This window comes from Scardinius erythrophthalmus, assembly GCF_964197995.2.
Source record: "Scardinius erythrophthalmus genome assembly, chromosome: 7".
Classification (NCBI taxonomy): Eukaryota; Metazoa; Chordata; class Actinopteri; order Cypriniformes; family Leuciscidae; genus Scardinius; species Scardinius erythrophthalmus.
In genome coordinates this window covers 39,008,840-39,130,735 of record NC_138227.1, presented here as the reverse complement: position 1 = coordinate 39,130,735, position 121,896 = coordinate 39,008,840, and the positions used below count along the sequence as shown (strand labels likewise).

Below are 121,896 nucleotides of genomic sequence, written 5' to 3'. Positions count from 1 at the left end.
CTGAGGGAGGCTGGACTGCGAGTACAGCCAAATCTAAGCCGATACACAGTGGCAAGTGTGATAAGAACATTTCGACTGGAAAATAGGTATTGTAAAAATATCATATCCAAAACATCTGCACGGTTTCAGTAACTGCTTACAGTACTGTATTCTATGCACTATCAGCACTTCTGTTATCTTTTCCTGTGAAATTACTGTACTGTTGTATACTGTTTTTTTTTTCTACATAGGATTGAGGGTCAGGAACGACAAGGGGGAAGGCCTCCTATGTTCACAGAACAGCAAGAGAGGGAGATAGTAAACATGGTTTTGGCCAACAATGCTATAACACTCAATCAGCTCCAAGCTAATGTGACCGAAGCAGTATTTTTGTAATATAACTCAATTCAGATAGCCTGACTACGCCACCTTGGGAATTGCACCCAAGGAAATATAAAAAAGGAACCCAGGTTCGGTGGTGCAGAGAAAAGTCAGAGTCGTGTAATTCAGCAAACAAATAAATAATTTTATTTGTGAGGAAAATACTCTACTGGCATCATTTATTCATAGTGTAAATCACTGACAAGTTTATTATAAGAATAGGATATATCAGTTGTTAGAAGAGCATTCCTCTCCACATAACTGATTCAAACACGGAGTCACATTAAACAAACATCACAAAAGAAATTCCCCACAAAATAAAACAAAAAAATAATTAATACAAAAAGAATATAAACGACAAGGCTAAAGTTTACTTTAGGGGTGGCAAGCTAGCTGTAAACTATTGTGCTCTCAACCATTTATGTGTGCACGGCAAACCAAATAGGAAGAGGTGCTCAAACCCTGGTACTCCAACCTCACAACAAATGTGTTCACCCAGGTGACTAGCCTCCCCCTCGGTACACTCAGCCTTGACTCAAACCAAAAGAAAAAAGAAAGATTACTGGGTGCGATACATATACAACAATCACAATCACATCAGACACAAATATGATGGACCAAATCAGTTGGTGCACGGATAATAAACGGTACCTCGTCGAGGACCACGAAATACTCAACAGGTGTTAGATAGACACTACACGCTGATATACAATTGCACCACACGGCCACTATGGCCCAAATCACACTGGTCAAACCAACGTCATTAACAAAATAACCCAAACCATAAAATGAAAACAAAACAACACACAGAAACTGATATCTAGTCACAAAAAAACAAAGAAAATAACCTAATCATGAAAAACAGCAGCACGACCTGAGTTAATCACGTGGTATGCGGGAGACACACGAGAATCACACACACCCACACATCACGAACCACCATATCACGATGTCAGGATGCACTCGCGAATGTTCAGCTTAAAACCCTCAATGAGCGCTTGACGCAACTCCCAGGGAACGCCGCCGAGACGGCAACAGCCATCACTCAACTAACGTGACACCAGTAACAAGAAGAGGGGCGGGTATGACAAAGCCTACGTGCTAGGGCTTCCTGTTTACACACTTAAATACACCGGCCCTAATTACCTCATCCACCCATTACCATATAAGGGTAATGACGCAAAGAAAAGGAAAGGGGAAATCCCCTACTGCTACACTAACATTGTCAATAACCACGCCAGTTTCAACGATATCCATCAGGTCTCAACATCAACACTGGCACGCATCCTAAAAAAAAAACATATTCAAATGAAGCAAATTCGAGTGCCTTTCGAGCGCAATTCCGAAAGGGTGAAACGACTGCGGCATGATTATGCAGAGGTATGTATTCACTTTAGCAGTGTGATCTTGCATACTGTCTCATAATATTTTACTGTACTGTAATATGTATCCTAGATCTACACTGAACTACACAATTTTGCCTGACACTGTTCTTCAGAGAGTTTTACGAATGGATGGAGAGGAGATCCAGCATGAGTTCATTTACGTAGATGAGGCTGGGTTCCACCTGACGAGAACACGAAGGAGGGGAAGAAACATCATTGGCCACAGGGCTATAGTCAATGTCCCAGGGCAACGTGGGGGTAATATAACACTCTGTGCAGCCATTACACAGAATGGGGTCCTCCACCGCCATGCCCATATGGGCCCTTACAACACAGCACTCATACTTACATTCTTGGACCAATTGCACAACATAACAGCAGCAAATCAAATCGATCATATGCAATACATTGTTGTCTGGGACAATGTGTCTTTCCACCGCTCTGCTCTGGTTCAGAACTGGTTTCAGCAACATCCACATTCACCGTCCTATATCTTCCACCATACTCTCCATTCCTCAACCCTATAGAAGAGTTTTTCTTGGCATGGCGGTGGAAGGTATATGATCTCCATCTCCAGGCTGAGGTATCCCTCATCCAAGCCATGGAGGAGGCCTGTGACCAGATGGAGGTAGCAGCAATGCAAGGATGGATTCGTCATTCAAGACGTTTCTTTCCAAGGTGTCTTGCTAATGACAACATTGCCTGCGATGTTGATGAAATTCTCTGGCCAGATCCAGCTAGGCGAAGAGACAATGTCTAGTTTTTTATTTCTTTTTTACAGTAAACTTACAGTACAATATGTAAAGTGACATTTTGTTACAGTATTATGAATCTTCATGTCAACATTTTGGGCGTGTTGAGAAATAAATGAGTTTCTTCAGTCTGCAACATTGGTCTTGTGTAGTGTTTGGTGAATTTACATTATATTTGTACATTGTTGATGGTAGCCTACTCTAATCATAGGGAAGTAGAAGTGCTAAAAGTGTTTTAGGTTTATCACAGCAGAGTGTAACTCGTGCAAACAGAGTATAGTAATGTGAAACATGTGTGTTTCATATGGTAACAAAGTGTGGTTTTTAAACAGAAGTGTATAGTTTTTACAAGAGTGTTTACAGTTTTTTTCAATTGCTTACACACAAAATAAAAAATTTGGCTCATTGTGTCAAAACTCAACACACAAGATTTCTTGACACAGCACTTGGAGATCAACATCTAACTGCCAATGCAAAATAACATTCTGCAATCAAAACGTAACACTCTAACTTGAAAAGGCCCTCTTCGGATCGATAGGAAACACACATGCACATGCAATATAAACAGTCAAAGCAATCACAACACACAGGTCAACTGTACTCAAGACACTGCCTACATTTGTAGTCTGTAAATCGTGTTTATTTCCACAACCAAAACTCAGTGTACAGGTGCAGAACTACTATAAGTATTGAACATCTGGTGTAGGTGTTTCTATTGCAGGTCCATGTCAGGGATCTCGTCGTCGATTGGGGTCGGGCCACAGCACCTCGTCCACATCACAGGCAATGTCTTCCCTTGCCAGGCAACGGGGAAAATATCTCCGTGTGTGGCGTATCCACCCATGGATCGACCCCACCTCGATGTCCCCGCATGCCTCCTCCATCGCTCGCAGGAGCGGCACGCGTACATGTGGTAGGCAGTCATAGACCTTCCACCGCCATGCCGAAAAGAATTCCTCGATCGGATTTAGGAACGGGGAATAAGGGGGCAGGTGCAACACTATGAAATGGTCGTGGTTGGCAAACCAGTCCCGGACCAGAGCAGCCCGGTGGAAACTGACATTATCCCAGATGACAACAAACATGGGCTGCCCTGGTCTGTCCTGTGTGACCACAGCATGTAGTGCATCGAGAAATGCCAGTAGGTGTGCAGTGTTGTAGGGTCCTAGGGTGGCATGGTGATGGAGGACCCCTTGACCACTAATGGCGGCACACATGGTGATGTTGCCCCCGCGCTGCCCGGGGATGTTCACGATGGCCCTTTGGCCGATGATGTTCCGGCCCCGACGTCTGGTTTTTGCCAGATTGAACCCAGCTTCATCTATGTAGATGTACTCATGTTGCTGCGCTTCCGCATCGAAGGCCAGGACAGTCTGTAACAGAACATGCATATACCAAAATGTCACTATTGTGTTCCTGAATACAGCGGTACTGCCTCTACAATGTCGCACAATGACTGTGGATTGGGTTGGACACATTCGGATATCACCAAAATGTTGGCAGTGTCCCTCCAACCAATGGAAGGGGGGCGACTGCAAGGTATATATCCATGTAAACACACAACTGCCATTGTAGTGGTACTGTGGCACTCACCTGCACATAGTCATAGCGAAGGTTCTTGACTGCAACACTGTTCCTCTCAAATGGAACCTTGTAAAGTTGTTTCATGCTGACGTGGTGTTCCCGCAGGACCCGGGCGAGTGTCGTTGTACTGACACTGTGCACATTGTGGAAAATTGCCTGGTCTTCGAGGATGCGCTCACGCAATTGGCGCAGGGTGATGGTGTTGTTTGCCACCACAAGGTTAACAACGGCCAGTTCCTGGGCATGGGTGAACACTCGTTGCCTCCCTCCCACGGCAGGTCGCCTGGCAGTTCTGCAAACAATGCATGATTAGTGTCGATGGTTAGGTTCTGTTCCCCATCCCATACTGTCATACTGTACGTGGTGAAATACTGTATAACCAGATTCAGCCAGAACGCTGATGCACAGCAAATTTGAAAACGCAAATTTAACACTCTCAGAGTTACAGTCAAATTATGTAACACTCCCCCAGGGTTTATATGTAAACCACTGTAAAAGTGTTAAATTACTGTAACACTGGAAAATCTACACTAACACTAGACAATTTGCTGTGTGGGTACTGTGCAGTCCTTTGGCGTTAATTCAGGACATACCTGTTTTCTTGTCGGTATGTCCGAATGATGCTGGCTACCGTGAAGCAGCTGAGGTTGGGCCGGACCCTCTGCCCGGCCTCCCTCATAGTCAGGCCATGGTTGATGACATGGTCCACCACAGTGGCCCTGATGTCGTCAGTGATAGTTGTGCGTCTGCCTGGTTCCCATTCAGGTTGGTGCCATTCTCCTCTCCCTCTTCCCACGTCTCTTCCTCGTTCTCCTCTCCCTCTTCCCCCATCTCGTTCTCCTCTCCCTCTTCCCCCATCTCGTTCTCCTCTCCCTCTTCCTCCATCTCTTCCTCGTTCTCCTCTCCCTCTTCCTCCATCTCTTCCTCGTTCTCCTCTCCCTCTTCCCCTGTCTCTTCCTCGTTCTCCTCTCCCTCTTCCCCCATCTCGTTCTCCTCTCCCTCTTCCTCCATCTCTTCCTCGTTCTCCTCTGCCTCTTCCCCTGTCTCTTCCTCGTTCTCCTCTCCCTCTTCCTCCATCTCTTCCTCGTTCTCCTCTCCCTCTTCCCCCGTCTCTTCCTCGTCTTCTCCTTCCCCTTGGTCCTTCGGCCTCCATATTCACAATTGTATCACGACAGGTGCGCTTACCTGAGTTCTATTTATAGTGCTACAGCTGTGACTGATTGGTGTTCAATTACCGGTTAAGTGTTTTACTGTGTGTGCGGGGGTGTTGCTATTGTTGCATTTGTTTTTATTATTGAATGGATGTGCTGTATGCAAAGTGTTTCCTCATTTTCCAACGTGTGTAACATACAACACTGTGTGTGTGGTGTTTTGCACCGTGTGTTGCACAATTGTTTGCAGTGCAATGTCTACAATGTGTTTATTCATTTGGTGCCTGTGTGTAAGACATGCATGCAAACGGTACGGTTTTGACGCTTTGATCTGGGCATTCACTTTTTGTGTTTTAGCAATTGGGAAAAACTGTAATTATGCAAAGGATCTGTAGTGTTTTGCTAATTGGGTGTGTGGTTGTGCTAATTGTGTGTAGTGTTTTAAAAACACGGGCCCTGTTTTGAAAATCATGCTTAAGCAATCCAAAAAAACTGTAAATGATGCTCAATTGGTACTAAGGGGCCCAAAATGTGCCAGGAAAATATGCCAGACCTGATAATACTGTCACCTCTGGCTTGCTTAGTTGGGGACACTTTATATTTGGTGATATTATTGATCTGATTGTACTGACGCTTCTGTATGAGGACTGAACTGAGCTGGGTGATGACATCACTGTTTTCTCCAGAGCTGCTTTATAGATGAAATAAACTCATTTCATAATTGATGAACTTCACACAGTTATTGAACTGAACTGAATCAACACTGAACTGACTTTACACAGCAAAATCCCCAGGGTTAAATTAACTCTGCTCAGAGAACATTTGGTCCCACTCTAAAGAATGTTAAAGTAACTCTGAATCAAAGTTAAAGTTAATGAGATAATTCAGTGATTAAGTAATGATTGAACACCTGCTGGTTACAAGCAGAATCACTGAAGGAAAGACAAACACAAGAACTACAACTGACTTCCAGCCACAGCCTAAGATGAAATCAACTGAAGAGACAAGAAGACATTAAATCTGTGAAGATCTCAGCAGAGGATGATTAAACAACTCCACAAACAGCATTACCAGCTTCACTTATTACTAACCAGACTGACTTTATTTCTGTCAAGTTCTTATTGAGAATTAACAGAGGTTTAGATGTTGACGTTTTATTGAAAATTTTGGTCAGCGTGTCATTTAATTGGGCAGTTTGACTCTTGGCTTTTTATGTGAGTTTTGTGGTCTTTGTAACAGTGTTTACCAAAACACATAATTTGTTGCAAAGAAAGCCGGAAACAAAGATGATCAGGTGATATAGTTTTCATCATCGAAAGGTAGAATTCTAATATTTTTCCTGACCTGACAAATAAAAGTGGCTATTTGTTATTAATAGATTTTATTCACCAACAATATTTTCTTGCAACAGATCACACACTCTGCAGTTGCTGTTGTTGTTGTTTTTTGGCGTATACCTTCCAGCGTAACGCCATTGCCATAGAAACCAATGCAGATATTCTGGAAAATATCGGCTTGGACACACAAATCATATCTGAACATTTGTGAACATGTCAATTATTTTAGATCAGATTCCAATCGGATACACAAATAATATGATCTGGACTGACAGTTTGAACGGATAAAGGTGACTTGACGACGTCTCTAAGTTATATTATTTATTTATAAAGTGATATTTTTGTCAGGGACATAGCCTTGTTGACAGTGTGCAGACATATAGTGCACTAGTGCTGTGGGCGACCTACGTTCCAGTTCTGGCTTGTGGTCTTTACCTGATCCCACTCCTCTATTGCTTCTCTCATTGTCTCTTCTCTCAAAATTGTATATGCTGTCAATATATGTTAATAATGTATTTTTTCATGTCTAAGTAATGTATGAAAAATGTAAGTGTGTTAGAACCTCATGTACAGTATGAATGCCTATGATTACTGCAGAGATCCCATTGGATTATGTCTTACTCCTGAAGACAAAGAGATGAATTGTCCCTTCTCAAAGAGCAGTGATTCAGCAGATCTCAAGGTTATCTGGAGAAGTGGACACATGAGACACTAGTGGAGTTTTATTTTAATGTGGGACAAAAATATATTATTTTATATAATGCCAAGGTATGCAGGTATAGAAAGAACAGAACAGAGATCTGAACCATATAATTACTGGGACTGAAGGAAGAAAGAAATATGTTATGTCATGTCTTTTTAATGCATTGTGTGTGTGTGTGTGTGTGTGTGTGTGTGTGTGTGTGTGTGTGTGTGTGTGTGTGTGTGTGTGTGTGTGTGTGTGTGTGTGTGTGTGTGTGTGTGTGTGTGTGTGTGTGTGTGGTCCTGGTAAACCTATACGTTATGGGAATAAAATGTCCCCAGAAAGATGGCAATATCCAAAATAGTTGGCCTTGTGGGGACATTTTTTGGTCCCAATGAGGAAAATAATTTATAAAAAAAAAATCAGTGATGGGCAGGTTTATGGGTATTTCTAATTTTCTAATTTATTTCTAATAACCTTGAAATATTATTACTCCAATACTTCTTTCTTATGCCTTTAACTGAATGCATTTCAAACACTTTTTTCACTAACGACATGTATGATACATGATACTATTTTTCCCTATTTTCTTATGTCATTAAAGACTAAAGAATTACATAATAGGAATAAAAATATTTAACAATCCAGATATGAAGCATTTGAGAGGATCATTTGAATAATTCCACCCTGTTACAAGAAAAATGCTTAAAAAAGCCCCGGTCTCTCTTGGACCACACAAAACATGATGCCGTCTAAGACTCCACCTTCCATCTTCTCTTAGCAGTATAATGAAGGTAGAAACTTTATATCTCTCTCTCCCTCCCTCTCTCTCTCTCTCTCTCTCTCTCTCTCTCTCTCGCTCTCTCTCTCTCTCTCTCTTTCACCGTTTATTCATTTAAGCAAGTCTTCAAGTCTGAGGACAGCTCTAATATCAGAGCTAATTTTCAGCGCTTGATCCTGGATACCGAGCACCACGGCCTGTGAAACTGCACATAGCAGAGAAGCACAATGGCTTCAGCTGGCCTGGAGATCCTGGGGATGATCCTGACTGTGGCGGGGTGGCTCGGTGTGATGGTCGCCTGCTGTTTGCCCATGTGGAGAGTAGCGGCGTACATAGGCCAGAACATTGTCATCACACAGATAGTGTGGGAAGGTTTATGGATGAGCTGCGTGGTGCAAAGCACAGGACAGATGCACTGCCGAGTGTACGACTCCATGCTGGGGCTTCCGGACGAGCTGCAGGCTGGCCGTGCTCTCACCGTCGTAAGCACTCTGCTCGGGGTGGTGGGCATGGCTCTGGCAGTGGCTGGGGCAAAGTGCACCAACTGCACCTCAGATGCAGCCAGCAAGCCACGCATCATGATGGCAGCTGGGGGCACGTTCATAACCTGTGGACTGCTGCTGTTAGTGGCCGTCTGTTGGACAGCTAACGGCATCGTCATGGATTTTCACAACCCGCTTCTAGAGGAGACGCAAAAGAGGGAGTTTGGGAACTCGCTGTACTTCGGATGGGGTGCCTCCTGCCTGCTGATCCTAGGTGGAGCCATTTTGTCTTGTTCCTGCTCCTCAAAAGCACAGAACAATGCCGTGCCGACAAGAGTGGACTACTCAGGGGTCAAATCCCTCTCTGTGAATGGATATGACAGGAGAGACTATGTTTGAGGGCGCTAAATCTTTGCACATGAAGGACCTCCTTGAGAGAAAAGCCAACAAGTCTGCTAAATGACAAGCATTCAAATGTCAACAACAAATTAACGATTGATGCTGAATCTTGAATACCAACATGGCAGATATAAAATTAGTATTGTTTTTGTTTTCATTTGAATGTATTCATTAATGTTGCAAGAATTAAGTTTAATTGAAATTTTGTCTTTTTACCCAGACGCTAATAGGTGAATAATCAGTAGCTCTTTGACTCACTGAAATTATTATAATAGATGCTTTTCCATTCAAACTGCAAGATTAATTAAATGATCAATGAACATGATTTTATTGAAACAGACATTTGTCTGTTTATTAATAAGTATTTTGCCAATTTTGCTAAATGGGTATTAGTAGACCATCTGCTTAATATCTGCTAACTCTTTATTGTGATGGTCCTCCAACAGACATTATACTGACTATGAGTAACTTTGCAACTACATGTCAATTTATTCTATCCCTAACCCTGCAGTCTACTAATACTCAACTAACACTCTAATGAGAGTTAGTAGACATGAAGGGGCAACGTTACTTATAGTCAACAGAATGTGTTAAAGGGACCATCAAAATAAAGTGAAATCGCTAAAGATTTTGTCCAAAACAAAAAATACATATAGCCTATATTGGTGGATTACAAACTAAAAGTGTACATCTGAAAGTAATGCATTTATTTGAAGGATAACATCAATACATGTTGTTTTCGACTTATTCACCTTTTCCCCTCAAAGTCTATCAAAGTTTCTAACAATAAATCATGGAGGAGCTATGGGAACAAAGTACTTGGAAAACTCCAAAACTAGAGTGAAGCAAAGAGTGCACTTTATCATCATTTGAAATCAATCCTACTCTTAAAGGTCTACCACAAATATAAATGATACTCTCACAGTTGTGAATGGAGACAATGCGCTCGTTGTTCTGGTAAATCTCTAAACCTCTTTGTGCCTGATTCTTTAGTCAGGAGAGCGTAACTGAGACTACCATGGACAGATAAACGCACCTGCCTTATTGCTTAGAGGATGCCTAGATAATTACTCTTTTTACTCTAGTGTTCGGTAGTTAGGAAAATATGTAAAGCTTTAGTGGGTTATTATGCTAACCTTCTTTTGCAGCTCATTAAATATTATCATTCGAGGTACTGTAACGGTATTTTGTTTACTGCTCATTTAAGTTGAAATATTGGCAGATGATATAAAACAAATGTGTCTGAATAAATTATTGTTTCATGCAACAAAACAGCAATTTTAGTGCACATTTGATGCAATAGAATTGAACATACTTTTGCACACAGAAAAGATGCCCATTCCACTTGTTCCTTAGTAACATGCTCCTAAATAAATAACCACTGCAAAGGTTAAAGCAAGGTCACAAGACTCTGCATACCTACGCATGACTGATTAGAGTGTGAGTGTGTGTATAATGTGTGTGAGAGAGAGAGAGAGAGCTGAATATGCCTATTTGTGATGCTGTTTAGATTAGATTGACTCTGTTATTGTGTGGCCTTGTGGAGCTGATAACAGCTAAAGACATGCTCTCATGCATGGACTTTATTGCTCCTTCAAGTGAATCCTGAAGAATCAGCTTAAGTTGAATGATCAATTTCAAACGAATCTCTGCTCAGAGTATCCAAACAAAATGATGAAACCTTATGCTTGTGGTATACTTGCTTACACGTTTCAAGCATGCATTCTAATCTCATACCGTTGGAATTTTTGTTCAGAAGTGTGGTCTTGTCAGTTATCCTTTAACCAGTCCCCGCTGGGCTTTTGTTATCTATCCACTATTTGGTCTCAGAGTGGGAAATACCAGATGAAGAGAGCTAAATCATTAAACAAACTCGTTTCCTAGCCAAGGTTAAGCTCACTCAAAAACCAGCAAAGTTTAGCCAATCCCCCGAGACTTTTTCCAACATAACTCCACCTTCCTCACCGTTGCCATTATAAAGCTTTCATTGTGCTGAGAGCCTTTCCTTAGCGAATGCAACCTGTGAGTTTATATCCTAGCACGTTCTTCCAGCCTAAGTGATCAGAATGGCAGCTCTGGGGTTAGAGATACTAGGGGTCACCCTGGCTGTGTTAGGTTGGATTGTGGGCATTGTGTCTTGTGCTTTACCCATGTGGAGGGTTACGGCTTTCATCGGGGTGAACATTGTAACGGCGCAGACCATATGGGAAGGAATCTGGATGAGCTGTGTGGTGCAGAGCACTGGCCAGATGCAGTGCAAGGTCTACGACTCAATGCTGGCTCTCAGCTCAGACCTGCAGGCGGCCCGGGCACTGTGTGTAATTGCCATCGTGACGGGAGTACTGGCGCTCCTGCTCTCTATTTTGGGGGCCAAGTGCACTAAATGCCTAGATGAGGAGCGTGCCAAAGCCAGAGTTATGATCGGCGCTGGAGTCACCTTCATCTGTGCTGCGGTCATGCACTTGATCCCTGTGTGTTGGTCTGCTCACAGTATCATCAGAGCCTTCTACAATCCCATAATCATTGAGGCACAGAAAAGGGAGATAGGTGCGTCTCTTTACCTGGGATGGGCATCTAGTGCCCTTCTGCTCCTCGGCGGGGGCCTTCTCTGCTGCAGCTGCCCCCCACAGGAGGAGAATAGGTACGGTCCGCCCAGCAGGATGGTTTACTCTGTTGCACGTTCCGTACCACCCAGTGGCTTTGACAAACAGAATTATGTGTGAACAAACATACTCTTTTTGAACAGAAAATGTGATGACACAGTACAAGACAATGTGCAGTGAGTTCTGTTGGTTTGCCATTCAAATGTATTTCCTAATTTGCTGTGCTCTCTTTTGTTTGGTGGTGTTACCCAGTTTATTCAACCAGTTTTGAAGAATTGCAAGTATTACATTATTACTAATGAGCACATCTATATATATATGTTCATAACCGTGCGTGTAAATTGATAATGATGATGTAATTATTAGTATTGTGTTTTTACTAATAATTCAAAATTCTCTTCAGTGTTTCAATATATTTTTGCAAACATTTCAGTACATGTGTTTACATGATGTATGAGCTCATGTTCTCTTAAGACTTATTTTCTAAGTGTGCCACTCTGTGTTGTTTGCTGCAGGGTGTTTTTTATTAACCAAAAAAAAAAAAAACATAAAAATAGTTGTTAAAAATATAAATGAATTTTTATCTATATTCCATGTTTTTTTTTCTGGTTCTAACTAAAATGCACTGAACAAACTTACTGTGCCATCTTTGTTGAGTCGTCTAGTATGAAACACAGACAGTTACAGAACCTTTCATAGCCTCAATAATGAGGTGATGAGTTGAATCGGCTGTCACTACCTTGTTATTCACCTGTTTTCAAGATCTAATCGCTCTCTGCACAAGAATCTTGTCTTTGTCAGGGCCCTAATCTAACTGTTCAAGCGATTCCCAGACAATGGGCCTGTTTCAGGGATTAAGATGAGGCGCTGGGTCATGGAATGTAACAAAAATCTCTTTGTGCTTTGTACATTTAATAATGGACCTTAGAGAACATCTATGCAGCTTAAAGATCAAGGATTCTAACATTAAGAGTCCACAGTTGAGTATTATGCCATCCATAAAGTATAAGACAGAGCTTCCAGTTGACATATCAATATTTAAACACTTAAAGGCATGCCTCTACACTTGTTTGTCAAAGCAAATTTCAAATTAGTCATCAAAAGGCAACTGCATGAAAGTAAACAGACATGGTCTCCATCCATATTCGTTCCCTATTTCCCACTATATGCATGAGCCATTTTGTAGTGCTGTCCGAATTCCAAGGGAACAGATTTATTCCCTATATTTGTGCACTCTGATTTATGGTGTGCAACCTATATAGACTTGCCAGTGATCATCTAATGCAAAGAGGACTGACAAGTTTTAAAAGAAATGCATGCCTCTTTATTTCACACTGACAGTCTTTCACTTGATAACTGGTTATTATTATTGGTAAGGTAATGTATTATTGTTATCGGAGGAAATATTATTGTGTGGATGATTTAAATATTCAGTTATTTCCTATAGGTAACATATTTGTCTAATCATTGAATGCTGTTATGTTATGTCACTTTATAAGTACTTCATGGTTTGATGTTCTCTGATCATATGCTACACTTGTTTCTTGATATTAACATAATAAATTCAGTTATTCAAATGTGTTGTTTTTTTATTAATTTATCATATATTAATTATTATATTATCATATCAAACATGACAAACGGAACAAACATTTAGAGTCCTCTCTGGTGCACAATAATTACGTCGACATCTAAAAATCTGTAAAAATGAAAAGATAGTCAGATAGTTGCACCTTTTGGAATTCTAATTTTGGACAATATGGCGTTTAATATATAAGAAATATTGATTTAGGGAACCATCTATTGTCAAGATGTTCAGATGTTGTTAAAACCAAACATCAGATTTAGAAATAGAATATTATTCAAGTGAATTTATCTTGGAATGATTATTTCCTGGAATTGTCATGCACAGTAGTCTGTGAAAAACACAATAACTAACAAACCATATACAGTGAGCTCCACTTCTGTGGATGAAAATGCCTTGTTAATGAGAGACGTCTGAAGTTATAGAAGAAAGGGCTGATTTTTTAGCCAATTTCCAGCTGTTGGCCTCATTTCACTGTAGAATCAGAGGAAGTTGGTAGATGTGCATGCGTCTTTCCTGCATGAGTAAATGTCTTTTTTCTTTTAAATATCAGAGCCAGTGGTGAGGTGAGGTCTCATGGCTGTTTCATTGACCAACTGAGAAACCACTATCCTTCTGAACCAAACACTTCGCATAAAAAATGCAAAGGCACATTGCAACCATTAGTTCAGAACAAGTTTTTTAAAAAGGTTTTTGCTCCCTGAATCTTCACTGACATATTATACAGCAAATGAACATCACAAACATCCACAGTGTAATGTTATGAACTGCATCCTAATTCACCCCATTACTACAGTTTATTATGTTCCCTTTCCTTATGCTTTTGTTGTTATTTTGGAAAGTTTTTTTGCATGTGTAGTCAAAAAAATCTGCAGTAATTGTGTGATGTTTATCATAGTCCAGAATGTAAGGAATCTTTCCAGTGTCTTGTTGAATACATGCCCCCCCCCCCCCCCCAAAAAATCAGGCTGATACCCAGTATCAGAAAGATGTGCCTAATAAAGTGCCCATTGAGTGTAGGCCACCTGACTCAATACCACCAGGGCATTGGTCTGCCTCAAGAATGTGAGGAACGATGGCAACTTTACAAAATATTTCTTGTGTGTTTTGAATTGTTGATGCTTGGACAGTTTGAATAGAATTTTATTTTTCTTGTTTTGAAATTATTTTGAAAAACATGATCTTGTTCTCCTTTAAAAACTCTATTTAAATGCTGAAAACACAGAAGCAGAGATACAGAAAGATGGCAGGCAGATATATGGAAATCATGTTATCTTTGTTTAACAAAATTTAACCTAGTTTAACAAAGATAAGAATGTCTTTTAGTGTTACATGGCAGCATAATTCAAAAGCTCTGCGTTGGTTTAGCAAGAGATCACACCTTTAAAACATTCTGCAATGATAGTTCCACAGATTACAGAAACATCAATGCAGACCTTGCTGGAGTTCTACATCTTAAATCCACAGGAGCAAGTAATCAATTTACACAAAAATCAATATATACGTATATATTTACAGTATTTCACAATTGCTAAAACACTAAACCCCATTCTCTGAACCCAATGCTCAGTGGCCTAAACCCATTTGTCGAATCAGTCACTCTGTAGGCAAAACCTTAAACAAGTTCAGGTAGTTAAGACACTGTTTGCAAATCTCATCCACTCTTTTTGCAAAACTCTATTCTCACTCACTAAAACACATTTTGCACTGTGTTGCAAAATGGTAAATACATGTGGCAAAAGTTAAACACAACTACAACACCGCTGTCATCGTTTACACACAACAACTCAAAATTGTTCACACTTGTTTCTAATGATGTGATCAAATCAGTTGTCTAGAATATAAGCCAGTTCAGAGTACACAGGGGCCCAGGTACGTTGAATGTTGATTCCAACAATGGATGGAAACAATGTGAGAGGCAGAGGAGGAAGAGTTCGTGTAAGATGTGGTGGACGAGGAGGAAGAGTACAAGGACAACGAAGAGCAAGACCAAGAATAGTCATTTCAGATCAAATTCGGGCAACTGTGATAGGTTCATGTTCTTGTTCATGGAATGACATTGAGGGAAGCAGGACAAAGAGTACAACCCAATTTGAGCAGATTCTCTGTGGCCACCAATCAGGACATTCAGAGAAGAGAACAGGTAAATGTATTGTTTTTCTAATTTGTGTGACTGAAAGTTTAATGTATACATTTGATACAGTACATCAGTTTGTCAGGGGACTGGGGAAAAAAGAAAAAAAGATTTACAATACATTTTACATATGAATGTGATGTCCATTACTATTGTTACTGTATGTATAGATTTGTAAGAGCATTTTCACTTTTGTAGAATTGCAAGACTACCAAATGAGGGTGGAAGGACTCCTTTGTTCTCCCATTAGCAAGAGGCTCTCATTGACTTTGATTTTGCAATTGCACAATATTTTGTGTAATACGCTTTTCATTTAGAGTTGTCTTTCTTCTTTGGGCTTACTTTATTTTTATACTGAAAATACAGACATTCAATACTGTATTACTTGCAGTACTTACAGTATGCAATATATTTGCTGTACTGAGTTGTGAATTATTTACTTTTATTTATGGCAAAATTATTTTCTATATGCAATAAATATTTTTTTCTCTGTAACTACATGCCCTGGACGCTGTGTTCTCAATTTTTTGATGTAGTGTCTAATGAATGCTGATGAGTGTTTATATATTGACTGGCTGTGTTTATGTTTTGAAAGCATAGTTTGATTTTGAGCACAGATCAAATGGTTTTGAGGCAAGTGTTTGATTTTGCCAGAAGAGTCAGGGGTTTTGTGAATGTAGTTTAAAGACTGGGTTTTGTGTTTAAAGTTTTGAGAATATGGGTGAAGGTTTCAAGAAATGTGTCTTAGCAATTGTGAAATACTGTAATAAAAATAATGTACAACACTTTTCAGATCACAAGAATTAATCTACACTGAAAAAAAAACTGTCAGTTCAGAAATGTTACTTCATGTGGTAACATCTACAATGACTGGGTTTGTTGAAATGAATAAATGATTTAAGATTACTGATTATAACTGAATTCTACCAGCTTGAAAAAGAAGTGCTGAGCACAAGCGAAACTCTTCAGCACAATGGTAACCACTAAATTTAATAACAGAAACAACTCTAAATGTCCAACTGAACATTAAACATTAATATAAACTACCAACATCTTTCTCTTAACTGAAAAACACATAAAATAACACTTAATCCCTAAATTTACTCTCCTAATGCAGTCCCTGCAAAGCATTATTGGGAACTACAGATCCACTGTCCAGGTCTGCATTTAGCATCCTGAGCTAAGTAGATCGAAGAGCTTTTGCCACCAATTGGCCCTAGGATCAACTTAGCTCACAATGCTTTTGAGAAATTAAATATTTATTTTTTCAGCATTGCAAGGATTTAATTCACATTACATGCACAGTATGAGATGTTCGGAGCTGTAGTCACAGCCAAAATGAACCACCTTCAAATGTGGTTTGAATTAGATTTGAAAATTTGATTTCATGTGTTTTTTGTTGTCTAGACTTGGAACTGGACTGCATCGTGTTCTGGATAAAATCTGGATATGCCAAAAAAATCAGATTTTTGTTGGCAGTCTAAACATGGCCTACTAGTCGACACCATTATGACTAAAAGTCTAAGTATTTCCTATTCAAGCAAGGCGGTCAAGCCTATCCAGTAAGAGCAGACTGGGAGTGGCCTTGCCCAGTGGATTATGGGCATTGAAGTTTTATTTTTTTTATTGAAAGCCTATTTTACCTATTTATTGAAATACCCTTTTAAGGAGCTTAACTTGATATACATGCAGCATGACAATTGTGTGCAGAGCCAGTCCAGCTGAGGTGTATGCCTTGCACGCCAGGCTCAGGTGACACCTTATTGAGTCTGTTTGGCGCTGATTTATGTAGACGAAGACCTAGTCGCCACACAGTACCTTTTGACTAGTAACCAAAAGTCCAAATCATAGTCTCTGCTGCACCAATTTAACTGATATAAATAGTGTTGAACATTGCATAGAAACTGTGTCTATTCCTCGTTTAGTGAGATCAAATAATAAATCTACTGCAGGATCTAGAAAAAATCTAATTGTTATTAAACCAGAAAATGTTGCTATTAGTAATCAAAAACAATTTCTAAAGCTAGGTCTTCTAAACATTAGATCACTCACACCTAAGGCAGTTATTGTAAATGAAATTGTCACAGATAATAGCTTCGATGTACTTTGCCTTACTGAAACCTGGCTTAAACCAAATGATTATTTCGGTCTAAATGAGTCTACTCCATCAGGATACTCCTATAAGCATGAGCCCCGTCTGATTGGTCGTGGCGGCGGTGTTGCAACAATCTATAGAGATATTCTCAATGTTACTCAGAAAACGGGCTATAAGTTTATTTCGTTTGAAGTACTTGTACTAAATGTTACGCTCTTAGATGTTAGAAAAACACCCCTTTTATCTCTAGCCTTGGCTACCGTATATAGACCGCCTGGGCCTTACGCTGATTTCCTAAAAGAGTTTGCAGATTTTCTCTCAGACCTATTAGTTAATTTCGAAAAAGCATTAATTGCTGGAGACTTTAATATCCACGTAGATAATTCAAATGATGCGCTAGGGGCTGCGTTTACAGATTTATTAAACTCCTTTGGGGTCAAGCAAAACGTTACCGGACCAACTCATCGTTTTAATCATACACTCGATTTAATTATATCACATGGAACCGATCCAACCGATATAGATATCATTCCACAAAGTGACGATGTCACTGACCATTACATGGTAACTTGCATATTACGTACTCCTGTAATATATCATGCTGCGCCGCGTTATCGATTAGGCAGAACAATCCTTCCATCCACCATAGATAATTTTTCAAATAGCTTATCTGATCTGTCTCAGCTGCTCAGTGAACCCAAACAAACAGATGAACTTGAGGAATTAACTAGCACTATGAGCACCATTCTCTCTGGAACATTGGATATTGTTGCACCCATTAGATTAAAAAATGTCAGAGAGAAAAGTAAAGCACCATGGTACAACAATACTACGCATGTTCTAAAGAGAGAAACCCGTAATTTAGAGCATAAATGGAAAAAAAATAACCTAGAGGTCTTTAGAATCGCATAGAAAGACAGTATGTCACGTTATAAAAAGGCCCTAAAAGAGGCCAGGGCTGAGCATCTCCGCAAACTAATAGAAAACAACCAAAACAATCCTAGGTTCTTATTTAACACCGTGGCTAGACTAACAAATAAACAGATGTCTCCTGAACAAAATATTCCGTTACAGTTTAGTAGTAATGATTTCATGAAGTTCTTCACTGAGAAAATAGAAAACATCAGAACCACAATTGTAAACATTCAATTCTCAATCGCGCCTTATAATTCAGCCTCAATTATCACCCCGCAAGAACAATTACAGTGCTTTACAACTATAGAACAAAAAGAGTTAAATAAACTTATCACTTCATCTAAAACAACAACATGTTTACTAGATCCTATACCAACTAAACTATTGAAAGAAGTGTTACCTATAGTGGAAGAGCCTCTCCTCAATATTATTAACTCGTCTTTATCTTTAGGTTATGTTCCAAGAACATTTAAACTGGCAGTTATAAAACTTCTCATTAAGAAACCACAATTAGATCCAAATAATCGAGCAAATTATAGACCCATTTCAAATCTAACTTTTATGTCTAAAATACTAGAAAAAGTTGTGTCCGCTCAACTGTGCTCTTTCTTGCAAGAAAATGACACCTATGAAAAGTTTCAGTCTGAATTTAGGCCGCACCATAGCACTGAAACTGCGCTTGTTAAAATCACAAATGATTTACTTTTAGCTTCTGACCAAGGCTGTATCTCAATATTAGTTTTACTTGATCTTAGTGCTGCGTTCGATACTATAGATCATACAATACTCTTAGATCGACTACAAAATTATACTGGTGTTCAAGGACAAGCATTAAGCTGGTTTAGATCGTATTTATCAGACCGCTACCATTTTGTTTATTGAAATGGAGAAAAATCCATCATAACTCCAGTAAACTATGGAGTGCCGCAGGGATCTGTGTTAGGCCCTCTGTTATTTTCAGTATATATGCTGCCACTTGGAAATATTATAAGGAAACATGGAATTAGTTTCCATTGTTATGCTGATGACACTCAAATCTATATTTCATCACGGCCAGATGAAAACGCTAAATTATCCAAATTGACAGAGTGTGTTAAAGATATAAAAGATTGGATGACGCGCAATTTTTTTTTTATTAAATCCAGACAAGACAGAGGTACTAATCATCGGTTCAAAAAACCACCCTCAAAACCTCTCACAATACAACTTTAACATAGTAGGATGTCCTGTTCATCCTCTTCATCCTCTACAGTAAAAGACCTGGGTGTTATATTAGACAGCAATCTGTCTTTTGAAAATCATATTTCATATGTTACAAAAACAGCCTTTTTCCACCTTAGAAACATTGCTAAGCTACGTAACATGCTATCAGTTTCTGATGCAGAAAAGTTAGTTCATGCGTTCATGACTTCGAGACTAGATTACTGTAATGCTTTATTAGCCGGTTGTCCTGCATCCTCAATAAATAAGCTACAGTTAGTCCAAAATGCCGCCGCCAGAGTTCTAACTAGATCAAGAAAATATGATCATATAACACCAATTTTATCATCACTACATTGGTTACCTATAAAGTTCCATATTAATTACAAGGTATTGCTACTGACTTATAAAGCCCTAAACGGCTTAGCTCCAGTCTATTTAACCGATCTTCTATCGCCCTATAATCCATCGCACTCTTTAAGGTCACTAAATTCGAGGCTTTTGGTCATACCTAGGATATCCAGATCCACCAAAGGAGGGAGAGCATTTTCACATTTACCTCCAAAACTCTGGAATAGTCTTCCTGATACTGATCGTTGCTCAGACTCTCTCTCCCAGTTTAAAACTAGATTAAAGACGCATCTCTTCAACCAGGCATTCATATAATACTTTTAATCTTACAGTTAAATCCGACCTCTAGTTCATAAACGCCAGAGGAGAACTGGCCCCCGACTGAGCCCGGGTTCTCCCAAGTTTTTTTTTTCTCCATTAGGTCACCTGATGGAGTTTTTCGGTTCCTTGCCACTGTTGCCTTTGGCTTGCTCAGTTGGGGATATTTGGGGATATTTAATTTAATTAATCAATCAACGATACTATTGATCAGCATTACCAAACGTGGATGTTGCACTAGAAACAAACATTGATGTATTGTTTTAATTTATTACTGTGAAGCTGCTTTGATACAACCTATGTTGTGAAAAGCGCTATATAATTAACCTTGACTTGACTTGACTTGACAGTAATTTCTGAAAAGTAGGTAATTCAGCATACTGAATTAGACTATTTTAGGAACTGGGTATTTAAGCATTGGGTTTCTGTCACAATTTCACCTGTCACTTCTGCACAACAGTTCAAATAATCCTCCCTGGCTCTCACCTGCACTCTTTAGATTATCACCTGTACCTGTTACTCATCACCATCATCATCAACACAAAGCACACACCTCATCTCCCCTGATTGTCCAGCCTTGTTTATACGTAGTGGACTACTTACCTTATCTCTGGCGTCTATCTCCAGCATGTATCCAGTGTCTTCTGTCTGCCCCCCCCCTGAGGAATTACAGCATACTCACTGCTGCACCTCTCATTTATCTTCCCATCCACAATCTCCTGTAACTGTAACAAAAGGGAAGTAAAGTTATCATTCATTGCCCTTCCTCCAAAGTCTTTATTGAATTTTATACTCACCAGTTTGCCAGTTTGCTCAAAGCTGTGAATAAAACTTTCCATTAACTCCATCTTCTTGTTGTTCCGAGTCTACGTTCCGTAACAGTTTCACTTCTAAAATTCTGTCAAAACTGTTTATGTTGTTTGTAGACTGAACTGGCAAAGAGAGAGAAAGGAGTAGTCATTTATGATATTGTGCCTTATGTGTTTAGCATTTTGATATGGGATTAATATAACACAAATGAAAAATGAATGTTTATGTGTATTTTAAAGTTTACAGATATATTGAGTGGGTCATTACCCGGAGGCCGGGAGGCCGGACTCAAAGTCTTTTCTTGTAAACCAAGTCAACATGAGCGTGCAACTACTGTGTCATGAGAAACCTATCTAAAGTGAATATATTGAAGATACCTTTTGTGTGTGTGTGCTTTTTTTTTTTTTTTTTTTTTTGCCTATATGTATATTAATATATTAATAGTATATTAAAAGTTCCCGAATCCATTCCAGTGAGAGAAGTTCCCGAGTCCATTCCAGTGAGAGAAGTTCCCGAGTCCGTTCCAGTGAGAGAAGTTCCCGAGTCCGTTCCAGTGAGAGAAGTTCCCGAGTCTGTTCCAGTGAGAGAAGTTCCCAAGTCCGTTCCAGTGAGAGAAGTTCCCGAGTCCATTCCATTGAGAGGAGTTCCCGAGTCCCCAGTCCGTTCCAGTGAGAGAAGTTCCCAAGTCTTTTCCAGTGAGAGAAGTTCCCGAGTCCTTTCCAGTGAGAGAAGTTCCCGAGTCCGAATGTGTTCCAGTGAGAGAAATTCCTGAATCCGTTCCAGTAAGAGAAGTTCCCGAATCCGTTCCAGTAAGAGAAGTTCCCGAATCCGTTCCAGTGAGAGAAGTTCCCGAGTCCTTTCCAGTGAGAGAAGTTCCCGAGTCCATTCTAGTTAGAGAAGTTCCCGAGTCCGTTCCAGTGAGAGAAGTTCTTGAGTCTGTTCCAGTGAGATAAGTTCCCGAATCCATTCCAGTGAGATAAGTTCCCGAATCCATTCCAGTGAGAGAAGTTCCCGAGACCCGAGTCCGTTACAGTGAAAGAGGTTCCCAAATCTGTTCCAGTGAAAGAAGTTCCCGAATCCGTTCCAGTGAGAGAAGTTCCCGAATCCGTTCCAGTGAGAGAAGTTCCCTAATCTGTTCCCGTGAGAGAAGTTCCCGAGACCCGAGTCCGTTCCAGTGAGAGAAGTTCCCGAATCTGTTCCAGTGAGAGAATTTCCCGAGTCCATTCCAGTGAGAGAAGTTCCCGAGTCCGTTCCAGTGAGAGAAGTTCCCGAGACCCAAGTCCGTTCCAGTGAGAGAAGTTCCTGAATCTGTTCCAGTGAGAAAATTTCCCGAGTCCTTTCCAGTGAGAGAAGTTCCCGAGTCCGTTCCAGTGAGAGAAGTTCCCGAGTCCATTCCAGTGAGAGAAGTTCCCAAGACCCGAGTCCGTTCCAGTGAGAGAAGTTCCTGAATCTGTTCCAGTGAGAGAAGTTGCCGAGTCCGTACCAATGACTGAAGTTCCCGAGTCCGTTACAGTGAGAGAAGTTCCCGAATCCGTTCCAATGACTGAAGTTCCCGAGTCCGTTACAGTAAGAGAAGTTCCCAAGTCTGAATCCGTTCCAATGAGAGAAGTTCCCGAATCCGTTCCAGTGAGAGAAGTTCCCGAATCCATTCCGGTGAGAGAAGTTCCCGAATCCATTCCAGTGAGAGAAGTTCCCGAGTCCATTCCAGTGAGAGAAGTTCCCGAGTCCGAATCCGTTCCAGTGAGAGAAGTTCCCGAATCCGTTCCAGTGAGAGAAGTTCCCTAATCTGTTCAAGTGAGAGAAGTTCCCAAGTCCGTTCCAGTGAGAGAAGTTCCCGAGTCCGTTCCAGTGAGAGAAGTTCCCGAATCCGTTCCAGTAAGAGAAGTTCCCGAATCTGTTCCGGTGAGAGAAGTTCCCGAATCCGTTCCAGTGAGAGAAGTTCCCAAGTCCGTTCCAGTGAGAGAAGTTCCCGAATCTGTTCCAGTGAGAGTTCCCGAGTCCATTCCAGTGAGAGAAGTTCCCGAATCCGTTCCAGTGAGAGAAGTTCCCTAATCTGTTCCAGTGAGAGAAGTTCCCGAGTCCGTTCCAGTGAGAGAAGTTCCCGAGTCCGTTCCAGTGAGAGAAGTTCCCGAATCCGTTCCAGTGAGAGAAGTTCCCGAATCTGTTCCAGTGAGAGAAGTTCCCAAATCCGTTCCAGTGAGAGAAGTTCCCGAGTCCATTCCAGTGAGAGAAGTTCCCGAATCTGTTCCAGTGAGAGAAGTTCCCAAATCCGTTCCAGTGAGAGAAGTTCCTGAATCCGTTCCAGTGAGAGAACTTCCCGAATCTGTTCCAGTGAGAGTTCCCGAGTCCATTCCAGTGAGAGAAGTTTCCGAATCCGTTCCAATGACTGAAGTTCCCGAGTCCGTTACAGTGAGAGAAGTTCCCAAGTCTGAATCCGTTCCAATGAGAGAAGTTTCCGAATCCGTTCCAGTGAGAGAAGTTCCCAAATCCATTCCGGTGAGAGAAGTTCCCGAATCCATTCCAATGAGAGAAGTTCCCGAGTCCATTCCAGTGAAAGAAGTTCCCGAGTCCGAATCCGTTCCAGTGAGAGAAGTTCCCAAATCCGTTCCAGTGAGAGAAGTTCCCTAATCTGTTCCAGTGAGAGAAGTTCCCGAGACCCGAGTCCGTTCCAGTGAGAGAAGTTCCCGAGTCCGTTCCAGTGAGAGAAGTTCCCGAGTCCATTCCAGTGAGAGAAGTTTCCGAATCCGTTCCAGTGAGAGAAGTTCCCTAATCTGTTCCAGTGAGAGAAGTTCCTGAGACCTGAGTCCGTTCCAGTGAGAGAAGTTCCCGAATCTGTTCCAGTGAGAGAAGTTCCCGAGTCCATTCCAGTGAGAGAAGTTCCCGAATCCGTTCCAGTGAGAGAAGTTCCTGAGTCTGTTCCAGTGAGAGAAGTTCCCGAGTCCGTTACAGTGAGAGAAGTTCCCAAGTCCGAATCCGTTCCAATGAGAGAAGTTCCTGAATCCGTCCCAGTGAGAGAAGTTCCCGAATCCGTTCCAGTGAGAGAAGTTCCTGAATCCATTCCAGTGAGAGAAGTTCCCGAGTCCATTCCAGTGAGAGAAGTTCCCGAGTCCAAATCCGTTCCAGTGAGAGAAGTTCCCAAATCCGTTCCAGTAAGAGAAGTTCCTGAATCCGTTCCAGTGAGAGAAGTTCCCGAATCTGTTCCAGTGAGAGAACTTCCCGAATCTGTTGCAGTGAGAGTTCCCGAATTGTTCCAGTGAGAGAACTTCCCGAGTCCATTCCAGTGAGGAAAGTTCCCGAGTCCAAATCCGTTCCAGTGAGAGAAGTTCCCAAATCCGTTCTAGTGAGAGAAGTTCCCGAGTCCGTTCCAGTGAGAGAAGTTCCCAAATCTGTTCCAGTGAGAGAAGTTCCCAAGTCTGAATTTTTAACAATATGGACAATATGTTTCGAAGCAGCTTTACAGTGATAATAGGAAATAAAAAAATAAAAAACGGATTTTTTTGGCTTTACAACAGCTCTAGGATAAAGTTATTGTCCAGCTAAAGATAGTTTTGATCGATTCACTTCTGTTGCAAAGATCATTAGTTATTAACTTAGGGGCTGCTAATATGACACTGTTCTAACAGGAAACCATTAATGCGCTCCAGCCTGCTCATTCGCACAACAACAGTTACTGGTGGCTTGAGAATGCAAACACTTAAATGACAATTAATAGGTAATTTTCATTGCTGTTTAAGTGAAATTACTGAACTTAAATATACAAGCTTGATAAAAATGATCATTCTAGAAGAAAATTTCAGATGGCACTTAGAGGCTTTTGCATCTGAACTTATATATATAATAATATAATATAATATATGTGGAGTAAACCATGATGTCATGGTCCACCTCAGTTCAGTTCTTGTATAATAGTATCAATGCAGGCAGATCAATATTATTATAATACAATATTATAATATTGTTGAATATTAAATTAAATGTTAAATTTAATATCCCCAACTGAGCAAGACAGATATCAGCACCACACGCAAGTCCGGCGGATATAAAGGAATGAGGACATTTCATTCTACCGAACTACAAGTGCTGAATTAATACTTAAACTGGTCAGTTTATGTAACAAATTAAAATTGTGAGGTAACACAGCGCTGTTTCACTTGGTCTACACTATCATACTAAACTGCATTTGAGTGTGTTGAAAGTTATAATGTTATTCTATGTGTTAGTTTGTTGGCTGTATGAGACTAGAAAAACATACTGATCATACCCTAGCATTTCATGTTGAGCTATATAATATTGATTTGTTTTATGTACATTTGCTCACCTGTCTAATAAAGTAACGTTACATGCAAGAGTGTCTCAATCAAGTCCAAGTTAGTCGCGGACACAGAGCTCTCGGCATCTCGAAAACGCCACGCTGATATTGATCCCCGTTTTATTTCTCCTTTTGTCCCAATGCCTGCTTTCCATGGTCCATAATGTTTGAAAAAACAACAACAGTGTGCCGCTAGACGTTACGCAGTTGTCCACGGCTGTCACCATGGTTACTATGGCAGTACAAGCGGAAACCAGGGATATGTGGATATTACGTCATTGACAGACGACAAGTGACAAGGGACGGGCACTATTTAAAATTGTGATTTTCTCTGAATTTACAAATTCTTGGAAACATTTAGGATAACGTAAGCAACACAATTGAAAGAAATATATAACACTGTGCAAGTGTTTTTTGGATATTTTGATACAAAATTCTTACATATTGTACCTTTAAGCAAAAAAAGCAACAACAACAACAACAACAACAACAAAAAAAACTTTCCAAAAAGCTTTACAACCAATACATATACAATATCACCAGTGTACCTGCCTAAAAAGATAAGTTTTCAAATGAGATTTTAAAATTGAAGGAGAGAGTCACTATTGTGAATGTCCTGTGGAAGTAATTTCCACAGATGAGGAGCAGAGTAGCTAAAAGCTCAAGATCCCATAGAAGCCAAACGCATGCAAGGAAGAACTAAGGAGAGTGTAGATGATGATCTAAGAGTTTGAGAGGGAGTATACAGTATGTTAAAAGTAGGTAAGATAAGTATGAAGGAGCAGGTTATGCTGTGAATTGTAAACAAGAAGCAAAGTATTATATTCAACACGCTGTTTAGACTCTAAACTAAAGTGTAACCGAATTTGCTCTTGTTAATTAGACTCCACACTTAGTGTTACCGAGTTACTGATTATTTGGATCAGTATTCTAAAGTGAAGATCATGGTAACCCACTAGTAATGACTCAAATGTTACCAAATCCATCGGAAGGAATTACTATTATGAATGACAATAGCTATTCACGGAAGCCTTTGCATTACAGAAAATGTGCTCATCCTTTCAAAACAATACCTTCAAATGTACATTTTGTCTCTACCTTTAAAAAAATTTATGTGGACAAACATTACAGAGTCTCCATTGATGGGCAAAAAAAAAAATTTGTTTTTAATTCCCAATACTTTCCAAGAATGGAGAGCAGTTTTAGTTCTGGTGTGACTAAGCCCTTCCTCTGTGTAATGTCTTCATCCTAACAGACTCCTCCTCTCTACCTGATCTGGGGTATAAAGGACACTTGTTTTGTCACAGATGCGCTCCATTTGCTCTGAGGCATTAGCTCAAATTAGGCTTGTATCTGCTCTAGCTGCTTGCTCGGTTCCTGAACGCTCTGGCATTGCATGTAGCAGTCACAGATCTTTAAGAAGTCATGTCTTTAGGACTGGAGCTCATAGGGATGGTGTCATGTGTACTGGGCTGGCTCTTGGCCATTGTGTCTTGTGCTCTTCCCATGTGGAGGGTCACAGCCTTTATCGGCTCAAACATTGTGACGGCTCAGATCATCTGGGATGGTATGTGGATGAGCTGTGTGGTTCAGAGCACGGGACAGATGCAGTGTAAAGTCTATGAATCCATGCTGGCCCTCTCTCAGGACCTCCAGGCAGCTCGAGCCTTGACCGTGATATCCATCCTTCTGACCGTCCTGGCTGTGCTGGTGTCCATCGGAGGAGCAAAGTGCACCAACTGCATTGAGGATGAGTCGTCCAAAGCTAAAGTGATGATCTTCGGAGGGGTGCTCTTCATCGTGGCTGGGCTTATGCAGCTGATTCCTGTGTCCTGGTCTGCCAACAGTATCATCAGGGATTTCTACAACCCTTTGCTGCCCGATGCCCAGAGACGGGAGCTGGGAGCTGCGCTGTACATCGGCTGGGCAGCATCTGTGCTCTTGATCATGGGGGGCTCCTTGCTCTGCTGCTCCTGTCCTCCACAGGAGAAGAAATACAGCCAGTCTCGAATGCCGTATCCTGCGTCTCGCTCAACGGGTGGAAGAGGGTATGACAGAAGAGACTATGTGTGAAACCAACAGCTCAATATATGGACATCATCTTTTCTGGAGAAAAGTGGAAAAATGTCACGGGGGAACATGTCTGAGGAAGTTGTTTGATGTTTTTGGTCTCTATGTCAGTGCGGTTTTGGCTGTTCAGAATATAAGAACTCAAACGCTGACCGTGTGAAAATAACCTTTGGTAATTGCTATGAAAATGTAAACTCGGACTGTTCCTCTCGACCGAATTCTCAACAAAGCATGATTTTCAGTTACCTGAGGTGTATAAAGCTGACTTTTTATTTATTGGCCATTTCTTTTAGTTTTGTAGGACTAGTTGCACTAAGATTTTTGGCACAGACAAGTTGACTGTGTGTTTACTATGTTGGAGAATTTAAGCTTGTCATTGTCCTTTTTCCTCAACTAGACACAGGTAAATGTCCAAGTTTTAATGAGTATGTTGCATGTTGTAATCTTTACATGATTCGAATTGTAATGTGCATTTCTTTATTATTTATACAATGTTTTTCATCAAGCTGTAGAAATGGAATTTGAGAAGCAGATACTCTTTTACATGTATCATTGTTTGATAAACACTTGCTGCCACTTCAATTTGTATTAGAAAAATTAAAATAACTAAACTGAACTAAAAACTGGCTCTAGGATCGTTTAAGTGGGCTACCGTGACCCAGAACTGTGGGAGGAGGGCTGGAATAGGTGAGAGTGTGACTATTTGAGTATTGAGAGAAGAACAGCCGAGGATCTGAGCACGGTCATTTTTGTCCAAAGTGTGTAATCTGTGTAAGCGGCTGTATAGTGTATTGTTGATCAGGAACATTAACATTGTACCTTTCTGTTCCAGTACAACAATAAATAAATACATCAACCCATGATGAATTTTGAATATTGCAGTATGGATGCTTGGATTCAACTCACTGTCTGTTCCTTTATAATCATGATGACTTGAGAAAACCTGAAACTCGAGCCACAGGGCCATGTTACCTCCAGTTAGCAACAAAGCCAAATACACACCATGAAATCATCAACAGATCACCTTACAGCTGTAGGTGGCAGATGGTGGCAAGTAAGAGACAGAATACATTGGCAGTAGTTAAACAAATACTCTTGTCAGAGGTTAATTATCTAGCTGAAGTTATCTTCATTATAAAAATAAAATAAAAAACAATGCAAATAAAAATGGATACAGAATACTTAGTCAGAAACCATCTTTATTAATTCTGTTGAGTGATGTATTGTAATTAGTGCTGGGCAACGATTAATCGCATGTATATATTTAAGAAATATTTGCATGTATGTACTGTATACATATTTATACATAATTTATATCATATATAAATATTTTATATATAAATAACACATTTTTCTTAATTATAAACATGCATGTGTGTGTATTTATATATACAATAATTATACACAGTACACACATATATTATGTAAACACAAACTTTTATTTTGGATGTGATTAATCACGATTAATCGTTGACCAGCATTAATTGTAATTAAAATAAATACTTGATTGAGAACCAGTTTTAGCAGCTTTTAACTGCGGCAACTGGAAATATTGAACAGGGACTTATATGAATGACGCATACATCAAGCATATCACTTTACCAGGGTAAGTCACCTGTTTCTATAAACACAGGATCAGTGTCAGCTCAGTTAAGACCAGCATGCAGGCTAAATTACCTACATTCATAACATTAATACCATTAATAGGGGTTCTTCCCCCCGATGTTTATTTAATAATTAAAATGCTATGGATGGCACAATCTACTTATTTGTGTATGTATGAACTATACAAAAAGCAAGATTTGTGAAGATACATGGCAAACTAATTTATATGAACACACATACATACACACACACACACACACACACACACACACACACACACACACACGCACACACACACACATCTATTTAGGCAACAGACAGCTGAAAGCATACTAACTGTAGTGTGTTTTTCATTATCCCATGTCTGAAAGCACTTTTAAAGTCTAATGGTCTACATTTTGCAAATCACTATGCCATGCTGTGTGCAGAAATGAATGAGAATTAGTTATTTTAATAAATTACTTGCTGAGTTACTAACATGATTAAACAAACGGTAGTATTTCTTTAATTTGGAAATATGCTGGCTGCAGGGTCATTCCAACATCTGTGGAGCATGTGGACGTCTTTTTGTGGAATTAAGGCTTAAAGGGTTAGTTCACCCAAAAATGAAAATTCTGTCAGTAATTACTCACCCTCATGTTGTACCCAACCCCGTAAGACTTTCGTTCATCTTCGGAACACAATTTAAGATATTTTTGATGAAATCTGAGAGCTGGATAATAATCCTCCTGCAGGCTTATGGACACGTTAACTTGCTGGCCCAGAAAATGTTTTAAAGACATTGTTAATATAGTCCAAGTGACTCCAGTGGCTCAATCTTAAGTTTATAAAGCGACGAGAATACTTTTTGTGCGCAAAAACAAACAAAAATAACGACTTTATTCCACTTTTCATTTCCTTCACTCTGGACCTCGAGTTTTTTTTACGTAGTGTAATAGCGTAGCGCGTCTGTGTTTCACGTCACCACGTATCACACATGACCAGAGTCGCCCAATAGTGAGCCTACGTGGTGACGTGCAACACAGACGCGCTACGCTTAAACACTACGTAAAAAGAATCGAGGTCCAGAGAGAAGGAAATGAAAAGTGGAATAAAGTCGTTATTTTTGTTTGTTTTTGCGCACAAAAAGTATTCTCGACGCTTTATAAACTTAAGATTGAGCCACTGGAGTCACTTGGACTATATTAACAATGTCTTTAATAAATTTTCTGGGCCAGCAAGTTAACATGTCCATAAGCCTGCAGGAGGAGTGAGCCAGCTCTCAGATTTCATCAAAAATATCTTAAACTAGATGTACCGCATGGCGGTACAAAATATGACCGCCGCTCAGGCCTGCACTGGCTTTCCACAAAAATAAATGACGTGGAGCAATTTGGCTGTATTGCGTGTTTATGTATATAAGTTGTATATTTTAAAAGACTGTCTGGAGTATTCCTGTGGATCATGGATAATTTATAGTTTTGTAATTATTTGCCATTACTATTTAAGTTTTATATCAAAAGTCATTAGTTTAGACACTTAACATCCATAATGTGAAAACGTCACATCCATAACAGTGGTTTTCCCTACATAATGTATTACAAAAATGAGTTTCAAAAACACACTTATTGTGTTCAAGCAAGTCTTTTTCATGCTACATCGGCAGTTTGTTTAATAATTCACAGAGTTGATTGAATTTTAACAACGCGTGTGTGTTTGTGTGTGTGTGTCTGTGCATGTGGATTTGTATGTGTGTGTATGGATGTGTGTCTGTGCGTGTGGATGTCAGTGTGTGTGCATGCTTGCGTTTGTTTGTATTCCTGCATGAGTGTGTGTGACAGTATCATCCTAAACCAGCAACCCTTCGCTCAACAGCACCATCTACAGGCCGATGAGTGTACAGTCACTAAATGTGCACATAAATGAATTTATTTTATACCCCTCCATGTATGAAATTCTACGAAACTTAGCATACCCCCAGAGGATGTCAAGTTAATCATACACATGAAATATGGTGCAGTTCTGAACATCTCCACTGAAGATAGGGGCGATTAAAGCAGAATAATATTGCATTTTCATTTTTTATGGGAAGGGGCGCAAATCACAAATGAGTGATTATGGTCTAGGTTGATGTGGGCCCTTAAGAGCAACATACCATAAAAATTTCTTCATCCTCGGTGCCACGGTTCAGGTATTTATTTAGGAAAAACTGCATTTTTTGGGTTTGGGGGGGCCCAGCACGGGGGGGGAGTGGCCCCCGGGGACCAAACGAAATTTTTCCGTAAAAGTCTAGTAGGGCTACATGCCCACCAAATGTCATGTTCCCCGGTGTTTCGGTGTCCCTGGTATCGTTGACGAAAAATTCAGTAGATGACGAAAAAAAAAAAAAAAAAAAACTTTGACAATCCCTATATGACCGCTTTCGCTAGCTATGCTAGCGGCGGTCATAATTGTGTTCCGAAGATGAACGAAAGTCTTACGGGGTTGGAACAACATGAGGGTGAGTAATTACTGACAGAATTTTCATTTTTGGGTGAACTAACCCTTTAAACCCCTTGACTGTCACTGTCCCGCTAGCGGGATGCCTATGTTTACTTCACCATATTACAATTAAATCCTAATCTAATCATGACAAACTATATATCGTTGGAAAGGTCTAAGACTCCTAAATAGATATTTTAGCACTGTTTTTTGTTACAAATTATGTAGGAAAAGTAATAGATGAATTTTTGACAAGAGTGCACCTCAAAAAAATCTACATCATTACAGGAGTTCTGACGTTTGTCACACACTTTTAATAATTGAAACTTTGGTTTTCATGCTAAAAGTTCATAATAAAACATATAATCTAGTATTTGTCAATAAAAAATTATAAAATAATATTATCCTCTAAAAAGTTTAATATATATTATCCTCTAAAATATAATATCTTTTTTATCGCCTTTTTTATTACATCACATATTTTAGTAGTTATCATAAATTAGGTATCATTTGAAAGCTTACGAACTCAGAATTCATCCTGTGAAAACTGTTTTGAAATTGGACGTTGCGTTACCATAGAAATTGTAGTCTAAAAAAAATATCTTTTACCTTTTGGGCGTCATCATGTTTCATCATTTATGATCAAAACCTTTTCTAATCTTGACAAAACACATTGTGTCAGAAAGGTCTGAGTCTCAAGGTTCCATATTTTGTGACAGAAGTGATATTTGGACAGGAATGTATTCATTTGTTACGGCAGAATGCATACAATTCAATTCAATGGAATGTATGTCACCCGGTGGCTATTTTTGGTATTACGCCTAAACAAAATTTCATGGGAACTTCAATTTTTGTGATATCAACTTTGATATATGGCTTTGATTTTATAGTTATTTTAGAGTAAAAAATATTTTGTAAAATATATATTTTATATAAAAGAAAAAATATTAAGTACAATATATTTTATTTACTGTAAATTTAAACTTCCATAACTTTTTCATGTTTTATTTTAAGACAAGTGTTTTAGTGTTTTATTTTAAGACAAGACCAAATTTAGAATTACAACCATTTAAGTTTGAATAGTGCATTTTAATATCCATTATCAAAAAGGAGGGTGACAGTTAAGGGGTGTTGTAAAGTTTTTCTTTCTTCAAAGCAGAGACCAGGAGACAGTCGGGATCGCGTTCAACGGAAGTTATTCTTTATTGAGAACTCCTCTGTACACGGCTGTAGAAACTTCCAACATGATCTAACTAAAACATTATACATTGTAGCTATATACATTCCAAGGGGGAGGGATTACATAGAGGCGGGAACTCTGAATAAAGCATGCAAATGAAGTGGGAACACACCCTACTCTGAGTCCAATTGAATCAGCATAACTATTCACATGCTGATACTGGCCAGGAACTCCAATTCCAAAAGCCATCCCAGAGCCATTAAAGACAATAGGTGAAAGTCAATCAACCTAACGACTCAACGTCTGGGCTCCGAAAGGTGAGAATCAAGTGATCTGACTTATTTAAAACACAATAGAGAAAACAAGTCTGGCAGGAAAGGAGACTCTTTGCTGGAGACTCAATAATCATCTGAAATCAGTCTACTAAACTTTATCAGTTTATATACTATTGCAGTGGAAAAACTAAATTAAACTTTTAATAAAAATGTAATCCAACAGGGGTTAAAGTAAATATGGATAATTTTCTTACACAAACGCATCGCTTCACTTCAGAAGGCTTTTATTAACGAGAGACGTGTGGAGCACTTTTATCATGAATAGATGCACTTTGATGGACTTCCAAAGACATACAGCCATTCACTCCCATTATCAACTTTGGCATATTTTAATATAACTCCGATTGTATTCGTTTGAAAGAAGAAAGTCATATACACATAGGATGACTTCAGGGTGAGTAAAGCATGGGCTAATTTTCATTTTTGGGTGAACTATCCCTTTAACCATAACATGCGTGTAAACATGGTCATTAATTTAATATGCGATGGGAAAATAAGGGCAACAGTTATAGTAAAAAGTTTTATCAAGTAATTATCAAAATACTATCAAAATAACACAAACATAACAAACGTTAAAGTTCACAGGCAGAAATATGTAAACCAAATACTTATTTTTTATCAAATACTTTTTACCAAGTCAACTTTAGTTTAGTTTAGTTTACATGAGATTTCAGACTACACTTTAATAATTGTATTGATTGTATTAATTACCTTTTTTTTAAAGTGCACTTTGTAATAATGGCAAATTAAAAGTTTTACTTTCAAACACATTTTAAATCATTGTTTTGATAATCTTTTGTGTGTTGACTACTTGCACATAAGTACTTGACTGTGTTATTTGATATTACATTTAAAGTTAATATATTAACTTCATCATTACAAATGTGTAATTACAAATGTATTTAAATACATGACATACAAGTTTCAATAGAAATGTCATTAAACTGTTGGACTGTTGGCTCAGATGGTATAGTGCACTTGCCCACGACATATCCGAGCTGTTGGCTCATGGTCACGTCCTGATCTCCTTCCCTCAGCATTCACTCTACACTGGCACAAAATACAATTGCAAATAAAAAAGTAGATTTTAGTTTACCATGAATGCTTTAGCAGTAAAGCTAACCATATTTCTGTTATGGAATGGCTGTGTCAATGAAGCACACGACAAAGGAAGTGAATATGGTGAACAGGAAGAGAAACTCAAAAACAACCATCCAACAAAGACAACGACAGACAACTAGACAGTACAAGACTACGACTTAAATACACAGGTGACAGGGAGGAATTGATTGACACACAGCTGAACCAAAAGAACTAATGAGGAGGGTTACCATGGGAACAAATGAATGGCGGGAAACAACAAAATAAACAAAGAATAGAGTCCAAAAACAAACAGACATGTAACAATTTCAAAGATAGAAAGAATGATGAAGTTACATCTTACAAGTACTTAAGTGGATAAAAAAAATCTTAAGTTCAACTAACTGCTTTGAACTTTAATACATTTTTATTTAATTGCAAATGGCATGCAATTAACTTTACACATAAGTATATTTTTAAGTATATTATTTCTGTAATAAGCACTCTTTTTCAAAGAATTCTAAAGTGTACTTCTTTTTCACAAGGGTTTTATGTATAGCCCATTACAGACATTACAGAGCATACTAGCAGATGATCAGAATACCTTTAACAATTACATTTTACATTTACATTGATTAATTTAACAGACTTTTTCCAAAGGTACTTTCAAATCATGTACATTATAAGGAATTTGTCATATAATAAAAAAAATATAATTACATACTGTAATTTGTCAACATAATTCCCTTTTGTAAAACTGTTACATTTTTTCAGGTTTTCATATTTCCAGTTTCCTAATGAATAACTTCATTATTAAGCCCAATGACTTGAAGTGTTGTCTGTATAATTGGTCTCAATCTACTTCACAGAGTTCTCTTTGTTCAAACAGGGAAACTCAACCGACTCACAACAGTGATCCTCTGAAACTGAGGTCACGTGACCGATACCGGAGAAGGTGAGGAACCGCCAGAGTCATTGAAAGAAAGATCTGTGCTTCTTTCTCAAAACACAGAAACCTTGTGTTTGCCAGGAGGAAACGTTCAGTTTCACATTCAGCTAATATTGGCAAAAAGACCATATTTATTGGTTATATTTTAAGTATTAATATTGTTTTTCGTCTCTGTGACAGTGATGATTATATCAGAGTGTATGCAGTTTTAGACAATGGTAGGCCTATATAAAAAAGAGCTGACTAAAAGAAGTAAATTGTTCCATTTATTTGAGGCACAGTAACAATACCATGTTAAAACTGAAAGCTAGTGATCATGTCACGTCTGTTTAGATTGTGTCTCGTGTTCTTAGTTCATGTCTTTTATTTTGAAATTCATTCTTGTTCATTCTTGTCCACTGTTTCCTGTCCATTGTCTTCCTGTTTCCTGTCTTGATTATTATGTATAACCAAAAACATATAAATCCGTCCTTCGGATGAGACGTTAAACCGAGGTCCTGACTCTCTGAGGTCATTCAAATTCCCAGGATGTCCTTTGGAAAAAAGAGTAGGAGTTTAACCCCGGCATCCTGGCCAAATTTGCCCAATGGCCTCTGTCCATCATGGCCTCCTCATCATCCCCATATATACTGATAGGCTTCATCCACCAGTAAGCTGGTGTGTGTTGGGCGTTCTGGCGCAGTATGGCTGCCGTTGCATCATCCAGGTGGAGCTGCACATTGGTAGTGGTTGAGGAGATTCTCCCCCTCTATGTAAAGCGCTCTATATAGGCCTCCTCTCATGCTGATTGGGTAGACGTGTTGATTGGGTAGATCATTTAAACGTGTTCCTCCCAAACTTTGTTAATATAACATCATGTTGTGTGTGTCAAGTATTGATGTCTGTGCATCATTGGGTGATGCTTATAAGATTAAGTCACATCTTCTTTCAAAGATGAATCTCAGCAGTTGCTTCACTATTGTGAAAGATCCGTCTGCTAACAATTATGATCTTGAGATAAGTAATAGGTAAATGTTCATGCTTAATGCTAAAATACAATCTTCACTTTCATGCTAAGAATAGTTTAACTAATCAATTTCATATTCTAGTTAAGATAATTTTTACAAATGTTTTTTTTTTATTTGTCACATTTCTGACTTGACTAGATGAGAAATTTAAATAAGAATACAGAAGGTCCAAGATCCCAAGCGAATGGAACACTGATCACCATTATGGTGACTTCAAAACAGTTACAGCGGTAAAGAATACACTGGTGCCTGATGCCGGTTCACAGGTTGCCCTTTCTTGTACCTCTTTTGGTTGATACAAACCATAACGGAAACACTCCAAACACTTAATCATCATTGTTTTTAGGTGAATAATTTAGGTGAATAATGACTATGTAATTAATAATTGTCAATGTGACGAGACATTAAGGTAGCTGTTTTCAGCATATTTGGCATATGATTAATAAAGAATGTGCACATACATTCAGTAAATTCACTACTATCAGCATTGGGAACATTGCGAACAGACTGACTTCAGTGCAACTTGCATCATTCAACCAGTAGGAGGCCACAAGGGACTGTGACGGCAAGTGAACCATTCAGTTTGTTAAAAACATGGTTAATTCAGGAAAGAAAGTTACTAAAACTATTTGAGCCTTTATGTTCAAACAAATTGCTCATATAAAACACATTTTGCTTGTTCATGCACTGTTTGAGACAGATTTATATCATTTAAATCCAAAATGACGAACTCAAACACAAAGATTAAATAAAGTATATACATTTTACTGAACTCTTTTTAATACACTTTGGGAGGAAAGAAATTAGACAACTATTCTGTATTTCCAGTGTCGATCATGTAATGTAACATTTAACTGCTTTACAAATAATTTATGCCCACAGACATGATTTTAAACCTATTATTCCCTTTTTATTTTTTTGGCCATCAGATATCTTAAAATGTACACATGTAGATCTTTGGAGATGCTTAATCTCTTATACAAATCAAATAGCTTTTGGTTCACCGGCTGTAAAGTAGGTGCTTCTTATTCCTGTAAAAGATAAAAGCAACCTGAAACAAATTAATGGTATTTGCAAAACTTTTTATTCCTCACTATATAGTTTGAAATTTCTTTTAGACTCGACAGATATGAAATCATTTCTCATGGCATCAAGGACATTTTTTTCTGATATGCTTGGCTCATTCCCTGAAGAAATGTGATGACATGACTGTGTTAATGTGCTTTTGTACATGGGCAATCATGATGTTGTATAAGTCAACATTCATTATCTGGGGTTGTTTCATTGTTCCTTGTATAAAAGTTTGTTCAATGTATAGCTTTATTCCTTAAAAAAAAAAAAAAAAAAAAAAAAAAAAATATATATATATATATATATATATATATATATATATATATATATATATATATATATATATATATATATATATATATATATATATTATATATATTATATATTATAATAATGTATTGCACTGTATTACCAGTGGCGAAGCGGGCACACAAAAATCCTATTTCAAAGTTTGTGTTCTCAGGCCACCAAAACGCTGTTGTTGTGTAAATGAACACCATTAAAAGTTAAAAGAGAGCACCATTAAACACCATTAAAAGAGAGCATTAAAAGTTTTCTGTTCTCAGTTAAAATGGTGTCGTGTAACGGGCACCCAAGTTAATAACTAATGATTTTTACAATGGAAAACACACATGCCTGGAGTGTATTTCTCAATAAATATTCTGAAGACTGTTCATAATAAAAACATTTAATTGTACAAATCTGTCACATTGAAAAATATATAAATTACATACAAAACTAGCTTTAAAAACTGCATTAATGATAACACACTTCTAGCAGAAGAACTGTGCCAGAGCACAAAGGCCATCGAATCATTTAAAGGGCCAATCACACCAAGGACGATAACTATAACAATAAAGAAATGGTTCAAAAAGTAGAGAAATTACACAGAGAAATGTATCGTTGGAATCCCTTTCAGAACGATTTCCAGATGATGAACAATAAAAATAGCCAATCCTGCTTTGAAGAGCTTGAGCATTTAAAGCGACAGACTACAAAACTGCAGCGTGTGCATAGAATAAACAGAACAACGTCGTGTGCTGGTGTGAATGCTAATCGAGTTATCTTTATGGTTATCGTTCTTGGTGTGAACAGGCTTTAAATCATTAAATGGCACAAGTTTGAGCGCTACAGATCCTTCATATGATACAGAGCATTATTGCATTGAACAATGTCAGTTTTTGAAATCTTAAGCACCATTTTGAGTATTTCACTATAGTCTACTGAAACATACTTTCATGCCCACATACTTGCAGTTCAGGTAAATGTTTCTTTCTGTGTAATGTTATTATATCATAATAGTATTAGGTGAAATGCCATTCAAATCAACAAGATCATGACCAGCATGATGTCATTGTATTGATTCTCTCATCACTTACATTTAGGATTTGACAGCAGCAAACAATTACCATGTAAATTAATAGTACCATTTAAATAAACACAATTTCTACAAAATCATATGACTGTAAAGTAGTTATAAATACTCATAATACTCATAATATACAATTAAATCTCACAAAAACCTTTAAAAGCAAATTTCACTCCAAAGTCAATAGAAAGAAAAAAAAATCCTATTTTGCATAAGGATTAAAAAAAATAATAATACTAATAAAAAAAAAAAAATTCCATTACCTCAACAAAATATCTAATTCTTTTCACTCTAATGCAAAAATAAAATTATTTTGAAATCGTAAAATATGCATATACCACCGTATATATACCACAGTATTTATGTTTCAGTTATTCTTAAATAAATAAAAAATATTACAAATATTTATATTTCATTAATTTTTACTGAGAGAGTAAAATCATGGCCACGTATGACAAAACTGGGAATTAAAATAATGAAATAATAGGCAAAACATCTGGATGCATTACATTTATGAGAATTTTGAGAGGGAAATGTGCTTGATTGTCAAAATTTGTCAATGAAAAAAAAAATTTTCTTCTTAAAATATGCAATATCTTCATACAAAATATTACTTCTTTTTTTTTTTTGAGTTTGGGGAGAAATGCATTTTTGTGAGATTCAGCCAACCCTTACTGAAAAAACACCATCACATGGATTTCACGTCCAAAGTGTGTGTTCCACATGTGACCACGTGTTTTTGCACATGTGAAAGCAGGTCTTTTCTCCAAGCAATTGTTGTTTTTTTTCCATTATGTGTTTTTGGCATTGATCATAAGTGTCTGAGGCAGAGCAGCCGGTTCATTTGCTCAGTCTGAGCCAGTCTCTCCAGTGGGACAGGTTCTGCTCTGGGCTGATCTCTGACACGACCGAGGGAGAAGAAGAGGGCCGTCTGGACTTACGCAGGAAAGAAAGACGCCCCGTCGATCTCTTCTGGGGCAGTTGCTGCTGTTCTGTCTGTTGTTGGCTCTTAAGCTGCTGATTGATGATAATCTGGATATCGTCCTGAGGGGTACACGTCAATCATTATTATATAAAAATATTATTGTTTTTATTCTTTTGCTCATCATTATTTTAATTTGTGTCTATGTGCTAGTTGATAGCAATTAATTTAATCTTTCATTAAACAGCTGCATGCTTCCACTGTGAACAGCAGGGGGTGACAGAGCACGACCACTGAACAGCATTAAAAACATAATCCTAACAATTGAAAATCCATAAGTGTGGACTTTTATAAGTCCACTGTTGTGATCAAACTACAGTTTTCTACCTGCCAGGCCTCCAGTTCCTGTGACAGCTCCAGTTTACGCTGAATGGCTTCCAGGAGTTGGTTGTTTAAACACATCATATCATGCTTAGTCCTCAGCAGCTCTGCTTCCATCGCTGTCTTCCTGCATGAGAGGAAACCAACACTTTCTTAAAAATGACACCTTTCTATAATAAATTATAATTGTATCATGAATATTTTATTTCTCATTTAAGGACCCATAGTACCAAGTAAGTGTTTAATATTTACTTTGCGATGGCATCGTCTCTGTCCTTCATGGCCTGCTGAACAACTTCCTCGTCCATGAGTCGCAGCTTGAGCTTAGTGTTTTCTGCTATCAGACGCTCATTCTGGAGAGGGTGCCAACAAACTATGGTTAATATGTTTTGCAAATGTCTGTCTAATGCAAATAATAACGACCTTAATGTCTCTCAGAGAACATGGAAACATACACGTTCTGTATTTGCTCTGCTTGCTTCCAAAACTAATTCCAAGCATTTAAGCTTAAGCTCAATGATCAATGTTTTTAAAGTAATGAGAAATATTAAAAATATTTGTCCTGGTAGTGTACAGATGGGAAAAACTATTTTGACAGCGAGTTGTTTAGAAACAGGCAAGTGCCCTTAAACTATGAGTGTGCCTCGTGAAATATTGATGAGCTTTCAGTTGCAGAAACTTTCGCACATTGTGTTTTTTTCAGCATCTGTTAAACACATGTCCAATCAATGTTGATAACCTTGTACAGTGGGGAAAATAATTATTTGATCCCCTGCTGGTTTTGTAAGTTTGCCCACTTACAAAGAAATTAAGGTTCAATATTTTTTATGGTAGGTTTGTTTTAATGGATAGAGACAGAATATCAACCAAAAAACACATATATAGGTCATACATTGATTTGTATTTCAGTGAGTGAAATATGTACAAATTTATTTCCCATATATGAATGATCAATACAGTATATTAAATGGTTTAACCATATTGCATAAAAATATACAGAATAATATATTGTGTTAATATATTACAATATATTGAAATATACATAAGGAATTGCTGCTTTTCATAAATTTGAAAAATAGGTGACAATATATTTACTAATATATCATAATGTATGTAATTTTATATTCAGTAATACACTACTTAATATGTAGATGTATATGTGATCAGATATGGTACTGCATGTGTAATATATAATAAACACACATATATAGAGAAATATATAATGTAATATATTAATTTTATATTTTTTTTATTTACATTATAAATGTTTCATATTTTCAAGCTAGTTTTTGAAAGCTCAAGCACACCTGCATGTATTAAAGTATTTAACCAAAATACTATCACTGTGCTGAGGAGTACACAGCCATTTCTATTAAATATAGTAATTATAGTTTTAATGGTCTTTGGCCAATGGTCAACCGAACCACAGGCTCTCCTCTTCAGCACAATGACCCCAAAAACTCACACATACCAGAAACACTTTTAAATTCCGAAATAATAGAACATTAAACACTAACAGATCTCCCCCTATATTAATATTGAGCAAAACACATTTAATAACACTTAGTTTTAACATTTGCTCTCCTTTCTGAAGTCAGTCAGAAGCAAAGCATGCTGGGAACTATTGTAGCTCATTCCGTGAATATGTATGTGAACATACATTCACATTTATATGGGAACATGTATGTGAATATACACTCACCTAAAGGATTATTAGGAACACCTGTTCAATTTCTCATTAATGCAATTATCTAATAAACCAATCACATGGCAGTTGCTTCAATGCATTTAGGGGTGTGGTCCTGGTCAAGACAATCTCCTGAACTCCAAACTGAATGTCAGAATGGGAAAGAAAGGTGATTTAAGCAATTTTGAGCGTGGCATGGTTGTTGGTGCCAGACGGGCCGGTCTGAGTATTTCACAATCTGCTCAGTTACTGGGATTTTCACACACAACCATTTCTAGGGTTTACAAAGAATGGTGTGAAAAGGGAAAAAACATCCAGTGTATGCGGCAGTCCTGTGGGTGAAAATGCCTTGTTGATGCTAGAGGTCATAGGAGAATGGGCCGACTGATTCAAGCTGATAGAAGAGCAACTTTGACTGAAATAACCACTCGTTACAACCGAGGTATGCAGCAAAGCATTTGTGAAGCCACAACACGCACAACCTTGAGGCGGATGGGCTACAACAGCAGAAGACCCCACCGGGTACCACTCATCTCCACTACAAATAGGAAAAAGAGGCTACAATTTGCACGAGCTCACCAAAATTGGACAGTTGAAGACTGGAAAAATGTTGCCTGGTCTGATGAGTCTCGATTTCTGTTGAGACATTCAGATGGTAGAGTCAGAATTTGGCGTAAACAGAATGAGAACATGGATCCATCATGCCTTGTTACCACTGTGCAGGCTGGTGGTGGTGGTGTAATGGTGTGGGGGATGTTTTCTTGGCACACTTTAGGCCCCTTAGTGCCAATTGGGCATCGTTTAAATGCCACGGCCTACCTGAGCATTGTTTCTGACCATGTCCATCACTTTATGACCACCATGTACCCATCCTCTGATGGCTACTTCCAGCAGGATAATGCACCATGTCACAAAGCTCGAATCATTTCAAATTGGTTTCTTGAACATGACAATGAGTTCACTGTACTAAAATGGCCCCCACAGTCACCAGATCTCAGCCCAATAGAGCATCTTTGGGATGTGGTGGAACGGGAGCTTCGTGCCCTGGATGTGCATCCCACAAATCTCCATCAACTGTAAGATGCTATCCTATCAATATGGGCCAACATTTCTAAAGAATGCTTTCAGCACTTTGTTGAATCAATGCCACGTAGAATTAAGGCAGTTCTGAAGGTGAAAGGGGGTCAAACACAGTATTAGTATGGTGTTCCTAATAATCCTTTAGGTGAGTGTATGTACACAGTAAAGAGTAAAACTTTGTGAATATTACATGTAATCCTATTTTTGTCTTCATTTATAAATATTTTATATTCATTAATATATAGCCATGGTCAATGCATATATTGCAGTATATTGAAAAATATAAGCACTAGTTTCCCATATTTGAAAATGTATTATGTAATACATCACATTACATTTTGCAGTATATTCCCATATATTTTTGTTCTTTAAGGGTGTTTTGGGTCATTGTCATGCTGGAAGACCCATCCACAACCCATCTTCAGTGTTCTGGCTGAGGGAAGGAGGTTCTCGTCCAAAATTTTACAGTACATGGCCCCGTCCATCGGCCCCTCAATACGGTGAACTCGTCCTGTACCCTGTACCCGAAACAGCCCAAAAGCATGATGTTTCCACCTCCGTGCTTGACTGTAGGGATGGTGTTCTTGGGGTCATAGTCAGCATTTCTCTCCCTCCAAAAACGATGAGTTGAGTTGATGCCATATAGCTCGATTTTGGTCTCATCTGACCACAGCACTTTCTCCCAAGCCTTCTCTGAATCATTAGATGTTCATTGGCAAATTTCAGACGGGCTTCTACATGTGCCTTCTTGAGCAGGGGAGATCTTGCGGATGCTGCAGGATTTCAATCCATTGTGGTGTAGTGTGTTACCAATAGTTTGCTTGGTGACTGTGGTCCTAACTGCCTTGAGATCATTAACAAACTCCTCCTGTGTAGTTCTGGGCTGATCCCTCACCTTCCTCATGATCATCCTTACCCCATGAGGCGAGATCTTGCATGGAGCTCCAGACCGAGGGCGATTGATGGTTATTTTGTATTTCTTCCATTTCCGAATAAACACACCAACAGTTGTTTCATTCTCACCAAGCTTCTTGCTGATGGTCTTGTAGCCCATTCCAGCCTTGTGCAGGTCTACAGTCTTGTCCCTGACGTCCTTTGACAGCTCTTTGGTCTTGCCCATGGTGGAGGAGAGGTTGGAATGGAAGATGCAGATTCTGTGGACAGGTGTCTTTTATACACATAACTAGCTGACATGAGGAGTACCTTCTCAAAGTGACAGGGCTAATCTGTGTTCCACATGAGCACATAACCAATCTGTGGGAGGCAGGATTCTTGCTGGTTGGTAGAGGACCAAATACTCATTTCACTCGATCAAATGCTAGTCAATTTATAACCTTTATATAATGTGTTTTTTCTGGATTTTTTGGTTGATATTCTGTCTCTATCCGTTAAAATATACCATCAAAATTATAGACCCTTCATTTCTTTGTAAGTGGGCAAACTTAAAAAATCATCAGGGTTTCAAATAATTATTTTCTCCACTGTAAATATGCAAATAAAAAATGCTAACCCAAAACTTGAAAACTGCTGACCCAGGACAGACGTTAACCATAGGGCAAAGTATGAACAGTGTAAAACATAGAACAAGATAAGCCAGGATTATGTAAATGGTGAGTTTAAAGGTGAAGCAATGTAATTTAGATGGGGTGTTTAACAACTATTAATTATGCAATTGATCATTTTTGCCAGAAATGACACATTTCACCTTTAGCCAATTAAAGAGTGAAAGGCCCAAATAAGAGTCAGTGAGGGAGGACCAGTTTTACATGTCTTGCCATGTAATATTCTTCTCTTCCTAAAAGCATATCTATTGGAGACTCGCAACACATTCACCAATTGACTGCATTTGTTAAATGTCTTAATTCAGCTGAGAATCCCAGCAGGAAAAGCAGTGAATCTTTGTAAAAAAAAAAAAAAAAAAAAAACATTCCTCAGGCCCTCCAAAGAATGGAGCCATTTTTAAGAAACTGACCCCAGGTCAGTGACAGTGGTATTGGGCTGTTATTGGTTGTGGCTGAAAGCTTGAATGCATGGATAGACGTTACCTGATCCTGTAGCTCCTGTATCCGGATGACATTCTCACAAGGATCGCTCACCGGTCCCACAATGGGCTTCCTCATCTCCTGCAGACACAAATGATACAGGAACGTTAAGCACTGCATGGAGGTTAGCCTGGGAGAATTTGTGAAGCGTCGCCTTTGTTAGGCCTTGATGGCAGGGTGTATCTCTCTTCAGCATCAGTATCATGTAACAGACATAAACAGCCCTCTGTTCAATCTGTCCCTCTTTCTCTCTCTCTCTCTCTCGGTCTCTACCTCTGGCTACATTTGTGGCAACACCAACACTCAACCAATGTCAGCTGACATAAACTAGCAATATAATGCATCAATAGCATAGTGGAGAGTGTGTTTAATATCCAAACTTTTTGTCCATTAATAACATTGCACACTTCAGCAATTACCAATGCAAATTAACAGTACATAATATATATATTCTGATCCCTTCTCCATTCATAATGGGCAAATCTCACAAAAACAGGTCCAGGTAACATGTTACCTCTAAATAATTAAAAAGAAAAGAAAAAAACAAAAGAAAGAAAGAAATGTGTTGCATGTTTTATATTACCATCATATTTTTTGCATTATTTTCATAAACTTGTTAATTTTCTGTCAAATATTTGAGTTAGATTTTTACTAATTCTCTTCATACTGATGCTGAATTAATTATTAATAGATCCTTAATGTAATACATTTTTAGTATTATAATATATAAAATAACTAAATATATATATATAAAATACAATAAAAAAAAATCACATTACAGTTAAATTTAGATTTAAAAAAATAGATATTTATTTTGTTTTGCATTGGATAGAAAATCCCAATCCAAAAACACCAGGGTCCAAACTGCTTCACTTGTTATTTTTCCCCCTTATAATATGAAAGGAATATGATCCGGGAAGGTTTTTGACAGGTTACGTAAGATTCACCCAATGTCAAAACTTTTTATAAGCCATGAGGACAAATAAAAGATAACTGATATGGTCTGTATGAAGCTATACTTGAAGATATAACCTGAGTAGTGGCCAAAAGTGATTTTCAGGCCAAGGAAATTTTACATCTTAACCCTTTATTCAAAAATTATAAAAAAAAAATTATAAAACGGTTAGTTCCAATCCTTGATTCAGATTTTTTATTCACGATAAAACACGGGACCGCTTCACCCAACGATTCTATGTATCACTACACAACACCCCTAGCATCCATCTAAGCAACGTAAACATAGGCTTTATTATATTCTCATTGATGTTGTTCATTGATGCTTATAGAGTAGAGTATTGTGAGAGATCGAGTGAGCGAGTGTACCTGCATTTACATTAGACATAGCATTTTCCTTCAGGTCAGTCCTATATTCATTTAAAAAAAAAAAATCAGTTTAAATGTCCACTGCGATATCTTGTCCTTTTAACAGTTAAAGCAACACTATGGAACTTTTCCTCTGCGGTCCCCCTACAGGTTGGAAGCGGAATTGTCCATCACCGTTGTCGTAAATCATTTAGCCTACCGCAGCCTACTGTCGCACACACGCCCACTGTTTATCCAGCACCGGCTTTGCAATGAACGATGTCCGCAGACAAGGTAGAGTATGATGCATGATTTTATGAAAGTATGATGTATTGCGACATCAGAAACGAAGAAAAACGAAATAATGACTATTGTAACGCTTGCCGTAAAGCTAGTCAAATTTGTAGTATATGTCTCATTAGAACTACAGAAACGCGACCCGATCTGGCAATCTTACATAGTGTGGTAATAGCAGATAAAGGACCGCAAAGCGGAGGCATAAGTGCCTTTCACCCTATTACGACTTGATGAACCACTGAAACGATTTTGGAAACATTATTTTAAGGTAAAAAATGTTACATAGTGTTGCTTTAAGGGGTTTTCCAGTGCCCTAGTCAGTGCCCAAAAGGTCATATTCTGTGATCCTGTGACCTCACATTCTGTGATCCTGTGACTCCGCTTGGCGTTGAGCCTAACAACGCAATATCACCTCCGGACATCACTTTTGGCCACTCCTATATGCTTGTGAATGTGAATTATTGTTGTTGAAATGTGACACTGATGTCAAAATACTCCAGGGAAGATATGTTAAATGCAGCACATCACATGTCAGCTTCTGTTACGCTTGTGTCACTGTGTGCTGCAAAACAACTTTACCTGTAGTGTCTCGCTCTGTGCTATCCATTGTGCTGCGTGTTTCAATTGTCCCAGCATGCCCTGCAGGCTGTCATCTGAGTTCTGCTCAGCCTCTGTTCTGTCGGCCACAGGTTGAAGCACTTCCAGGATGTAGTGCACCTCCCGAGAGACCTGCTGGGCAAGGGTACATAGATGAGATTGGCAACCTTTGATTAGGCTATTCTCGCGTGACAGAAGACTACTACTCGCTTTTGTGATCACCTAGCAAAGAAAATTTAGGAAAGAAGTAATACGGAAGATGATTTCATGAATTCGGGACACTAAAAATACAGCTGAAATATGGGGAAAACTACCACCCAACACATATAATAAATGAGTATTATTAATTTTCATTAAATGTGGTCAGAATCCTTCCCAGACCACATCTGAATGTGCTGAACCGCTTCTTTTCCGGAGTGTGAGTGGCTTTAGAGGCAGACAATATATAGATTTCATGGAATAGTTGTTACCCTGTTGGACTAATTAAAATCTGATTAAATGTGGTCAAAAGATGACCATAGAAATGGTGACCTGTTACACTGTCCCTTGTACGTGTATTCATTATAACCAGGCCCACGAAAAAAAATCCTGTAACACATTTATTTGAAAGTAGAGCGTGGTACAATCTGGCATTATCAGGTTACAGTGAGAACAGTTCAGTGTATCACCTGTTCTTTGTCCAGGCTCCAGTCTGCGGTGTCCAGATTGTTTTCCAGCTCAGACAGTAAAGAAGTGTCATTGTGACTTTTCTCCTGGAGGGCCAGTTCCTCCTGCAGAGCCTCTACCTGAGACTGCAGCTCATGTGCCCAGGAGCGAGCCCCATCCACGTCTCGCCAGGACTCTGCCAGCTGAGACACAGGGAAAACATGTATTATTACTCATGAATGTACAAATGTGTGCATGCTATCTTCTAGAAAGAGCCAACATTTGACCCAGAAATTAGCTTTTTTTTACATTTACAAGGGCTTATACAAGTGAATAAAACAAACATTTTGCCACTTTTGGTGTGATTTTTGCCCTGAGCCCTGGTTGATTTCTCCCTCTGGTGCACACACAGACATCTTGTACTTACACAATGGCAGAACATCAGCATTTGAGAATGTTTGTCATCTCTGGATCATGTAAAAACACTTATCTATTATAAGAACTGTACTGAAATTTTAAGACAGAAATCCTAGACCATCCTACAGGCAACAGTTTCCCGACTTATCATTTACCATTAAGCATTCTGCTCGATGGAGCATAGTCTGTCTGTGAGTGTGTGTTGTGTGTGTGACCGAACCTGTTGTATGTGTGTGTGACTCTGTTGTTCCTGTAAATCCAGGCGTTTGTGCAGTGAGGACACACTGTCTTTAAGTTCCTCATTCTCGTGACAAGTCATCTTCAAGCGCTGTTCAAGTGTTTGCTCCCGTTGCGTGAGCCGCGCTACCTGAACATACACACACACATAAACATTTATCACAACTTTCTAAACTTTAAAGTCAGTAAATACTACAATCGTTCACGCTAAAGATGCTGTAATTTATCATGGGGTTTCAAGAATTTGCATGTTATTATAATCCTTAAATGAATTCTCTCCAAAGAATTGAACACATGGTCTAGTCTAGAATGCCACAAAGACAAACAGAGTGACACAGCAGTGAAAGCACTCTTTAAACGTCTCTCAGCCAATCAAATCTGAGGTTCGGAATGGACTGTTATAATATTATATTATAATACTATATAATATTAGTATTAATATTAATACTAATATTATAATACTATATACTATTTAATAAACAAGCATGCATGGAAAGCTGCAGAATCAGTGCTGGACTATTTTTGGAGTATATTTTTATCGTATATAATGCCATACAGATATCTGAGTGTGCAGGTATGGAACCGTTTCTCACCTGTTCTCTAAGAGCATTGATGATTTCTTCATCCTGGGGTCTGGCATGCCCCCTTTCTCTCATTTCCTGTTTTAGTCTTTGAAGCTCGCTGGTCATGGTTCGCTCCACTTCCATACCCTAAACATACACAACACAGCTCACTTATCAACCACAAAACTCTCAAATACATGCAGTGTGTTCACAAATCAAATGGGTCGCAATTAAGAAGAGAAAGCAACAGTAACAAAGAGATGTGTTTTTCCACTAAGGAATGTGTCCCATTTTCATAATGAAAAGGAGTTACGTTCGCTTGATAAGAGCTGAACAAAAGCCTGCACTGGGCGTTGGGAGGCCTGTGGTGACCAACCTGAATCAGCAGATAACTGGACAGCCCTCAGCGTTCATCACACACGCTCAGAACCAGATCAAAGAGACACATGACAGATGCAGCTTGGCATCTTAGTCTTGGCGGTGGCATCATCATCATCCTAGATAGTCACTGTGAGTGTGTATGGGACGGGGGCGGGGAATGACCCCACGCCCAACAGCATATGGAGGGGTGGCAAGAGGTCCTGGTTCAATGAGACTCAACTGCCAACCAGCACAAGGTTAGTGGTCCCTTGAGGGAAAGGCTATTCAGGACTGAAGATAAAGCTAACGCGCCATTATGTTAACCAGCACAAGTCCAGCTCCTGTAGCATTTAATAACACTCCTGCCAGCTGATGCCCCAAGCCAGAGCGCATTCATGGCGTATCTACCTCCTGTGGCGTCTCCAAACCAATAAATCTCAGTTTATTCTTAATCAGATTGTATCACAGGCTTTTCTCAAGGGACTACTAGCAGTCGAAAATCAACACTAAAGAGATAAAATAATATTATAATTTTTTTGCAAATATGGTCAAAAGAGTGAAATTGCTAAAAAAAAAAAAAAAAAAAAAAAAATGAAGAAAAACCAACAAGAAAAATCAGGGAACAACTTAATGTTGCGCACAACTTTGAAAGCAACTTTGTGTACATTGTCAAATTCGGTGCATGAATTTGGAGGCTCCCTACTCAAGACTTATTTATTAGAGACTTTATTTTCTAAAGTCAGAACATTGCATATAACCAATTTAATTCCATTGATGGTGTTTTGTATGGTGGGATGCATCACTATTGCTGTTAAACTTGAAGCATAGCTCAAACCATGCAGTTTGTTGAGGGTAGGTGTGGCATTACGTAAGACTGGTCCACCGTGGTCAGGTGACTGGAGAACAGCACAAGTGTGAATGATTTACAAATCATGCAATTAAACTGACTGATTTACTGAATCAGATTTGTGCGACCTCAACAACTCTCCACTTCCAGTACACCTATTTAAAGGTGAATTCAAAGTGTGCAGAGGAAACGGGTTCATGTTCTTACAAATACCCTTGTTTACTGTCCCATATAAGAAACAACAGCACAATCAAACTGATACTATTGAATGATGCGTGTTTGAAGCATCCTGAGAGGTTTACTCTCTCAAACAGGAAGGCACAGCTTCCCTGGAAAAACTAATGCTTGTTTTGAGCCTTCTCTGTAAACAATCGGGGGAGGCCGTTTCCTCTAAATTACCCTGTATTCCCCAGGTAGACTCTCTTAGTGCTTCTGTCCGCCTCTGTACTGTACAGACAGTCAGGGACTAAGAGTATGTTATGAAAAGTAACACCAGAAGGTATAAGGAATACTTACAAATACACACATTTAACCCAACCTAATCTAAACCCTCACACAAAAAACGTTCTGCATTTTTATGAAGACATTATTGAGAATGTTCATTAAGCATATTACGTTAATATTGTACTGTCTTTGTGGGGACACTGGTCCACACAGACAGACACACAAGTTTACTTTTGTCTCAAAAAGTATAGCTTAACTACTCACCATTCAAGGTCTGTTTACCATAACTGACAAAAGCATATCTCCAACCGAACCCATAAAAGTCGCTTATCGCTCTAGACACTGTTCGAGAGCAGTTAAAAAAAGAGCTTATAGATGGTGGGAGCCGCAGTGGAATGAGTGAGAGATACTTCCTCTTCCCTCAGAGCAGGACAGGATGCATACAGTCAACATCAGTGTTTCCTGAACTTGACTTCTTGGAAAAAAACTGTCAAAGACGTCTACTTCAGTCGACTGTCATGTGGAGAATGAGAGGGTGAGGGACCAGTGACCAGTCTGACCACCCAGTGGAACAGTATGAGTTAGCCATTACTACAGTATAACACATGACTACACACATAACAGAATACAGCCCTGGTGTTTTGGCATGTCTGTAATACAAAACTATGATCAAACAGCTCTTTAAATGAGCTCATGAGTTTAAACTGGGAATCCTGGCAAGTGCACAAACACATAAAATGTGTAATGTGTAAACCTTGACCTTGAGCATAACAAACCTGTGAGATTAGATATCAGCCCAATGTGAGAGCAATGTGTGTGAATGAGTCAACAGGAGCAGGCGGATCTAAATTTAGATTATATCCATACGGTAAAATGGTTTGTGTTGTTGTTGTTTTTAGACAAGTTCTTCAATGTTTTGACTTTTTGGACAAGTCAAAAAAATCTTTATTTTACTGTAACAATGTAAAACATTACTGTATTATGGTATTGAGAATAACCATTATGAATAATGTGAATTGTTGAACAAAATTTCTAAACTAAATTATAATAATAATAAAATAGCATAATACTTGGGAAAAATATGAATTGTCCTAAAATATGTTTCTTTTTCTTTATGCAAAATATGTTTTCTTGTTTTTCTCTTTTGATTTTGGGCTGAAATGGATTTTTATGAGTTTCATACTATTATCTTTAGAATATGAGTCAGATATTGCTGTGCTTTAGCTCATATGGAAAGGATGATGAAAGAAAACAGGAATGCAACAAAACAGCACTTCCACAATCACAGAGACAAACACTTTGATCATGCACTCTTTACTCTAGACACAAGATGAGACCACTTTGTTGTTGTTGTTTATAGATTGGTAACACTTTACAGTAATGTCCCATTTGTTAACTTTAGTAAATGCTTTATTCAACATGAACTAACAATGAGAAATATATTTTTACAGCATTTATTAATCTTTGTTAATGTTAGTTAATACAAAAAACAATTCACAGAGCATTAATGTTATCAGATAAAATATTTGAATTTTAAATGGATTATTATATGTTGAAATTAACATGAACTAAGATTAACAAATGCTGTTCATTGTTCGTTCATGTTTACTTGTGTAGTTAACAACTAAAACCTTATTGTAAGTGTTACCCATAGATTTACCCATAGAAGCAAATATTGCAGGCTTAGCACTCAAAAGGTGTGAATGGCTCATTTTACCATTTCATATCTGCTACACTGTGCAAGGAACAGTGTGATGTCATCTTTTTCTGAGCGAGAGACAGTATCTGTTGCACTATTGGCCTTCTAATCGTTATCGTCTTTTTTATTGCCCTCTACATACTGTATGTGTGTGGCCAGGTTTTGAAGTCTGGCTAAAAAAGAGCACATTCTCTCTTTCCACTGGCAAAGCAACAAATGCACTAGCCTTTAATGATCATATCATGTAATTATTTATTAAACGCTGCACTACTTGAGATGTCATTAATACTTGGGGTTGATGTTTGTTCAGATCACTAACCAAAATGAGCACTGGTAAAAGGGATGCTTGAAAAGATGTGAGTATGGTAGATGTCACTGACCGTCTGCAGCTGTTCTCTAAGTCTTTGGCTCTGCTCGCTGTGCTCATGCTTCAGTCTGGTCTTCTCACTTTCAGCCTCACTCAGAGTCTGGTTGAGTGTGTCCACCTGCGCCTGCAGCTCCTGCACATCTCGCTCCAGCTCGGACACCTGGCTCTCCCACTGAGCCTGACAGATATCCAGCTTCACTCGCAGCTCGTACCTGCCCTGCTGGAGCTCCTGAGGACACAATCACAACATTTTAATCTGAGATATCACACTCAAGTTATAAAAACAACACGGCTTAACTTTATATTAATAGTGGATCCTACAGCGAAACACAACTATGCTCAGGGCATTTGTTGTGTAATCTTTATTTTTAGTAGTAGTAAACTTACAATGACAGTCTTCCACACTTTTACCATCATGTCGTTTCAAACCTGTATGACTTTCTTTCTTCTGTGTAACACAAAATATATTTTGAAAAACATCACAGTGCGTTTTATCCATACAATGAAAGCAAATGGGATCAAAATATATATTTTTAAACATCTTGTTTTGATTTCTACAGCTGAAAAAGTTATATGAGTTTGGAATGACATGGGTGAGTAAAAGATAACAGAATTTTAATTTTAATTAAAGGGTTACATATTTTATTTTCAAAGTCAAACAAATTTAACTGAATCTGATTTGCAGTCATTAAATGAGACAAGACACATGGAATCTGATGTGAACCTGTTCTCATTTCTTATTTCAGATCTCATTTCTAAATTATAAAAATATGAAGAACTTGTTACATTGGTAACACTTTACAATAAGGTCTTATTTCATAACATTAGTTAATGTATTAACTAACAGGAACTAACCATGAGCAGGGGCGTCAGACAGGAGGTAATAGTGGAACCGAGTAACAGGGGCCCTTGGCGAAGGGGGGCCCCCACAAAGATATATTGATATATATTGGTGTTGTGAGGGGCCCACCCCTTGGTTCTGTGACCAGGGCCCAACATTTGGTGCAACGCCCCTGACCATGAGCAATACATTTTTTACAGTAATGTTTGTTAATACAAATCCAGCTGTTTGTTGATTGTTCATGTTAGTTCACGGTGCATTAACTAATGTTAATAAATACAACACTTGATTTTAATAATGTATTAGTAAATGTTGAAATTGACATTAACTAAGATTAATAAATGCTGTAGAAGTAGGCCTACTGTTCATTCTTAGTTCATGCTTACTAAAGTAGTTAACTAATTAACCTTATTGTAAAGTGTTACCGTTACATTTACTGTTGCATGAAATTTTGAATAAAAAATCTGCCACAGAAAACGTCTTTATATCATAAACTGGCCTGCAAAAGTATTTGAAAACTAAAAAATGTCTGATTGTATTAGATAACAAACCATCAAAACAAGTGTCATTTGCCTTAAACACTGTTAAAATAAAACAGAACAGAAAACTGTTCAAAGAAAGATAGAGAGTCTTAAGTGTCTATTTAAGTCTGAAGTGATAAAACAATATTCAGTGCTGAAAAGAAGACCTGTGTGAACCTGACTTCATACAGTCCCTAAAAATGATCATGACACCACAGTTGCTTAAAGGCTCGTTCTGAGGAAAGCTCTAACATCATCAGATTACACTTGCTTAAAAATGTTTTTTAACGGCCTTAAGTGTCCAAAAACATTTAGGGACAACAGCATACAATATTATATATGCATACTGTAGGCTACAGTAGATCTAGAGACATGAAAGTAGACACATGAATATTATTACGTTTTATATAAAACAGAAACCTTTAGAAGACTAAAGTGTCGCCAAAAAAAAAAAAAAAAAAAAAGACAAAGCTGAGATGGAAGAGGACATCACTGTTTTCTCCAGAGCGGCTATCAGAAAAAAACTTTGTTGCATTATATTCCTGTTATTACTGTAAAGCTGGTAAACTTGACAAACAAAATGACGGAAATTATGACGACTCTCTATAAATACACCGTGCGGTTATTAAGCTGCAGAGACATGGAAACTTGAGTCTCACCTCCAGCTGCTGCATGTATTTGTCCTGAAGTGTGTCTCTGTCTTCTTTCAGTTGTCTGTTCTCTAAGAGCAGAGCATTCCCCACCTGAGCAGCCAGAAGAACTTCATCCTCCTTCTGCCGAAGAGCCTCGAACAGCTCCTCACTGTCCTTATACACCGGCAGACCGGCTTCATTGCTGAATTCATATGAGTAGAAGTCTTCCTCCACTTCCATTTTATGTATTTGTTTTACAGCTCTTCTCCCCGACTCATGGCGTGTGTATTTTGAGTGAAAACGCTCCACGCGTTTGTGCTTCTGTATGCAGGAGTCCCAGTCTGCTCATGGTTTTCTTAAAGGCGGATGATGGAAAGGAACTGGTGTCGCGTCGTGTGTGGGTTGGGCTTGTGGGTTAGTTTCAGGTGACTCCTCACCTATTCTTTTTCTTTTTTTAAATTCTAAACTACTGTACTAAATATTATAGTAGGCTAAGTACTTTTCGAGAACATCACATGCAGGCCTATTACATGCAAATAGACTTTAGATAGTTTAGATGGCAGGCTATTTCATTCTACGCGGAGAAAAAACGAGATTAGCATAATGGGGTTATTATTTTTACACGTATGCATTGCACATATTCACAAACAGAAGGTTTATTCACAAATATCTAAAATCAGATGCACAATTAAATAAATGCAATACCTTTCACAAAAATTAAATGGAAATTTGAATACGAATCATTAAAATAAGCTTAGAAAACACAATGAGCTTTAGCCTACGATTTATTGCAAATAAAAAAAAAAATATTGTACACATGGTTTTAAACTCTTGAACTAAAGGGGTAGGGGAACTCCAAAAGGGCACGGGACTTCCACCAAAGTTTAAAGTCTCTTGTGAAGTCACTCACTCCACCCACTATATTCTACTTAATGAAATTTAGATTCTCAATGCAACAGCCGACTACAGTAGCCTACTCTGTATAGTTTAATACCAAAATGACCTCATGTTTGTTTGTTTTCTGCAATTTACGTGTGCCCTTGCAGTATGAGACATAGGCCTAATTTCTTTCTTTCTTTCTTTCTTTCTTTCTTTCTTTCTTTCTTTCTTTCTTTCTTTCTTTCTTTCTTTCTTTCTTTCTTTCTTTCTTTCTTTCTTTCTTTCTTTCTTTTTACCTCTACACAACACAAGGTTAGTAGCCTACACTATAGGCCCTATTTATATTATATTATATATATTCACATTACTGTGAATGATTAATATGTAGGCTAATTATATCTATATGATATACAACACTGCTTGGCCAAACAAATTTGTGGACTAACTATTTAAAACAAGATAATAAATGGATAATTAATACAGTATCCTACTGATGTTTAACACAATGTTTTTCTCACATTCTAACATTTCTTTACAATATGTTACAATATGTCTTCATAAAATACAAGAATAAGTACCTTAACCAAATGAAAACATTACATCTCAAGAAGAAATGGTTTTTAGTTCGAATGTTCCTGTACATGGCCACTAATCATCTTACTGGTGTAACTGAGGCACTGGGACCAAAACAAATCTGATTTTTATTTATTTACTACTTTAATTTATCTATTTACATAATACTGCAACAATAACAAACATATATTAGAAAGGTATTTTTAGGATTTTTATCATAATCCTTGAAGGAAATTAGGTAAATGTCATACTGTCCAAGACAAAGGGCTCAAACAAGAGACTTAACTTGAATTTGAAGTACCCCACTGGACTACTTAATAGTGAACTAAAGCCGTGGCCAGAAGTATTGGCAGTGAAATAAACTTTGTTTCACCAAGGTTTCTGCTTCAGTTGTGTTGATTCACATTGTTTCTAGATTATTGTGCAGAGCGATCACATGCATTTTAAATAAATGCAAAAAGTTTCACCAAAACCAAGCACTAATAAGGCCAGAATGGATGGCCATAAGTCATGATTTGGCCCAGAAGCTGATATCCAGAATGCCAGAGTAAATTAAAGAGGTTTTGAAGGCGATGCGGCTCAACACTGTAAATATTGACTCTTATATTGAATGTTTTTGCTAATAAAAGCCTTTAAAATTTATGAAATGCTTATCAGTTGCTACATGACTGTGTTAAACCACTTAACTAGTTTTTTCTCTCTGTCTGGTTTCACCTCAAATCCTTCCGGCTCTTCATATCACAGTCAGTTGGAGCATGTAAGTAGGCTGTTTTTACATCCATCTGGTGGTCAGGATCATATTATGCTGCCATTTTTATCAAGGCTCGTATTAAAGTGATATTTGCTGTTGGTGAGAAAGTCTCTTTGTATTCTACGCCCATCACTTGGCTATAACCTTTAGCAACATATCTGGCCTTGTATGTCTTAGACCCGTCAACTCCACACTGCATGTTTCCCCTCAGTCAGGTTAAAGTAAATGTGTCCGTGACCTCTTTCATGGCCTAAGCCCACATCTGGGATTTATTTAAACTCATAGCTTCTGTGAAAGTTTGTGGTACGTCACACATTCTGTAAGACTGGTTAGAATCCTTCATCTCCCTCTGTCTGAGAACTACCCAGATGCTCAGTCTCAGTTTGATGTTCAAAAGTCTCCATGCTCCCCTTTTGGCTGGGAGAATACATATCTGTGTCTGTCTAGTGTTCAGCAACACACTTTCTGACAAGTTGAACAACAGGTTGTGCTAAGTTTTATTTCTCTGACTGAATAATAGACTAAGCAATCAGGGCTGTTTTTGAAAAATTCCCTTTTGACATTATTCAATGTGAAATTCATTATTTTTCACATCCATTCAATTTCTTTTTGCAATGTTTGTTGTGTAACATATGGAAACAAGTACCCTTTGTTTGGAAAAGTTAGGTTTTCTCCTCACCGGTGCATGTTTGCTTCATATTCAACTATTGTAGCATCTGTTCTGTTATCATTACAGACACCGTCCACAACCTTTGCTCTCTGAGAGCCATCTTACCATTTCAAGAAGCTTAACTTTGATAGGTGTAAATGGTTCTGAAGTCTCAAGCACAATGCAGTTCATGTTTAGCAGTGATAGAAACTCCTTTGCCATGAATTCTGTAGTTATCTGACTGACCTAACACACTTTGTGGTCCTATAATGGGTTAGTGGTGAACTTCTCTGTAGCTTTCAAATAAATACTGCTCTGGGTCGATAGGACCAGCTAAACCTCTAGGAGTCACAAAAGTCACACAACTAGTTTTTTGTCCGTTTTTCAATTTTTATTCAAAACATACTGCCAGACATGTTGCCTATTGTGCAATATTGAAACATAAAACAATACATTTTCCCATTCAGTCCCCGTTGAATTAATGAAACACTCCTCTTCTTATCAGCCGCAGCCAATGCTGATACTGCCAACCTGTGTCACTACTGGTGCAACTCATGTCTAAACTAAAACACAAATATCATTCACAAAAAAAAAGGTATGACCACATTCTATATTATTGGACTGGCGTTTTTTATTCAATAGCTTCTTTTTTCCAAACATACACAGAAATCTCAATGATACAGTATGTATATATATATATATATATATATACACACATGTTGGTGTATATAATGATATTCTCTAAAAAGTCAAGGGTATGGGACATGGCTGCTGTGCGCTTAAAGAGAGGAAGGTAGGTTTCTGCTGTATTATTTTGAGTCCACACAAAGGGTTCAGGATCTGCTAGACAAACAGTGGAGGGTACAAGGGTAATAGAAGATCTCCAGTGCATTTCGTCAAGCATGTTGGGAGAAAGAACATGTGGGAGCTGCCTACATAGTGGAGAACACCAAACAGTTACTGAGCTTCACAATACTGCACTTCTGCCCATTCTGAAAGAGAGTGTGTGAAGAAAACTACTGGAGTTACACAGTACCTAAACTTGTTTTGTGATATTTATTTGACAGATTAGACAGATGCTCTGGGTTAGGTTTAATGATGGAGCTTGTAATAAAAAGTTTTTTTTTTTTTTTTTATGATGCTTTTTAATGGTTTTTGATAGATGACACATACAACACATTAACTGCTACACAAATGAAATGACACACTGTTCTCCCTCCCAACAGAACTTCACTAACATGAAATAACATGGGGGGGGTTATGAAGTATTCATGGGGGCAAAATTTTAAAATAAAGGCCCTATGTAGAAACACACCTTTGGGTAAAAGTGCTGATCAGGTTTTATGCCTCTTGTTCTCATAATAATATGGTCACAGGAGCAGAAATTCTGCATCAGCACTCTTACTTTGGGATGCATTGTATACATTTGCCCATTCTTTGGTACAATTCAGCTCCATTTTCATAGAGCAACATCCAATTCAAACTATGCGGCTCTACATGGACTGATACATAAATGACAAGGGTGTAGGGGCATGGGGGGGGGGGGGGGGTCTTTTGGGGAGCATCATCCCAAGAATGACATCCATTAATGAGCAAATTACATTCCTATGACTCAGTGATTTCTCCCCTATGTGACTACAGGTATAATGAGTAATGTGAAAGTGTGTGTGTGTGTGTGTGTGTGTGTGTGTGTGTGTGTGTCCGCAAGGAAGAAGCTGTTTGTTTGAAACAGAGATGAGAAGAATGTGAGAGTGGATTTAGAGGGATTGGTGTGGACTTCAGACCACAGCAGCTGCTGTGTGATAAATGGAAAACCTCTACATCATACCCAGCTGCATCAGAGAGTTAGCATATGCCATCGGCTTGACGTTTGGATGAGGCTGAGGAAAAGGAAAAAATAATGTTACTACATTTATAACTGCAACACATAATTTTTTTCTAATTATACTAGTTTGCTAAGCCACATAATAATAATAATAATAATAATAAATGTAAAAAATGGGATGCAACAATAGGGAAATTCTTAAGAAAATTCTTACCAATAGGAAAAAGTAGGGGCCAGATTTACGAAACAAGGCAAATTAGCGTGAGAGAGCGCAACAAAACAAAATGGCAAAAATGGATAATGACATAAAATGTTCAAAATCCCCTCAGACCTGTAATATAATTTGAGGTCTAAAGGTCACTATGCATTATAAATGTGACAGCATCTTTTTGAAAAAAAAAAAAAGCTGAAAGAGCAAAACCAAAATCTGATACTATTATTATAAGCATTTATGGTATATTATTTCACTTTTTTTATTGCAACCAAATTAGCGTGAGAGAGCGCAAAACCAAAATACGCCGATGGGAGTGGAAAGTTCTGCACATGATCTACTGACATCGCGCAAATTAAAGAACACAGACACAGCCGTATCATTTCCGTTATGACCAATGCAATCTAGCAAGAGCAGCGCAAATTAGCGTCTAGTTTAAAGGATTAGTTCACCTCAAAATGAAAATTTCCGGATTATTTACTCACCCCAATGCCATCCAAGATGTTTAGTCTTTCTTTCTTCAGTGGAAAATAAATTAAGTTTGAGGAAAACATTTCAGGATTTTTCTCCACACAATGGACTTCAACGGTAACCAAATTGTTATAGCGACTTCAACAATTTGGTTACCGTTGAAGTCCATTGTGTGGAGAAAAATCCTGAAATGTTTTCCACTGAAGAAAGAAAGACATGAACATCTTGGATGGCATTGGGGTGAGTAAATTATCAGGGAATTTTCATTTTGAGGTGAACTAATCCTTTAATCCTTATTTGGGAGGTAAATAATGCTGCAAACACCAGTACATTGACAAGCGCAAACCTTAGTAAATCACCTTGCGTGATTCATTTAAATACTCTCCTCCCATACATTGTGGGTCTGAAATGGAAACTCCTACAAATGCATCTGCAATAATTCTGCAGTAGTTTTTTAACGCCAAAAGAGGGTTTGCGCTGACACAAGTTATTAGTAAATCTGGCCCTAGATATTTCAGACACACTAGTGGGAAAAAAAGATCATTTTAAATGACACTTTTCTGAAACAATTGTACAGTGATTGCAATAAATGCCATGTATGGCATTTTTGGATAAACATTTTCCTCACCTTGTTGGATCCCTACCAATAATCTTGAGAATTCACTTATTTGTAAGTCGCTTTGTATAAAAGCGTATTCAAAATGAATGAATGTAAATAATGTATAAACATGTAATTCCACTGACCACAGCAATAAACTGGTGGAACTCTGGATTGAGGTCTGATCCCCTGAGATGAATGTAAGCTCCTTTATTTCCCATCTGGTCACTAAGAGCAAAAAAGAAGCACACAGAAAAGAAAAAGTCATGAAGATACACACACAATTTGAAACTGATGGAAAATGAGTCTAGTACGGGGTTCAAACAGGGCCTAAAATTAACTTTTTTTCCACACCTGCCAATGGCCAGTGACTTTTGAAGAAAATTTACCAGCCATAAATATATTTTACCTTCCATTAAACACTTATTTATCTTTATTAAAGTTATAAAAGTTATTCAGACAAGAGCCATGAGTAATTGTTCTTTGTTTTTTGTTGTTTGATTAACATTAAAAACACAGACGCCAGTAGGAATATTAGGCTGCTGTCACTTTAAGAGCTGCACGGATCCAATATACTGTTACACATGCGTTTTATTTCTCAACTGCACGCTGAGACACGGATTTCTGGGCGTGCGCTTCAGATGTTTGCGCACAGAAAACTTCCCACGCACAGCATCGTCCATGTTCATGTTCTCACAATTTAGCATTGTTAGAATTTGCCACTTGGCGAGTGTTAATTTTAGACCCTGGGTTCAAACATTTAATTCTGACTTGATCATGACATGTTTGCATACCAAATGTTTGTTTTCAATAAGGTTGCATTAATTGAAAATGTTCTAATATTAACATCCACCTCAGGAGATCCTTTTACAAGTAGACAGCACTAAATACAGGCGTAAACTTATTTTATGATCCGATCACTCCAAAAACCTTTGGATGTAGTCAGGGGTTCTTTACATTTGGCCACTTTTGAATGAGTCGCCGCATCAGGAGGTGGTTCTAGACGCATGTGTAAATGCATCTGGTTGTTCAGGTCACATTATGGACATTTTACTATTTAAAAATAGCATACAGACATTTGGGAGCCCCAGCTACAGGAGATGATATTGTCTTTTTACCAAGAGTGCGTACAGACTTAGCGCAAAAAATAAGTGAAACTGAAATTGGAAACACAGTCATCCTCAGAGAAAGTGATAAGCATTATACTCTCTCACGAGTGCTGATTCTGCTGTGCGATTCTGTGATTTTAGTCGTTTAGTCTAATATTAAGGGGCAGCCCTTGATCAGACAGTTTCTTTTTCTTTTAAGATTTCATTAAAAAAAGTACAATTCACATGTTTATATTACGTTTAACTTTGATTTACCTAAATATTTTCAAAGAGGTGCAGGCAGATATTTGTTCTCCTTTATTTTTCTGCACTTTGTGTGTTATGCTACTGACTGGAGATCAGTAAGATAATATACATTTTATATTTTTATTTATGTGTTTAAAGACTGTCTAGTAAAGTTCACAGACTGTTTAAAAAGTGCAATCCACTTGTTTACATAAGTTTATTACAGTGACTTTGAATTAGGTAAATACTGAGTGTGGTAAAGCCTGCAATCTGCACTTTTAGTTTGTGTGATTTGTTACTGACTTTCATATTAATGTTTACACCAGGCTTATTTGTCAGTACTTCATGTTGTCATGATAATTATTACATGTTTACAAGGCTGGAAGTTGTGACTAAAATAGTTAAATAAAAATATGTAATTTATATCAATTTCATCACCTAATTTCATCATAATATATAGGCCTGGCATACAGGAAAGCACAGTTTATGTTTAATTTATCTAATATTGTTTTGGTCATACTATATAATGATTTATTGCTTATCTTTGTTTAATAATACAGAAGATAAAGAGCTTAAAAAAATAATCGCAATATTGGTTTAAAAATAAAATAAAACGGTATTAGATTACTTTCCAAAATCGTTCAGCCCTATTTTACATAATTTTATTTCATTCTAATGAAACAGTCGCAAGTGCTTAATTACTACTCATGTCACTTTATTTGACCAATTATAATTGTGGTGTAAACGCAGCGCTGTTTTACTTGGTCAAAAAAACATTCATATTAAAAATACATTTGAGTGTGTTGAAAGTTATGTTATAACGTTACTCTGTGTGTTACGCTTGACGGCTGCTGTGAGACACTTGTTGAACATATTAGAATATCATATTAATAAAACTAGATCGATATTAGAATATCACATTAATAAAAACTGGATGACTTGTGTTGCAAAATAATATGCAATTAATTTTAAAGCATTGTATGGTGGAGAAAAAGGCTATATTACTGTAACTACAAATAAAGCTCTTTCTGATTATGCTATGTTTGCCACTTGACAAAATAGTGTTGTCTCTGAGACATGGTACAACTATGATACTCGCGGTAAATCAAGAAAAAAAGTGGTTCAAGCAATAAGACTAACCATGTTGAACTATATTACAATGGTTATTTTTCTGTTGATTAAGGTATAACAGTTGCTCACGTGTCTAATAAAACATATTAAAGCATCTTTGGTGTTTCCATGGTTTCTACATAAGTCAAACAGAAAACTGAGGGTAATGTGGATATGATGTCATTGACAGGCGACGCAATTACGAGTCTGGTTAAAATGGGTGTTTTCCCTAGATTTAAACCTTGTTGGAAACATTTGAGACAATGCAAGTACACAAGTCCATAAAATATATACCATTGTATCTTAATCCAAAAATCTTACATATTGTGCCTTTAATATTCCCTCTGAAAATCACAATGCACTAATAAGGGCACAAATACACAATAAGGACAGAGAGATGATCATACCAGTAGTTTGGCGCTGAGAACACGGTTATGCACTTCCCTGAGTGAGTGACCTCGTAACCCTCGGCTTTCACCTCATGACTGCGCACTATGTACTGCAGTTTGTTCTGCTCCAGGAAGCGCTCTGTAACATCAGGCCCAAACTGACAGCTCACGCCCCGCTTACTGACGGACCGTCCGTTCTGGAAGAGAACACACATCAGTCAAACACAGGTGAACGCTGTGACCTAAAACCTTTGGTTAGCTGAAGGGTGAACAGGATCTGACCACTAACCTGCGGCTGAGGATCTGACCACAGGAGATCACACATTGGACCTGTGCAACAGAAAGTTACAAATTACAACTTGAGTGTTACATTTTCCTATAAAAACATGCTTGGCCATGCAACACTTGATAACACTTTGCAAGAGTGATGTGTGTGATTGGCCAGACCTTCTAAGTGGTCTTAGTGCAGTGTTATGTGGTTGCTAGGGTGCTCTGGATGGTTGCTAGGGCATCACTATGTGGTTGTCAAAGTGTTTGGGTGGTTGTTGGAACTTAGCTGTAATAGACCATCTTTAGAATATTGTCTTTGAACTTCCGTTTTTGCGGTAGCTCTGTATATTTCTATGGCATCGCTGTCTAGGAGTAATTAGCTGGTGAAGTGGAATTACTTATTGTAGAGTAAACGAAAGTCATCATGAGGATTGTAATGTTTAAAGCAAATGTCTTAACAAATGTTAGTAGACCGGGAAGATTTTAAAATGAGCCGTTCATTCATAAATATGTCAGATGCAGTGAAAATACAAACTGGACGACGAAAGACAATGAGCGCAGTGCTGAAAAGGGGCGGGGCTACATAAGGTCTATAGCAGGGGATGTCCAATCCTGCTCCTGGAGGGCCACTGTCCTGCAGAGTTTAGCTCCAACCCCAATTAAACACACCTGAACCAGATAATCAAGGTCTTACCAGGTATTCTAGAAACTTCCAGGTAGGGGTGTTGAGGCAGGCTAGAGCTAAACTCTGCAGGACAGTGGCCTTCCAGGACTGAGTTTGGACACCCCTGGTCTATAGAGTGAAATGTAAGTATTTCCTCCTAATAACCATTAACAACGTTTAAAATACTGTACACAAAGCATAAAAAAACATGAACTATTTTATGAGCTAATTTATAATTAATATATCATTTATAATTAATATATCATTTATATTTAAATTATAATGAATAAAGAACTCACTAATTGTATATAGCCTAGTAATATATTACCAATGTAGAGACTACAATATATAAACTATAAGTAAACTACAAACGGATAGTTTGATAATTATTTGTGAGCACTTTATTACTGTATGCATATTATAAAATGTGACCCTGGATCACAAATTGCACCAGTCACAAGTCGCACGGGTATATTTGTGGCAATACCCAACAATACATTGTATGGGTAAAAAATATTGATTTTTCTTTTATGCTTTTCTTTTATTTCGATTTTTCTTTTATTATCATTAGGATATTAAGTAAAGATCATGTTCCATGAAGATATTTTGTAAATTTCATACCATAAATATATAAAACATTTATTTTTGTGAGTAAATGCAGCACAATCGCCAACATTAATGACAACTTTAAAAGCGATTTTCTCAATGTTTACATTTTTTTGCATCTTCTGATTCCAGATCTTCAAATAATTGTATCTCGGCCAAATATTGGATATCCAATAATAGGATATCCTAACAAACCATACATCAATGGAAAGCTTATGTATTCAGCTTTCAGATGATGTATACATCTCAATTTAAAAAAAAAATTACCCATGTAACTGGTTTTGTGGTCCAGGGTCACAAATATTTTGTAATGTTGAAGTGGCACCAGTGTGACCGCTAAAAAAATGTAGTCACGCTGGCAGAAAAGGTTGCAGTCTGGAGCCTTGTGGCTGCTAAGGCTTTGCTAGGGTTTCTTCTTAAGGCCCTTTCACACCAAGGACAATAACTATAAAGATAACGATAAAGATATAGTTCTAAAAATCGTTCTCAATATAAAAGAATAGCAGAGCTCACACCAAAGCTATAACAATAACGTCACAGTGAAACAATATCGTCGGAATCACATTCACAGCGATTTTATCCAGATGATGAACATAGACAGCCAATCAGAATCCATCCTGCTGTAAAGAGCTCGAGCATTTAAAGCGTCAGACGAGCACGCGCTTAGAATAAACAGAATGAAATCGTCTGCTGGTGAGGACGCTAATATAGTTATCTTTATAGTAATTGTTCTTGGTGTGAACGTCCCTTTAGCCAGAGTCAAAATACTCCACCCTCAAGTCTCTAGTTTCTTCTTTCAGTGTAAATCTATGAGATCATTTTGTCCATTTTACAGTCCACCAGAATAAAATCTTAAATTTGATTACAAGTAATAGCACATTCCTTCCTTATAATGACGGTCGTCAATAGCAACGCATTATAACACAGCGCACATCCATGTATCACAACGGACGCACTCTCTCGTTACATTCTTGCCGTCTTGCGTCTCCATTTTTTATTGTATTGAAAATGAAATCAGAGTTGATTTATTGTTTACAGAGTTTGATAATATTGTTGTGGACAATTGTTTTGTACGCTGTACAAAATGGATTTAGAAACAGGTAAGATTTAAAACATTAATCTCAATTCAATGTCCCCATAATTATGTGGTAAAAAAAATTTAAATCGGTGTAATAAGTGTACAATGATATACATTATTATCCCTTAAATGTCACTCTTAATAGTCTTGTTTGAACTTCTTTGGCTCAAAGACACTTGCTGCGAACATTTCTTTGCGGAAGCTTCACGTTTATTTCAAGTGAGTGAGATAAAATATTTTAACTCAAAACAACATTTTGTGCCCAATTATTTCCCAAACATAGTTTTGATATTGAGGTCAAAGTTAACTTGCCTTGCGTTCGCTATAAACAGTGGGTGATGGTCACACAAGACGACTTGGCAGATTTGAAGTGTTTCCCCCCTAATGTAGTGACCATCCTCGATTAAGTTTCACTCAGGACTTTTGTAAAAGCCCAAATATGACCACACCTCAGATTTGGTCCTCTTAAAAGGCTGAAAAATATCCCGAGCACGGTCACTGCCTTCCGCCATTCCTTCTCGAATAAAAAATAACATTGCGCGCTGCGCCTGCGTCAGACTGTTGCTGGCTGGACAGGATTTACAGTGAGTTATTAAAAATCGCGATAATCAAACACTGTTTTAATGATAATCACATTTTAAACGATAATACTAACCGTCAGTACATTTTATCGTGGTTTATAGTGAAATCGGTAATCGTCCCATCCCTAAGCACACCTCTCAGCAACAAGCCACCTGATTTGAGGAATCTTTGAGGTCACAAACAGTGCAGGGCCGTATAAGCTTTGACATTAACAATATTATCTTGTGATTTCAGACACGTCTTACCAGAGTCTGGAGGCTGCCTGTTCCTGTCTATCTTTCTAATGTCATCTAAGGTCACACCATCCTCACTAAACAGTCCGCCATGCATCACCTGAAACACAATTCCACTTGTACTCAAATTCAAAGACAAAAATACGAAGTGGTATAAATACGACTGCAGAATATACTGAATCTGATGTCCGACTTGTTTCTCACCAGCACTTTGTTATTGATGCACTGGGCGAGAGGAAGCCACTGGAAAACTTCACTGAAAAGCTGGAACATCTGGCCAGTGTACTTCGCTTTCACCTCACCCTCGAACCCATACATCTGATTCATGTTGTCTGTCTCATGGTTACCTTCACAAAACCAAAAAGAAAAATACATTTCAAATGATAACATTTATCTCTCACACACAAACATTTGAAATGTTTTTGGGAATTCTGCTGGTACAATACAAGGAAGCTTTGGTGTGTCCTCACCCCTAAGCAGGTGGAAGTGTTCTGGATAGAGCAGCTTGAAGCCAAAAAGTGTGAGAATGACTTCTACAGAGAAAGAGCCACGGTCCACAAAGTCACCATTGAACAGCTGAGATCCTAAAGTCAAGGCTAATTTACTGGACCTCAGTGGGGAAAATGTGTATAGCACATCAGCTCAATTCAACATTACTGTGCAATGCTGCTAACACTTTGGCTAAACTACATTACTTGGAGGAATAAATGTTTATGTTATTATTAATAATAATAATAATAACAAACTATGGAACATTGGTGCCTTTCATCATCTTGCTGCTGTCAGGGTTTTGTAAAAGACTTAAGTCACTCGCAGCCATGTGTTACTGTCCTTACACTGGGTAAAAGCATAACTCATAAAATCATAAAACAATGCAAAGGATAGGCTTGTACTGTGTAGCTTATTCATTTAAATCAAATTAATATAATCTTCATTTTCATGAGAACAGCTCTCACACTATTAAGATTACAAACCCAAAAGGAAAAGGATACATAAGGATTAGTTGGAGATGGTAAGCTGTTCAACTCAAAGATATTTAGAAGATCAAAGTACTGCCCATGCGTGTCCCCACAAATAGTCATTTTCTCTGTCTAAACAACAAGACAAATGAACAGTGAGAACAAGAAAATCATTTCAATATCAAAGGGAATTACTGTAAGGACGACAAAAACATAAAAAGCCCATAAACTGAACTCAAGCTTGTTGTCAAGCAGAATGCTCGTCCTATTCTCTTACCTCTTTTAATGAAACTTCAACAAGACTTGGAAGTTTGGATAAAAGTTCTTTAACTTGAATCAGCATCTGAAACGTAGACATTTTGATTAAGATCATGGGTCAATGACGTGATTATTTTGTAGGATCTATTGATTTATTCAAATACATTAAAAACACAATTCATAAAGGCAATAACCTTAACACACATCTTCCATGAATATGGAATGCCTGATATTGGGTCAATTGATAATCATGCGAGTCATTTGAGAAATTTATTTTTACATATTATCAGAATTATTGCACTAGAAGCACAAATTGATAGAGATTTTACCTCATTTAGTTTCATGATTTATTATGTTTACTGTTATGATATAAATTAACACATTCTCTAAATTGTGTGTGTGTGTGTGTGGGGGGGGGGGTGTTCTATATATATATATATATATATAAAAAGAGACTCCATATTGGGGCACAGAAGTTGCAAAGCAAACACTATAATATAATAAAGATCAGTGGAGTACCCCTGAAGTATTCATATCCCTTCATTTTTGTTCACATTTTGTTGTGTTGCAATCTTATGTTAAACTGTTCTCTTTGGGGGGGTTTTACACCAATTTACATTCCAAAACCCATAATGTACATTACATTCCAATACATTCCAAAACCCCAAAGATTTGTGACAACTTTGCAAAATTATTAAAAATGAAAAACTAAAATAATTACATTGCATTAGTATTCAGTGCTTAGTTTAAGCACCTTTACAGACACAAGCCTTTTTAGGTATGATGCACATCTGCATTTGGGGATTTTATGTCATTCTTCTCCTCAGATCCTCTTTAAGGAGTAGTTCACTTCAGAAATAAAATTTATTGATAATCTACTCACCCCCGTTTTTTGTAAATGCCATTTGACTTAGTCTTTGTACGTTCGCTTTGTAAACACTAGGTCGGTACTTCCACCTACATCATGCGTGACCTTTCAACGTAATTACGTAATTGTGACGTCTCAGCCTAGGCTGTACGTAGGGGTGTGGTTGGTGTGTATGTTTTTAGGTGCCGTCTGGAGGGGGCGTGGCCGACACACCTGACACTTGTTGGAGGCAGAATAAATGCGGTGGAGACTGTTCGTGAAGTGGCTCTTTTGGACGTTTGGTCTCCGGCATGGAGTTCGTCGGTCTGCGTTTTGCTGTCCTGTCCGACCCTGACACATTTCTTTATTATGTTATGTTGGTTTCGCTTGCGTTACAATAAATGTTTTGCTGAGAGTTGGCGCGTCTGGTCTCCTTTTTGTTGCAGCTTGAGAGGCGGCTGTAACAAATGGGGGCTCGTCCATAAATTAAAACGAATGCGTTAATCACGTGTATTATGATTTTCGTTTGATTAGTTTGAGGACATTTTGTGGGAGACGGACGTGATAATCCAACAGAACCATTTGTTCACATTTTTATGGGTAAGTGACTTTATGTAGGTGGTAAATGACAGGATGAGATTTAATTCATTCCCCTGTTAGGCTTTAGCAACGCTTAGCGTTGGTTTGTTGTTTTAGTTTGTTATTTTTGGGCAGACTCCTGGGCTGAGTACACTGCCGTGGTTTGGGAATTGGGCAATTTTGCTTATATCACTACCAGCGGTATTTTAGTGTTTAAAGGCGCTCGGCACTGGGGAGTTGCATGAAGATTAGGTTTAAGAAGATAGTGGGGTGGTATGGTTGTAGTGAGAAGGGGAAAGTATGAATGAATGCTCATCTGTTTTGACCACTTAATTTATCTTTTTTGTTGCCCATGAATTTGTGAATTAGAAATTTTGAATAAGAAAATATGGTATCAATTGAAGATTTTATTAAAGCTCCGTCGGCTGGCTAAAGGACAATTGTGGGAGCTTGTGGAACATTATGGTCTTTTTAGATGTAGATAAACGGTTAAAAAAGAATGAGTTAAAAACGGTTTTGAAGGCCAAGTTGAGTGAGAGAAACGTTTTGTCCATGTCAGATGTTGTAAAGATTACAGGGGAGATAAAAGAATCAGTGGACCTTTTTTCAGGTTTATCTTTTGATCAGAAAAAGGAGATCCTTGAAATGCAGCAAATGCATAGTCGAGAGATGGCTAAAGTAGTTAACGAACGTGAATTGGAATTGGAAAGGTTAAAAATGGACGATTCGCTTAAACGACGCGAAATAGAGTTATTGCAGCTTAAACATTCTCAACAGCTGGAATCGGAGAAGCTGTCAAGAGATTTTGAGTTACAAGTTTAACGGTTAAGGTTAATCGGTGAAGGTAAAATGCCATCGGAAGGTGCACCATCACAGGAAAGAGTATCACGTGCATTTGATGTGGTCGGGAATTTAAAATTGCTTCCTAAATTTAATGAACGTGATCCCGATGTTTTTTTCTCATTGTTTGAGAGTATTGCGGAGGAACGTAAATGGCCTATTGCTGATCGCGTGGTAATGCTTCAAAATGTCATTACGGGTAGAGCACAAGAAGCTTATATGGAACTTACGGTAGAAGATCGAAAAGATTATGATAAGGTTAAGTCTACTATTCTGAGAGTGTATGAATTGGTTCCAGAGGCGTACCGGCAGCGTTTTAGGAATTGGAAAAGAGGGGAACGTCAAACCCGTGTGGAAGTGGGGAGAGAGCTAACTGCACATTTTGATCAGTGGTGTGCTGCTTCGAATGTGAGTACTTTTGAAGAGCTGCAAGATTTGATTCTGTTGGAGCAGTTTAGAAACATCGTTACTGACAACATTGCTACGTATATCAATGAGAATAAGCCCGGTACTGTTACTGAAGCAGCTGTATTGGCGGATGAATTTATTTTAACTCATAGGAGTGGATTTGTTGATGTGCGTGCAGGTGGCGGTATTGGCTATAGAGAGAATTTGTCTCAGCAACGCTCACGAAAATTTGAGGTTGTGCCTCCTACTCAGAGATCAGTTAATTTTGTGCGAGGGAAAATTGATGGTAATGTTTGTCATTATTGCTTTAATAGTGGACACTGGAAAAACGAGTGTCCAGTGTTGGCAGGCAAATTGAGATCACGAGGTAAAAAGATACATTTTGTTCCCACGTTATTGGTAGAGACCGTGTCTGTTCCTGGAACTCTTCCAGTATTCCCTGATTGTGTAATGGAATCAAAAACTCTAAAGACCGATTCTCATTTAAATTATGCTCCATTTATTACTGACGGGTTTGTGTCTTTACCTGATGGTATTGACAAAGTACCAATTAGGATTTTGAGAGATACTGGGTCATCAGAATCGTTCATTTTAGAGTCGATCCTACCTTTTTCTGCCGCCTCAAGTGCAGAGAAAAATGTATTCAAGGTTCGTACACTTTTTCCAAGGTCAAATTCAAGCACTTTTCAAGCACTTTCCAGGTCCATTTTAAAGCTTTTTCCAGCACCTTACACTACCGTAAATTACATACCAATACATAGTTAAAATTATTATTTAGTGTTTTTATCACATCAAAAGAGATAAACAGACAAATGTTTCATAATATTGAGGCTGCACGATATTGAAGAAAAATGAGATATGCGATAACTCATTAAATAATGCGATATTCAATATGCGATACGATAATGCTTAAAGTGTGTCAAATTAACTTAAATGATCTTTAAAATATCTTTAAAATGATATAACCTACACATACGTGTTTCACATTCTTTTTGTGATAAGAAAATATCCCTACAACTTCAAGACAGTGAACATCAGTGTTCTGTAGCATAAGAAGTGTTATTTTAACATCACTGGGGTTTAGGGGTTCAGGTTATCCTACATTAGGTTTATTTAACAACAGAAACTGATTAATCAAATGTAAAAATAAACACTGCTTCACTGCATGAATTAAATATACTGATTCTTAATAAAGCTACAAAAGTTAGCCGATTCAGCCAAAAGCAGTGAGTGATTTTCTTTGTCTTTTGTTCATGACCCCAGTTATTGCAAGCCGTTGCGATATGCAATTATGCATATTGTAATATATACATTTGCAATATTTCGATATATTGTGCAGCCCTAATATTTAAGCCAATCACACGTTTTATTCTTCAAAATGTATCACTAAGTATATAGCCTAAAACATATGAATAATATACTTTTCATTATATTAATGTCCAAATATTGCTTACCAGATAATGTGATTTATAGGCTGTAAAACTGAATTAATTTCAAATATAAAGACTTATGATTTGAACAGAAATATTTGACAGGCCTTCCCGTTTTGGGACACATTCTTGATATAGACAAGGTTTGAACAATATCTGAGTGCACAGGCACCTGCCTGATAAATGTATTTCATTGCCAAGATGTCTTGGGCCAAGACATAACGTTAGCTAATACATTTACTGGAATAGAGCAGTGTAAATATTGCATAGGGCCATCCTAAACCTTACAGTAACAGTATACTACTTATGACACTGACTGATTTCAGTTCAGCAATCAACGACTGTTGTTATGCACTGGGCTAATGTTTGCAGGTTAATTTGCACGTTACAGTTCTGTAATTTTGGCAATGTTCACTATTCCACAAATGAACGTGACATAACGGACATGCAATACTTACATTACATTATCACACCAAGTACTCTCACTAATGGCCCTTTCAGATAGGACGCGGAACGCGCTGCGCTATGAAATGAAACCGATATATTTCAATGGCTTGCGCCGCGCGACTCGGACCAAAGCGGAGCTCAGCGAGCTCGGGCGCAGCCGCGGTCAAAGTTTAAAATAGTTCAACTGTTGCCGCTGCGTGGCCAATAAAAACGGTGCATCCAAACAACCGCGGAAATCAAAATGAAAACTCCGCCTACTTTTGCTCTGGCCAGCGTAACGAAAATCAATCTATATCTGATTCTGAAGGGCTACATTTTTTTCTCCATTTAATAAAGAACTATTTCGTCAGAAAGATATTTCTTGTGAAAGAAATACAGTTACAAATTCAAGCATTTTCAAGCATTTTATCCAAAATTCAAGCACTTTTCAAATCTTGAAAACACAACATCAAAATTCAAGCACTTTCAAGGATTTCAAGCACCCGTACGAACCCTGTGTATTGATAAGGGGGATAGGACTGCAGACGTTGTCTGTTCCTTTGCACAGAGTTCATTTGAAATCTGAGTCAGTGGAAGGAGAGGTAATCATTGGAGTGCGCCCGTCGTTACCTGTTAATGGTGTTTCTGTAATTTTGGGAAATAATTTGGCAGGGGGGCGGGTGTGGAGAGATGTTGCTCCTCCACCTGTAGTTCTGTTTACTCCATTGAAAGGGCAAACTGATGAATTAGGGTGTGATTTCCCTGAAGTGTTTGTGTCCTGTGCCGTAACGCGTTCAATGAGTCATACTTTATCATCCGATTGTGTAGAAGTGAAAAAAGTTTAGGTACCTGGGTTAACTGTTCTTTCTCCTATTACTCGTAGTGAGTTAGTAGCTGCACAGCGGAAAGATCCAATTTTACAACCTTTGTTTGCGGTTGTAGTGCCCCCTGAGGAGGTGGAGAATGTGGCAAACGGCTACTTTGTTCAGGAGGAGTTGCTGTTGAGGAAATGGAGTCATCTAAATGAGGATTCAGGCGGTGAGGCGATAATTCAGGTAGTGGTGCCAGATCAGTTTAAGGAGGTGGTATTAAGGGCTGCCCATGGTGATTTTGCAGGCCATTTGGGAGTTAAAAAGACCTATCACCGGGTTTTGCGGCAATTTTATTGGCCTCGTCTTAAAAAAGATGTAGCAACATTTATTAAAACTTGCCATACCTGCCAGATGGTTGGTAAACCTAATCAGGTTTTGAAACCTGTGCCGTTGTGTCCAATACCGGTAGTAAGTCAACCTTTTGAACATATCATGATTGACTGTGTTGGGCCATTGCCTCTGTCTAAATCGGGTAACTTGTATTTGCTCACAGTTATGTGTCAAACAACTTGTTATCACGCGGCATATCCATTGCGCAAGATCACCACTAAAGCTGTAGTTAAAGCTTTGACTCATTTCATTTCTATTTTTGGAATACCTAGGATTGTTCAGAGTGATCGAGGGACAAATTTTATGTCCGGAATGTTTGCAGAGATTCTGAAACAGCTTGGGGTGAAACACAACCCGTCCAGTGCTTATCATCCTCAGAGTCAAGGCGCACTGGAGTGGTTTCATCAGTCTCTGAAGTCACTGTTGCGTGCGTATTGTGTGGAATTGAACAGGGATTGGGAGGAAGGGCTGCCTTGGCTAATGCTCGCTGCTCGGGAGGTGACACAAGAGAGTTTGGGTTTTAGTCCAAATGAATTGGTGTTTGGTCACACGGTGCGGGGACCACTTGCAATTTTGCAAGATGAATTAAAGGGCAAGGAACCGCCTAAAAATTTGTCCGATTATGTTAGCGGGTTCCGGAGACGTTTGTTTCTTGCAGGACAGAAAGCGTGAGAACGTATTGGGAAGGCGCAAAATAAAATGAAGAGATTGTTTGATCGCCATCCGGAATGTCGTGTTTTTAGTCCGGGCGATCAAGTTTTGGTGTTGTTGCCTTACCCAGGTTCTCCATTTTGTGCAAAATTTTCTGGCCCTTATACCGTGGTACGGAGAGTTTCGGAACAGGATTATATCATTGCTACTCCTGATCGGAAAAAAAATCTAACCAGCTGTGTCATGCTAATCTGCTTAACCTGTTAACCGTTGCCAGAGCGCGGGCGCACTGAAGCGTTTTTTTTTATAAATAGTTCAAAGTTACTATCAGATTTAATGTTATACCTTGACAAACTATACATCATTACAAAGATATAAGACTCAAGTTTCAGAATTTGACCACTATTGTATTCTGAGAAACTTATAGCGACAGTTATTTCTTAATTTGTGTCAGGAGTTATGAAATGAAAAAATGAGTCGATACCTTTGATATGAATTATGCGCGTCAGCCGCTTTCATTCATAAAAAAACTCCCGTGCCGTCGTCATGACAGCGATACACAAAACAACGTCCTTCCGGGCTTTTAGCTAAAAAATTTGCAGATTTGGAGAAATATTGATATATTCTCATAGGTTTCCATCAGACTTCTATAGACAGGAATAATATTTATTGAATTTATACCCAAATGCGTCAATGTAATCATTATGAGCGTTTGCATACTCTGTTAATGTGTTTTCAATTCATACCAATAGCCTGAGGGCGCCCTCGCCGCCCTGTGCACAGTATTAGAACATGAAGAAGTGCCGTAATCATGTGACAATCTAGGAAGCCTCGAACACACACACAGCTAACAAGAGATCGCGCTGTAACTATGGCTGTAACATGGAGATACAGTCGTTTTGAAGACAATAAACATGTTTGCTATGATATTTGAGTTACCTGTGTTTTTCAATCCATGCCAGGTATTTCCATAATAATAGATTATATTTATAATGTAATGCTAATCTATATAGACTATCATTGTGCAGAACAGTATACAATAGTATATTTTCTGTCTGATTTTTTTATCTGAAGCCAAATTAGATCACAGAAAATTATTTAAAATACTCGATTTGCTTTATAAAGTAAGTTTATAAGCACAAACATGGTTTTAATCTCATAAATTGTCGTGTATTGATGGTGTGCTAAGCTAACATGCTAGCTAGCCCTAGGTGCACCTGCCACCTAGAAGTTATATTTTTATTATTTTTTGAATGCTTACTGAAATGTTTCTTTATTCAAGAAATGCATTTAAAACAGTTTAGAATGTAAGGGTGAACTTTGAGAAAAGAAATTAGTGACTGAAACCATATGAATAGCATGTGAATAGCCAGTCGTTAGTAACTATAATGCAGACAAAAGAAATGTATATTTAGAGCCATAGCCAGGCTGGAGAAGTGTGAATGTGTGCAGGGGGAGACTGAGACTGAATGGGGCTCGTTTGCACCACAAAACAATAAAGACAATATACTGCATAGATGGTAAGAAGATGACAATAAATATCAGTAGCATTTTAGCATCAAATCAAAATAAAGTCACATGACATGGTCTTGAAAAACATTTCACTAAATACAGAGTTTTGGACTTATTATCTTAAGATTTTAAACATAAAATGTTTAGACATGTGGCATTAGCTGTAGTGCATTTCTAGATTGCTCCAGGGCCAACTTCAATTTTATTTTCATGAGGATGTTTCATAAAAAATAATTTCTAATAACTTTACAAAACTTTGAAGCTATTTATAACAATTTTTGTCATTATGACAATAATTAATTCTACATTACAATAAACTGCCAGGTGTCAGCTTTCAAATGAGATCATACTTGTGCTTTTAGTACAAAGGGTTCATGAACTGTATCTGTTTCAGTTTGGGTATGTCATTTCTTGGGATTTTTCAAAAGTGGGGTTGCAGCTTAACAGGTTATACCTTATTTCTCCCGTAGCCCTGAGGTAAACCTAAGCCCTGTTTCTGTTGCCGTCACAGTCCTTGAGGAGTCTCATTTTACTGGGGAGCATGTGAAAGCACCTGGAAATAGTGAGTTGTTACCACGTCTAAGAAATTCTGAAGCACTTGGGAATTTGGAGAGTTTGCTAAGTCATCTGTCGGACGGGCATAGATCAGAATTAATGTGTTTAGTGGCTGAATTTCCTAAGTTGCTTGGAGATGTGCCATCGCGCACTCATCTGATACATCATGATGTGGACGTTGGTGATGCGTTACCAATACGACAGCGTTTTTATAGAGTTCCTCTTGAGAAACTGAAAGTATTAGAATCTGAGGTGCAGTATATGCTGGATAATGGCATAGCTCAACATTCATTTTCTAGTTGGGCATCGCCCTGCTGGTTGGTGAAAAAATCAGATGGTACACACAGATTCTATACTGATTATCGAAAGTTGAACAAAATAACTAAGCCTGATGTGTTTCCTCTTTCTCGCATGGAGGACTGCGTTGACCAAGTTGGTGCATCCAAGTTTGTGAGTAAGCTGGACCTCCTGAAAGGGTACTGGCAGGTGCCATTAACAACACGTGCCCGAGATGTAACTGCTTTTATTACACCCTCAGGGTTATACTTGTATTCCGTTATGAGTTTTGGGTTGCGAAATGCACCGGCAACCTTTCAGAGATTAATGAATCGGGTGATTCTGGGTTTGGAGGGTTGGGCTGTTTATTTGGATGACGTTATTATTTTTAGTGAAACTTGGAAGCAGCACCTTCAGCGTTTACGGGCATTGTTTGATCGTCTGGTTGAAGCACGCCTAACAGTCAATTTGGAGAAATGTGAATTTGCCCAGGCCACAGTAAAGTATTTGTGGAAGGAGGTGGGACAAGGCCAGGTACGTCCACTCCAAGCTAAAATTTTAGCGGTTGAAGGTTTTCCTCCTCGATCGACTAAAAAGGAGCTGATGCGGTTTTTAGTACTCGTTGGTTACTATCTGAGTTTTTGCCCTAATTTTTCAACTGTTGTTTCCCCACTGACAGATATGTTGAAAGGTTCCACGAAATTTGAATGGACTGTTAATTGTCAAAGGGCATTTGACAATGTAAAATTGTTACTGACGACAGCCCCAGTCCTCGCGGCGCCTAAGTTTGATCAGCCTTTTAAAATGCAGGTTGATGCAAGTTACGTAGGAGCGGGGGCAGTTTTGTTGCAATCGGACCGAGACGGAATGGATCACCCTGTATGTTTCTTTTCGCGAAAGTTTAATGTACATCAGAAGAATTATTCGGTAATCGAAAAAGAAGCTTTAGCTATGATCTGGGCGCTTCAGTATTTTGACGTCTATGTGGGGGGAGGCGCAGAGGTGCTGGTTTACTCGGATCATAATCCTCTGACATTTCTGCATTCATTGCAAAGCCCTAATCAGCATTTGATGCGGTGGGTTTTATTTCTACAACCGCATAATTTGAATATTCAACATATCAGAGGGATTGATAACGTCATGGCTGATGCGTTGTCTCATACGTTTGATATGACTACATAATTGTTGATTACGATGCTGTCGACTTTTCCTTTGCTTCCTACTGTATTCTTTATTACCTTAAATTGCTTTCAGGATCCAGATTGCTGGGGATGAAGATGTTGGGTAGGTGAGATGGAAGGATTAGTGGGTCGAGTTTGTTTTCTCAATTATATGTCAAAAGTTCTTCATGAATGTTATTTGATATCCTTAATGTTTGATGTGTTTTGATTATTTTTTTTTATTTTTTGTTATGGATTTGGGGGTTTTCAAGGGGGGGGGGTGTGACGTCTCAGCCTAGGCTGTACGTAGGGGTGTGGTTGGTGTGTATGTTTTTAGGTGCCGTCTGGAGGGGGCGTGGCCGACACACCTGAGGCAGAATAAATGCGGTGGAGACTGTTCGTGAAGTGGCTCTTTTGGACGTTTGGTCTCCGGCATGGAGTTCGTCGGTCTGCGTTTTGCTGTCCTGTCCGATCCTGACACATTTCTTTATTATGTTATGTTGGTTTCGCTTGCGTTACAATAAATGTTTTGCTGAGAGTTGGCGCGTCTGGTCTCCTTTTTGTTGCAGCTTGAGAGCCGGCTGTAACAGTAATGCGTGGCGCATCACAGAGCTAGTGCAAGATGAGCATTTGTGGTTAAAAAGTATTTAAATGTTTTTAGAAAATGACAGATGGTTTGGCTAAATAAGACCCTTATTCCTCGGCTGGGATCGTGTAGAGCCTTTGAAGCTGCATTGAAACTGCAATTTGGACCTTTAAACCGTTGGACCCCATTGAAGTAACTATATGGAGAAAAATCCTGGAATGTTTTCCTCAAAAACCTTCATTTATTTTCGACTGAAGAAAGAAAGACATAAACATCTCAGATGACGTGGGGGTGAGTAAATGATCAGAAAATTTTTATTCTGAAGTGAACTACTCCTTTAAGCCCTGTCAGGTTGGATAGGGACCATCGGCATATAGCCATTTTCAGGTTTCTCCAGAGATGTTTGATTGGGTTTCACTGAGGCACTCAAAGACATTCACAGAGTTGTTCATAAAAACTCTTGCATTGTCTTAAGGCCCAGGTGTACTTCATTTTCAGCGTTCTGCTCTGTCTCACGCAAAAGCCTTTCAAAATATTCTCCTTGGCCGTGAGCCCGGAAGGACGTTCTAGTGAGAAGATCTAGTGGACTTTGTTCTCAAGCACTCAAGTCACTCTCACATGCGCTGTTGTACGCACACCGCCTTGAACTGAATTCAGTAGTTCGGCAGCTTTATTTGCACACGCTTTGGGAATGTGCCTCAAAAAACCTTGGGTCATTGTAAACCCCGGGTAAGCGCAGTCCTGAGTTATCTTGCTTCACTGCTTATAATTTACCTGGGGTTAACAATTAATCCTGGGTATTTATAAACTGACGTTTCACACTGTACATTCCTAAACCCTGGGATAACATCCTTATTTGGATATTAACTGTGCATCGACATTCGACACACACAATATATGTACATAAAGGCTCTAGCATTGCGCATCCTCATACTATAAATTGCAGACTGTACTATCTAGTGTTTTCTTTTTTCTGAATGGACTTTAACCCTCAGAGGTCGGAGATCACGCCGGCGTGATCTACTCGCTTTTTTCCTTATGAGTTGAATTGAGACCCAAAATACTCTTTTGACTTTGATTTTACAAAACAAGTTTCATACATCAATCGATTCTGTTAAATGTGTATTATTTTTGTGTATACTCACAATAAAAACAAAGTGTTGTGCTTTTTGCCAAATAAAGAAAAATAAACGTGATGCGAGTTCTGCCTTCTATCTGCCAGTGTCGTCCATTCTGAAACGCGTCCGAAAATGAACAATAACTCAGCGAATACTCAGTCAAACAGGCAAACAGACATACAGGCATGAAGCTTGAATTCTCTTCTCTTAAATGAAGTAATTTATATAAAAAACAAATATTCTCATGTTGTGAAATCTGTATTAAAAGAGAGCGATTCCAGTCGACCTCATTAGAGCTAATTCAAATGTAATGTGACTCCGCCTACGGAGAGCGCGCACTATTCAAACGCAAATGAATGAGGCAATCCAAGCAAACCTGTGAACGCCCACATATCAGTTTATTCAGATCATTACTTTAACACCGTCTCAGCAGCGCTGTGAGCAATAACAATAATGAAAAAAGTACCTCAGAAGTGCGGGTATATATCGAGGAGCGAGCTGAGGAATACTGTAAGTTTTTTTTTCTTCTCACGTGAATCGGGTTTCTGTTTTTGATGAATGAACGGCAGAGATGCGCGCTGTTTACCACAGCTCGCAAAAAGACAGTTTAAATTTAAATCGCGTGTGTGAATGAATGAGGATGTTTTAGCAAACTGTATTACTATGAGTAAAAATCGACTGAAATATGTTGAAATATAATGTAGGCTATTTGTACGTATTTGTACGTAGCAATACGTATTAAACTGCAATTTTATATGCCCTAATATTTCATAAAAACAACGTTACAGTCAGGCGAAATATGAAAGACAACATTTTGTTGACTAGATTTGAGTACAGTTTTTACTGTAGAATATACTGCCACATAAGCTTTTGATGAAAAAAGTAGCCTACCTCAGAAGTGCGGGTAGGCTATATCGAGGAGCGAGCTGAGGAATACTGTAAGTTTTTTTTTCCTCTCACGTGAATCGGGTTTCTGTTTTTGATGAATGAACGGCAGAGATGCGCGCTGTTTACCACAGCTCGCAAAAAGACAGTTTAAATTTAAATTGCGTGTGTGAATGAATGATGATGTTTTAGCAAACTGTATTACTATACTGAGATGAGTAAAAATCGACTGAAATATGTTTAAATAAAATGTAGGCTATTTGTATAAGCAATACGTATTAAACTGCAAATTAACATTTGTATGCCCCAATATTTCATAAAAACAACGTTACAGTCAGGCGAAATATGAAAGACAACATTTTGTTGAATAGATTTGAGTACAGTTTTTACTGTAGAATATACTGAATATATAAAATAAGCTTTTGTTTAGCAATTTATATATTATATATATATATATATATATATATATATATATATATATATATATATATATATATAAAATAAAGTCATCAACTAAGATGTTAGCTGTTCCAATTTTGGCTATATTCAAACTAATGAATACATAGATAGGCCTAAGATGTAGGCCTATAATCTTTTTTTTTTTTACAAAGAAAGAGTACACTTGAAATATTGTTGAAATTTTAATTATTGTTGTAATTGTAACCTTTTTAATAAAATAGCAAAACATATTTACAAGATAGATGTAAGCAAAATCTTAAATGGTCAATATAAGTCTTCTTCTAATTTTTTGTCCTTGCATTGTGGCTCAGTCAGTCAGAGTCACACCTGAATGAATGGCTAATTATGCAGAGTCATTATGCATAATGGGTGGGACATTTTGTATTCCAAGGTGTAAACCACTCCTCGTTCACGCCCACTCGCATAATGGCTTTCCAAGCAAAACCTGTTTTACATCAATTTAAATCAATGTATTGTTTTATCTGAACGATAAAGCAAGACTATTTTCACATAATTTTGAAGCCAGAACTCGAAGGAAGAACATCCATTTCTCAAAAGTCTTATTCATGCATATTTATTATGAGTTTTGAGGTCTTCTTTCAGCAACTTTCATTTTTAATTTTTTCAATAACCACGCATAAGCATTATTCTCTTAAAAATAAAAAAATATACATGCATGGTGATCACATATTTTGGTAGCCCTGTTTGTGCTATATAGAGTGAATTTACACCTTTGCCATTAACATGTTTATAAATAACTGAAAAAAGCACAAATGTCAGAGCATGTCAGAACACCTCCAGTGCCCAGAAAACACCTCAGACTCCAGAGGGTTAAGGACTATAAAGGTAGGAATGAAACTGTCTCTTCACTCCAAATGGTGTGTTTTCTGTTGCCATTTGACATATTTCTCATCAGAACCCTGGGTAAAAAGCGGTGCTAACCCCACTTCTAAATTACAAGTGTGAAACAATCCTTTGCCCAGGGTCAAAAGTGCGGTTTAGAACGATAATAACCCGAGTTTAAGCCCTAAACTGTTTCTCAGACAGCATGTATCCAAGAAATAAATAACTGGATGTCACAATTTTTTACAGCTCAACCAAGATAAAGCAGAAGTTTTGATTATTGGATCAAAAGCACAGAGAGAGAAATTAATTCCCAAACTTAATATATTAGGACTAAACCTAAGCCATGAGTCGAAAAACTAACTTCAAAGCTCATATGAGCAGTATTACTAAAACAGCATTTTATCATCTGAAGAAGATTGCTTGAATGAGACCTTTTCTCTCTCTGAGTAACACGGAGAGATTAATGCATGCCTTTATAACTAGCAGGCTTGACTATTGTAATGCCTTCCTTAATGGTCTACCAAAGACTACAATTAATCAGCTACAATTAATCCAAAACTATGCTGCTCGAGTACTGACACACATCTTAAAGTCATTACACTGGTTACCCTTTAGTTGTCGTATTGATTTTGAAAACTTTTAATAATTTATAAGGCATTATATGGTCTCGCAGCAGACTACCTCTCAAAAATGCTTTCAGCAAGGATCCTCAGATCCTCAGTTTTCTTTTAGCTGTTCCACAAAGTAGAACCAAAAGATTTGTTGATGCTGCTTTAAGCCACTATACACCTCACCTCTCCGCTGGAACAACCTTCAGGAGGAAGTGAGATGTGTAGAAAATATTGACTTTTAAATCTAACTTAAAAACACAGTTTTAGGCTCTCTTTCTTTTAATGTCTTCTTAACACTGAACCCTCAAATCTTATGATTTTATGATTAGGTTTTTCCATGTCAACTCAACCAGAGGTCACCGGCTCAAATGTTTAATTTTGTCAATATTATTCTGGTGAAAGACATATATAAATGAAGAAGAAAGCCAAAATATTAAATGTCATGGATGAATATTAACGGAGTAATCCAATATTTTGTAAAGGAGGGTCAAAATGACAATTTTCACCTGAGATTTGGAGCCAAATTACAGGGGGTAAAATGACTTTCAAAGAGATTGGTAGGTCTGTTAGTAAAATCTGTTGGCTTTAGCAATCTTTGTTGCATTATATGCCAATGATGACAGTTCAAAAACAGGAAAAAGCTTTGCATGCCTGTAACTCGAGAAGTATTAAAGATATGTTAATATCCTTTTAGATTTTGGTTCTTAAAGGTGCCGTATGTAATATTGACAGCTAGCGGTTGAAATGGGTACAGCAGTCCAAATACAAAATATTGGAGAGAGTTGTTTCCCTTTCCTCCTCAGACTCGACGCTAACATGGGTTGCCAAGATTTAGGACTCGCAACAGGAATGAGCGCAATGGACAGTGGAAGGCGATGAGCCTTACACTAAGTTTATGAGTTGATTTATCTGCGTTTTAATATGCCTTTGGTCAAAGAGATTTTTAGATGAATGCCAAGGATTTTTAGTCAGGTAGAATCTGCGATCTCTGACCCAGATCGCTTTCTGGCTTCCGTGGCTGTTTACGCTGTTTCCCGCCAACTGGTGACCTGTGGTGTCGAAATACTTTTGGGTAAATTGCCTGTGGGCGGGATCACAGAAAAAAAAAAAAAAAAAAACAGACATTCCAACTCGGAACGCAGATTTCTAAGTAGAATAACTGTAGTATTGCTTTTCTGAGAAACAAGTATGTGAACTTAGCGTTTTTCCTAAATATCTACAAACATAATATGATATTTATATGCTTTAGTACAGTAAAAAAAAAAAAAAAAAAAAATACATGCAGCACCTTTAAACTTTTCTTCTGGTATCTTAATTTTTAAGGCCCTATATTGTTAATTTCCAGAGATATATGGACATGTAAGGGTTAATGCCCGACGAGGTGTCCATTATCAGGTTTTAATGGACGACGGCGAGGCGTGAGGTTGCCTCCGCCGAAGTCCATTAAAACCTGATAATGGACACCTCGAAGGGCATTAACCCGCTTATACCATGGTTACTTACGAAAGAAAGAAATATCTAATCAATTAATAATACTTTAATGTGTTTTAGAGTAAAAATCGTGAGGGTTTTTATCTATTAAGTCGAGCGCACTATTTAATATCTTCTGTATACAGGCCACAGCGACCCGACCGCAGCAGTTGATCAGTGAGTTTGAGCCAGCGCAATCATTTAGAACTGTCATCAGGCAAATTGACGGGACGCCTTTCCTAGGTGTCCATTATCACGTTTTAACGGACACCCTGCAGCCAATCAGAATCGAGTATTCACCCAGACCATGGTATAAATGTGGATATATGTGGGTCAGCATACGGCTCAGCCGGCTGATATTTATTTCTTTTAAAGAGGAATGTCTGAAGAACAAATTATGTTGAAACCTTAATATCCTTCTAGATTCTGGTTCCTTAATAAACTTCTCTTTTGGAATCTTCATTTTAAAGATATGGGGATGCGCAATGTGACTGTACAAAAAAATTGTTGAATTTTACCCAAAATAAATAATAAATGATTAGATGTTTCAATATCTATGTATTTGTGTGTACTTGAAGAGCATTCACCTGGTAAGCAAACTTTCTGTGCAGTTTCTTCTGGTCTTTGAACCAGTCCATTAACTCTTTCATGAACTTCAGTGTAACTTTCCCATCTTCAAGTTTAGGTCCAGTATAGTCATCCTCGATCACTGGTGGCAGAGTATAAAAAAAGGAATTAAGAAAAAATAAGAAATTATATTTCTTTTTAGCCTGCAAAGAATTTTACAGTTAATTATTAATTTCTGCAACAGGTCAATGTCAACAAAAAGTGTCCATCAACTAATTACTCAATAATACCATAGCACTTTTTGCTGCCTTGTCAAAACAGAACATTGTCGATAAAGATTTATAATAGCTGACCCAATTATTAGAATTTTTGTTAAGTCACCTTATTTAAAATTTAATGTACCTCAATGAAATCAGCTTTTCCATGAGAATAACATTGGCATTTCCCCTCAGATGATATATTTGTATGACTGACATTCACTTTTGTGACACAATTAAGTACGGAGTAATAATAATTAACAAAAATTACTTACTATAGGGTTGAGGTTGGTTCTTTGTAATTATGCATAATGTACAGTTATTACTATAATTAGTACATGTAATGTGTGACAAGGACAATGTAAAATAAAGCGATACCAAAAAATTTAATAAATCCGTTACTCCAAACACTTACTCATGTTCTCGATGTCTAAAGAGTCGACTACTGATCGTTTGAGCTCGTCGCTGGCGATGGCCCGTTCAAAGGCCTTCTGTTTGACAATCTTATTGCATTCCTGGTATTTCATCTTGGCATCTTTGTCATTGGGACGAACTCTAACTACCTGAAAATGACAATGGCATGAAAAACCTTTACAAACAAAATTAGTTATTGAACTTTTGTGTGCCGAACTGAATTGTGTTTTAAGACAAGAAATTATATTTCAAGGATCAATTAGGGAATTTTTCAGCGAGGCACTATTCAAAAGGTATCATTTCACTAATACAGTATTGTACATGCAGTGCATCCAGAAAGTATTCACAGCGCTTCACTTTTTCCACATTTTGTTGTTACAGCCTTATTCCAAAATGGATTTAATTTATTATTTTCCTCAAAATTCTACAAACAATACCCCATAATGATAACCTGAAAGAAGTTTGCTTGAAATCTTTGCAAATTTATAAAAAAAATAAAAAAAAAAATAAAAATAAAATCACGTGTACATAAGTATGACACTAAAAAATGAGCTGAGGTGCATCCTGTTTCAACTGATCATCTTTGAGATGTTTCTACAACTTGATTGGAGTCCACCTGTGGTAATTTCAGTTGATTGGACATGATTTGGAAAGGCACACACCTGTCTATATAAGGTCCCACAGATAACAGTGTATGTCAGAGCACAAACCAAGCCATGAAGTCCCAGTAATTGTCTGTAGACCTTCGAGACATGATTGTATCGAGGCACAGATCTGGGGAAGGGTTCAGAAAAATATCTGCAGCATTGAAGGTCCCAATGAGCACAGTGGCCTCCATCATCCGTAAATGGAAGAAGTTTGGAACCACCAGGACTCTTCCTAGAGCTGGCCGCCCGGCCAAACTGAGCGATCAGGGGAGAAGTCAGGGAGGTGACCAAGTCTCCGATGGTCACTCTGACAGAGCTCCAGCGTTTCTCTGTGGAGAGAGGAGAACCTTCCAGAAGAACAACCATCTCTGCAGCTCTCCAGCAATCAGGCCTGTATGGTAGAGTGGCCAGACAGAAGCCACCCCTCAGTGAAAGGCACATGACAGCCCGCCTGGATTTGCCAAAAAGCACCTGGGACACTTTTGGCCCCCATTGTACCAATTGAGCATCGTTTAAACGCCACAAGTGACCTGTGTATAGTTATAATGTCCATCCGTTTATGACCACAGTGTACCATTTTCTGATGGCCTCTTTCAGCAGGATAACGTGGCATGTCACAAAGCTCAAAACAACTAGTTTCTTGAACATGACAGTGAGTTCCCTAAACTCAAATGGCCTCCACAGTCACCAGATCTTAATCCAATAGAGCAGCTTTGGGATGTGCTGGAACGAGATATTCTCATCATGGATGTGCAGACGACAAATTTGCAGCAACTGCGTGATGCTATCCTGTCAATATGAACCAAAATCTCAGAGGAATGTTTCCAGCACTTTGTTGAATCTATGCCACAATGAATTCTGAAAGTTCTGAAGGAACAAGGGGGACCAACCCGGTACTAGCGAGGTATACCTAAAAAAGTGGCCGATGAGTTTATACTTAATTTCATATGAGAAATGACAGGTCAACGAGACATTCATTCAGAACAGAGATGTTTTCCTCCCAACATTAACCTAGCACATAATAATCACAAGCTAATATTGAGCTATCACATCCAACCAAAAATCAAAAGTAAAATAAGAAATTGTATTTTACATAAGTCAAGTCACCTTTGTATATAGCGCTTCATAGAATAAAGATGGTTTCAAAACAGAAAGTAACAAGAATATAAAGAGTCTTACCGTTTCGTAGTCTTTGAGCGCTGCTTTAAACTTGCCCAGGGCCATGTTGGAGGTGGCTCGCCGATAATAGCCCTTGATGTAGTTCTTGTCCAGCTCCAGGGCTCGGGTGGCATCCGCCAGCGCGTAGCCATAACACTCTGTGCGCAGGTACGCCAGACTCCTGTTACTGTAGTAGACGGCATTGGTCGGGTTTAGCTCCACTGCTTCTGTGTAATACTTGATGGCGTTCTCATAGTCCTTATCTGAAATAAGAGCATTAGACCATTAATGCTGCCATGACACAGAATTGATACCTCTAAAATATGTGAGATAATCAATGGACTCGTGGATTTCCTATGTTACTTAAGATGTTAACTAAGGCAAGTATCACTCAAATATGAAAATCTTTTGTCATCATTTACTCACCCTCATGTCGTTCCAAACACATAAAACGTTTGTTAATCTTCGAAACTCAAATGAAAATATTTTTAATGAAACCTGGGAGATTACTGTCCCTTCGTTGATAGTCTATGTCATCAAAACACCTATTCACTTGAATTATGCACTCACAGTGATTATTTCTCTAAAAATTTTGTGTTTATCTGAAGAAATAAAGTCATATACATTGGGGATGGCATGAGGGTGAGAAAATGATGAGAGAATTTTCATTTTTGATCACTTTAAAGTTGTCATTTTTTTTTTTTTGTCTTTTCTTCCCTAATGTGATGAATAACGAGTGAAACTGCTTCTTGAACAAGAACAATTTAGGTTGATTTTCTATGGAGTTTAAATTGATTTCTATGGAATTTTTTCCTAACCTTATTAAATGTCATCTTTCATGTGAAATTCTAAAACACCGCTGTGTGTTGCTCAGAAATGGAAACTTTGTTTGAAACGATTTTCCTTGTTGAAAAAGTCAATATTGTGTCTAAATGTAAGTTACGAAAGGGATAATGTACTTCCTCTGCTTTGCATCGGGGTCCTGATCACCCAGTCGAGGTTTATTCTGCGATAACAACTGGCTGGATGTACATTATTCCGCTTATTACATGGCTACTTGCCACTTAAGTAAATAATTAGACATTAAATATTGATCCGAGTTGAAATATTTTATTAGTTCTTTAAACGCAAAGCTTCTGCGGAGAAAGCAGTTGCTAGCGTGGCAAGTTCAAACTAGACGGACATTTAAGGGATACGGTATTCAGTCATTCCACCTATTACACAGTATTTCGCCAGATAAATAATGATAGGGATAAGAGATATTCATTTGAAATTAAACCGTTTTAACATCTTACCTGTTTATTATAATCTATATTATAATAATATTCATAATATATAAATAATAATATGTTTATTATAACCTATAATCCATTACAGTGTACAAAACAATAGTCGCAAAATGGCAGCAGATGCGTTTGTATTAAACGAGAGAGTGAGTCCGGATAACCGGATTACATAGGCCTAATTAAATAACTGTACACAAAATATTGATTTGACTGGGTTTTAATATTTTATTAGCTCACCAAACGCAAAATTTTCAAGAGGAAAAACCGTTCCTAGCAATCCTATAGCACTGACTTCAGTGACAAATACCTGGATGAGCCTGTGTTATTAGTTTATACTGGTTGTTATCAGGGAATAATGTATCATTGGATGGCACGATTGACCAATCAGAATCAAGTATTCCACAGAGCCGTGTAATTAACGACCTGGTCATTGAACTGTTATATAAAATCAATGTCACATTTGCAATCGTGCTGATATTAAGAAAAAAATGTCCTCTTGGTCGTGTGAAGCTAAAGTATATCATATGTTATATAAACACAAAACATTTTTGCCACAGTATGTTTCTATGCGAGTTTCTTTGTGTGTGAACTGAAAAGCATGTTTAAGCTTTTCAGTTTACCATATTCGATGTGCATGGATCAATTATCTAAAAGTGAATAAAAGCCTAAATTTAAACTGTTCATCATATAAAGCAATTATGTCTTGACTTGGAATAAACAGCTTGTTCACATGGATCACCTTAACAATGTTTTATTAACTATTTGAATCATGAAAGTTTTTGTTACAATGGAGGTACAGAAATCTCTCAGGTTTAATTAAATATATCTTCATTTGTGTTTAGAATACGAACAAAAGTCTTATGGGTTAAGAACAACATTGCTAGGGATGTCCTGAGCCGAATTCAAGATCCAATATGGGGGCCGATTAAGCATTTTATTAACTGATCTCTATCGGCTAGGCTATCCTAAGCCTGCATCTTTATTTTACGTCTGCTAATCACATCATGCGATGTTGTGTAGTAGGTGACAGAAAATTCACTTTCAAGTGAGTTAGCCAACCGTCATTAAACAAAAAAGCAGCTCAAATGTGTGCAAGTGTGTAGTGTGAGAATGTTCAATTGCGTCAAACACATATTCAAGCTTCCATGTTTAGCATATGATGCCCATGTTTTTAATGAATCACTTGAAAGTCATTTATTTACTGTTTATTTTTATTTGCCATCAGACTGTCTGAGACGTTGTTAACTTGTTACCATGGTGCGTTGCTATGGGCGACTGGAGACTCAAGTCTGAAGCTATACTTGCTTCAGACTTGACTGACCGACTGGAATTCTGAGACTGCAAGATACAGCTTTCTAACCTAACAAAAAGTTTATATCAGTAATCCCATATTCATAATTCTGACCACACAGTCTGTTTACAATGTCTGCTCATTTAAATCTACTAATGCCTTTATACAGAAGAGCTGCACGATTCTAGATAAATTGAGAATCGTGATTTTTTTTGTTTCAAACTGAGATCACGATTCTGAACAGACAACTAAACATAATACCATGTAATTAACTAGAGGATCAAACAGAATGTTAATTGCTGCAGTCTACTTAATGTTTAATTAATCTGAATGAATGAATGAATGAATAATTCAATGACTCACACATAAAAACTTCACTCATTTCATTACTGGATGAATGAGCGTTTTTTGAACGAATCTCTTGAATGAAAGAGTCACTTGTCGCCACCTGATGGCATAATAATGTAATTGATACAATCATACATACATATTTGTAGCACCATGTCACATTCAAAAATGTATTTACTCTATTTTGATCGGTACTGTAGACATTAGTGTATAAGAACTATAAACAACTTTTATCCTAGTATTTATGTGATAATATGAATATTTTTAACACAGAAATAATGATACTGTGTGTTTGAAAATACTCTCTCTGGGTCAGCATCAGCACCAATGCAGATTTAAATATTCTGCTGTGATTGAGTTAAATGTTGAACAGGTGAATCACATGGGTGTTTGAATCGAGATCACAATCTTTTAACGATTTATTATGCAGCTCTATTAAACACAGCATATTAGGGCTGTCACAATACTTCGATTAAATTGTCAATTAACCAACAAAGTACCGAAAGAGAATCCATAAACCACATTATTAGACTATTTTCTAAGGCTGTATGATGTACTAAAACCATTTATAAACCATACTATAGCATTGTGCTATTGTGAATTGACAAAGGCAGCGATTCAATTAAACAAATAAATGCCCTGCGGGTTTAAAATATATATGCTCTTTAATTGCATACTGCTCTACATGAACTGTTATTATTTACATGCGTGAAGCACGTCTCAAACTCCATCTCTATGCTGTGAGTTCAGGTTGCTTATAGTGTTTATTTAGGAACGCAGTGTGTGCCATTACATCAGATTTGTAAGGTAAATCATTTATAAACCTACGCCAACCACATCAACATGTTTCTAAATACGCGAATGTTCATCGCAACTTCAAAATAAAGGTTTAAACCCTCGCTCTGAGTTTGCACGCTTTAATGTCCACATATTCTTGTTCAAGAAATGACAGTGGCTGTAGAATTTCTATCATAAAGAAGTGGCCAAATATTAAAGATTAAGGTAACATTTTAATTAAATGTTGCATGGTCAATATTAAACCATTTGTAACAACAACAATCACCAGGACGTTGGCGCCCTCTGCAGGCATTTGTTATAACACAATGCCCATAAGATGCTTGTTTATTTTATTAAAATTAACAGTATTATTCTATAAAACCATATGAACACTTGCTTTTGAAACTTTATTTGAACCAAAAATTATAGCCTCATTGTTATTATACATGTATTTTAAGTCATTTTAAAGGCTATTGTTTGCTTAGGTCTGTTTTTTTACCACAAAAAGTCAATTGCATGATTAATCGTCAAAATATTCGACCGATTACTCAATTACCAAACTAATCGTTAGTGACAACCCTATTCTAAACCTTAACAAAAAGTAGTCTTTGAGAATGGCTAAATATATATCCAAACCCACAATCTAATAAAAGTTAGGTCTAAAAACAACTAGAGAATTCACAAGCCTCTTTATATAGAGCTATACTGGCATCTAGTGCAGTGGTTCTCAATCCTGGTCCTGGGGACCCACAACTCTGCACATTTTATATGTCTCCTTTATCTGACACTCCCAGTTCAGTTCATAGAGCTCTTTCCTAACGAGATGATGATCTGAATCAGGTGTGTTAAATGAGGGAGACATACAAACTGTGCAGAGCTGTGGGTCCCCAGGACCAGGATTGAGAACCACTGATCTAGTGGTTACAGCATGGCACCATGTTTTTTTTTTTTTTTTTACTCCCACAAGATGACACTAATCTGCTCTAAAAAATGATGTTTAAAGGCCTTGTCTCTATTTTAACATGAAATAATTCTTTAATTAGTAGGAATAATAAAATCATAATTATTGCATAAATATAATTAAACATTAATATTATGTGCCATTAAATTCTCTCAAAATAAAAAAATAATAATTATATTTAGGGCTGTGGCGATTACTGCAATTCTGTAGTACCGTGAAACTGTCAACCACTGAGGAATGCAAGCAACCACAATGTTCACAGTTTTTTCTTTTTTTTTTTTCATAAGGTTATGCCCTTCTTCTTTTACACTTCATGCATGTGTATTGAATGTTAAATAAGTTAATAATGATAACAAGGGTGAAGAATGTTTTTTTTTTTTTTTACAAGCATGAAATGAAATAAAATAAAATAAAGGATTGAATAAATAGGGAAATAAAATATACAAAGTGGTGTTATAAATTATTAATTAATAAATGAATCAAATAAAATAAAATAATTAGAAATAAATTGTGTGAAAATTGAACATGTATTTCGCGGTTTTAATTTGATTAATTCGATTCGAATTTCAAATGCTAGAAACAACCACAGTTTAACTAAAGTTTAATGTTCTTCGGAAACACGCATAAGATTTTTTTTAAAAATCTATTGAAAAAAATTATGCTGATTTTTCCGGATTAAATTTCGTGACGAGTGCAGACAAATCAGTGACATCAATGAATGAGTGACATATGACTCCACTGGCTAACGAGGGTGTCAAACTGGTGCACTGATTTCACATCATTGTAATATTTATTTGCTGTTATCAGAGCATTTTCATTGTACAGTGTAGTGATGACAGTGAAACAGCATTATTACACAATCAACATCTAGCCTGACAGTTCATAGCAGGACTCAACAAAAGCATTTATTATCTCATCTCTCCTCGTCATCGATATATGTTGAGTAAATAAATCAGAAGTATGATTAAATAACAGTAAAGTCTGATGAAGAGTGTATCATGTGTCTGTCTGTCTGATTCATCATGTGTTGCTCATGCTCATCTCACTCATTTCCCTACTATTAATCTCATCAGCACTTATAAAACCGCAAACTCCTCCAACACAGCCTTATCCAGTCAATATTAATCCAGTCTTTTATTTACAGTGGGTACCTGATAAGCTTTTACCTTTAAAATAGTTATTCGCCTTCTCCTTGAGTTTCTCTGCACTGGAATTCTGCTCTTCTTCCGCCATCTTCTCACTGCCGTTTTCCGTCATGCTGCCATGAGGACGCGAAGAGCTGTCGCAAACACTTGCTAAAGGGTCGTAAAGCGCTGTTCGCCTACCCTCTAGAACAGTCTCCAGAGCAACAACATGAGTTTGATATGAACGATATGAACTTGTGCAAGTTATTGCAAAATTTTGTGAATTACTTTCTCCACTTTTTAAAAATCCAAATAAATTAAATAAATAAATACAATCAAAATGCATAATAATTTATAAATTAGAAAAGAAGATGTCGTTAAATGCATAAAAAGGATAATAGCCTACACTTCGAAATTAAAAACATTTCGTTTGATCTCGGCGAAGAATTTAAAGGTAAATTGGTTAGCCATGTGGTGTCTGTGCCTATAGTAGACAATGTGTAATGTTTTGCCTATGCCTGTAGGGGGCACAACAGCTTTATTGTAGATGTTTGAGTGGGTCATGTCTAGTGTTTCATATTATTTACCTTTTCATTTTATTTAATATATAAATAATTTATAAACATTACACTTTGTGTTAAATTTAACCTATTTTTCTCCCAGGAAAAAAAGGCCTTTTTCAAGACGTTGAAAAAGACGTTTTCAGAGTAAAAGTACCAATCACCCTGAATTCACCCCTATATGATCCATTCAGAATAACGACAAGACAGACCAGTGATTTAAAAAGATCTTGCATCACTTTTACACGTGATTTTTAAAACTTTTCAACCTTTCCGTCAAGGTTAAAAACAGACCTGCAACAAAAGACAGGGAACAACCAAATTAGATTTCCCAAACTTCAAGCACACAAACTCTTTTATGACATAAAATGAATTTATTTATAAACAAACTAACTAAACTATACATACAAAGCAACAGACTTTGGGATGGAGCAAGGCCAAAATAAATACTAAAACAATGACAATATCAAAACCTGATTCTACCAAAAATTCTAATTTTGTTGTTGTAACCGACTTTTTATGTAACATAAAACAAGGGAATGCTGTTTTAACTTGAGTGAGTTACAATGACCCAACATACAATTTCCATTAAAGCTCAGGATGGACACGTTCACACATGCGCACCTGCTAGTGATGGGCGCTGCTTCATGAAGCTGAAACCTTTATGAATCTTTTGTTTCGAATCAGTGGTTTGGAGAGTGTTTCCAACTGCCTAAGTCGCATGGTTTCAGTAAACGAGACTTTGTTACGTCATAACTGTATCAAAACGTTTTGGGATTTCAGTGGTTCACCACTGGGGACAATCTGTGTGAACCCATGAATCATGCAGATTCACTGAGATCACCCCCACCAGTCTAAAGTACAGTGAAGATTAGGCAAATTAGTCCTGTGACGTAGGACTCACAACAGGTTTTTAAAAATGCTGGTTGAAATGAAATGCTTCGTGGAGTCAATCAAAATGTGGCATGAACTCAACCAATCAGCATGTTCAGCGCCCAAGTCCCACCCACCAAAGTTCCTGAACTTTAGCTATCAAGCAGGGACTTTCTGAGAGGGACATTTTTACCCGGAACTTCCGGGTCATTTTTAGACCCTGGTTCCTGCGGTTGAAACACACAGAGTATCCCACACAAAAGTCCCTATAGTTCCTGGGGAAAGTTCCTGCGGTGGAAACGTGGCTAATGTCTATAGAGTGTTGCAGGTACAGTATGACATCACTTTGTAGGCCAAAACGCAGAGCGAGTTGCATTTTAGCACTTCTTCGTCCCAAAGTTTTTTGATCAGTGGCTGAAATAAGGTCTGTGGTGAACACAAGCTCAAGACACTTTCACATTTGATTAAAATACATCAATAATACACCAGTTGTGTGTTTTGAAAAAGGTGGTTGCTATAAAAACATCATCATGCTGAAAAGGTAAACTCAGCCCCCTTCTACATCCTCATTATGCTCATTATTGTGCTTTTACAAACTATTCTGACTCAAACGTTCTGGGAAAATATTTTTTTAGAATAAAACTGAAAGAGTTGTGGGAAGCTCAGTGATTGTGACGTTGAAGTCGTGGGACTGTGGTGTAGTTCGTTCATAGCCTTCCTTTAGCTTTTTACTTCTGATGACTGCATTTAGTCTTCAAACTTCATAAAAGTTCTGTTCATCTGTGATAATTATCTTGATGGACAAAACATGTAAGTATCATAAACTTTTGTTTATCATGATCACAGAGATTGTTTTTAGAGATAATCCAAAATATGGAAAAATCCTATTGGGTTTTTCTTGAGGGAAAATCCCAAGAAATGCGAACTACCGGTTGGCCTAAAGAGACGTCACACCTGCACCACTCTATTACCTGAGTATGACGTGTCTAGAGTTTTATACATTTGTTGACACTTTAATGAGGTATTTGTATAATTAAAAGGAATAATAGAAGTTAATAGTCTCTGTTTAGCTGACCCATCCATAGAACAAACAAAACTATTTTGCTTCAATGAGAAACTGGAATTTGGGGTTGTTAAACACATTAGGTTCTTCTTCTTATTGGCAAACCGCACTAAACAGTGCATTACTGCCATCTGCTGGTAACTTGGATCAGAAACACTTTCCTGATCAGATTTCCTCCCCCTTCCCACTCCCAGCCAGAAAAGAACCAGAAGCCCAACCAGCGCTGTGTGTTCAGCATGTTCAGCGTGTTCAGTGTGTTCAGCGTGTTCAGGTGTTGAACCTCCAGCACCAAACATTACAGCCTTGAGAAAGAGAAGCACCTCTATTTTTACTCATACTATAATACCTAAAATGACTCTAATCCCATACTTTCCTACCTATTTCTACACATAATATATACACCTTGCACACTCACATCTTTGTACCCTCCTATATTATATTCTATATTATACTCTATTTATTAAACTGGTGTTATTCAAGAACTGAATCAATGCAGTAACATTACTACATCCCATATCTAACACATTAACCCTCTGGGCTTCTTCGTAAATGGGTCACACTTAGCTTCCTCCCGGTCAAAAACGGACGAAGCCTAAAAATTTAAAGGTACAATATGTAAGAATTTTGCATTAAAATATCGCATAATCTCAAGGCCAGTGTTATATATTTTGTTAAGTTGATTACTTACAATATCCCAAATGTTTCCGACAATTTTTTAAATCGTGAGAAAATTGCGATTTTAACCAAGGAAACGGGGCGTTAGAGCAGGGGGGAGCTGGGAGTCGCCAGTCAATTGCATCATATCCGCGTTACCCTCGGTTTCCGCTTGTACTGCGTGGAGTCAGAGAAAGTCTAATGAGGGGAGAAGTGCCACTCAATAAACTTCCGGTTGCAGTTCCACTCTTGTTCCATATGAGGGCACTCACATGACAAGTGCCACTTGAATCAATCAAAATCCACTTTTCTCAGGATATAATTTTTTGTCTAGTAATTTGAATGTTGTTTTCGAAAGGGGATGCAAAGAAATTACACATTGCTTGGTGTTAGATTTTTTAGAGTCACTTATTTGCTTTAAAAAGTCTTTCAAAATGTCAATGACGTCAGAATGCTGACTTCATTAGCAGAATGCTAGCGTGTTATGGGCAACAACAACTCAACCTGTAAGAAATCGAAAAGAAATAAGTACTCGTTCTCGTTCATTCAACTTTCGATCTATAACCCATGTTGAACTTGCAAAACCTACAATCAAATCTGAGATTTCTCAACAGCAATCGGGTGAGGGAGACAAATTTAGCCGTCTAGCCCCATTGACTCCCATTCATTTTGCACTCATGGCGAGCGCCCCCAGTGGAACTCTGATTGGAACTACAACCAATAGGACTTAATAGGGCGTTGGAGTGAACAGGCTTTCCGTAGACGGGCTTTGGTGGAGTCCTGGACAAATGCGGAAGTTGTAGTTGTAGCGTCTATCAAGCAACAATCGTTAGCTTGTATCTTGCAGTCGTTATGGAACACAATTATTCTTTACCAATTGCAGCTGGTTCTGTCGACAAAGCATGCTTAATTTTATATTTTCCAAATGTAGCATTCGGTAATAGTTATGTTTAAGTATTATTGCTTTAGATTTGTGTTTAGTTTATTGACATTGTTTATCACGTCTGGTGTTTATGGCCATGTAAATAAATATAGCATGTGTTATAAAGATTAATCAGTATTTTGGCAAATGATGTGGGTATGTTCGAATGTACTTTTACAACAATTGTTTAGAACACGTAAAACTGCGCCGCGTTATCACGACAATGAAATTGACATACAGTAACATCTATGATAACCAATTTAGTATTAAAACTTACTTTTCTTGCGGTTAATTCATTTTAATGAAATAAAAGTGTGATGAGGTTCAAGAGTCAGGAAGGAAGAAGACAGGGGTCGGCGTGACTGGGACTCGTACTTTATTAAAATAAAGCAAAATAAACAAAAGTCGTGCACAACGCGCATTCACCTTGGCAACCGCAACGGCACAAAACAGTTAAAAAATGAGAGCTCGGATCCACCAGTTTTCTTTCTCTGCGTCCAATTTTCTCTTCAGTCTCTCTCTCTTTCCAGCGCCCGGCTTATAAGAGGTCTCTTCCACGCGGATCACAGCAATAAGACACAGGTGTTCGTCATTTGCACTTGACCTACTTGCTCGTCTCTTCTCTCTCCCATTACAGACCGCGCTGAACCACGCCCCCCCTCGCCACAAAAAGCATGTCATTATAAAAATAGAACTTAGCCTCATCCATGAACATGATTTTTCGATTTCCGTCTGACTGATTTACATTATAGACTGTAAAAAATAGATTTACATCCACGGTGGAGTTTAAAACGACAGTTCCCATCATTCCACGCTCCTTCACATCGTCATCAAGCTACGCCGTTGTTGTTGTTTGGAATGTAGCGCCCTCTAGCGGCAAAAAAATCATTGCATATTGTACCTTTAACTTTATTTTTTCCCAGGATAACCAATCAAATATATTTTTGTTCTATAATATTTTCTGATTATTATTTAGAATTTTTATAGTTTTTTATGATACTTTGCATTAATTATATCATTTTTATGAGCTATTTTTTTCCATTAGAATTAATATATATATATATTTATTTTATTTTTATTTATTTTTCAATAAATGCAACATTCACATCAAAATAGAGTGCAGGCCTAAAAAAAAAAAATTTCAAGTGAGAAGAGCGCCATCTAGTGGCTTTAAAAATATATATATTTGTGTAATGTCCTGTAACCGCCTATAGGCTGCCTATAGCTTTTTTATTATTATTTTTTTATTTTTTTTTGTTTGATTCCCATTTGGAAAGAAAATAATTAATTACTAAGCAACCACTGAATGGAACAACATAAATTATATATCATTTTAAAGCTTAGGATCTCATCTTTTTAATGCATCTAATCTAATCCATCTAATCATTTATTAACTCCTAACGAGTGCTGAGTAATCCCTCTAAAACCAAGTGTACCGCCAGCAGGCGCCACCTAGCTGCGAAAATATTCATTACCATATTTTTCAAAAATCTTGCCTTGATTAACACAAAGTTGATGTCATTTGAAAGCTTCGAGTCTGAACTTTACAGTGAATGTATCCACTTTGAAAAACTCTTAAGTATTGCTGAGTTATTTGCTGATAAATATAATTTCTTTTTTTCATAATCTATAAAATAATGTACTGCAATGTGTCAAAAACATCATACAGCTCATGAAACATTCACAGATCATTGAAAATGGCACTTCATTTTTTACAGCATTTTATTACAATTACAATGAGCCCAAAATGAACATAATCTATTGCTTTTATGACAAGATATTCTTCATGGAGAAAAAATTGCCCATGAGGGGGTGTCAAAGACTGTACAAAAAGGCTGTCTCTTTTCCAAATGTATGGAGCGAAATATGTGCCATAATTTAACAAACAAATCCAGCATTTTGCAAACAAACTCAATCTACTTTGCAAAGGAAAACTCGACTCGCAAACAAACTCAATCTACTTCGCAAAGGAAAACTCGACTCGCAAACAAACTCGATCCGCTTTGCAAAGGAAATCTCGACTCGCAAACAAACAGAAAGCAATGTGCAAGCACAAAGGTCACAAATGCGTCCAGGCAGATTTTCTCACAAATGCGTGAAGGCAGATTTTCTCACAAATGCGTCCAGGCAGATTTTCTCACAAATGCGTGCAGGCAGATTTTCTCACAAATGCGTCCAGGCAGATTTTCTCACAAATGCAGTTGAGCAACTTCCTCCTCTAAAACAGTAGATGGCGCTAAACTATAGGCTAATTTAGCGCTAGTCTCCCAGGAGAAGCTCTGATTTGAAACTTGCCTTTGCCTACAGCTGAGGAAAATGACCGGTGAACGGGTGTGTTTCTGTCTTATTTGATCTATAATTAACCTTTTTGAGGTTTTCTCTTGCCAAACGTTTATTGCATATCTAGACAGAAATCCACATTAGCACCATAAATTAGTGATTATGTCTACACTTGAACGAATCTATTTCTTTCGTTCTCCATAAATGAATGAGAACATTTCATTTAATTGAGCGGCGGGTTTCATTTGTGTGTCCAAAATAATAATTTGGGCACTGCATAGGCTACGTCACAGGCAAGATAAGAAACAATTGTATATTGTTTTTTTTTGTTGTTTTTTTTTGCATTAATTATTTTATTACATTAATTGTTAAGCTGACTGAATTCCAACAAGGCTAAATAAATAAATAAGTGGGAGCCTCCTTTCAATTAAATTAAATGTTCTCATTAATTTATGGAGAACGAAAGAAATAGATTCATTCAAGTGTAGACATAATCACTAATTTAGTAATTTCGCATGAGTCCGATGCAGAAAAAAATGACAAAAAGCAAGATGGCAGAGCTTTCAGCTTATAGATTCCCCGATCCTAGAGAGTGAAGTGCTACTAAGTGCTAATGTGGATTTCTGTCTAGATATGCAATAAACGTTTGGCAAGAGAAAACCTCAAAAAGGTTAATTATAGATCAAATAAGACAGAAACACACCCGTTCACCGGTCATTTTCCTCAGCTGTAGGCAAAGGCAAGTTTCAAATCAGAGCTTCTCCCGGGAGACTAGCGCTAAATTAGCCTATAGTTTAGCGCCATCTACTGTTTTAGAAGAGGAAGTTGCTCAACTGCATTTGTGAGAAAATCTGCCTGCACACATTTGTGAGAAAATCTGCCTGGACGCATTTGTGAGAAAATCTGCCTGGACACATTTGTGAGAAAATCTGCCTGCACGCATTTGTGAGAAAATCTGCCTGGACGCATTTGTGAGAAAATCTGCCTGGACGCATTTGTGACCTTTGTGCTTGCACATTGGTTTCTTTTTGTTTGCGAGTCGAGATTTCCTTTGCAAAGCGGATCGAGTTTGTTTGCGAGTCGAGTTTTCCTTTGCGAAGTAGATTGAGTTTGTTTGCAAAATGCTGGATTTGTTTGTTAAATTATGGCACATATTTCGCTCCATACAAATGCTGTAACTTTTGATTCCTTTATCCCAAATTTTTTTTATTTATTTTTTATCCAGATGCAGCTAACATGAAGGGGGACTTCACTAAAAAAGAATTTTTCTCCTACCTTATTTCCTTCCCAAGTTATTCCATGACAAATAAGAAAGATATGCAAAATCATAATAAAAATTATATATATATATTTATCTTTTATCAGCTGTTTCTCGGTAATCTAATTTATATTTTCAAAAAAATTAAAAAGAGTTCTCTCAAACGATACCTACCTTTTGACTCTCCTTGCTACAGTTTTGTAGTTATGATTATGTAGTTTTTATATAGTTTGGAGCAAAATTTGTTGTGTGTGTGGGTGTGTGTGTGGGGGGGGGGGGCATATTTGCACTCTTGATGTTTTAGAGTGTCACCCCTTTATTGCTGTGCACTTTTTTTCTGCACAGTGGCTGATTTGTAGTTTGTACCACCAAAAGTTTCTCTGAGTTTTCGTATTTTTTCGTATTTCCCATTCATTTTTCTATGTCGGTCATTTTTGACCGGGAGGAAGCTAAGTGTGACTATTTTTTTAAATTTTAAACTGTTTGTTCATGCACAGTGCATTAATTCATGTTAACAAGATATTAATAAAGTATTAGTAAATGTTGAAATTAATATTAACAAAGATTAATAAATGCTGTATAAGTGCAGTTCATTATTAAAGCTTCAGTAGGTAACTTTTGTAAAAAATACATTTTTACAAAAGTTACCTACTGAAGCTTTAATAATGAACTGCACTTATACAGCATTTATTAATCTTTGAACAAATGGAGTCTTCAAACGCCTCAGATGTAAAGTTATTCGCTGTCAAAGTGACGCCAAAATGAATGGGAGTCAATGGGATTGCTAACGCAAGTGAAGTTCCGCTCAAGATGGCGGCACCCGGCCGACTTCAACTTCCGGTCGACTTCCTTCCCGCTTGGTCAGGACATAATGACAGTTTTAATAAATGCTGTATAAGTGCAGTTCATTATTAAAGCTTCAGTAGGTAACTTTTGTAAAAATGTATTTTTTACATATTTATTAAAACTGTCATTATGTCCTGACCAAGCGGGAAGGAAGTCGACCGGAAGTTGAAGTCGGCCGGGTGCCGCCATCTTGAGCGGAACTTCACTTGCGTTAGCAATCCCATTGACTCCCATTCATTTTGGCGTCACTTTGACAGCGAATAACTTTACATCTGAGGCGTTTGAAGACTCCATTTGTCCATTTTTTATTTCTAAAGAAACACGACAATGTATAAAATGCTCCATTACCTTGTAGCTTATGTTATGGCCCCGTAGAAGCAGTTTTTGTAAAAGTAGGCTAACGATTGCGTCATAACCAAGCGACTCTTTGTCGCACATTAGAGAGATTACCGTATGGACAGGAGGAGAAGCTCACACACAATCGGGGGGACGTAGAGGCAAAATGACAATATAATTAATCAGAATACCTAGCAAAAGTTGATCCTGCTCCATGCTCATGGACAATTCCTACTCACACTCTCCGTCTCTGCAAGATTCGGAAGGGAATGATTCAGATTTCTCTTGGCACAGCTACTAGAAGACAGACGGGTTGCTCACGTGGTCCGTGTAACGCTTTGCTCGGTTTGAGTCTGCGCGTCAGGAAAGGAAGTGCTAAGAAATCGCTAAAAATGGGCTTCACTTGTCTCAATTGAGTTCCAATGGGGTCGCTGTGTCCATTTCTTTTACTGTCTATGGTCCTGACAGTAGAATATGAGACAGATAATCTGTGAAAAAATCAAGCCCCTCAGGCTCCTCCCAGTGGTCCTATTGCCATTTGCAGAAATACACCGCTCCCGGTAAGAAACAACCAATCAGAGCCAGGAGGAGTGTCTTAGGAGTGTCAATCATGCTCGTGTGAGCGCTGATCACCCCCCTCTCCTGCACAGCGCGTGCGGCCAGGGCAGCTGGGGGGCGCCATTGAGAGCCCCCACCACACCAAGAGATTTTTGCCCAAGCGAGTGGAAGAAAAATCCTTTTTTTACATTTCCGATAATGGAGCGTATATTTGCACTAATTGCCTGTCTTTTTTAGCAAAAATACGCCCACCACTATATATCTACAGTGGCATAGGTCGTAAGGCGTGAGGTGCTTGAAAGTAGCTTTGGATGCGTTCGACCTGAGTTCGAATCCGCCTTTTGCCGAAATCGCTCTTCTCCCTTTTCCCAACACATGAGATGTAAAATTTATAGCCTAACATAAAGGTCTCTAGCGTTATATTTTGTCAACGAATTAAAATCTAAATTGTGATATGGCTTTGTGCCTTTATAAAACAGCACAAGACTTTAATTAAGTAGCCTATACAGGCATTCTGTTTGTGCTGCGTGATTTAAAGAAGTGCGCACTTTGCTCATGCGATCAGCATGATGATCTGGTGTTTTTCTCCAAAATAATAATAAATTCTCCATAATTTCTTGCAAGTGAAGAAATTAGGAGGACAAAAGTATTGTAAGTTCCCGATACTATAGTGTAATGTAAAATATACTTTTGAAATATTCATTTTAATTTATAAAGTAGCCTACATATGATTGGCTATATGGATTTTACGTCATAGGAATACTTATATAAATCATAAACACCAGTGATAATGTAATGTAGACTGAGACTCTATATCATGATAACTAATAAGATGTTTGAGCCCTCTTTAGTGTCCAGGTACAAGTCAATGGTTTTTCTTTGTTCAATGTGCACAGTTCCTGGGTTGAAGCTCTCAAAGTACCAGATTGATGCATTAATTTAACCTTAAAATGTACAAAATTTTCATTTGGGGGGGGGGGTGGGTTCAATAGGAATCTTGCCTAGGGTGCCAAAAAGGCTAGAAACGGCCCTGCGTGCGGCCATTCAAAATCAATACTGCCGGTGTGCCGCAGCTGTGCTAATGACGGATAAACAATCCAAACTGCCAATTCCTCTTGTGACACCAGCTCATAAAATAACGGGTAAACGGAAAAAGACAGATGACGATGAAAAGAATTTGATAGAGTCCGAAATAAAACGAGGGTCGGAGCGGCTTTTCAGAGGGAGCTACGTGTCCTGAAAGGATTTAAAACCGATGCCGAGTTAGCCACATTTCTGCTTGACAAGTATCCCTGCTTGATTTGTTTAATTTTTTAAGAACTACACAACTAAGATAATTTCAAAACAGGCCTGACAAATTATGTATGGCATGATTTCTTGTAGATTTCAGGGTTGTGCTTTGCATATAACATCAACACCAACCAAACATCCAAAAATAATTTACTAGCAAACCTTATTTAGCATTACATATCACTAGAATAATTTTCAGGCTAAGTCAACGTTTTCTAAAAACTCCCTACTGCAGCTTTATAGTTATAACTAGCTCGTTAGCGAATCAAAAAAAAAATATATTTTTAACTTTACCAATATCGATATGCTAGCTTGATAGTGAGTACTAAAATACATCGTATTTGTTTATATTCATAATGATAAAGTTAGATTTTTTTATTACATGTGATTCTGACATGATGTCACTGCATGCACGCTCTCTGTTCGTCTCAGGTAAATAATGCGTCCTCCAGCTTAGCGGTCGCGCGTTCATGTGTTTTGGGGGCGTGGCTTTGGAAGGAGCCCAGAAGGGAGAGGGTGGACTGAATGGAAATAATGAGCTCTCTTTAAAACAGTCGTGAGAGGTCTACCTACATACACTCGATTTTTATAATTTCTTTTTCAGAATACTTACATTTAAATTATGTATTGATATATACATAAAGTTTAAACAAATTTGAAAAAGAAGTTTTTTAGACCATTCCTACCTACAGCAGCTTTAATTCATGTAGTTAACTAATGTTAACTAATGAACCTTATTGTAAAGTGTTTACCATGTACAAAAGTGTTTTTCAGTAAAGGGAAAGATGTTGGTTTATGTTAATGTTTAATGTTCAGTAACTAAATTTAAATAATGTTTTTTTGAGTGTATTTTCATCAAGTTGGAAAAGGACTTTCATCACATAATTTCATCACTGAATTTAGATCTACCTGTATTGTATATATTTTGTGTAGCTGATATATCAGTGTCTCGGGCAAATGCCTGAGCATTCAAATGTAATTAAGGTTGTAACAAAACATAAGCACCTATCATTTTTACTAACTAAATATTGAGGGTTTTTTTCTTTTAAATAGACAGACTTTGGTGAATCATTCACAAACGATCACATGCATTTTACAAACTTTTAGAGATTTTGTCATTACTGTAGATCACTAACAGAAGATGGGCTGGTGAGAATAAAGTTTGACATAGAACATGGTTTAGACTAGAGGATATGATGGAGACGAATCGCAAAAAAAAAAAAAAAAAGTAAGTGAGTGGGTGGCCAAAAATATGATGTGCTGAATAGTGAGCAAGTTTACTGACTGTGGGAAATAATGTTTGGTGTCTACATCTAGCAGTGCCAGACTTCTAATTACTGAAGTATAACAAGAATTATGAGAGGCATTGAGAGCAGTCTTGTTTTTCAGATGATGATTACAAAAAGCCCGGTGATGTTTGTGGCTCCAGATGCCTCCCTTACGTAACAAAATATATGGGAATATACTGCAAAATATAATGCTATATATATGGAAATATAGTGCGTATATTTCTCAATATACTTTAATATATGCATTCACCATGTATGGCTATATAAAAAAAGACAAAAATAGCATGGATCCCATATTAATGTGAATGTATGTGTGTACAAACATATACTGAATATAAAATTACATTTATTATGATATATTAGCAAATATATTGTCACATATTTTTCAATATATGTAAATTCCGGGCAATTCATTATGTATTATTCAATATATTATTCTGTATATTTTCAATATACCATTAAATAATTTAATAAATTGATCATTCATATATAAGGAAATATATTTTCTTTGCGTAAGGGCTACCAATTTGGTTTAATCATCAGAGCTCAGGAGTCAGGAGACGCATGAGATGAAGGGTACCTGCCTAATCTGAGGCTTCAGAAACACTGGAGTTATAAATAGAGAGGACTGCAAAAGGACAGGAAAAATATGAGTATGTGGACAGACAGGATACATTAAAAAGACAACAGCTCTGACATTGCGGAAAGAAGACATCCAGGAAAAGGAAAGTCCAAGTTAGTGCAAACAGGATCAAGTGTGTGACCAGGGTAATGAGTAGGAAGATTCACATGCTAGACGGAAATTATTGAACAACATAGCAAATCTGACGCACATACTATCATCTCTGAATGTTTGCTTTTCCAATGAGTACAGCAACTCCTGCAGCCATTTATGAGACTGGGTGGACTGACGTTTATGGGGCTTAGTCTGTGATACGAAAGACATCACATGATGCATATAGACCCCTGGCTCTTTCACAGACTGATTCATAGTGGCTGACTCTTATAAGTGAGTCTCTTTTTATGATAATAATCATAGTCTCTTTGTGACCCAGACAACACATCATTCCTGGACTTGAATAATATCATGATTCAGTGTCAAATGTCTTGGTCAGTTATGTGTGAAACTCACGAACATATCTTTGAAATGGCCATTCGTGCCGACATAGGAAGTTGATTACAAGAATGTTTTCCCAATCCATCTGGTCGTCTGACTCACAAAGGACACCCCACCGTGAAGAAACAGGCACCAGGATGAATCAGCAGCCCTGTGAAACAGCTCCAGGAGGAGTGAAGGTACAAGTGTGTGTGAACTTTCACTCCTCATGTTTAGGGAATGAATCTGTGTGATAATCTCAAATCTCAACTTTTGTCACAGTGTCGGGTTTGTCATGTGTCTTGTCTGGGTTGTTGTGAGCACATGGCTTGTCTTGTTTTCCTTGTGCCATGTGCTCTCATGTCAATTGTCTAGCCCCTCCCATCTCGTTATCTCATTATTGGTTTATCTTTCCCACCTGCTTTGTTCGTTACCTTCTTTTGTTTGTTCCCTATTTAGTCTCCCTGTGTTTGCAGTCCTGTGCTGGTTCGTTGTATATATGTTCCCTCGTGTTCATGTTTTACCTGAGACCTGTCTTGTTCCCCCCCCCCCCCCACAGGGAGGTTTTGTTTGTAGTTTTGTTTTATTTTGATTGTCTATTAAAACCCTACTTCCTGCACTTGAATCCTCGCTTCACCATTTTCCCGTCCCGTGACAGAACGAACCAGCCAATATGAGGATTCAGCGCAAGAATTCACGCCAGCCACCAGCCTCTCCTATTTTCTGCCCGCGTTATGAACGCATTGTGAAGTTCACCGCCTTAAGTTCCCTTCGTCAAGAAGGGAAAAATGTGAAGGACTTTGCCCTAGAATTTTGCTCCGCTGCAGATGGGCTGGGGCTGGGTGAAATGGCCCTTAAGGACCTGTTTAATTACGCCCTTGAGGAGCCTGTAGATGTTTGGACAATGGCAGGGCTGGAGCGTTTGACGTTCTGGAGATTCATCGCCTATCTGGTCCAACGAGAGAGTCCTCCTGTTAGGCAGCCCGCTGTTGTCCCGGAGGCCATCCCCGTCCCAGTTCCGGTGGTTCCAGTTCCGGTGGTCCCGAGTCTGGTGGTCCCGAGTCTGGTGGTCCCGAGTCTGGTTGTCCCGAGTCCGGTGGTCCCAGTTCCGGTGGTCCCAAAACACAGGAGGAGGAGAAAGGCTCCCTCCGTAACTGTTTTGGTGGTCCCGAGTCCGGTGGTCCCGAGTCCGGTGGCTCCAAACACGGAGACCATCCCGGAGGTGACTGCCGTCCCTGACGCACCGCCCAGGCGTCTTGCTCTGCCTGCGCCGCCCAGACGTCTTGCTCTGCCCGCACCGCCCAGGTGTCTTGCTCTGCCCGCGCCGCCCAGGTGTCATGCTCTACTGGCCTCACCCGAGCTGCTCGCACTGCCTGCACCACCCCAGCGATCCGTCACATCTGCCCAGCCAGAGACTGTTCACGTCACGTCTGCCGAGCCTGTGTCTTCGGACAAGATGGCCGCCACAGATACTGTTCACGTCACGTCTGCCGGGTCTGTGTCTTCGGACAAGATGGCCTCCGCCGAGCCTGTTCACGTCACGCCTGCCGAGCCTGTGTCTTCGGACAAGATGGCCGCCGCCGAACCGGTTCACGTCACGCCTGCCGAGCCTGTGTCTTCGGACCAGATGGCCGCCGCCGAGCCTGTTCACGTCACGCCTGCCGAGCCTGTGTCTTCGGACAAGATGGCTGCCGCCGAGCCTGTTCACGTCACGCCTGCCGAGCCTGGGTCCCCTGACAAGATGGCCGCAGTCGAGCCTGTGTCTGTTCCTGAGCCTGAGCCGGTGGTGTCTGTTCCTGAGCCTGAGCCGGTGGTGTCTGTTCCTGAGCCTGAGCCGGTGGTGTCTGTTCCTGTGCCGGTGGTGTCTGTTCCTGAGCCGGTGGTGTCTGTTCCTGAGCCGGTGGTGTCTGTTCCTGAGCCGGTGGTGTCTGTTCCTGAGCCGGTGGTGTCTGTTCCTGAGCCGGTGGTGTCTGTTCCTGAGCCGGTGGTGTCTGTTCCTGAGCCGGTGGTGTCTGTTCCTGAGCCGGTGGTGTCTGTTCCAGTTCCTGAGCCGGTGGTGTCTGTTCCAGTTCCCGAGCCGGTGGTGTCTGTTCCAGTTCCCGAGCCGGTGGTGTCTGTTCCAGTTCCCGAGCCGGTGGTGTCTGTTCCAGTTCCCGAGCCGGTGGTGTCTGTTCCAGTTCCCGAGCCGGTGGTGTCTGTTCCAGTTCCCGAGCCGGTGGTGTCTGTTCCAGTTCCCGAGCCGGTGGTGCCAGTTCCAGTTCCCGAGCCGGTGGTGCCATCTCCGCCGTGGCCGCCCGAGGGGCCGTCTCCGCCGTGGCCGCCCGAGGGGCCGTCTCCGCCGTGGCCGCCCGAGGGGCCGTCTCCGCCGTGGCCGCCCGAGGGGCCGTCTCCGCCGTGGCCGCCCAAGGGACCGTCTGCTCCGCCCTGGCCGCCCGAGGGACCGTCTGCTCCTCCCTGGCCGCCCGAGGGAAAGTCTGCTCCGCCCTGGCCGCCCGAGGGGCCGTCTCCGCCGTGGCCGCCCGAGGGGCCGTCTCCGCCGTGGCCGCCCGAGGGACCGTCTGCTCCTCCCTGGCCGCCCGAGGGAAAGTCTGCTCCGCCCTGGCCGCCCGATGAATGGTCATCTCCGCCCTGGCTGCCTGAAGGACTGTCACTCCCTGTCCCCGTTTCCCTTCCATGGACCTGGCCACATTCCTTCCCCTGATGCCCTACTGTTCTACCTCACACCCTGGACTCTTGTTTTGTGTTGTGGTCTTGTAGCGTCTGGTAGCCGCTCCGTAGAGGGGGGGTTATGTCACAGTGTCGGGTTTGTCATGTGTCTTGTCTGGGTTGTTGTGAGCACATGGCTTGTCTTGTTTTCCTTGTGCCATGTGCTCTCATGTCAATTGTCTAGCCCCTCCCATCTCGTTATCTCATTATTGGTTTATCTTTCCCACCTGCTTTGTTCGTTACCTTCTTTTGTTTGTTCCCTATTTAGTCTCCCTGTGTTTGCAGTCCTGTGCTGGTTCGTTGTATATATGTTCCCTCGTGTTCATGTTTTACCTGAGACCTGTCTTGTTTCCCCCCCCCCCCACAGGGAGGTTTTGTTTGTAGTTTTGTTTTATTTTGATTGTCTATTAAAACCCTACTTCCTGCACTTGAATCCTCGCTTCACCATTTTCCCGTCCCGTGACACTTTCACTCTCTGTGGAGAGGATTCTGTTATGCAGAATCTTAAAACGTTTGAGTTGTAATTTAAGCAAATATATCTAGAAAAAAGTATTTACTTTAGAAATATTCCAACATGCAGACACTCTCTAAGTATAACTTTTTTCTTTGCAGGAATAAGGATGGATAAAAAAGACATTGATCAGTGAAGGGCAGACAGTAGCTTACACAAGGTAGTATAGACTAGTATAGAGTATTATTAAATATTTAACTTATATTAATATTGTTGTTTTATAATATTGATATAATATCAATATTATATTTAAGACTTTTTACCCCGACTGAGGTAAAAACAAAAAGTGGGAGAAATTCAGTGGGTGGACAGACAGGGGAATAAAACAGCTGTGGGATGGACAGTGAAGCAACCTCATGGGTGGACTGATGACTGGTATGGGGATTATTTTAAAGTCCTGAGAAAGTTTAAACAAACTCATGTAGGGAATTGTAAATCCATGACTACAGAGAGAAGGAGAGAGAGAGGGAAATGGAAAAACGAATGCCAGACATTCTGGAACATAAACAACAGCAGTGGGTTGAAGTTAGAAAGCACACACCAGCATTAATGTAGCACAAGTAGAATGAAAGTGTTCTTAAAAGAATAGTTCACCAACAAAAATAAATAAATAATTTGCGTCACCATTTCAAACCAACATGTAAATGACTTTCTTCTGTGGAACACAAAAAGCATTTGTTTTTTTCAAATTGCTTTAGATTTCTGTATAGCCAGGGGCTGGGGAAACCCCCCCCCCACCCACCCACCCACCCACCCACCCACCCTAAAAGTAGTTCACAAAGATAAAAAGCAGTTATATACTCAAAAATCATCCCTATATGCTTTTATATTGTGTGCAAAAGCAGTGTCAACGTTTTAAAAATTTCCCCTTTTGTCTTCCTTGTAAAAAAGTCAGGGTTTCAAAATGAATTAGGGTAATTAAATGATAACTGAATACATTATTGTTTAACTCTATGACAAAGCTCTGCATTGAACAAGCTGTGACTGAAATGAAAGATCTCAGAGCAATAAAGTAAACAGAAAAGTGGGGCACAGATACAGTATCTTGGGAAAATAATATTACAGAAACCAGAGGAGGGAGTTTTCACTTGACCTGTATCAATGCCCTAGCAACCTCAATACACTAAAATACACAAAAGACACCGTACCAACTGCATAGTGCCACCCTGGAAATGACCCACAAAACCCTAGCATTTTGGCAGAGAGCTTTAAACAGGACAGCACCACTTAAATATTCTTTAGAACACAGAAAATCGAGTATTTCTATACTTGTGAAACTCAGGAATCAATAATTCTCTTTTAATAAATTCCTTTCTTTCTCTATCACTATTCCTCTGTCTGGAATTAATTATGGGCTGAGGGAGTTTTATCTGCAGGAGGTCTGTCAGGGGCATTTATTACAACCACATGTTTCTAGAGGGAATGGCTGTAGTTTGAGCACACTTGAAACAGAAACTAAAGATAAGCCAACTTTTTAAGAAAAGTGCATGTCATATATAACAGATTTATTAACTAACTCGTTTCACAGGTATTTCTGCCCTCATCAGTTGGTGTGAATGGGTTGAAAGTAAGAGAGTCCTAACATGCATCACCGTGGTTTAAAACGACAACCAGTGAGGATCCTGCAAGAATCTTCTGATTCCTGTATGTCTATGTATGTGTTTTCGATACAGCATTATCAATGTGGCGTCACCTTAAGTAGGATATTTTTATTTGAAGAGAAAGAAAACAGCACAATAGAACGATGCAAACATTCCATTTCACTTTCAAATTCCTTTAAACAGTCAGACCCCTTCGGAGCCCTTAAAGGGACGTGGTGATGGAAAAAAGATTGGATTTGAGGGGGAACTTTTTTTAGACAAAAAAAAAAAAACCTTGGTAAGAGAACACAAAACCATTAAAAGTTGAACGTTCCTCCCAACTCTGTCCCTTTAAGGGGCTTATAGCTCCTCATCTGACCCACAACAAATAAATAAAAACAAACAAATATATATGCAATATGGGATGCAATATTTAGAAAATACTTTTGACTGTATCTGCTGATTGTTTCATTGTAATTAATATACAGTGTTAAAAACTGTTAAAATTAAATATATAATTTTTTGTTTGATATAAGCAGCTGTTTAGGGGATTTTTTATGGGGACAAATCTTTTTTTTCTGTACTGTAAAGACAGACACAGTAAAGAAACGGCTAAAGAGATTTTTCGTCAACATTTCACCCATTAATACTAACACTTACAATTATTTTCTGTATATCTATTTATTTTTTATAAAAATAAAATAAAATAAAAACCTAAATATGCACTTACATATTTACCACGTTTCCACCGCAGGAACTTTCCCCAGGAACTAGGAACTTCGGGGTTGTACTCGTTGTGTTTCGACCATAGACTGTAAAAAAAAAATGGATGACGCACCTTCACTCTCTTCCATTGGTGAAAAGTGAAGCCGCCAAAGTCCTAATATGGCGCTGACATCTTGCGCTGATTTGGGACCTGATTCTGCGCAGTAGTGAACGCAGGACCCGAGTCTGCGCTGCAGTGAGCGTAAAGTGGAGCCGCGATATCAAGGTACCGCCCTCACTCTCGCAGAAACGGTTACTACAGATTACTGCAGAGCAACTCATTATGTAAGTGTCAAATAAACAGTTATGGACATTAAAAGTTGAACCTCTAATCTCCTCCCGAAAATCCCCCAAAAAGTCTATTGGTGCCTCAGTGACTACTTCATTTAGAGAAGCTGTCAATCTCAGCTGTCAATCATGACATTACATTACCGTTTTATGGCATCAAATAACTAACTAAGACCAAACTTATTTAAAAAAACAAAAACACTTAAACTTACATCAGCATGATAAAAACTACCTAAAATGACAGAAAATATCTTTGGAAAAAAATGTATTTAAAGTGTAATTTGATTGTTTAATTTCCATCACGTCACATTAGACTTCATGGGGAGGGCGGGGTTCATGACTTATACTGAGACCAACCCCCTGGGCTTGATCGAGACGCTTTGGCTTCACTTTTCAGGACTTGTGCGGCATGCTTGGTTTCGACCGCAGGAACCAGGGTCTAAATGAAGTTCCGGGTAAAAATGTCCCCCTCAGAAAGTCCCTGCTGGCAAGATAGTACTTTTTCAAAGTTCAGGAAATTTCGTGGGTGGGACTTGGGCGCTGAACATGCCGATTGGTTGAGTCCATGCCGCATTTTATTTCAACCACCATTTTTAAAAGTCTGTTGCAGTGTGCAGTAAGAGTTGTTTGTTATTCGGAACAACAATGGAGTTTAAAAAATACGACTGATGGACCGATAATCAGGCTTTATTAAGCTTATTAGAGTGTGCGGACGGTGCGCACGTAATTATGCTAAGTTTATTTTTTAGAAATTCCAATATGTGCATGGAAAATTACGTACACAAATTTTAATGTCTTTTTAGTGCGTACGCAATGTTTATACATCAGGCCTTAGGAGAAGGGAAGGCGACACTGCGTCGATGACGACACTTTGGGGAACGTCCCTCAGCGTAACGCCTCTGAAGCATAAATGAAGCTGCGCACAGGCGCAATTAGGACGAGAGCACTAGAGTGCCTGGTGTAGATGGGATGTCTAGACTATAAAATCTAATAAAAGTATGAGGGGTGGCCCATCCTGCTGCATCGCACACTTCTTGGATCAGGGCCCCTGAGAGGAGGGCTCTAGAGGACGCCATGCCTCTGATTGAATGTGAGACTAAAAGAGGTTTAAATTTTTCTTTGTTTAATTTGCACACTGAATATGGGTTGGAGCTTTTAATTTTGAACTCTCAAAGTGCACCAGATTGATGAATTTAACATTAAAATGCACAAAAATTTCTTACGGCGGGGCATGCCCCCAAACCCCCCTAGAAGAGCCGAGATCCCCCCCCCACCAGTTTTACTAAAAATCCTGTAAAAACACTGGTATTTCTATTCAACTGTATTAATAAATGTAAATGTTTTACTTATTTCATCTGTTAACTCTCACTTGTTCCTATACTCACTCATTACCTGGCATTAGTGGTTTTAAGGAATAGGAGATGGTATGCATATATTTAAGGGCTTGCAAAGATGGGTGGTGTTTATGATCATATAGTGCATGTCACAAGTCTAGTCTGTGTTTCTGTCTTGTTTCATATGTTTAGCAGCTCCCCGTTTAGTCAAGTCCCAAAATAGATAAATAGCCCTGGATAAGATGCAGTAGGCATTTTTGAGGAAAAGTACTTCAAGTGTTGTTTCTATATGATTTTTAGGTGCTGAGTCCATTTCTGCCGTACAACAAGTTGTAAACATCACTGTTTTGGTATAAACAATAAAAACAAAATGGCTGCCAATAAAAAAAGGTTTTAATGCATTTATTACAGTTTAAACATTAAACATTAGAACTAAACTGTGCATTCTCAGAATATTTAAACATGTAAACAATGAAAAAACAACATTAACATGAAAGGGACAGTTTTTAATGTTTAAATGGCTGCTGGAACTCTGAAATTTCAACAAAATCAAGCAACAATACTGTGATCACAGATATTCCAAAAGTTATTTGTTCATACAAGTATCATTGGACTTTCTGCATTTGCAAGATGCAGTGCATGGATTAGGCTTGCAGCCGCATCGGGCTGTCTTGCACCCAGTGGTGCAGGCACAGGTGATTAACTCCTCACAGGCATCTGGAACTGGGGGTAGTGACATGAGTTGAGGAATAAGGGAATTCCCATCTGTCTTCCATCCCATGGTTTCAGGGAGTGGCAGAACTGGCTGCTGCAAGTGGGCCTGCCGCCAGACCAAAGCCTGGAAGTGAGAGCGCTGAATGTGGAAGTAGAGAGCGTCTCTGGTTGGGGGCAGTCTTTCTATTGTCATGCCCTTGACAAACATGCTTGCTCGAACTTCATTGATGTTATCAGCATCCTTTACACCATAGAGTTTGCAGAAAAACTGTTCTGCATTCTGAATGGTGTGGTCACTCAGTTCAGAACCTTCGCCAAGCCCCATTAGTAGATGTGAATACTCTATGAAAACTTCCCAGCATGTCTTCTTTGAATGTCCTGCAATGTATGAAGTTGAGTCACTCCCAGTGAGAGCAAGGAAACCAGGAAGTAGCTCGAGGACCTGTGGCTCCATCTGCAGTTGTTCCACTACAGCATGAACTGGGACGTACTTTCTCTCCTTTGCTGTACCTGTCTTCATCCAGATCTTTTGGCATGGCATCATGTGGAAGTGGGCAATCAGCAGTACCAAGATGTCGGTGTCTCTAGCAACAATTTTTGGTAACACTTTACGGTAAGGGTACATGAATTATCATGAATTCATGTATAAATTCATGCATGAAATATGCATTCATTCATGCATTAATATCTCATGAATCATCAGGAACTAACACGAGTTCAACGTTTTTCATTCATGACTTCATGGATGAACAACACCTTAATTAAAACATTAACTAAGATGAGTACATCATCATGAATTATGATTTATTACGCATGATCATGATGTTTTCTTTGTTCATACAAAAAATTGGTCTTTACCACCCATTGTGGATAAAGCTATGGTTATGGTACATAAATCATGAATTCATGCATTAGAAAAAAGTATTATTTCATGCATGCAAGACTACTCTTCGAATTATTAAAGGAATGTACAAAAATCCACATTATCTAATGCATGCATACAGGCTAGAACAGTATATCAATTAACGTGAGAACTTTTTTTCTGAATTATGATCTGAGTTATCCAGCATGTTCATGTCTTCTTCATAGCCTGCAGGTAAATGGACAGACCCCAAAATTGGCCTATCACAGCACATAACATACGAATTCTGTTGCCGTTCAAATACAGTAGTCATCATTAACTAAGCATTATTTATCAATGATTTCATCATGTTTGTGGCCCCTCAATTAAAGTGGTGACTTGGTGCTTTGAAACACTGATGAACAATGTGTTTTCATTATGATCTTAGTTATCCAGCATGTTTATGTCTTCTTCATAGCCTGCAGGTAAATGGACAGACCCCCAAATTGGCCAATCACAGCACATAACATACGAATTCTGTTGGCATTCAAATACAGTAGTCATCATTAACTAAGCATTGTTTATCTATGACTTCATCATGTTTGTGGCCCCTCAACTAAAGTGGTGACTTGGTGCTTTGAAACACTGATGAACAATGTGGCATAACTGTGAAATGACATGAATATGAACATGAAAGTTCAAGCCTTTGCAAACAATGTACTGTGGACAGAAATGGACTTTGATCTTAACTGTACTGCTTTATTCTTAAATGGTAAACCAGTTAAAAACCATAAAGCTGTTTTAAAAAATTGTTTCACAAACAGCTTGATCTCTTTTTGGGTAAAGAGTAATGTATAAAGCTACTGATGTGTCTCCTCCATATCATGAAATTGTAAAACAGCTTTATGGTTTTGTAAAGAGTTTTCAGATATACAGACACTTAAAATAAAGTTCATGGTGTATGTAGGCTACTGAATTCCTTCTCAGCTCTTTCCAGCTGTTGATTTAACTGGTTTATACCGTTTGGTTTCAGAATAAAGCAGTAAAGTTACATAACATTATTACAATTTTACAGCTAAAAACGTACGTGAAAGTATTTACGAATATTTCATATCATAGATATCTGTATAATTTCCCTTTTACCATTTAATAGATTATAAATGTATGATCCCTTAAACCTAACTCCACACCTAAACATACCCATTTTATAGATAATATTAAAAGGATAAAACGTAATGGACAGGTATGTGTAGGGAAATGGCAGCTTTATTAACAATGTAGCATTAAAAGATAGTTTGAGCCACTTATCCTACCCCTACCCCTAACCATTTCTTAAAACTACGTACCTACAATTATAAATTAAAACAGCAGACAGACAATCACAATCATTTATTTATTGAGAAAATGTTAAAACCGGTACCAAAAGTCGTTCACATGACGATGTGTCGCAGTCCTCTCTGGTAGTAACGTTATATAATGGTATGACTCATGAGGTAACGTTACAGAGCAGAATTTAAGTTATTAATCCATAAAAATGTTAATCCGGTTTCGGTTTGCTGTTCGCTCTGTGAAAGCGCGCGTGCTTCTCCATTTCAAATGTAGTAAACAACTTAAACACGGCATGTCGCAATCTGTTACGAAGCATGCGAGAGCCAATGAGCGTTTGATATCACTGCCGTAAAACATGTCGTAACGCTTCGGGCGCAATTTTTGAATTTGAATTCACCACGAGCGCGGGATTTGACGTTGACGGTCTCTGCTGAGAAATGGAGATGATCACTGGATAAAGGGCATATTTGGATCTATTTCTTGCAAACAACGTATGGATTCTAAAGATTTGGATCACATTAAGCTAATAAAATTGATTTCTTTTGTGAATTTATGTTGTGTTTTAGTGTATTATGTGTCAAAACATTAATGCCACGATTTTAATATGCATAAGTTAAATAGGAATACGCCCAAATTTGTACGTCGTTGTTTGTAAGTTGTTTATAAGTAAATAAATTACGTTTTTGTGCTGTCCACTGTCAGTATTATACATTTCTCGGTGTATAAAACATTAATAAATGTACGTATGGTAGAACTACACTTTACGTAAAAATACACGTATTCTCATGAGATCACGTTGCAAGTTAAGATCAAAGTCCATTTCTGTCCACAGTACATTGTTTGCAAAGGCTTGAACTTTCATGTTCATGTCATTTCACAGTTATGCCACATTGTTCATCAGTGTTTCAAAGCACCAAGTCACCACTTTAGTTGAGGGGCCACAAACATGATGAAGTCATAGATAAACAATGCTTAGTTAATGATGACTACTGTATTCGAACGCCAACAGAATTCGAATGTTATGTGCTGTGATTGGCCAATTTGGGGGTCTGTCCATTTACCTGCAGGCTATGAAGAAGACATGAACATGCTGGATAACTCAGATCATAATGAAAACACATTGTTCATCAGTGTTTCAAAGCACCAAGTCACCACTTTAGTTGAGGGGCCACAAACATGATGAAATCATTGAAAAACAATGCTTAGTTAATGATGACTACTGTATTTGAACGCCAACAGAATTCGAATGTTATGTGCTGTGATTGGCCAATTTTGGGGTCTGTCCATTTACCTGCAGGCTATGAAGAAGACATGAACATGCTGGATAACTCAGATCATAATTCAGAAAAAAAGTTCTCACGTTAATTGATATACTGTTCTAGCCTGTATGCATGCATTAGATAATGTGGATTTTTGTACATTCCTTTAATAATTCGAAGAGTAGTCTTGCATGCATGAATTAATACTTTTTTATGCATGAATTCATGATTCATGTACCATAACCATAGCTTTATCCACAATGGGTGGTAAAGAACAATTTTTTGTATGAACAAAGAAAACATCATGATCATGCGTAATAAATCATAATTCATGATGATGTACTCATCTTAGTTAATGTTTTAATTAAGGTGTTGTTCATCCATGAAGTCATGAATGAAAAACGTTGAACTCGTGTAAGTTCCTGATGATTCATGAGATATTAATGCATGAATGAATGCATATTTCATGCATGAATTTATACATGAATTCATGAAAAATCATGTACCCTTACCGTAAAGTGTTACCCAATTTTTGATGCTTTGCTTCTGATGCAGTGAAGGATAATTCTTGTGTCTGCTTCTTCATGTTTAGCTTCCAAGCTGTCAGTGTTAAGGGTTGAATTAGATGCTTCAACCCTCTCTTCATCGCTGAAGCCACCTGCAGCAACTATAATCTTGGTGTCTGGTGCTCTCACAATCAGCTGTTGTGATAGAAAGCGAGCAAGGTCTGCCTTGTTGTCCTTGTGAGCGATAAAGTTCTCCCATTTTGTGGGAAGAGGTAAATCTTTGCCCTCAATTGGTCTTCTGACTTGTGCCACAACAAGTCAGACGTGTGCCACAACAAGCCAAACATGACTTGTGCCACAACAGCGGATTAACATCATGTAGCCTAAAGATATTTCCTTGATTCGATCGATTGCAGGCTTGCTGTCTATATCACACAGTTTCTCTCTTGTTTGGGAAGCACATTTTAATGTCTCAAAGCCCTTTTCTCCAGCCTTTACTAACCTTTCCCTTTTCCTTTCTTGACAGATGAGACATTCTTCTAAATTTGGGGACTGGTGAATCCGCTTGAGACTGCAAACAGCTTCCATGATCAGGCGAATCAGAAATGCAAACTGGAAGAAATTATATGTCTTATTTATAATGCTAAAGAGACTTCACTGACATATCCAAACGCTGTTGTCCCTGTTTTGGTGGCACTGCATCAAATTTGTTACAAAAAGGGCTTGACATTTGATCCCTGCATAATGCTCATGGCACTATTTAACTTGAAGTACAACCAAAAACACTGTTGTTGTTGTTTTTTTTTTGTGCAGTGGTCAATTGAGATTTTGTTATTTTGCTTCCTTAACTTGTATTCCTTCAGATCAGTGCAAAGAAAATCAGAGATGTATAGTAACGAAGTAGAACTACTTCACTACTGTACTTAAGTACTAAAAGGCTGTATCTGTACTTTTCTAGAGTATTATTTTTTTCTCCTACTTCCACTTTTACTTAAGTCCATATTTTCGGCGAGTGTAATACTTTTACTCCGATACTTTTTTTATGTGCTGCATCGTTACTCGTTACAATTATAAAAATGTTACGAATCATTCCAAACCCACATTATCACTGCCAGAGCGGTAGATGGCTCTGTCACCAGGTTTGATGAAGCTAGCCCAGCGAATCATACGATCAAGAAGACCGCCGCGCGTGCTCCCGTTCTGCCTTTCGCTCTGCTGCCTGCCTCCAGTGAGAACACTTGAGCTTTGTTAATTTGTTTCGAGATGGAAGAACCAGAACTTCGAGTGATCGTGGCGGTGAGGGTGAGGGTGAGGGTGAGGAAGGAGGGACCACTCCTGGCCCTACTAGTCCATGTTTTCATTTGTCGGAGTGAAAGACAATTCAAATAGATTGAAGTGCGTAACTGTTAGCTGTCATGAGGACGCCGATGAACTGAATCGTTCCTTGTTTAAATAGTTTAAAGTTAGGCTACTATTATATGTAATGTTATTACCTTGACAAACTATACATCATTAAAATGATATAAGACTCAAGTTTCAGTATTTGAGCACTATTTTATTCTGAGAAACTTATAGGGACAGTTATGTCTTAATTTATGTCAGTTATATATCAGGAAAAAATAGTCGATACCTTTAATATGAATTATGAGCGTTAGCCGCACCCATTCAGAAAAAAAAAAAAAAAACTCATGTGCGGTCGTCATGAAAGCGCTTGACCAAACAACGTCCCTCAGGGCTTTTAGCTCAAAAATGTGCAGATTTTGATAGATTGATAGATTTCATAGGTTTACGTTAGATTTCTATAGAGAGGAATAATATTTATTTAAATTATTATAACCAAAATGGGCCGATGTAATCATTATGAGCGCTGGATACTCTGATGTAGCCTACTGTGTTTTCAGTCCATACTGGCAGCCAGAGGGCGCCCTATGCACATTAGACCATATATGGAACACATGAAGAAGAGCCATTCCAGGAACTCCCTGACATAAACAAAGCTCCCAGAGATCGTAGTTACATGCTGGTAAATACACAATAAGCTGTAGAGAAAAAGGCACAAGCAGGGAAGAGAAGAGAGGGATGCTTTAGAGGGGGAAGGGACATATTTGATCTGTTTTTGTTTACAAAGAGTTAAGCTCAGTGTGTTAAGGTGTTCTTGAACATTCATGTCCTTGTACTGCTGCCTCAGCCAAATTAATTGTGTCCTAAACATTTGAAATAATATAAACAATATGATGTTCAAACTTTTGACTCTTTTCTTTAATAACTTCATAACACAATACTTGTACTTTTACTTTCAGTACTTGAGTAGTAATTTTTTAAATAAACTACTTGCAATACTTAAGTACAAAAAATGTTGAATACTTTAGTACTTCTACTTAAGTATTTTGCTTAAAGAGCACTTCAACTTCTACTCAAGTCACTTTTTTGATAGAGCACTTGTACTTTTACTCAAGTCTGGGTCTCTAGTACTTTATACATCTCTGAAGAAAATACACAATACAAAGCACAACTGTTAATTTCACTACACTTTGTCTATTCGAATCTGTGGATTTCTATTCCGATATAAAAGTTAGATTATGCAAATTAGCACATTTTTAAATAGATAATGCCTCATTTGCATATGTAAACATGACATTTCAGAAAACTTGTAATACAAAAAATGTTTTTTTCTATGTAAGTGAAAAACTGAAAAAGTTTTATGGTGATATCTATAACTTAAAAATGTTACCCTATCCACCTGTAGTGTTTCGGCTGTGAATAATGCACCTATTGTTTCGATAACAATAACAAGAAAATGGGACCCTTATTTCAATGTTATACGGTGGATCCTTATTCAGGAGACATTGAACTTTCTAAAAATGTGGTATAACAACTTTTCCTCAAAAATGCCTACAGGGTTACACAATCTTGAAGATTCGGACCTGACTAGTTATGTTTATTAGTCTGTCACAGGTGTTTCCTATTAGCCACACCCTCTTGTTATCTTGTTAGCTCGTTTACCCTTGAATTTAAGCCTGTATTTCTAGTTCAGTCTTGGTGGGTCCTTAATGTTGTTTGTTGGTTCTTCTGTTCCTGATTCCTGTTTCCTGAGTCTGTCTTTGTATAGTTTGAGTTGTGTAAATAAAGTCAATCTGCAAAAGGATCCTTCTATCTTGTATTCTTCAACCACACGTGACAGTCCAGCCCTGGCAAGTCTTTCTTCATCTGCCGTCATGTGAGGTGGAGGATGAAAAGCCTGTATTTATAAAACGCTGCGTCCAGCTCTGGTTGCCAGGTCTGCATAACAAAACCAGCCCAATTGCTAATCAAAACTAGCCAAAATCACGGCATAATACTTAAAATAGCAGCCGAGTTGTTAATTTTACAGACATTGTTTGAGAAACAATTTAAAATAAAATAAAACAACTGTAAAAAAAAAATTGAAATAGTTACTTTCCAGGAAATTTGAAGAAACATTTTTCTCTCTCACTTAATTGTTTTAGAAGGAGTGGTCACAGTGAGATGATGCGACTTCCTCACAATCAATCCTACCCTGCCGCCTCAGTGGCTGCGGAACCCAAACCATCCCTCAAAATCATCTCTCAAGAGAGTCAAACACGGATGGAGCTTCTCACAGTGAACGCATCACAGTGAGTGCTTTCAGCTCCCTCGAGAGTCGAATGCGCTATATGCAGTTTTGTGCAGTGTGATCAGAAGGTACAGTAAAAGTTACTTCCATATTATAGTGGTTAGTATCAATCTTCTTCTGGTCACACATCCTCACGTGATGCGAATTCACAGCTCAGAGTTCACCAAACTTGAACTTTTTGTATTAGCCTGGGTTTCTGGTCTGACGCATTTGCATGAAACAAAAAGTGCTGTGTGACCACCCCTTAATACAACCTAGATATTGACACTAGATATTGACGTATTGTGTTACCTTCAATTTATTAAGTTCAAGTTCAAGTTAATTAAGTTCAATTATCCTAAAATTAATATTTTTACATTCAACCAAAACAAATAATCCAGTTTCGGATAATTGAACTTAATTAACTTAATTGTTTTGGACAAAATTAAGACTGTTAACCTTATTCAACTAAACGGCATTGGATTTACCTTATGTAATTAACTTAAGTTAATTGAAATAAATAATGTTACATAAATCCAACGTAACCTAGTTACGTGGAACCTGTTGACATAAAAAAAGTTAATTAAAGTCAACAGCATTTTTTAGAGTGAACACGTTCTCACACCCAACTCGTCACATATTGACACTTGGTCAGGACCCCTCTGTGTCACCTTTTTCTTGGCACAGGGTACCCCCCCATATATCAACATTTTAACGTCCCAGATCCGGCCCACATCTGGCACATGTGGAATGATGATCTGGCCCACATGCAGCGTGGAATGACGGCCCTTGGGTGGCTCACTTCTGTTTGCCAGATCTGGGCCACAAGCAGGCCATAGCAATGCCACATGTCAGCCAAGAGCAAAGAAATAAACCAGAACTGGACCTTATCTGAGCCACAAAATATGTGTATATTAAATATGGAGTCATTTCAACCTTAATAAGCCTGTTAACAAACCGAATCACTGAAGGAAAGAAGAGAACAGAACAGAAAAAGAGACGAGCAGAAACACAAGAACTACAACTGACTTCAGACACAGCCTAAGATGAAATCAAC

At 38.3% G+C, this 121,896-nt stretch overlaps 5 protein-coding genes across 5 annotated transcripts; 3 read left to right on the top strand and 2 right to left on the bottom strand.

Annotated features, from left to right (window-relative positions):
- Positions 1 to 8,259: 8,259 nt before the first annotated feature.
- On the top strand, positions 8,260 to 8,913 carry LOC308693546 (claudin-9; the record flags this gene model as incomplete). The annotated part of the gene is made up of 1 exon (XM_081370490.1): positions 8,260 to 8,913. The coding sequence occupies one exon, from the start codon at positions 8,260 to 8,262 to the stop codon at positions 8,911 to 8,913; it is 654 nt and encodes a 217-aa protein (XP_081226616.1).
- A 2,066-nt stretch (positions 8,914 to 10,979) lies between these two features.
- Positions 10,980 to 11,636, top strand: LOC308693545 (claudin-4-like; the record flags this gene model as incomplete). The annotated part of the gene is made up of 1 exon (XM_081370489.1): positions 10,980 to 11,636. One exon carries the CDS (start codon positions 10,980 to 10,982, stop codon positions 11,634 to 11,636), a length of 657 nt encoding a protein of 218 aa, XP_081226615.1.
- A 15,022-nt stretch (positions 11,637 to 26,658) lies between these two features.
- Positions 26,659 to 27,306, top strand: LOC308693547 (claudin-3-like; the record flags this gene model as incomplete). Its single annotated transcript, XM_081370491.1, has 1 exon — positions 26,659 to 27,306. One exon carries the CDS (start codon positions 26,659 to 26,661, stop codon positions 27,304 to 27,306), a length of 648 nt encoding a protein of 215 aa, XP_081226617.1.
- An 11,682-nt stretch (positions 27,307 to 38,988) lies between these two features.
- Positions 38,989 to 54,577, bottom strand: LOC308693661 (BICD family-like cargo adapter 1). Its single transcript, XM_081370742.1, has 10 exons — positions 54,268 to 54,577; positions 52,260 to 52,475; positions 48,560 to 48,676; positions 47,950 to 48,096; positions 47,336 to 47,515; positions 46,650 to 46,799; positions 44,475 to 44,552; positions 39,915 to 40,015; positions 39,669 to 39,789; positions 38,989 to 39,403 (listed from the first exon to the last, which is right to left on the bottom strand). The coding sequence occupies exons 1-10, from the start codon at positions 54,478 to 54,480 to the stop codon at positions 39,200 to 39,202; spliced, it is 1,527 nt and encodes a 508-aa protein (XP_081226868.1). The 5' UTR covers positions 54,481 to 54,577; the 3' UTR covers positions 38,989 to 39,199.
- Positions 54,578 to 57,467: 2,890 nt separating this feature from the next.
- ppp5c (protein phosphatase 5, catalytic subunit) lies at positions 57,468 to 92,885 on the bottom strand. Its single transcript, XM_081370232.1, has 13 exons — positions 92,414 to 92,885; positions 86,606 to 86,847; positions 84,781 to 84,928; positions 84,129 to 84,250; positions 67,700 to 67,765; positions 67,456 to 67,554; positions 66,934 to 67,039; positions 66,668 to 66,810; positions 66,476 to 66,563; positions 63,320 to 63,360; positions 63,049 to 63,227; positions 60,344 to 60,425; positions 57,468 to 58,972 (listed from the first exon to the last, which is right to left on the bottom strand). The coding sequence occupies exons 1-13, from the start codon at positions 92,715 to 92,717 to the stop codon at positions 58,910 to 58,912; spliced, it is 1,683 nt and encodes a 560-aa protein (XP_081226358.1). The 5' UTR covers positions 92,718 to 92,885; the 3' UTR covers positions 57,468 to 58,909.
- Positions 92,886 to 121,896: the final 29,011 nt, after the last annotated feature.

Bases quoted from the DNA above. Each gene is read 5' to 3' on its own strand.
- LOC308693661 (XM_081370742.1), bottom strand. From the start codon at position 54,480: ATGGAAGTGGAGGAAGACTTCTACTCATATGAATTCAGCAATGAAGCC. The intron at 48,097-48,559 runs GTGAGAAACGGT...GTGTATGTTCAG, and splicing joins TCAATGCTCTTAGAGAACAG to GTAGCGCGGCTCACGCAACG. The intron at 44,553-46,649 runs GTAAAGTTGTTT...TTGTGTCTGCAG, and splicing joins CACAGAGCGAGACACTACAG to GAGATGAGGAAGCCCATTGT.
- ppp5c (XM_081370232.1), bottom strand. From the start codon at position 92,717: ATGCATTTTGATTGTATTTATTTATTTAATTTATTTGGATTTTTAAAA. The intron at 86,848-92,413 runs GTAAAAGCTTAT...CTCTTATTTCAG, and splicing joins GGCGAATAACTATTTTAAAG to ATAAGGACTATGAGAACGCC. The intron at 58,973-60,343 runs GTCAGTGGAATT...CCTTTTCCTCAG, and splicing joins TCCACCAGTTTATTGCTGTG to CCTCATCCAAACGTCAAGCC.